Source organism: Loxodonta africana, chromosome 2 (genome assembly GCF_030014295.1).
Source record: "Loxodonta africana isolate mLoxAfr1 chromosome 2, mLoxAfr1.hap2, whole genome shotgun sequence".
Lineage (NCBI taxonomy): Eukaryota > Metazoa > Chordata > Mammalia > Proboscidea > Elephantidae > Loxodonta > Loxodonta africana.
This window is the reverse complement of record NC_087343.1, coordinates 143364504-143508682: the sequence shown is the minus strand read 5'-3', so window position 1 is coordinate 143508682 and position 144179 is coordinate 143364504. Positions and strand designations below refer to the sequence as shown.

Here is a 144179-nt window from a genome sequence, read left to right as displayed (position 1 = left end):
AGCCTTAAAAATCCTATGGAGCAGTTTTACTCTGTACACATGGAGTCGCCATGAGTTGGCATCAACTCCAACACAACTAACAACAAGAATTTGATGAGGAGTGGCAAGGTTCTGGAAGAGCACTTGGGACCAGAAATATTGCTATGGCCATTGCTGGAAAACACAATCTTCCACCCAGGGTCACAGAAAAACTGTTTTTCTCTTAATATATTTGTATAATTCTGGTTGTAATAATAAACTACAACTAGCCCACTGCTTATGATACTGTGGGCCTATATAGCAAAAGGTCATTCCTGTGTCAGTCTACTCTGGAATACTGACCAACTCTGAAGAAGGTCTGTTCCTCAGTATGGAAGTGAGAAAGGGGTAGGGGTGGGCACTAAGAGGGGTAACTGGGATAAAAAAAGAGAATAAGGCAGTGTGATAGAGAATATGATGGCTCTTAAACCTTGGAGATAGGTTGGAACACAGAAAAAAAGAATCCAGGGGGTTTGTGAAATTGTCCCAGTATTGGAGTGAAGCTATTATAGGATCTGGATCTGCATATCGAAAAACTCCAAATTTTCTGGAATGTCTTTTTTTTTTTTGTAATGCATTTTTTGCCAACATTTTATCATGGAATTTTAAAAAATACAGCCCAAAACAATTCAGCCTGTTTATAATTAACTAAGGATCCCTCCCTGGTTGTGCAGTGGTTAAAGCTCTTGGTTGCTAACCAGAAGGTTGAGAGTTTGAACCCTCCAGCCACTCCACAGAGAAAGATGTGGCAATCTTCATCCATAAAGATAATTGCCTTTTAAACCCTATAGGGCAGTTCTACTCTGTCCTATAGGGTTACTATGAGTCAGAATCAACTCGACAGCAATGGATTTGGTTTTTTTAAATAATTAACTAGAGTTGGGTATTTGTTTACAGGTCTTCTTTGAAGAGAGTTTAAAATTTGCTTATTTTAGTATGAGTCACCTTCTTTTAGTGTTGAGTTAACACCATGCTCAAAGGAGAGAAGCTTTATCCTTGCTTAGGCCAAAGTGTTGAAGGAGGTGAGATCTGGCTAGGTGGTGGCAGCAGGAATTATAACAGAACAGCCTCATAGAAAGGTGGGACTCAGGAGCACAGAATGAGATCTTCTGGCCAGGTGGCCTGCCTCATCTAGAGATGCTTCTCATGTAATAAACTCAAATGCATAGCTCTCATTAGCCTGTAACTATAACCTTAAAAAAAAAAAACCTGTTGTCCCATCGAGTCGATTGCAACTCATAGCGACCCTACAGGACAGAGTAGAACTTCCCCATAGAGTTTCCAAGGAGCGCCTGGTGGTTTTGAACTGCTGACCTTTTGGTTAGCAGCTGTAGCGCTTAACCACTACGCCACCAGGGTTTCCACTATAACCTTAGCTCATCACATTTCTGCTGAATTTCTTCATGATGAAGGCTGTAGACCCCACTGGCATGATTTTGGACCCTAGCCTTTTCAAAGCAACCCCAACTGTTTCTGAGAATGCCCAGGATGCCATCTCATTGTAACAAGGCCCCTCTGTTCTTCCTTGCTGCCTAGTTCAGTGCTGCTGCCATGACTCTTGGCCATCACTTGGGCTTCAGAGAGAGGAAATGACAGCCCCTATGTGACTGTAATCCAAACCTTCTTTTGATCCCTCACAGCCCTATAAAGACTAAGTTGAAATGAACAACAAGGTAGCACTGAGTTTGGGCATAATGAAGTGAATTATAGCACGGAGACTCATAGTACTGCTAAGTGTGGCCTCTTAGAGGTCCCAGGCTCAGGGCTGCTGGGGGTTCCCTTAAAAGACCACCTTCAAGTTTCGAGTTTTGCTCCTAGCCTGCTTTCACAAGGCAGGGAACCTCCTCCCCACCCCTGCCCCTATAAAATTTTTCCTATCACCACACCTAGGAGCCCTGGTGGCGCAGTAGTTAAGAGCTACAGCAAGGTACAGCTACTGACCACAAAGTAGTCACCAGCTGCTCCTCGGAAACTCTGTGGGGCAGTTGTGCTCTGTCATATAGGGTCACTGTTGAGTCAGAGCCAACTGGATGGCAAAAGGGAAGAGGAAGGAGCCAGAATTTGCTTCTTCCCAGAATAACCAAGAGGAAACATGCACTCCTTCAGGGAATGCCTGTCCCACACTCACTTAGATGTGGTCTGGCTGCTTGGCTCCAGCAGGACACTCACAACAGAAAACACTCCAACATCAATACCTTTCCAAAGTTTGGCTTATTCAGTCTTGAACAGCTCTGAGAGGGGAATGCCAATGAGATTGCTCCAAATCAAGTCTAGATCCTTTTACAGTCTGTTCTACAGAGTGAGGTGATTTTGCCACCGAGAGCATTTAGCTTATTTTTCTCTACATCTGTGTAGAGGTAAATGATGGCCTTACAGATGTCCCAAAACCAAAGGTAGGGTGGGGAGAGGGGGCCCTTGATTCTTTGATGTATATTTATGTAATTAAAGAGCCACCTGAAGTTATTTTTCCAAGATCAAAAGGTAGTCTTTCCAAAAAGTAAATCCAGAAGCTTCTTGCATCTTTTAAATCATGTTTTCCCCCAATTTTTTATTGCCATCAAAGTTTCCAAAAATACCAGGTCATACCATAATACTTCTCCTTAACGAAGACTTGAAGACTTCTATGTTTAAGGTTTGTTTATAGGAGATACTTTATTGTATTTGTTGTTGATGATGATGATGTACATTTTGAACCTCTGAAAAGTGCCTGTTCCCTGCCAGGGACCAAGAAAGCCTATTTTATAACCTGCCATAATGATAACAATGCCGGATGCACGTTCTCAGGAGACAAGAAGAAGAGCATCTGTCATCTCCAGCCTGCAGGGGCTCCTCTGATCCCTGAATAGCACAATCCTCTATTCTTCCACTATATGTTTTTCTGCTGAGGATTTGAGCCTTTTTTGAGTTAGAAACCCAGGTGTTCTCAGCAGATTCCTGTCCTTGGGCCCACTGGAGTGCAAGTCTCTGAGTCTGAACCCTGTGTGGAAGAAAACTCGTTTTAAACCATCAGTTAGTTCATAGCAGCTAGGATCTGAGCCAGCATTGGAAGCTGTATTATTTTATTTTCTGTGAATCAAATTAATTTCAGCTCTTGGCCAACATCCTACCAAGCTGGTGGGAAATTCAATTTTAGTTTTTATTGGAGGGAGTTCCTTCCCCCTCTGAGGATTACACAAGAATTCAGGCATATGTGGTACTGAGAAAGTAAATACCTCTAGGCTTCATTTCATCTTGGTAGCCGTTGATGTGCTCATTGCTTAAACTCTGTATAAAATCAAAACCAAACCCATTTCCACTGAGTTGATTTCAACTCATATTGACCCTACAGGACAGAGTAAAGCTGCCCCATAGGGTTTCCAAGGCTGTAAATCTTTACGGAAGCAGACTGCCACATCTTTCTCCCACGGAGCGACTGATAGGTTTGAACCACGACATTCTGGTTAGCAGCTGAACGTTTTAATCACTGTGGCACCAGGACTCCTTTTAAAATCTGTATCAAACCCACTGCCATTGAGTCGATTCTGATTCATAGCAACCCTATAGGACAGAGTAGAACTGCCCCGGTAGAGTTTCCAAGGAGCACCTGGTAGATTGGAAATGCCAACCTCTTGGTTAGCAGCCATAGCACTTAACCACTCCGCCACCAGGGTTTCCAAAACTTGTTGTTGTCGAGTCAATTCTGACTCATAGCACCCCTATAGGACAGAGTAGAACTGCCCCACAGGGTTTCCAAGGAGCAGCTGGTAAATTCGAACTGCCGGCCTTTTGGTTAGCAGTGGAGCTCTTAACCACTGTGCCACCAGGGCTCCTCAAAATCTGTATAGACCCTTGAAAAAGCCTGTTTTATATCGAGACTAGAAACACTGGTGTACAGAAACCAGTCTTCCTAGCTGCACAAGCTCACTTTTTGTGAAATACTTTCAGGGAACAGAGAACAGGTCTCTACTAAAAGAAACCACAAAACAAGCCTATTCCAGTGTGTAGCATACCCTTTTCCATTCAAGCTACCACCTTCAAAGTTATCAGAGAGCCTGCCTCCCACCGCACCTCAGCCCCTGAAATCCATAATCTCTTCAATAAACATAGGCTTTTGAAAAACAAAGGCAAAAGGGGGAAGGTGCCCTGAAGCCACTTCTTTGGCCTCTGAGGCAAGGGGGCATAAAGCTTGGCTACTTGCTAGGAATAAGGGAAGGGAAATACAGTCAGGAAAAAAAAAATCTCGATGCCTTGACATCTTTCTGATTTCTCCAAAGCTTCAAAAACAAAACACAGGGAGGTGGAGTCAAGATGGCGGAATAGACAGATGCTTCCAGCGACCCCTCTTGACGACAAAGACCTGAAAATACAACTGAAAATGAGTATATTTATGACAAGCTAGGGGCCCTGAGAATCAAAGTCAAGCTTAGAAAATGCAGCTGAATGGGGCAGGGTCGGGGGAGGAAGAGATGGTTCAGAAGTGGAGAAGAATTACCAGACCTGAATCACAGGGAGCCCTCAGGCACCATTCCTGGGAGCAGCAGAGGTGGGCTGGTACTAGTGCTTGGCCGCAGTTTCCTCAGGGAGAAGCAGCCAGCCACAGAGCCTACTCACACCTCCAGAACCAGAGAAGAACGGCATTCTTGGCAAAAGCTAAGTATTTGCGTATATTTTACTGTGCCCCTCCACCCCAAGCTGGCATCAGCAGCTGAATTCCCTGGGCCTGAGATAGGCCCTGCTGAACACCTAGAGCCATCCTCCTGGCCTTGGAGAAGGAAAAAATTTGCATTTGGGGGAAAAGATAATTTGCCAGCTCCACTAACCAGGAGAGATCAGGACAGAAGCGGCTTCTGTCCAGGCATAAACAGTCTGTGGACTTTGAGCACCTTTCCCCTCTGCATGGACCTGTGTGGGCCTATTTCAGGAGAATAGGCCCTTGTTGGCAGACTACGACTATTTCAGCTGTGTGGTGGAGAGGTAGGTATTTGATGTTTGACATTGCTTTTCCTATTAAACAGGGTCCTCACCTACCCACATCAGGGGCCTAAGGACTGGTAGCTCCACTCAGACCACCCAGCCACCTGCGACAGGGGTCCAAGGATACCTGGTACCTCCCAGTCCTTACAATCAAAAACATTGGGTGCCCATCGTCCTTCTGCAGAACCCAACCACCTGCACACTCTAGGGAATAAGGACGTGCTTTCCTCTGAGACACTCGGGGGTCAATTCTTAACCCCCTTCCTTGTTCAGAGCGTGGTCCCCTGCTGCAAGCACATACCAGTACCTACACTAATCACCCCTGGCCCTCTAAAACTGTAGGACAGAGCCTGTACCACATACTTGATGATCAGCTACCTGGACACCTGAGCTGAATTCATACAAGAAAACTGAATGGACTCCTAGACTGATACACCTGATGACAGCTCTAGCCACCTGGGGACAGGACGTCAGAGATCCAAAGGCAAAAATAATCAAGCTAGTTCACTTGAGCAACTCATTTGGGCATATCAAAACAAAAAAAAGCAAGGAGCTATGACACAGTAAGCAAACATAAACTAATACAGTAACTTATAGATGGCTTGGAGACAACAGTCGATATCAAGTCACGTAAAGAAACAGACCATGATCACCTCAACAAGCTCTCAAAACAAAGAATCCAGGGACCTTCTAGAAGAAAGTGCATTCCTGGAATTACCAGAGGCAGAATACAAAAGTTTAATATACAGAACCCTTCAAGACATCAGGAAGGAAATGAAGCAATATGCAGAACAAGTCAAGGAACACAAAGATAAAGCAACTGAAGAAATTAGAATATTCAGGAATGTAATGAAAAATTTAATAAGCTGGAAAATCCATAGAGAGACACCAATCAGAAATTAAGAAGATTAGCAATAAAATTACAGAAGTAGACAACTCAGTAGAAAGTCAGAGGAGTAGAACTGAGCAAGCAGGAGTCAGAATTTCTGAACTTGAAGATAAATCACTTGGCACTAGTATATTTGAACAAAAGTCAGATAAAAGAATTTAAAAAAATGAAGAAACCTTAAGAATCATGTGGGACTCTATCAAGAGAAATGACCTACAAATGATTGGAGTACCAGAACAAGGAGGGATAACAGAAAATACAGAGAGAATTGTTGAAGATTTGTTGGCAGAAAACTTCCCTGATATAGTGAAAGGTGAGAAGATATCTATCCAAGATGCTCATCAAACTCCACATAAGGTAGATGTCCCCAAGACATATTATAATCAAACTTGCCAAAATCAAAGATAGAGAATTTTAAAAGCATCTAGGGATAAACAAAAAGTCACCTACAAAGGAGAGCCAATAAGAATAAGCTCGGACTACTCAGCAAAAACCATGCGGGCAAGAAGGCAATAAAAAAATAGGATGACTTATTTAAAAAATTGAAGGAAAAAAATTGCCAACCAGGAATCATATATCCAGCAAAACTCTCTTAAATATGAAGGTGAAATTAGGACATTTCCAGATAAACAGAAGTCTAGGGAACTCGTAAAAACGAAACCAAAACTACAAGAAATACTGAAGGGAGTTCATTGGCTAGAAAATCAATAATATCAGTTATCAACCCAAGACTAGAACGCTGGGCAGGGCAATCAGAAGCTAACCCAGACAGGGAAATCAAAAAAACAAAGCAAGATTTAAAAAAAGAAAAAAAGCTGAAAACAGGGTAACAGCGATGTTATTATATAAAAGAAGAAAACATTAAAACAATAAAGAAGGACTAAGAAATGTAATCACAGACCTTCTATATGGAGAGGAAGACAAGTCAATACAAAGAAAAGTTAGGTTCAAATTTAGAAAAATAGGTGTAAATAATAAGGTAACCACAAAAGAGACAAACCATCCAACTCATCAAAATAAAATAGAAGAAAAAAATAGAGACTCAGCAGAAACAAAACAACAACAAATATGAGGAAATGACAATATATAAAGACAATCTACTCAGCACATAAAATTAAGTGAGAAAAAGAAACCGTCAACAACGCACAAAAAAAGACATCAAAATGATAGCACTAAATTCCATAATTATGCTGAAAGTAAATGGACTAAATGCACCAAGAAATAGACAGAATGGCAGAATGGATTAAAAAACAAGATCCGTCTATATGCTGCCTACAAGAGACACACCTTAGACTTAGAGACACAAACAAACTAAAACTCAAAGGATGGAAAAAAATATATCAAGCAAACAACAAAAAAGATTAGGAGTGGCAATACTAATTTATGACAAAATAGACTTCAAAGTTAAATCCATCATAAAGGATAAGGAAGGACACTGTATAATGACTAAAGGGACAATATACCAAGAAGATATAACCATATTAAATGTTTATGCACCCAATTACAGGGCTGCAAGGTACATAAAACAAACTGTATCAGCATTGAAAAGTGAGATAGACAACTCCACAATAATAGTAGGAGACTTCAACACAGCACTTGCGGTGAAGGACAGGACATCCAGAAAGAAACTCAAAAAAGACATGGAAGATCTAAATGCCACAATCAACCAACTGGACCTCATAGACATATACAGAACACTCCACCCAACAGCAACCAAGTGCACTTTCTCTTCTAGTGCACATGGAACATTCTCTAGAATACACCACATATTAGGTCATAAAGCAAGCCTTAGCAGAATCCAAAACATTGAAATATTACAAAGCAACTTCTCTGACTATAAGGCCATAAGAGTGGAAATCAATAACAGAAAAAGCAGGGAAAAGAAATCAAACACTTGGAAACTGAACAATACCCTGATCAAAAAAGACTGGATTATAGAACACATTAAGGATGGAATAAAGAAATTCAGAGAATCCAATGTGAATGAAGACACTTCCTGTCAGAACCTTTGGGTCACACCGAAAGTAGTGCTCAGAGGCCAATTTAGATCAATAAATGCACACATCCAAAAAGAAGAAAGGGCCAAAATCAAAGAATTATCCCTACAACTTGAACAAATAGAAAGAGAGCAACAAAAGAAACCCACAGGCACCAGAAGAAAACAAATAATAAAAATTAGAGCAGAATTAAATGAAATAGAAAACAGAAAAACAATTGAAAGAATTAACAAGACCAAAAGCTGGTTTTTTGAAAAAATCAACAAAATTGATAAACCATTGACCAGACTGACAAAGGAAAAACAGGAGAGGAAGCAAATAACCCAAATAAGAAATGAGATGGGTGATATTACAACAGACCCAACTGAAATTAAAAGAATCATATCAGATTGCTATGAAAAATTATACTCTAACAAATTTGAATACCTAGAAGAAATGGATGATTTCCTAGAAACACACTACCCACCTAAACTAACATAAACAGAGGTAGAACAACTAAATAGATCCATAACAAAAGAAGAGATTGAGAAGGTAATCAAAAAACTACCAACAAAAAAAAGTCCTGGCCCGGATGGCTTTACTTTAGAGTTCTACCAAACTTTCAGAGAAGAGTTAACACCACTACTACTAAAGGTATTTCAGAGCATAGAAAAGGACGGAATACTACTAAACTCATTCTACGTAGCCGCCATATCCGATACCAAAACCAGGTAAAGACACCGCACACACACACAAAAAAATAACAGAAAATTACAGACCTATATCCCTCAACAAAATTCTAGCCAATAGAATTCAACAACATATCAAAAAAATAATTCACCATGACCAAGTGGGATTCATACCAGGTATGCAGGGATGATTCTACATTAGAAAAACAATTAATGTAATCCAACACATAAATAAAACAAAAGACAAGAATCACATGATTTTATCAATTGATGCAGAAAAGACATTTGACAAAGTCCAACACCCATTCATGATAAAAACTCTCAGCAAAATAGGAATAAAAGGAAAATTTCTCAACATAATAAAGGGCATTTATACAAAGCCAACAGCCAACATCATCCTAAATGGAGAGAGCCTGAAAGTATTCCCCTTGAGATCGAGAATCAGACAAGGATGCTCTTTATCACCACTCTTATTCAACATTGTGCTGGAAGTCCTAGCCAGAGCGATTAGGCTAGATAAAGAAATAAAGGGCATCCAGACTGGCAAGAAAGAAGTCAAAGTATCTCTATTTGCAGATGACTTGATATTATACACAGAAAACCATAAGGAATCCTCAAGAGAACTACTGAAACTAATAGAATTCAGCAGAGTATTGGGATACGAGATAAACACACAAAAATCAGTTGGATTCCTCTACACCAACGAAAAGAACACTGAAGAGGAAATCACTAAATCAATACCATTTACAGTAGCCCCCAAGGAGATAAAATACTTACGAATAAATCTTAACAAAGATGTAAAAGATTTATACAAAGAAAACTACAGTACACTTCTGCAAGAAACCAAAAGAGACCTATTTAAGTGGAAAAACCTACCTTGCTCATGGATAGGAAGACTTAACATTATAAAAATGTCTATTCTACCAAAAGCGATCTATACATTTAATGCAATTCCGATCCAAATTGCAACGACATTCTTTAGTGAGATGGAGAAACAAATCACCAACTTCATACGGAAGGGAAAGAGGACCTGGGTAAGTAAAGCATTACTGAAAATGAGGAACAAAGTGAGAGGCCTCACTCTACCTGATTTTAGAACCTATTATACTGCCACAGTAGTCAAAACAGCCTGGTACTGATACAACAGATGCATAGACTAATGGAACAGAATTGAGAATCCAGACATAAATTCATCCACATATGAGAAGTTGATATTTGACAAAGGCCCCAAAACAGTTAAATGGGGGAAAAGACAGTCTTTTTAACAAATGGTGCTAGCATAACTGGATATCCATCTGCAAAAAAATGAAACCACACCCATACCTCACTCCATGCACAAAAACGAGCTCAAAATGGATCAAAGACCTAAATATAAAATCCAAAGCAATAATGATCATGGAAGAAAAAATACGGGCAATGTTAGGAGCCCTAATACATGGTGTAAATAGTATACAAAACATTACTAACAATGCAGAAGAAAAACTAGATAACTGGGAGCTCCTAAAAAGCAAACAACTATGCTCATCCTAAGACTTCACCAAAAGAGTAAAAAGATTACCTACAAGACTGGGAAAAAGTTTTTAGCTATGACATTTCTGATCAGCGCCTGATCTCTAAAATCTACATGATACTGCAAAAATTCAACTACAAAAAGACAAATAACCCAATTAAAAAAATGAGCAAAAGATATGAATAGACACTTCACTAAAGAAGACATTCAGGTAGCTAACAGATACATGAGGAAATGTTCACGATCTTTAGCCATTAGAGAAATGCAGATCAAAATTACAATGAGATTCCGTCTCACTCCAACGAGGCTGGTGTTAATCCTTCAGAACATAAAACAATAAATGTTGGAGAGGCTGTGGAGACATTGGAACACTTATACACTGCTGGTGGGAATGTGAAATGGTACGACCACTTTGGAAATTGATTTGGCGCTTCCTTAAAAAGCTAGAAATAGAACTACCATACGATCCAGCAATCCCACTCCTTAGAATATATCCTAGAGAAATAAGAGCCTTTACACGACCAGATGTACGCACACCCATGTTCATTGCAGCACTGTTTACAATAGCAAAAAGATGGAAGCAACCAAGGTGCCCATCAACTGATGAATGGATAGATAAATTATGGTATATTTACACAATGGAATACTACGCATTGATAAAGAACAGTGAGGAATCTGTGAAACATTTCATAACATGGAGGAATCTGGAAGGCATTATGCTGAGTGAAATTAGTCAGTTGCAAAAGGGCAAATAGCGCATGAGACCACTATTACAAGAACTCAAGAAATAGTTTAAACAGACAAGAAAATATTCTTTGATGGTTAAGAGATGGGGGGGAGGGTGGGAAGAGGGTATTCACTAGTTAGGTAGTAGATAAGAACTACTTTAGGTGAAGGGAAAGACAGCACACAATACAGGGGAGGTCAGCACAATTGGACTAAACCAAAAGCAAAGAAGTTTCCTAAATAAACTCAATGCTTCGAAGGCCAGCATAGCACAGGCAGGGGTTTGGGGATCATGGTTTCAGGGGACATCTAAGTCAACTGGCATGATAAAATCTGTTAAGAAAACATTCTGCATCCCACCTTGGAGAGAAGCATCCGGGGTCTTAAACGCTAGCAAGCGGCCATCTAAAATGCATCAATTGGTCTCAAACCACCTGGACCGAAGGAGAAGGAAGAACACCAAGGACACAAGGTAATTTCGAGCTCAAGAGATAGAAAGGTCCACACAAACCAGAGACTACAACAGCCTGAGACCAGAAGAGCTAGATGCTGCCCGACTACAACCAATGACTGCCCTGACAGGGAACAAAACAGAGAACCCCTGAGGGAGCAGGAGAGCAGTGGGATGCAGACCCCAAATTCTTGTAAAAAGTTCAGACTTAATGGTTCGACTGAGACTAGAAGTACCCCGGTGGTCATGATCCTCAGACCTTCTGTTGGCCCAGGACAGGAACCATACCCAAAGTCAACCCTTCAGGCAGGGATTGGACTTGGCAATGGGTTGGAGAGGAATGCTGGTGAGGAGCGAGCTTCTTGGATCAGGTGGACCCTTGAGACTATGCTGGCATCTCCTCCCTGGAGGGGAGACGAGAGGGTAGGGGGGTTAGAAGCTGGTGAAACGGACACAAAAAGAGAGAGTGGAGGGAGGGAGCGGGCTGTCTCATTAGGGGGAGAGCAATTGGGAGTATGTAGCATGGTGTATAAAAACTTTTGTGTGAGAGACTGACTTGATTTGTAAACGTTCGCTTAAAGCACAGTAAAAAATTTTTAAAGACACACAAATTAACATTCTAAAAAAAAAAAAACTTTACTGTTACCTGGTAAGCAGATTTAACATAAACAAATTTCCTGTAACAAAGCATGGAATGTGGCGAATGTTCCAAGAAAGTGAAAATAAAATTCTATGGAAGCCTGAAGGTGAAAAGATTCCCTCCCTATGCGGAAACTTCACCAAGAATTGATGTTTGAGCTAGGCCTTGGAGAGGAGTTGCTGTTTCCCCAGAAGACAGGGTACTGGGGCAAAGTATATTTTAGGCAGAAGGAGGCAGAAGGATAAAAGCAAGAAAGTATTATTTGGCCAGAGCACAGGGAGACCTAAGGTTTGATTGGAAAACCTGACTTAGCTGAGGAGGGGGGCAACAGTGGGGTGGGTGGGGAAAATGTGAGGTGTGGTCATAGCATGGGTTTGATATAATTCTAAACAGACTTAGAAAAGAACTTGTTAACTGCTCTTGTGTTGGCTCTTCAGTTGGCCCTGACCCATGGCAACGCCATGTACAATGGAAGGAAACACTGCCCTATCCTGTGCCATCCCTATGATTGGTCATGAATCAGACTTGTTATCCACAAGGTTTTCATTGGCTGATTTTCAGAAGTGGATCACCAGGCCTTTCTTGCTATTCTGTCTTAGTCTGGAAGCTCTGCTGAAAACAGTTCATTTAGCGTCATAGCAACATGCAAGCTACCACTCACAGATGAGTGGCAGGTGCTCATGAGGTGCATCGACCGGGATTCAAACCTGGGCCTCATGCTTGGAAGGTGAGAACTCTACCACTGAACCACCAGTATCCTTCTTTGAGAGAACTATAGTAAAAGGGTTTTGAGTAACTCACAATGGCAATGCAGACTCCAACTTCTCAGCCTTATCTTATATACTGGGTAGGGTTGATGGGGTGGGGTTTCCTGCTAGGAGAGCATGCCCTGAAGAAAAGTGCCTGACTCAGCTCTTAGTGACTTTTGTCTATTCTCTTTTGAATAGGAGGGTATTTGACACCTTCTGAATTCAGCCTTAGGCCTTAGCTAGATTCCAGGACATCGGAAAAATCCTACTTGAATTCTGTTACACAGAGCCAAATATCTGTTAGGGTTGATGAAGGATGTTTAGATATTGGAGCTTTTCTTGGGGTACACCCATGAGACTATCTGTAAGTACTTGGGATGATGGGGTGTCTTGGAAATTTCACCAGTAAAAGAAGAGAAAGAAAAACAACTAGTTTTGCATTTTTCAAATTGGTATTATCAGGAGTAAAAGGGTGACAGTGATTTAGTTGCAAGGATCTTTATTCATTCATTTATTCATTCAGTCAAGAAATAGCTGTTGAGCTCCTATGTAGCAGAAATCTGTTGACTTTGTCTGCCCAGCGTCTAATCCCCTCTTCCCTCTTTCTTCTCATAACAGAATTCTGATTTTCCCTGGTGACCTCTCCCCTACTCCCTACCCAGTCTGCTTAGTCAGGTGAGTGGTTCCACCCTTGACTCCAGAAATAAACATGTGACTTAGGCTAGACCATGGTCATTGGGTCAGGGATGGGCAGGTGACTCAGTCAGAGCCCAAACAGCTAAATTCCTTAACTCCTATGGAAAGAGCGTGAAGAAATAACCCCAAATGGAAACCCTGGTGGCATGGCGGTTAAGTGCTACAGTTGCTAACCAAAAAGTCAGCAGTTCAAATCCACCAGGTGCTCCTTGGAAACTCTACGGAGCAGTTCTACCCTGTCCCATAGGGTCGCTATGAGTCAGAATCAACTCATCGGCAGTGAGTTTGGTTTTTGGTATTGCCAAAATTGAAATTGAGGGCTGCGCGATAAGCCTGGAGGTGGTGGAAGCCATCTTAATACCACAAGGGTAGACTTTAAAACCAAGAAATGTGGAAAGAAAGAGTTCTAATAAATTGTTTGAACCCCTGGATCTACCCTTGCCTGACTTATGGTCTGGACTTGACAGTTACATTAACTTTTTTTGTTCAAGTCAGTTTGGGTCACATGGTCACTTGGCGACTGAGTGAGCCCTAATTGAAACAATCTGGAATACTGGTACGGTGCCATGGGGTATAACTATGAACACAGTCCCAAAGTTCATAATCTGTACCCTAGGAGATAAATAGGAATAAAGCATAGCCCAGTCCCAGCCTTTGATATGCCATAATGATTAATTGGGTCTACTCAGAAAAAATGAGACTCTTCAATGTCTGATCCAGTCTGAGTTCCTCCTGTGTATTTTTTTTTAAAAACTGAGATCAGGAGCCAGCTGATAGATTTCAGACAGGAATGTCACCATTGCTTTGACCACATTGTTGACTTTCTGTCCCTTCTTAATAGTTTTTTGTTTTCTTTTGCAAAAGTTTCAGTGTGCCCTGGGCAGAACCTACGTCTATTTTGGTTATTCCATTACGCAGCTGTGTGCCTTTGGTCAAAACATTTCGCCTACGTGTGCCTAAGTGTCCTCATCTTTGAAATGGCAGGGATAGAATTCCCATCTTGCGTTAAAGGATTTCTCTGAAGTGATAATGATATATCCACATATGCAAAGGTGCTTTTAAAATCTAAAGCCCAATAAAAATGAAAGGACAAAAAAAGTGTATTTAAATAGTCCAGGCAAATCTTTGCTTTGAATTGGCTGAATAATCTTCAATACAATGATATGCTGGCAAATATTTGACAACGGGCTCTCTGCGGAAGAAAAAAAAAAGCTCTAATTTATAGCATTTACTGATTTTCATGATAAAATGCTTCCACCATGGCCAATTTCAATCTACCAACTGACTTGTAAAATTCTTAATCAGTTCCCATTGGCCTATACCAGCCTATGCCAGTACAACATTGCTCAGATACATTGGTTAACCTCACCTGCCTCAGTTTCTTCATTTTCATCTTCATGATTCCACGAGTGTCATTATTTTTTATTTATCAGTCAGATGAACATTATTAAAAACTTATTATAATTATATGGCTTTCACTAAAAAGATGTATCGAAGTGATCCACTGTTGTAATTAAATTTTTTCTTCGTGTTATGACATGCCTAGGGAGGTTCTTGGCATCAAGCTGACCAGTCTTCAGTCACGTTAGATTATTTCCTAGTTCTATGATATTTCCACCTATCATGTGCAATCAACTATTCTGGCAGTGCTTTTTTAGGTAAATATTATGTATCACTATAATGTATGGTTCTAGATTTTAAAAAACCCAGTGCCCAACTCATAGCGACCCTATAGGACAGAGTAGAACTGCCCCATAGTTTCCAAGGAAAGAGATATTTAAACCAGCTGGCCATTGCCTTGAGTTTATATAAGAAAGCCCCTCAGACTACTGACTGTGGCTTAAATCATATTGAGTACATCTGTCTCTCCCAGTCTCTTTATGTCCCTTTTTGAATTACTTGAGAAAGAAAATATTTCTCAATAAGCAACATGTGAGGTATGTTTTCCTACAGCACATAAAGCTCTCACATCTTCAATCACAGGAAGAGCTCAGTGATAAAAAGGACAAACAAAGGTCAGAAAGGCATCAACTCTCCCGCAGAGATTGGGATGGAATTCTGAACTGACCATGACTAGATTATTAGAATTTACTCCTAGGTGGACTTTCCTTGGCCTTTCTTGTTGCAATGTGTAATCTCTCTGTGAGTAAACTTTTGACAGATTGTGGGATGCTCATGAATGCAGTGGACCAATGAGCTGAGTAGAAGTGGCTGAAGAGGGAGGGTAGCAGGTGACAGGTTCTACACTACAGGAAGAATTTTCAGCCAAGGGCCACTTCCAAAGCCTTCTGTTGTTATCTCATTTCCTTGGCCTGAGTTGTTTGTTTGTTTAGTGGTAAATATGTCAAATGATTAAGTGTGAAATGACATACGTACAAGGTGACTTAAAAACCAAAACCAAACCCAGTGCCGTCCAGTTGGTTCCAACTCATAACAACCCTATAGGACATTGTGCGGAGTTATTTGGAAATAACCTAATAAAATTCCATCAATAGAGGAGTGGTTAAACAGACTATGGTACATTCATATGATGGAATATTATGCAGTTGTCAGTACAAAAGGGTGAAAGGCCTGTTTATATTCTGGTACGGAAAGCTCGTGCTGCAAGTGCCAGTACTGACTGTAGAATGCTACCTTGTATATAAAAAATGGGGGGGGGAGGGGAGGGGGAGGAAACACAAGCAAATGGTAAATACTGGTTACCTTTGGAGAGGGAAACTGAGTGCCTGGGGATAGGAATGGGAGGGGGACTTTTTACCATATGCTTTTCATACATTTTGCATTTTCTATGATCCCTGTGTTTTAACCTATTCCAACATGCATGTGCAAATGCAAGCTTTTTTTCACAACACTTTTTTTCCCAAATATACTTTTTAAAGAAAACATCTACCAGCTGAATAAATAAAGTTGTGAAAGTCTGAAATGTTTTTCCGTGACTTAAGAGGGCGCAGATCTTGTGAAATGTGTGGACGTGCCTCCGACAAGGTAGTTCATGCCTTGTGTGTTTCCTAGAAGCCCATTGTAAACTCTAAAATGTGAACTAGTTGTCCAGCATGCTAATCCCCTCTTAACCTCAAAAAACTATGTGAAATAGCCGCCTTTTCTCACAAACCTTGGTTTATAAATGGCAGAGATGTTTAATCTGGGTGCTAGGGTGCTGTAGGGAGGCCATGAATCTTTCCTGAAGTTGTATGCCAATTTGTTACATGCTTGCCCTTCCTGGAGAGAAGTTTTTTAGCATTCAGAGATTTTCAAAGCAATCTATGAACAACAACAACGAAAAAAGGCTAAGGATAGGGTTCTTATTCTTAAATAGGATAATCAATGCTGTCCCTCTTACGAAACATATTTATTCATCAATTAGCTTATCTAAGCACATGATTAATGAACTCCCACCAAAAGATAAGCATCTGACTTACAAAAAAAACAAACCAAACTCATTGCCATTGAGTCGATTCCGAATGCTTCTGACATAAGCCTTATGAAAGAAGCCTGTAGCTTAAGAAAATACTTCATAAAAATAACATGGTGCACCTAATCTGGTGACACAGAAAAGACCACAGGATCAGGGCACACTAATACAAAATAACTACTGAGGAAATTGATTTTTTTTTCTCATCCATTCCATAGATATTTATTGAACATCCACTATGTGCTGGGCACAGTCTAAGTGCTCAGGATACAGCAGTAAATGAAACAATGTCTCTCCCCTTAGGGTGGAGAGGCCTTTGGTGATTCAAAAGGTTAACATGCTCAGCTGCTACCTGAAAGGTTGAAGGATCCCTTCCACCCAGAGGAGGCTCTGGCGACTGGTGGTGGTGATGGACCCTCATGGGACTCGTTAGGATTTAGACAATAAAGGATTGGAAACAGACCAAAAAAAAAAAACAAAAAACACTTTTCAGATAGTGTTAAACGGAGGAATTACACAGCAAGCAAAGTACACACGGGTTTACATGTGCTTACTTAGTAATCTGTAGCGCACAATTTCATCTGTTTTTCATCACATCTTTGATTTAAAACTGTGATATGAAACCCATGTGGAATTGTGCACTACAGATTAGTAAGTGAACACAATTAAGCCCCTGTATACATTTTTATACCTCGCTTACTGGTTAATCTGCCCCTGGTGATAGTGCTTCAATAAAATTAGATAGAGAGTGCCTGGAGGTTTTAGATTGGGTTCTCCAGAAAGTCCTCTCTGAGGAGATGGCATGTGAGCTGAAATCTGAAGGGCAAGAACGCAGCAGCCACGTAAAGAGCTAAGAAAAGGGCATTCCAGGCAGAAGGAACAGCAACACCAAAACTCTATCATAAAAGACATGGCGGGCATTGAGTTTTGCAATGGCATGGGAGCCCAGCTTCACCTCAGCTTTTCACTGTCTCCTGTGCAAGGAGCTCATTCCTCTTCTAATGTCAGATCTTTGTCTTCTTTCTTTTATATCCCACGCACCCTTCAGCCACTGGCATGATTCTGGTCCTCAATGTTCTCTTTCGATTCTACAAAGTCCGTTTGAGCCCTAGATGTCATCACTGCCTTGCCATGTGCGCAGGCACCTTATGACAGAAGAGGACGTCGAGCTCCCTGGAAAAGCAGCACGTCTGTTCATCACGGGCAGTGGAAAGCAGGGATGGACAGGGAGGCTGGGCAGCCAGGACAGCAAGGGTGGCCACGGCAGCCATTTGGGCAGGACCTCACATTCACAGGGTCCTCAAATTTAGATTTTGCCATTACTGTACATACAGTACAATACACATAGAGTATTACCTAATTTGTGTGTGTTGAGAATGTTATTTATTAAACATTTAAAATATACTATATTTATATATTTTTAATATAATAGGAGCCACCAAGTTTTGAAGTGGAGCAAGCTTCTCTCACCCTGAAAGGCCTGAGTATGAAGAGAAGGAATTTTAGAGGAAAGGTTGCTTGGGATAAAATCCTGGTTCCAAGTCATTCTGACTCTTACCGCTGTAATACATTGGTTGAATAACTTTCATCAACTTTCTTAACCATGCTCTGAGCCTCAGCATCTTCTTTAAAGGAATAATAACATTGTTCATAGGTTGCTTGATAATTAAATATCATAAATATCATATGTAAAGAACCCCTAGTGTTATATGAAGATTATAAAACCATATATAAAGCTCATGCATGTTGCCTGGCACGTGGTTGAATCTTGCTTTACTCCAGTAATAGAAGTTTTCTCAGCAAGAAATACCATACCCTCCACCTATCATATTTCCATTTATCCTTGGGACTAGTGACAATTAACTTACGATCCTCAGAGAGAGGCATGATGAAACTGAACAAGTGAAACCCAATGCCTGGTGCAGCCCCATCTGGTTATATGACATTGTTTTGTTTGCTTTTATTGCGTCAGAGACTTAGTGGACAATCTTTCCAACTAGAGTTGCTAACTGTAGACACAAAGAAGGGTTCTGGAGACACTGGGTCACTGATGGTTGAGCAGGTTTTCCTCAAAAATATGGACCCTGTTAAACTGGGTCATCAGTGTACTTCTATTAAAGTCTAATTGGAATAAATCATGACAAAAACAGGGGAAGGGCATTTTAAATATCCCATATGGTTAAGTGGGGGAAAAGTAAGCTGTAGGACAAAATGTGCAGACTATTTATGGAAAAAAACAAAAAACCTCACCCAAGCAACATTATATATTTCTATGGATGCACATTGTATATAAATACTATATACATATATATATATATATACACATATATATATATACATATATATATATATAGTTGTTGTTAGTTGCCCCTGAGTTGGTTTCAACTCCTGGTGACTCCATGTGTGCAGAGTAGATCTGTTCCATAGGGTTTTCAAGGCCATGACCTTTCAGAAGCAGATCATGAGGACTGTCTTCCAAGGTGCCTCTTGGTGGGTTTGAATTGCCAATATTTCACTAGTAGTCGAATGCTTAACCATTTCCACAACCTGGGAACTCCATGTATATGTATATGTGTATATATGTGTTATACGTATACATACAGAAGCACATATACATGCCATACTGACAATAGTTGTTATCTCATGGGTGGAAGGGATGTGGGAGCATAATAGTTGCTGCCCCCTAGAATTTCTGTGAGGATTCAGTGAGCTGATGCCTACAGAGAACCTGGCATAGACCGTGTCACCATAAATGTTAGCTCCTCTTATTTAGGATGATGGTAACAATGATGGTGAGGCATTGGTCTTTGTCCTCTGAACATCTCCATAACTACCCATACCTCCTTATGGTCAATTTTTGTCTGCCTGTGGTTGACAGAATAATGGCCCCCCAAAGATGTCCTTGAAAGTAGAGTATCTTTCTACATTGTGGCCAGAGAAAGATGTGACCATGGAAGAAGGGTCAGGGAAATGAAATGTTGCTGGCTTTAAACATAGAGGAAGGGAGCCATGAGCCAAGAAATGCGGGTAGCCTCTATAAATCGGAAAAGGCAAGGAAAAGGGTTTTCCTCTAGAGTGTCCAAAAAGGAATGAAGCACTGCTGATGTCTTGATTTAAACTCAGTGAAGTCCATGTGGGACTTCTCACCCACAGAATTGTAAGGCAGCAAATTTGTGTTATTTTAAGTCACTAAGTCTGTGGTAATTTTGTTACAACAGTAATTGAAAACAAATACAGAATTTGGTACTTGGAAGTGGAGTGCTGTTGTTACAAATACCAAAAACTGTGGAAATGGCTTTGGAACTGTACAATGGGCAGAGGCCTGAGGAATTCTGAGGAGCTTGATAGAAAAAGTTTAGGTTTTCTTGAACAGACTTATTAGAAATATGGGTGTTAATGACTGCTAGTGAGGACTGAGAAGGGAATAAGGAGCATGGTAGAGAAAAAAATAGACCGCCTTAGAGAATAGCTAAATTATTGTAGGAATATGGATATTAAAGGTACTGCTATTGAGGGCTCAGAAGGAAAGGAGGAATATATTATTCAAAACTGGAAGAAAGGGTGTCCTTGCTATATGATGGCAGAAAACATAATGACATTGATCCTGACGTTCTGTGGAAAGCAGAACTTGTAAAGATTGAGATTGGACATTTAGCTGAGATTTCCAAGCAAGTTAAGTCGTAGCCTGATTTCTTCTTGTTGCTTATGGTGATACACGAGAGGACAGAGGTAATTCGAGGGAAGGATTATTAAACAAAAAGGAACCAGGACTTGATGATGTGAAATCCTCAGATTCTAACAGAGGCTAAAATTTACTGTCAGGAAAACCCTACCACCTTTTATATCTCAGAAGGATCAAAAGGTCAGAGTAAAGGCTCTTTGGAGAGATTAAGGTATGAGTCACAGCTCCTCTTAAGCAAACCAGAAAGCATCTAGAAAGGATTAACCCTTTCGTACTCAGTGGTACGTATAATGACAATGAACTTTTTCAGTCTTTGGGGGTTATTGGGAAGCTGCTATACCACTGACAGGGTGTGCTGCCATAAGGCAGGGGCCTTTATGACTCTGAAATAGAAGAAATGGGCATGTGGTACAAACTACTGTTTTTACAGGGTATTGTATAAGGTATCTGAATTTTTGGTAGGAAAAATAGAAATTTTGAAAAATTTTGTTACACATATGTACTCCAGTGGGGACTCTGGGATATAGTTAGTGGTACTTCATATATATACCATTAAACACTTAGGGTAGGCTGTGGGAGAGGGCAAGAGAAAAAGAAATCCATACTACCTACCAAAAATTCAGATACACTCAATGACTCAGTATGCTTCCATTAATGAAAACACATGGTATCAACAAAAAATTTGAAGCAGAAAATAACTGGGTCACCAAAGGGTTAAGAATGTTGTCTCTCAGCCATCTTAGCAAAAACCAAAAATAAATATGAGACCATTTAGGAAAAATCTGTGGACGAACCTCTTGTCTAATGGAGTGAATCCTTGTGATATATGTGGGAAACCAGTAAGGTTCTTGGGAACTTTGTATCAGCAGGAACACTGCCAGCTTTGACTAAAAATAACACAGTAGATGAAATGAAAGGCAGCCAGACCCCCAACATTCTACAGGCAGGAAACAGGCCCATAAAATTATTCAGCTGCAAATGCATGGTACCCTTCATGAAAAAGGAAGGATGGCTTAGAGGGTGGAGCTTCAAATCACAGAGAATTATTTCAAGGCCTTGAAATCAAATGAATTTGCCCTGCAGGATTTTGAGATTGCTTAAAACTGGACTCCCTTCCCCTTCCTTTTTCTCCCCTTTTGAATAGGAACTTCTATAAGTGTTATCTTATGCCTGTCCCACCATTATGTACTGGGAGCAGATACCTTATTTCTTTAGTTTCACAGGTCTGCAGATAGAGAGGAACTGTGTCCCAGGAGGGATTAGAGCCTCACCCATACCTGAGATAATGAGATCTGGGGTTTAGACAGGATTTTTGAGCTATTTTGGATGTTGATACTATAAGGGTTTATGACTTTGGGAAGCTTGGGATGGGGTTAATTTATTTTGCATGTGTGATGGATATGAATCATTGAGGGCCAGAGGGCAGAATCGTCCCCCAAAGACATCCAGGTCTTAATCACTAGAATCTATGAATATGCTAACTTACATGGCAAAAGGAACTTTACAGATATCAAGGATACAACCTTGAGATGGAGAGGCTGTCTAATCACAGGAGTTCTTCAAAGTAGAAATGTGAAGCAGAAGGGCAGATCAGAGTAATAAGATATGAGAAGGACTTGAAGGCCACTGACAGCGTTGAAGAAAGGGGCCCCAAGCCAAGGAATGCTGGGAGTCTCCAGAAGCTAGGTAAAAAAGCCTACAGAAAGGAATGCAGCCCTGCCAATGCCTTGATTTTAGCCCCATGAGACCCATGTCAGGCTTCTGACCTACAGAACTATAGGACAAAAAATTTGTGTTGTTTTAAGCCACTAAGTTCATGGTAGCTTGTTACAGCAGCAACAGAAAACTAACACAGTACCTAATTAATAAGGTTGTTTTTCAGAATTAAGTTTGTCAGTATATCCAAACACCTTAAAACAATGTCTAATATGTAGTTAGTCCTCAATAATGTTAATATCCTTCTCAAAGATGAGAGAAATTTAAGATGTAAAGAATACTCTGAGATGGTATAAGCAATACAATCAGTGACCTGTATAGAAACTATCTTGAAGGAACTTTACTTTCTAACTAAGTTTCCAGAGATGGTAAACTTCAAGATTTTAACATTCCTAGGAAAATCGCCTAAAACAGGGGCAGTAAACTCATACGACTGTGTGGGCTTTGCAGGTAATAAACAAGAGAAACATATCATTTTCCATGATATCTTCAGTTTTTAAATGTTGGAAGCCAGTTCATATTTACACACACACACTTTGCAGGCTAACCTGATCATGTGTGTGGGCCACAGTAGGATCAGAGTCCCTCAGGTTAATATCTGTGGCCTAATTAGTGAACACAACTGAAGCCCAAAAAAGGTAAATTTCTTTTAAATGCATTTTTTGGCCCTCTCACATTCTTATTTCACAAAAGCTTTTCCAAAAGTGCTTTTGGAAACCAAAACAAACAAATCACTGCTATAGACTTGATTCCTACTCATGGTGACCCTATAGGATAGAGTAGAACTGCCCTATAGGGTTTCCAAGGAGCACCTGGTGGATTCAAACTGCCGCCCTTTGGTTAGAAGCCTGAGCTCTTAACCACTGTGCAACCAGGGCTCTGATGGTAAAAAAAAAAGAATTTTTGATTTACATGAAATTCTTATGTTAATCGGAAAGACAAGTCAAACTGTGTTCAAATCCAGTTTTATTAAAATTATTTGGCAATTTTGGTAGCAGTACAAAGTCTTTGACTGACCATTGGATACATTAGACATGAGTTTATTTTGGTTTGTTGTGTTTAGACAATAGTACTTTCCTAAATTCCCTACACTTTGTTTCATTACCAAATGGCAAAATGCCTTAAGTTTGTCTATCCACAACAATCTATTATCCATAGAAAAGGAATTTGTAAAATAAGCTTGAAAAAATAAAACCCACAGATTCAAAATATTCTCCTCAAATATTAAGAACATACGAAGTATATTAAAGACATCTACATTTAGTCTTCCAGGTAGCAAGGCAGGCTGTTTGAGGTCTGTAGTTTCTAGTTTTTAGTTCCTGCTAATTACAGTTCAGAGACCAAAGAGTTTCCAAAACCTATAAAAACCCTCACTGACATTCCCAGTATGGTTCCAATGGAATGAGAGGATAGAAATCAGGAGAGCAGCTGATTTTGGTCTTTAAAATCACAGAGACTTTTTTCTTTAATGAGATTTTCTTCTGCAGTAGCTCAGGACACTATGTGCATACTTACTGCCTTCTAATTAGCATCTGCCCTACAGTAGATCTAAGTACTGGCTTACTTAAGTGTATTACTGGACAGCAAATGATAGGAGGCCTTCCTGTTCAAGGCAAAACGTTCAGCAGACCTTAAAAACCTCACAGGGTCTGGTGCTCCTTAGTTGTTCTCCAGTGAACCTGAAGTTGTCTTTAAGAAAAAAAAGAAGAAAGCTGTGTTAAGAATCTTTACACAAGACCTGTAAAGGTCTACACAAGTTGCCTTGCTTCTCCTGCTGTGTATGAACTTGGCTATGGCAATGGAGCCTAGTTATTCTGTTCCTATGATAAGAATCTCTCTTAGAGACTGGAATGAAGATAAAGCAGAGCAATAACTTAAGAAAATTCTTTCAAAGGCTGTCCCCTTTCATACCATTCATGAGGATGCTATCTATCCAGTCTCGGATTTCATACATTGTCTATTTCCGAACATTGCGATTCCTAATAAAAGTCCATTCCCCTAGACGGCCAATTTATTTCACCAGAGGTAGAAGATTGCCATAGCATATTAGTGTTGATTGCCTTAATATTTTTAGGTGCAAACTTTCATTCCTGAAAGGGAACGTGTCATTATAGACTATTCTTATTAATTGTGGTCTAAATAGCATCACTACTCAATGAAAAAGCAAACCTGGCAATTGAAACAGGCAAATTTCTTTAGTTATATCAGAATAGGGTCATAACTTTGCAAGGGTTAACTATGCAAGTCATTTGTGTTGTTCCTGCAAATTAGACCTATGAACGTTAAGTCATAGCACTGTTATATTCAACAATATTTTATTGGATCTCGTATTTCCCTAATAAATGAAGGTAAAATGTTTTCTTTACGAATGAAGATACATCTTGAAGTTTTTAAAAAAATAATTATTTGCATCTAATTTAATGTTTATTTATAAACTGAAAATGTCACCCAAATTAAAGAAAAGAATTAAGATATATGGCCCTTTCCTCCAGATTCAGGGTTAATCTCATCTTCAATTCAAGAATACTTAAAACATTCAAATAATATATAGAACAGAAAAACAATACATATGGTGTAATGTTGTCAACTCATACCTAGCATTTCAACCTAGGAGAGGGAAATTATACTTACAAATGGAGTCCTGATTCCAAATTTGCTGTAAAATGTCATAATGACTTTGTTTTTATGTCCTGTTCTTTGATCAAAGGCATGGCATGTATCAAAAGGTGGACTGTACAGGTGAAGGCTCACAGCAGGTTCCGTGTGGCTGATATTCTCTACCCGATGTAAGCCAATGGAATCTAAACAATATCCAAGAGGGAAGAAGAGAAGCAGCAGCTTAGATAATATCTGAACACCAAAATTTTGTTAATCACTTAATATCATGAATCAGTTTTCATGCACATGAAACTAATAGAAATCAGTTAGAATTAAACTCCCAGCTAAAGGTGGTGAGTGACATGCACGTATTAGCCTCAGTTCCTTTCTGTCCCTGCCTGAAAGGGCGATAAAAGACTTAAAAAGGCATAAAAATACAAATACAAAGAAAATGGGAGAAAAGAAAATAGTAGTAAAAAATTGAATGCTTGAAAGTAGATATCTACCTACTTTGCAGAGAACATGAAATTATAAGCCATTCGTGAGGATGGTGAACACCACGCACATTACGGAGTAATGAAAACAGGTAAATTAAGTGAACATTCATATATTGAATGGTAAGATTCCCACTTTCTTCACCACCTAGCTGCCAGAATACTGCCAGACAGGATTCTGATCTGCAGGTAGGCAATAGGAAGCTTGTAAAAATAAGTTATCATCCTTTAAAGAAGGCCCCCAGGCTTGCATATGAGCCCTATTGTTATTCATCCTAGGTTTTTTGTTTGTTTGTTTTCTTTTTTGGTCTTGCCTCCTTTCCCTTCATGCCTATAGTATACCCTCTGCCACAGTAACATTGGACGCTTCTTGGTGATACTTAAGGATGCCGGTTTGGTTCAGGACCTGTCCACCTCATGCTCATTACGATAGGCAAGTTGGTCTCCCTGCCTCTATTTTCCCCTCATTTGCACCCTGTACTGCACACTGCTATCAAGTTGAATGAAGACATTCCCAGTTAAAACTCTGCTGACCAAGAAGAGCTCCTACTTTAAGCTGTCTTGGAGGACCAGGCCCTGATCTTCTACTACTCCCCTGTCCAGTGGTGGAATTCTCACCTTCCATGCAGGAGAGTGGGGTTTGATTCCCAACCAATGCACTTCATGCATAGCCACCACCCATCTGTCAGTGGAGGCCTGTGTGTTGCTATGATGCTGAACAGGTTTCAGCAGAGCTCCAGACTAAAATGGACTAGGAAGAAAGGACTGGCAACCTACTTCTGAAAAATCAGCCAGTGAAAACTCTATGGGTCGCTGTTATCTAAACTCATTGTACATGGGGTCACCAAGAGTTAGAAGCAGATTCAAAGGCAGCTAACAACACTTCCCTGCCCAAGCCCATTCTTCCTTCTTCCCTCTAGCTAGAACATTCCTGAATAGTCTTCATTCTTTGCAACTACTGTGCCTTCATTCATTCTTCTGTCTGTACTTGAAACATCCTTCCCCCATCACTAGCCATCTCTACCCCTCCTCCTGCCATCTGCAAAAATCAAAGGTTGAAACTGTGACCATTGAATTATTCATGTCCCTGGGAGGTGCATTAACGTGCTGGGCTGCTAACTGAAAGGTTGGAGCTTTAAGTCCACTCAAAGGCACCTCGGAAGAAAGGCCTGCCAATCTACTTTGAAAAACCAGCCACTGAAAACTGTGTGGCTGATACTACTCTGATACATATGGGGTCACCATGAGTCGGTGTTGACTTCATGGCAACCAGTTTTTCTGGTTTTGAGTAATTTCTTTCTCTCATTGCCTTCAGTCGATTCCAACTCATAGCAACCATATCGGACACAGTAAAACTGCCCACATAGTCTCCAAGAAGCACCTGGTAGATTCAAGCTGCCTACTTTTTGGTTAGCACCCAAAGCACTTAACCACCATGCCACCAAGGTTTCCTTTGCGTAATGAGTCTGCAATTAATGTTTGACTAACTGTCCTAAGTCTTGGCCCCTGTTGCCATCGAGTCGATTCTGACTCATATCAACCCTATAGGACAGAGTAGAACTGCCCCCTAGGGTTTCCAAGGTGCAGCTGGTGGATTCCAACTGCTGACCTTTTGGCTAGCAGCCAAGCTCGTAACCACTACGCCATCAAGGGTCCAAGTCTTGGCAGGTAAAAAACTTTTCAGTGGACACTAAGCTGCATGCATATGTTTTTGTGATTTCAATACAGATGCAAAGCCTTAAAAAACAAAACCCACTGCTTTTAGGTCATTTCCAAAGTATATGAAATCATGACTTCAGGATCCAGGTTCCACTGCATATGTATAAGTAACCAATATTTCAAAAAGGAGCTCTAGGTTATTTCCACCTGTCCTTAGAAAAAGGTATAGGATGTTACCGTTGATGTAGGCACACTGGTTTTCCCTCAAGATTCTTTCAGACTTCTTGATCATCTCATTGGACTTTTTGTCAGGCCAGGCAAACAGTGTCTCCTTTAGATTTCCCTGTAGCATCTTCAGAAAGCAGTGGGAGTCGGTGTGATCATGGATACTGCTATATAGGTACAATATGACAACTGAACTCAGTAGATGGTCCATTATCCAGACCAGCAATAACAGTCTGCCCCACAGCTTACAACTACACCATTGTCAATGGGACATGTCTCAGGCCAAAATCCAGGTGAGCTGGATGTTTAAGATATCATCAATTTACAGTCAACACTGTTCAGGGCAAAGTAGTAAAAATAACATGCTATCCATATCAATGAATAAAAGAATTCCAGTTTTGATGCATACCTCTACTAAAGATCAAGACTTTTTTTAACCTTGTTATAACACTGCTTTGATGAAAGGAGAAAAAAACCTTTAATCTTCCCCTAGATATAGCTTTTAATAAGTCGCTTAAGCTGTGTTAGATCTTGATTATAAAAGTACATTTGAAAAATTCTGGAAAGGTTAAAGATCATCTATAATAACTGCCACACTGAGAAAAACACTTAATAGTTTTTTCCGCTAGGCGTTTTCTCTTTTTTCCTTTCTCTGGTGAAAAAAGACTGTATATATGTGTTAAAGTCCTAAAATTACACTGTAAAGTATATAGAATGTTAATCTTTTGTAGTTTTAGAGAGCATCTTATCTGTGATTATCTCCCAATATTGGTAGGAGAAGAAAGTAAACTGGATTTGGGGAAAGAAAAGATTTATTCAAGTAACCTTGAGAGTAAATAGTATTTAAGTAGGAGTTCTTAGATGCAGACAGTTAAGCTCTCGACTACTAACTGAAAGGTTGGCAGTATGAACCCACCTGGAGGTACCTCGGAAGACAGGCCTGGCGATCTGATCTGCTTCTGAAAGGTCGCAGCCTTGAAAACTCTATAGAGCAGTTCTACTCTGCATGTGGGGTCACCTAAGTCATAATTTACTTGATGGCAACTAACAATCACAACAACAGTATTTAAGTACGTCAGATAGCAAGAAAGTGTGACTCATTAGCTGTAGGGCTAATTAAAATGTATAAACCTGTATAATTTCTGGCATTTATTTCATATGCTGAATTGTATTAACTCATATATGTACTGCAAGAACTTATTTCCTAAATCCTTATAGCTCAGTCCTATTCCTGATGTATAATCTGCTTTCAAAAAATATTGAGAGAATGAAAACAACTCCATTCCATATGTGTAAATAAACATACTCTATAGTGAGGATGGGAAACCCTGGTGGCGTAGTGGTTAAGAGCTATGGCTGCTGACAGAAGGGTCGGCAGTTCAAATCCACCAGGTGCTCCGTGGAAACTCTATGGGGCAGGTCTAATCTGTCCTATAGGGTCGCTATGAGTTGGAATCGACTCGATGGCAACTGGTTTGGTTTTTTGGTATAGAGAGGGTGGAGCTAGCACTCAACTTTCTGAAGCCTTGTGAATTCATGTTTCCTTTCTCCCATCAAACACAGGCCTGAGTTATTGGTTTTACTATTCTCAAAAGACTGAGAAGGATCTAATTCAGGAGATAACAATACTCAAGACAGTAATAAGCCTGGCCAAAGTATAAACTAAAAAATAGTTAAGGAACCAATTTTCAAAGGATCAGTATTAGTTCAAGTTGCTTTACACTGTAATATAATAATAAAAAAAAAATTAGCTTGAAGTAGAAAGAAACTTTCTGAATTTGTGAACCGCTTTACTAGCTCTAGCACCTAGATGCTTTGGTCTTTGGTCCCATGATTGTTTACACACACCTCAAAGCACCGCAAAGGTCAAGTTTTAGCATAATTCCATGTAAAGTTTAACTCCATAGAAGACAAAGAGAGATTAAGTCAAACTGGTTACTTACCTCTTTTGATTTACTCTTCATTTTTTGGAACTAGTTTTGATAAATGCCCTATGCTACTTTCTGTGAGGATTTTTGCTGGGATTGGGGGACACTGTGAACAAATAATTATAAAATGAGATTTGCTAGTGTTACAAGACTTGTAACTAGTCTGCATTGTATTTCTCATGTGCTGAAATAGATACTGAATAGTTGGATTACCTGCCGTGTCCTTCACCCCAACATAGAATCATCAGATTAAATTTTCCATTTCCTTGATCCACAAGATTTCGGGTATATCTAAAAAGAAGGTATTGATAAATTTGAATCTGGTTGATAAAACAAGGACTGGGGAAACATAATGCGTCACAAAGTATCATTCACGAACAAATAATGTTTCCACCTCTAAACACTTTTGAATGTGGTTTTCTAATTAGAAATCCAGCACAAATTAAAACAATTTTTTTTAACAGTTCATTACGGACATTTCTCTATTTTGAATTGCTTCAATTCCTGAGGCAGCTGCTCAGTTTTAATGAATGCTATGAGAAAGGTAACAGGAAAAAGAAAAAAGGAAATTCCGTGATTCTAAGTGTGATAGCCTCAAAACTAATAAAGGGAAAGTTTCTCAGAGAAGATATTTGCAAAGTATATTAAGGCTCTAGGCAAGAATGTTGCTATCTTTTTTCTCCCCCTTCTCCTCTTGTAGCTAAACCAAGACCAGAGAAACAAAGTTCCATAAAACAGCTATTCTAGAATTCTCCTTAGTTTTACTACAGCTTAGACACAAACCACATTCAAAAGCGTTCACAATGTAATAGGATGGGGGTTTACTGAAGTACCAGAACAAAGGAGGCTACATTAGGGAAATAACACTCTAAAACCTTCTACAATTACGAGAAATCAGTATTTGGTAAAAACTAAAGAAAACAAACAAAAAAACTAAACCAAACCAAACAACCACCACAACCATAACACCAGAAAAATAAACTTTAAAGTTTCTACTTGCCCAGCAGGCATTATTGACACCATCTATTCAGCAAACTTTGATAATTAATGATATACATTTAGACTGTCGTTTTTAAGGAAAGGGATTTTACTCCATTTTTGGGGAGTGTTTGTTGACATGGTCATCTGTTTACTTATGTGTTGTTTGTCCCTTCTCCCTTTTCCCACCCCCAGGCTCTGCGCCAGGTGCTTGCACAGCATTATCTCTGAGGGAGTTGCTTAGTCAGTGCATTTCAGTAGTCCATCTTCTTACATTGTATCCCTTTATGATTTAGCAAGGGGCTGTGCACACAGCCTTTAATTCACAGTAAGCTCAGTTCCTGCACCAAGATCCTACTTCTCCCTCTCCCAGACCTAGTGTCATTCTCTTGCTTTTATGGTGGTCTTCCTGAGAATTTAGTATCTGGCCCACATCAAAACATATTCTGTCTCAGTTCTTCCACACTGGCCCTCCCAAGGTTAGACATCAGAATCCTTCACAGTACTAGGCACCTATTATATGCAGAAAATACTATCAAATTGAATTCTACTCTCCCACCTCTCCCCCTCATTACTCCCCTGACTGTCCACTCAGGACTACATTCATCATTTCAATGAGCTGTACTTCAGAATACCTTTGGAATAGATAAATCAATAATCGGTTGTATTTCAAAAGGCTTAGAGCTTGCCAAATAAGACTAATTCAAGGTCCCTAAAAATGCCCCTGTTCGAAAGATTAAGACGTTCAAAAGATTAACAGAGGTTACATTTTACCCTAGTTAATTGATTTCTCTCCGCCAATAATATATCTGTTGTTGTTAGCGGCTATCCAGTTGGCATCCGACTCATGGTGACCCCACGTACAATGGGAACAGACCATTGTGATCAATAGGGTTTTCACTGATTGATTTTTGGAAGTAGATCGCCAGGCCTTTATTCCTAGTTTGTCTTAGGAAACTCCACTAAAACCTGTTCAACATCATAGCAACACATACGCCTCCACTGACAGAGAGAGGAGTGGTGGCTGCACTTGAGGTACATGGCGGGTGGGGGGGGGGGTATCAAATCCAGGCCTCCTGCAAGGAAGGGGAGAATTCTTTCACTGAACAAACCACCACTGCCCTCCAAATCATACATCTAGTCAGGAGAAAATTATTATGGTAACATATGTCTGAAGGAAGTTTAGTAGTGGACTGGAGTGTGGTTTCTGGAACTATATTGCTGGGTTTAAATGCTAGAGCTGATACTTGATGGAAGTATGACCTCAAGGAGGTTACCCAATCTCTTCATTACTTACTCTTTCTCACCTGTAAAAAAGGAATAAGAACGGTACCTACGTCAGAGGGTTGTTGTGAGGTAAATGAGTTAACACATGTAAAGTGCTTGGAAGAGTCCTGGCCCATGGCAAGCACTCAATTACCTGGAACTACCTGGTGATCTACTTTTGAAAATCAGCCATTGAAAACCCCACGGAGCACAGTTCTACTCTGACACACGAGGGCGCTATGAGTTGAAATCGACTGGAGGGCAGCTTGTTTGATACAGGCAAAATTAAACAAAAACTAGACTTCGGGTAGCTTTATTGATAGCTACAGAAGAAACTTGCTGTGAACTGAGTTGATACAACTAAAGGGATTTCTTAAAGCCACTTGCAAGTGGAAAATGGGATACTAAGTGGGCTTCACTTTTTCTACTTCAAATCCTAAAACAGTTGTAACACTCCTTGCCTATAAAACTTTACCAAACACACTGTGTGTTAAGGTGTTGTGACTAGAAGAAAGGGTTCCCAAGGAAAATAAAGTTAACTCGCTCTTTCTTTCAATTAGCCCTCCCCTCCCCCACCCCCGCCCCCGCCCCTTTTCCTCAACCCAAACCAACCAAAAAGACTGAAGCTCAGGTTGCTATTCAGAAAATCAAGATCTTTCATCCTTCAGGTTGGTTAAATATTACTTCTGGCCCCAGAGAACTGGTAGAGAGATTCATTTTTACTTAATCACCCCGCCGGGGCTGCAAAAGACCCAGCCTATTTTTGGGTGCCTCACTGGAGCATTATCTGTGAAGCGGCGGTCTTCGATTTACATTCCGGATCCTCAGAGCTAAGGATAACAGAAAGCAGACTGGGGGCTGAAAGAAAGGCGGTTGTGTGTTTAATTAGCGAAACCTGATAGTGGGTTTGATAAATCTACAGTCGGGGGGTCAGTTCAACTGGTTTGGGAAAGGGGGCAGCAGAATTTGAAGTGTCCGGTGACAACGCAAAATGGCTGTGGCCAGGTGCCTGACTGAGGGCGACAAAGGGCCAAGTGATGGAGAACTGGCATCGGGGAATTCAGTACCCTACTGTTCTCTCTCCTCCCGACGGGCGATGTAGCTCTCTTCCGAAAATACACTCCTTTTGTCCAGTCGGTTCTCCAGGGCGGTCGGCGGAGCCAACTCTGAGTGGCTCTGGCGCAGGAGGCTCCCCATACCTCCGTGCCAGGGGTCGGCGGGTGACCACCAAGGCAAGCTAAGCCCCAGCCACGCGCGGGAAGAAGGCGATTGCTTCGGAGACAAGGGTCTTGCTCCCGAGGCCGGGAGCTGAAGAGGGGGAATGGTGGTTTGGAAGAGGAGGGGTAGGCGAGCGCGGAGAGAACAGAAAACCTCGCAGCCGCGCGGTGGCCCCCCTTCGGGGCGCCCGCCCACAGCCCCCGGCAACTGGATAGCAAGGCCAGTAGGATCCACCTTCTGCCCGCGCTGCGGACGCAGAGCCCAAAGCGCGCAGCGCCAGCCTCGCTGAGGCCAGTGACCGGGCGCAGTGCTGGGTGCCGACAAGGGTCGGGAACGATGAGAGGGTGGGCACGGCGGGCACGGGGCTCCCCTGGGGCTAGGCACCCACGTCTGTGCCCCTCACTCTCGCTCCCCCTTCCCTCTTCCTTCTCTGAATCCTGGGCGGGTAGGCTAGAGCGCGCTCACCTGTACTGGTCGAACTTGGCATACACTGCCCACTCGGCGGGGTCACTCTCGTAGGCTTCCAAGACGGCCTGCACTTCCTCCACATTGACTTCGTCGCCGGCGAACAGCTGGTGTAGGATGCGGATCAGTTCGGCCAGGGTTCTTGGCTTTAGCACCTCGGTCCGCTCCATCCGGCGCAGAGCTGGCGGCGCGCGCGTCTCAGTGGGCTGCGGCGGAGGCGCTGAGCGAGCAGACGAGCCGAGGCGAGGGACACTAGCTGCCAGCTAGACAGCTACAGGTACACACACAAACAAATCCCCCAGACGTTCGAGTGCCAAAATGTAAAGAATCCCTCGTAAAGATATCAAGAGCCCCCGGCAGCGTGGCGGACTTGGACTTGCCACGGACACGAAGCGCACACAAATCAAGACCAACTGTGCAGAGTGCAGCCTCCCGGGCCGCTTTTAAGCTCTCCGAGTTAACGGGAATGTACCAAAGGCCTCCGGGGTGGAGAGAGGAAGGCAGCTATGAGCGAAAGGTGGTGGAGGCGGGGAGAGCCTGTAGGCAAGACCCGTCAACGCACCCCCAGCTTCCTGAGCCCTCTGAGCCCTTTCTGGAGCCCCTTTTCTCCTGTAGGTCTTCGCTTACAATGGGCTTCGCGCACCCTCTCCCCTATTCTAAAAAGAAGCGTCGTAACGCCCATCCCAACCCCTCTCCCCGCACCTCCCTCCGCCACCTCTCTGTGAGCCTCGCCTCCGGCGCAGTGGTTCACGACGCTGGGACTTAGGGGGATCAGAAGATGGCTGGAGGGACGCTGAGGAAGGGGAAAGAAAGCGACCCTTTCTTCCAAATGGAGAAGAGGAACCATGAGGACCCTGAGAAGACTGAGATGCATTCCACTCCCAAGTTGGAGAGTAACCATGTTTTGTACCGGACTGAAACTGTCGATAATGTGCCCCAGGATAAATGCAAATGAGCTGAAATCTTCCTTTTTTTAAGCTTTAACTGTAACTACATTTTGACAAAAGAGACTTAAGTAGAGGAAGACTAGTGAACCGATGGAAAGCCAGGTATTCCTGATTCCTTATTTTAAAATCAGACACTTCCTAAAAAATAGTATAGTATATTAAATGCAGTGTTTCAATTAATGATGAAAAGTGCTTTAAAAAAAAATTTTTTTTTTTTTGCTTTTAATACAGTAATTTAAGAGTTCTAATTTGATGATTTGAAGCCTTCAATTCTAGGCCTGTGCTGAAAAAACTTGGTTCTTTTCGTACAAGGAAACACATTTCTGTGTTGTGCAGAGCACAGCTAGCTAGGGCATGCTGTGGGAACTACACAAATTAAATATGGTTGAAAATAGGAAAAAACGTGAGGGATAGAAGAAATGTTAAGTACAGGTTCACTCTTTTCCGGGCAACAATTTGGATTCGAGGTTATCCAAGGTTTAGTCTTCTAGAAGATGAGACCATCATTTACTTGTGCCACCTGCTGTCTTATTTTAAACATCCCACAACCCCATTCACAACAGGATCAGACTTGTGACACACAGGATTTTCAAAGGCCTTTTTCTTCCTAGTCTGTCTTAGTCTGGGAACTCCACTGAGTCCTGTCCACCATGGTGACCCTGTTGGTATTTTAAATACCCGTGGCATAGCTTCCAGCTTCATAGCAACATGCATGCCTTCACGGTATGACAAACTGACAGACTTGTTAATTGCACTTGAGGTGCAGTGTCAGGAATCAAATCCTGGTCTTCCAAATGGAAGGCAAGAAGGAATGAAAAATGACAGCTTAATCACCGTTGTTCAAAAAGGACTAAACCAAACCAAACCCATTCCCCTCGAGTCGATTCCAACCGAGTGACCCTATAGGACAGGATAGAACTGGCCTATATGATTTCCAAGGCTGTAAAACTTTACAGAAGCAGACTGCCACATCTTTCTCCCATGGGGTGGCAGGTGGGTTCCAACTGCGGCCCTTTAACCACTTAACTGAGCACTTAAAGCACTTAACCACTGAACAGCTGAGCGCTTAACCACTGTGCCACCAGGGCTTCTTTTCTCAAAAAGGACTAATGCATTGCCATCAAGTAGATTCCAGCTCATAGCGTTGGACAGAGTAGAACTGCTTCATAGGGTTTCAAAGTCTGTAAATCCTTATGGATCTTTCTTCCAAGGGGCAGCTGATGGGTTCAAATCACCAACCCTTGAGTTAGCAGCCAAGCACTTTAACTACTGTGCCACCAAGACTCCTTCAAAAAGGTCTAGAGGTAGAAAGCACTCCAGCAGTCAACCTTTTGTGGTGTGTGTTTCAGGGAGAGGTGGTTAATTAACAAAGTATTTTGGTAAAGAGTAATTTATACACAAGTCATTGTTTACTCAGAATTATTTTATATTCTTGTGTTTTCTGTTGGGTCTCTGATTTACTTTAATTCAGGTACTCTAAAGTTCCTTGTGATTATTTGGAATGAACAACAAAAATCAAACAAATGCAAACTTAATTCATCTTCTCTGCATTTAACACAATGGATATCTTAGTTTCTTAGTGCTGTTTTAACAAATACCACAAGTGGGTGGCTTTAGAGAACAGGATTTTTTTTTTCACAGTTTAGAGGTCAGAAGTATGAATTCAGAGCACCAGCTTCAGGGGAAGGCTCTCTATTTGTCTGCTCTGGGGGAAAATTCTTGTCTCAGCTTCTCTAGCCCCAGCATCTATCTTCCCCCATTTGTAGTTGCTTTTCTCTCTGTCTAATTGGCTCTTTGAATATCTCAAATCATTAGATTTAAGATACAGCCTACACTAATATGGCCTCATTAACATAACAAAGAAAATTTTATTCCCAAATGGGATCATATTCATTTGTATAGGGGTTTGGATTCTAATACACATTTTTGGGGGGCACAATTAAATCCTAATTGTAGATTCCCCTTCCCTTTAAATTTTTCTCACTGACAATTATTTTTCTACTTTTTCTGGCTCCTCTCCTCCTGTGTCTCCTTCTTTACAGAATACTAGTTCTGCCAAGTGCTATCTTTATTGGCTGCCTTTTGGCACCTTGAATGCCGTATGTTTGAAACTCCTTTCAAGCATGCTTTTCTACTTTTGGAGGTTCTGTTTCAGCCACAAATCACCCAGGCTCAAATACCTCATGCAGTACTGCCTCCTCTCCTTCTTGTTTCATTTCCTCCTGAGCTCTTTTCACCAAGGGCCAAGTTTTTGAATCTCCATGATCTCTTCTGTTTTCCCTCCTTTCTATTCCTATCGCTACTCTACTAGTTCAAACCTCTTTTTGGCTGGCTTACTGGACTGGCCACAGACACTGGATTTCCTGGTGCCAACTTTTCCCCACGTGAATCCTTTATTCACAGCTGTTAGGCACAGATCTGATGATGTTCTCTCCTGGTCAGAATCTTTTAGTGATTCTAACTCATCTGCACAATAGGTTTGTCAGTCTGGCATTTAAAATTCTCCACATTTTGGCTCTCAACTACCTTTCTGATCTTTCACCGTTTACTATTCTTCATAAATATATCCTCCAGCAAAATTAAACTAGTTACTATTTCTTATGCTTTACAAATGCATTCTTTTGCATAAGCTTTTCTTTCTACCTAGATTCTAGAAAGCCATTTCAGTATATCCAAATCCCACCCCAAGCGTCAGCTCAAATGCTTTCCACTCAGATGGGTATTTTCCCTCCTCCTAAACAACTGGGGCAATTATCTTTCCTATGGCACTTATTGAAGTTACTTACGCAGATCATCCTGACATTGAACACCTTAAGGACAGCCTCCACATACTTTATATTGCTCTCAATGCCCAGCACACAGCGCCTTATACAGGGTAGGTGCTCAAGAAATATTTGAGTGTATGCATGAATGGTGAAGTTGGGGAAGGCATAGTACTACTTGCCTAGAGCAATTCGATTTTTTTCTACAGGGATCCTGGCATTCTGAGTTCAAATCCAGCCAAGTATTGTTTCTCTCAGGCTTTTTCAGTTTCTGTGGAAAAAGATGCCTGAATTCTTCCCAAAAGAGTTGCACACTGTTTCCTGACTCTTAACTGCCAAGCCAAAAATAAAGTTACTGACATTACAGACCCTATTGACATATGCAGAATGGCTAAATCTAGAGTGGTAGTAGGTTTACTGTATTCTGCATTGCCTGGGGGCAATGATTGTCACATTTTAAGACAGTCATTGACATGGTATAGATACCCAGAGAAAGGAACTAGAATTACTAGAGGTCTGGAGATCTTCATCCATCCAACACATTTTTAAAAGCAAGTACTATATTTTTTTTTGTGCGAGACTCGGGTGGTGCAATGATTAAGAGCTCGGCTCCTAACCGTAAGGTTAACCAGCTGCTCCTTGGAAACCCCATGGGGGTAGTTCTACTCTGTCCTATAGGGTCGCTATGAGTCGGAATCCACTCGATGGCAGTAGGTTGTTTGTATATACCCAGCACTGTTCTGTGTGGTGGGTTATCACAGTGAATAAAACTAAGTCATTGCCCTCACAGGGCATACATTCTAATGGAGGGGGACATACTTACAAATACTATACAGTATACATGGAGAACTGGATACACAAATACTGTATACACAATGCAATGGACAAAATTAAAGCAGGGGAATGAGGGTAGAGGGTGGACAGATTTTAGAGGGAGTTCAGGGGGACACTTTCTTGAAAAAGTGATATTTGAGCAGAGACTGAAGGAAGTTAGTGAGTTTGTAGTTATCTGGTGAAGTTTCCAGGTAGAGGAAACGTAAGTGCAAAAGCCTTCAGATGGGAGCAAGCTTTATGTTGAGCAACAGCACAGATGAACATACCAGTGGGTGGTAGGGTAAGGAAGAGGTGGGGTCTGCAGATTACAGAGGCTCTTGCAGGCCCAAGTAAGGAGGTCAGCTTTTACTGAGCTGGGAAGTCATTGGAGAATTTTGGCTAGAGGAGACATAATTTGATTTCTGTTTTAAATGAATCACTCTGGTTGCTGCGCTGAGAATAGGCTATTGTGGGGCAAGAGCAAATACAGGGAAGCCAATTCGGTGGCTATTAAAACTCAGGTGAAAGATAATGGCAGTTTGACCAAGGCAGGAGACCCTGGGTGGCACAAAGGGTTAAGCGCTTGGCTACTAGCCTGAAGATTGGTGGTTCAAATCCACTCAGAGGAACCTTGGAAGAAAAGCCTGATGGTCTGCTTCTGAAAGGTCACAGAACTAACAAAGAACCTGAGGCATATCCTGCGTTTCTCTCTCAGTTTCCTAATTCGATTAGATACTTAAGGGCCCTTCAGAGTTCCAGAAGCCCTGGTGGTTGAAGCACTCAGCTGCTGACCCAGACGGCAGTGGTTTGAACCCACCAGCCGCCCTGCAGGAGAATGAGGCGGCATGTGCTTCTGTGAAGACTTAGAGCCTTGGAAACCCGCTGAGGGCAGTTTTACTCGGTCCTCTAGGGTCAATGTGAGTCAGAATCGACTTGACGGCAGTGGTTTGCACCCACCAGCCACCCTGCAGAATGATGCGGCATCTGCTTCTGTGAAGATTTAGAGCCTTGGAAACCCGCTGAGGGCAGTTCTACTCGGTCCTCTAGGGTCACTGTGAGTCAGAATCGACTTGACGGCAGTGGTTTCAGTTTTGAGGATTAAAACCTCTATAAAATTATAAATTCCAACTAAATATCCAATCTGACTGCAGAGTAAACATTATCTTTTTTAAGAGCATATGAAAAGGTTTACTACTCTCATGACTGAGGTCTCTGGGCTAACAGTGTCTGGGTTCTCAAGGTCTGAAATGGCTTAAGAGGAAGGAGACTGGTTTGGTTTTTATTGTGGTTAGGGGTGGGGCTGGAACAAGGGTTCCTGGGAGCACATGGGTAGGGGCCTTCATGGATTCAATCTCCCAGTGGTATCAAAAGGAGGGAACACCAGTTTGCTTTTCTTTTTGGCAAAACAAACTGGTGAATGTTAATTTTTATAATTTCGAAGCCCCCATATAAGGTAAACATCTTATGCCCCAAATACGGGGAACTCATTATGAAGTACTCGGTATAAAACTCGGTATAGGTACCTTTAAAGATGGGAGCACAATATTCTCGTACCACATATGTTTTGTAGACTGGGTCACCCTTGTACCCTAAGATAAAGCCATGACCTTATTGATATTTATTTTCTCATAAACATGGAAAATTTAAAATATGAGGGTTCAGCCTTTTTCCTCTCCAAATTTAATGAAAATTAAGGCAATTTAAACCAGATGCATATAAAAATATTTGTGACTAAACTGTTTGGGTTCTAGTCACTCAATAACTTACGGGATCCAAGCTTACAAATAAATGTTGCAAAGTTAATGCAGAACAATTAGTTTTTTTGGGGGGTAAGATCAAGAGATAATGTAAATATAGTTTGAAAAAGTACAAATCCCTATATATTCTAAAAGGCTATTAGGGAAGAAAACAAGGCATACAAATTTAGCCAACTTTAGAATTAAAGTAAGAAATTACTTAGATTAAAAAAAGTTGATGTTACAAATTCAAACTCAGATATTTTTGATTGCTAAAGTAGTAAGCTATCATCCATAATCCTAGAAAATACATAAATTCAATGTATTTTTATTATTAATATGTACCTTAAGTATGCATCTATATGGACAAAGCTAGAAAACAGATCTTTTCCATATCCAACTTGACTCCAAAATACTTGCTTTTCCACCATTCAGCATATATACACATTTCTTACCTAGCTGTGTTTGCAAAATCCAATCTGTCAGTATTATTCCAGTGCTAATTAGCAGTTTTGTTAATTCATTACACAGGGACACTGGTATAAGGGGACTCAAGAATTCACATCAGTGGGTGGAAAGTAAGAAATGAACAGTGATTTCAACACTGTATAAGTCAAGTTGTTCCTTAGCTTCTCCTAACGCTAATATATGGCAGATTACTAACCATAAAGTGCATTCTGGGATTTAAGGGGCATTTTTTTTAAGTGTAGTCTGATAAAATCACATGTCCACTATTACCTTTGAAAATAAACACTTGTGCTTCTAGTACACATCTCAGATCCTATTTGGATATTCTATTCAATTTATTTTGATTACAATACTTTATTGTGTTTTTGGTGAAAGTTTACACAGCAAATTAGGTTTCCATTTAACAATTTCAACACATACTGTTCAGTGACATTGGTTACATTTTTCACAATGTGTCAACATTCTCATTATTTCCGTTTCCATTAATCTAGCTTCCCTGCACTCCCCTTATCATCTTTGCTTCAGGGTAAATGTTGACCATTTGGTCTCATATATATATATTTTTTAATGTGTGCTTCATTTAATTTTTTATTGTGCTTTAGGTGAAAGTTTACAGCTCATTATTCAATACAAAAATTTATACACATATTGTTATGCAACCCTAGGTTGCAATCCCTATAACGTGACAGCACACTCCTCCTTTCCACTCTGGGTTTCTCTTGTCTATTCAGCCAGCTCCTATCCCTTTCTGCCTTCTTATTCCGCCTTCAGATGGGAGCTGCCCATTTAGTCTTGTGTACCTACTTGAACTAAGCAGCACACTCTTCATGTGTATTATTCTGTTTTATAGCCCAGTCAAAGCTTTGAAGAATTGGCTTCAGGAGTGGTTTTAGTTCTGGGTTAACAGAGTCTGGGGGTCATGTCTTCGGGGGGTTCATCTAGTCTCACCATTAAGTTTGGTCTTTTTACATGACTGAGTTCTGTCTGCACCACACTTTTCTTGTGCTGTTAGGGACCCTCTGTTGTATTCCCTGTGAGGGTAGTCACTGGTAGTAGCCAAGTACCATCTAGTTCTTCTGGTCTCAGGCTAATGGAGTCTTTGGTTTATGTGGCCCTTTTGTCTCTTGGGCTAATATTTTCCTTGTGTCTTTGGTGTTATTCATTCTCCTTTGCTCTAGGTGAATTGGAACCAATTGATGCATCTTAGATGACTGCTCACAAGCTTTTTTTTAAACTGTACTTTTGATGAAGGTTTACAGAACTAGTTTCTTATTAAACAGTTAGTACACATATTGTTTTATAACACTGGTTAACAACCCCACTTGTCAACAACTCTCCCCTCTCAACCTTGGGTTCCCTATTACCAGCTTTCCTCTCCCCTCCTGTCTTCTAGTCCTTGCCCTTGGAGTGGTGTGCCCCTTTAGCCTCTTCTTTTTTTTTTTCTTTATGGGCCTAATCTTTGGCTGAAGGTTGAACCTCGGGAGTGACTTCATTACTGAGCTAAAAGGGCGTCTGGGGGGCCATACTCTTGGGGTTCCTCCAGTCCTTGTGAGGTCAGTAAGTCTGGTCTTTTTCGTGAGTTAGAATTTTGTTCTACATTTTTCTCCAGCTCTGTCTGGGACCCTCTATTGCGATCCCTGTCAGAGCAATCGCTGGTGGTAGCCAGGCACCATCTGGTTCTACTGGACTGAGTCTGGTGGAGGCCATGGTAGATGTTCCATTAGTCCTCTGGACTAATCTTTCCTTTGTATCTTTAGTTTTCATCTTTCTCCCTTGCTCTTGAAGGGGTGAACCAGTGGAGTATCTTAGATGGCCACTAACAGGCTTTTAAGATTCCAGATGCTACTCACCAAAGTAGAATACAGAATATTTCTCTACAAACTATGTTATGCTAATTGAGCTAGATGGTTGCCACAGCCCTCAGCCCAGCAGTTCTGTCCCTCAGGAAGTTTGGATGTGTCTATGGAGCTTCCATGAGCTTGCCTTGTACAAGCTGTGCTGGCTTCCCCAGTACACACAGATGATTTTTTAAAGGAGCCCTGTAGTCATGGGTGATATCGTTTATTTTATTAGCAAATCTGTTATTTAGCTGAATGGGATTTTAACACCACATTACATAATACAGAATGAAGGAATAAGTCTTTTATCACTTAATGAATTACCTAATAGTATCAGTAAAATGGTACTTTGACTTTCAGTAATGGCATTAAATACACAGAAAATTTAAGGCTATGTTTCAGTTATTCTTTGAGGGCTTTCAAGTTGGAAAATGCATTATGAAAAACTCAAAAGATGTTGTCAGGATTACGCGAGTAATTAGGTAAAACTAGTAATATCGTTGAGATTCAAGAATCATTACATGATAGGGCTGAAAAGAGCTCAAGATTCATTGTCCAGAGTTTGTAAAATTCTGTTTCCCAATAAAATACTTCATTTTAAACTATACATATTCTCTAAGGGGGTCTTCCAATTTGCCAAGATCCTGCTCTCCTGGCTAGTTGTTTACTAGAAATTAGCAGGAATAGCTTTTTCCCCATTACTGCTGGCAAAGAAGTTAAACCTAGCTGCCTAACCCTTTCTGCCACCTGGGCTGCCCTCCTCCTGTCTCTGTAAGGAATAAAGCTAGCTGGTGAATGCTACTTTGTTTTACAAGACGGTAACATAGTAGATGTAAATGTGAAAAGGCATATCCCATATCTCAAACAAACTGAACTTCCCTGAATAGGTTAAAAAAAAAAAAAAACCCTTTAGTAAATAAAGCTTTTACACTGAAAAAAAAAACAACACAGTGCTAATACTACAAGTAAACAATTTTCATCAGTTTGAGAACCGTAATGAAGAAGCTGTCTTAATCTCCTTTTCAATACCTTGGAGGCAGATCTGGATTACTGATTGCAGTAGCAATGGATATTGTCTAATCTTTTACAATGATTTGCATATTAATACAAGTTGCATTTTTCACAACCCACTTCATAGACGTTTTCTTGCACAAACATTGGTCACAGTAGATACATGCTGACAGTAGATCGTTATCCTTAAGTCTCTTGCCACAAGCACCAAAGCTTTTCAGAGCTGTTTCCTTTGTGAAGAGTAATTTTAAGTAGCAAGTTGTTTCTCTTTGTGGTTCATCCCCAGGCTTGAGATTTGCAGTAATGTAGGACCAGTTTACCATCGCTGCCAAAACACTACCAAAAAAAAGGGGTGGGGGGAGGCGGCAATAAATTAAACTCAATTTGTTATTTAGATGAAAGAAAAAAAAGTGTATCATGAATATCCCTGCACATGCAAATTACCTATGTCATAAGAGTACTTCCTTCAAGAGATGCATGCTGCAATCTGACACTTATCAATAATCATAAACGTTTAGTAAAACCCGTCCTTTAGTTACTCTGAGGCATGGATGAGGTTACATATTTTAATCTTGTCCCCTTTCTACACCTCTATCCATAACGTATCCATCTTCACCAGTTTTTTAGTAGTGGTGCTAATGGCTATACTTTAATGATGAGTGTCATCAAACTGTAAGAAGGATGAACAGTGTTGGTTTTTATGTAATCTCCTTTTCAATTCCCTGGAGGCAGGTCTGGATTACTGATTGTAGGTGAAGAGTCTATTTCAAACCCATCTTTTGTTTGAAATTATACATCCTTTGATTCTTCATTCTTTGTATAATTTGTTAAGATTCTATTATATTTAACCCACTGTTGTTGATTAGGGTGTTAGAAAAAGAGAACAAGACAGTTGTTTCTTCTTTCCACTGTAGACAATTAACAATAGTGTGTAGCTCTTAAAGATGTGAATTAATGATCGTATTATACACAGATGTGCACACTCCATTAAGAAAAAAAGGCAGTAACTAATTTTACCTCATAAAGTGTTCCAACTTCCTGGTCTGGGGAAGGGGCAAAGGACTGATTCACATAAATAAACTATAACAAAGAAAAAAAAAATTAGGGAGAGTCATTTCTAATGGCATCCTGATTAAACCGTATTTTTTTCCGAGTTCCAATCAGCCAGCTACTTCAAATTCTTTGTCTTCAGAATTGAAGAAAACTTCCCTAAACGCTTTCTAATTCTCATAAATTAGTTAATGATATCTTTATGCAGATCACATCTTTCCTCTGAAGGAACAAAACTAACAATTTTTATTCCTAAAACAGTGGTTCCCAACTTTCTATGACTAAGAAACTCAAAAATTTTTTTAAAATAGCTTTCAAAGGATTATTCGAGGCATAATATTATTAAACATATTTTTCCATTTACCCATAATTAAAGACAGAGTTTCTGCTAACAAAATTCCACACAGCCAATATTCCAGAAATCCAGTATTTACATATGTATCTATACATTTATCTTGGGTACTGTATAACATATGGTTGTTTTTGACATTTCTGACCTTTGAAAATTCTCAAAGACATTGGACTTCAGGCTGGGTGTCACTACTATGGTCACTTGCGGCCAAATGAAGCAGAAAAAAGGTAACATAATTAAAACCAAATGTCCTTACAACAACCCTGTTCTTTACACGGTCCACTGTTCAATGTTTCAGTTGAGTCTGTTTTTACAAAAATATTTCTAGTAATTACAAAAAATACCTGAAGATGTTGAGACAAGATCACACTATCAAAGTGGCTTTTGATTATTTTCTTTTTCAAAAACTTTATTTTCAGGTAACATTCAATTTTCATTTTAATGTCCATATTCAAATTCTAGGACTAAAATTTCCAGGGCATAACACAGTCTTTTTAAAAAACAACTCTTATCAGAAGAGTTGGTTGACAGATACTATTTTGATCACCAACAGTAACAAGAATAAACATTGCTTACATTTTCCCGTAAGCAACACAGTGTGATGATTAAGAATACAGGCTCTATTAAGAAAGATCTGGGTTTGAATACTGGCTCTAAATACAAATAACTTTTCTCAGTTGTTTCCTTATATGTAAGACACGGAAAATAACGGTACCTATGCCTCTTGGGAAGGAGGCCTGGTGATGTAGTGGTTAAGCATTTGGCTGCTAACCGAAAGGTCAGCAGCTCAAACCCACCAGCTGCTCACCAGGAGAATGATGTGGCAGTCTGCTTCTGTAAAGATTTACAGCTTTGGAAATCCTATGGGGCAGTTCTACTCTGCCCTATAGGGTCGCTATGAGTCAAAATTCGACTCAACAATAATGAGTTGTAGTTTTATGCCTCTTGGGGCTGGTTAGGAAGGATAAAATGATATAAAATCTGTCAACTATCAGTTTCTGGTTCAGAGTGATATGCACTCAATAACCCACCGCTGCCGTCGAGTCGATTCCGACTCATAGCAACCCTATTGGACAAAGTAGAACTGTCCTGCAGAGTTTCCAAAGAGCGCCTGGTGGATTCGAACTGCCAACCTTTTGGTTAGCAGCTATAGCTCTTAACCACTCAGTAGATACTAGAAATTATTGTTTTATTATTTTAAAATAGCTTATGCTTAAATATCAATTGTGCCTGGTTCATAGTTAAGGCTGAGTAAGCTTCTAACACAAAAATATTCAGAAATATAATGAAATCGGGTGCATTTTAACGTGAATTCCATGACACATATATACATATAACATATATATATAAATAAAATTTGTGCTTAGCTCCTGGAAGTGAACACTTTTTCCTCTTTGAATACATTTTAAATTAGGGGAAGGACTCTGGATGACTGTTTAGTTTAATTCAGCAAACACTCACTGAGTGTCTATATGTTATGGTCTGGTAACTGCACAGAGTGTGGGGCTATGAAGATTAATACGATCTTTTTCCTCAGTGACCTTATTATCTACTGAAGAGGGAGACATGCATGAACAGATAAGGAATATGAAGGGGGAAAATGTATCTAACAAGGTACGTGGCATAGAGACATGCTGTTAGTCTAGCGTAGCGAACAGGTTTAGGAGGGCTTTCTGGAAGAGATGCTGGAGCCAAGACTGGAGGGATAAGCAGGATTTAACCAGGCAAAGAGACCAGTGATTACGGAGGGCAAAAGCACAAAGTACTATGATGTGAATGCTGACGGGGAGAGTGAGTAGATAAAGAATTACGGGAACTCAAGGTGATTTTGTAATAGCAGTTAGTAACTGGAAGGGACCTTAATTAAAAAAAAAAAAAAAGCAATTCAGCTAGTTTAAAAGAGATAAGTACATAAATGTATACATACATAAACCTCTACACAAATATAGGTTATCATCACCAATCCCTTTGAAGAAAAAGGTCTATATTGTGGTCTGTGACTTTTAGAGCAGACTTAGTTAGGTACCCTTGGCTTATGAAATTAATCATGTGAGTAAAATTTCTAAAATGCAGTCTTGTGTTAAATGCTTGAACTGGGGGAGAGAAAAGTATTTTAGTTTTAATGAATAATGATTTTTTTTTTAATCACCAGTCCTTATGTTGATGTCTCTCCAGTGATTTTAGTTGTTCTAAAGCTCTTTCCCACCATTTGTCTGTCAGTTTGTTACACTGTGGGGGCTTGCATGTTGCTGTGATGCTAGAAGTTATGCAACCGGTATTTTGAATACCAGCAAGGTCACCCATGGTGGACAGGTTTCAGCGGAGCTTCCAGACTAAGACCAAACCGAAAAACCAAACCCCTTGCCGTTGAGTTGATTACGAGTCATAGCGACCCTACAGGACAGAGAAGAACTGCCCCATAGTTTCCAAGGAGTGACTGGTGGATTTGAACTGCCAACCTTTGGGTTAGCAGCCGTAGCACTTAACCACTATACCATCAGGGCTTCCAGACTAAGACAGACTAGGGAAAAAGGACCTGGTAATCTACTTTCGAAAAAAATGAGCCAGTGAAAACCTTACAGATAGCAGCAGAACACTGTCTGATACAGTGCTAGAAGATGAGGCCCTCAGGTTGGAAGGCACTCAAAAGACAACTGGGGAACAGCTGCCGCCTCAAGGTAGAGCTGACCTTAATGACATGAGGACCTTCATTTGCTGATGTGTCATGACTCAAAATAAGAACAGCTGCAAACATTCATTAGTAACTGGAATCTGAAATGTAAAAAGTATGAACCTAGGAAGATTTGAAGTTGTCAAAAATGGAATGTTTGAGGATTGATATCCTAGGCATTAAAAAACAAAAACAGTTACTGTTGAGTCAGTTCCAACTTACAGTGACCGCCCCCCCCCCCATAGGACAAAGTAGAGCTGCCCCAGAGTTTCCAAGGCTGTAATCTTTACTGAAGCAAACTACCATATCTTTTTCCCATGGAGTGGTAGTGGGCCCAAACTGCCAACCTTTTGGTTAGCAGCTGCATGCTTTAACCTCTGCACCACCAGGGCTCCTTCCTAGACGTTAATGAGCTGAAATGGACTCATATTGGCCATTCTGAATCAAACAATCATATGGTCTACTATGCTGGGAATGACAAATTGAAGCAGAACACCATCGCGTCCATTGTCAAAAAAGAACATTTCAAGAAATACAACGCTGTCAGTGAAAGGTTATCTGCACCTCTACAAGAAAACCAGGGAATATGACTATTATTCAAATTTATGCACCAACCACTAATTCCAAAGATGAGAAAGTTAAAGATTGTTCCCAACTTCTCCAGTCTGAAACTGATCAAACATGCAGTCAAGATGCATCAATAACTACTGATGACTGGAATGTGAAAGGTGGAAACAAAGAAGGATCAATGGTTGGAAAATATGGCCTTGGTAATACATAATGCTGCAGATCACATGACAGAATTTTCCAAGACCAACAACTCATTCACTAGAAATATTTTTTCAACAACATAAATGATGACTATACACATTGGACCTCACTGGATGGAATTACAGAGGAAGCAAATCGACTACATCTGTGGAAGAGACAACAGAGAAGCTCAAGATCATCAGTCAGAACAAGGCCGGGGCTGACTGCAGAAGCGACCATCAACAACAGCTCTTATGCAAGTTCAAGTTGAAGCTGCAGAAAATAAGAACAAGTCCACAAGAGAACCAAAGTACAACCCTGAGTATATGCCACCTGAATAGATTTGACCCAATGAACACTAATGACTGAAAACAAGACGAATTGTGGAATGACATCACAGACATCATACATGAAGAAAATAAAAGGTCATTAAAAAGAGAAGAAAAGACCAAAAGAGATGGCAGAAGAGACTCTGAAACTTGTTCTTTACGTAGAGTAGCTAAAGTGAGAAGAAGAAATGATGAAGTAAAAGAATTGAATGGAAGATTTCTAAGGACGGCTTGAGAAGACAAAAGTATTACAATGAACGTGCAAAGACCTGGAGTCTGTAGGGATGCTATCTGTCCTTTCACTCTTTTTATAATAACATTGTTTGGGATTCAATCTTGGTATTTCTCTGTTGCACATTTTTATGTGGAATCAGTTTTCCTCAACTTTTAGAATGAGGTGGGTTCAGGGTAGCTTTTCTAACTTCACAGCGTTCCCTCTTCTGTTGCTTTTCGTGTAGTGTTAAAAAAAAATATTGTGGCCTGCTTTCTGAGCTTTCCATTTCCAGGCTGTTACCCACAAATTTGATGGTCCTCCTTTTTTCGTTCTCTCTCGTGTGCCTTACCTGCTCAATTCTGATTTCACTCCTAGAAGTTTCTCCTCAGTGTGGGTCCTGTCCTAGAAGGAAGCTCCGTGGGTTTATTTTAAGAGCTCCCAGGGACTAGATGACTCCAGTCTCTTCAGTCCTCCTTAAACCCCACTGCTGTCTGATCAATTCTGACTCATACGGACCCTACAGGACAAAGCAGAACCGCCCCATAGGGTTTCTAAGGAGCAGCTGGTGAGTTCGAACTGCTAACCTTATGGTTAGCAGCTGAACACTTAACTGATGCGCCACCAGGGCTCCTCGGTCCTCCTTACTGCAGATATACTACCTGTTACTGAAGAGGGCAAAACCTCTCTGTTTCAACTACTATTCTCAAATTGGACCACTGTTCTTTACTGCGAGTAGCTGTTGGCTATTTTCAGGTTTTCTTTTTCAACCCTGCTATTTGCTCCTGTTTTTCAGCACATATACTGATACCATGAAGGTCCTGTGGTTATTAGTGGTTTATCCCTACCAACTTATATTTTGGGGCTGAGAGTACCTTGTCACCTAGTTTTGCTGTAAATATTGATCATTGCTGTCTAGTTAATTATGTTGTAGGAATTTGGAGAGATTAAAAAATTATGCCTTATGACACCAGTGACATCGTCACAGAATCTCTAACATTATTATTATTTTTAAAACATTGTATCCCAATGATGTGGGACATAGTTAGATAAAGCCAGAAGATGTGAGTTCTAGTTTAATCTAGGCAAGTAACAAAATGATTCTACTCTTGTTTATGCTTCCTATTGCTTAAACGCGAATAAATTAGGTTTTCTACAAAGGTCTTGAGTTGAAATTATATAAAATTGCTGTTTTTAAAAGTTAAAATGGTTGGTTGATAGCAATTTTACATGGTTAAATCTGTACACATATTGATATCAATCGAGTCCTTTCAAATTACTAGATACACATGATACAAAACTGCAACACTAACATTTACACAGAACATAATGTTGTTTTATCTTTTCTTCTATCTCTATGTAATCCTAAAACAATGTCTTAATTACTTGATATTCCCTGGCTTTCTACCTCACCAACTGTTCATGCTGCACCTTTAGTAGAGATATCGCCTCTGCTCATTTCTCTCTAGTGTATGTCCTCACACTCCTGACTTTCCCATCTAGACATGGACTCCAGGCAAGGTCCTCTGCTGCTTAGATTTTAGCAATCATATGCATGTGGATGACACTAAATTCTTCTTCCTCATTTCTGCCGTTTCCCATCTAATTGAATTCTATATGACATGTTTATAAAACAGACGTTTTTCTCACTCTGACCGATAACAAAGGGAGATGTTCACCTGTAAAACTCAAATATTCCCAACACTTTCCCCAAACAAGCAGAAGGATCCTTGCTCCATGCTATTCTTGCCTCAAATAATTCCTAGTGATTGACACATCTTACATTTACTTTTGTCCTTATGTCCCTTTTGTGAAGGACACACAGCCAAACTCTCAGAACAGAGCCAGTTTCTTCCTCCTCACTGACAAAAAATAAATTCAGGTGTGCACCATTTTAATAATCAGCTATTCACTCATTCTGTCCCTTCTCACCTTGTTTATAAGCAAATATATCCCTTCCCGGCATTTATAAATACAAATTTGTATTTTAAAATTAGTGATTCTCTACTCATATACTATTTGTGTTAATACAGTCCAAAATTTTGATTTATATGTTGGTAAAGGTGTCTGATACGTTAATACTTGACAAGATACCATATACATATAACCAAAAACCAAACCAAACCAAACCTGTTGCCATCAAGTAGATTAGTGACCCTTCAGGACAGGGTAGAACTGCCCCATAGGGCTTCCAAGGAGCGCCTGGTGGATTCAAACTGCCGACCTTTTGATTAGCAGCTGTAGCTCTCAACCACTACGCCACCAGGGTTTCCATATGCATATAGGCATTTAGATTTCTGTATCCAGGTACCAAAGTTTAAACTAAAAAAACCTAGTGGCATTTAAACTCCAACTGCCACCATGAAATGTTTAACACATACTACAATATAAAATAGATATTTCAGTTCTCTGACAACATATGGCTAAGATATGTTGTTTATCTCAAGAAGAATGGAAAGAAGCAACACTATCAAATTAAAGAAAACTTTTCTGTACTTATAGGCTATGACAGATCTTTCTGCATGGATATTCAGTGACTTTCTGTGGAAACCAACCAATAGGGAAAAAAATTGGTTCTCACTGTAAAAGCAAATCAAAAATTAATTTCGTTACAGGATTCCCTTCAATAAAGCACATAAATACCAGCAGGAAATGACAAAAAAAGGACATTACAAAAGTAGCATATGTGGCTCAATATGCACCTCTACATGCAACAGTCTTTGTTACCCTAAGGAGTTAGGAACTCTTGCATGCTTTTCTAGGGATACGATAAATATCCATCTCATACCAACTGTTCTGAGGCCACAAGTTTAAGGAACTTTTTGATGAAGTCAATGAGTCCTTGGATGGTTCGGGTTCGCTCTACAGCCCACTTCTTTGTTTTCATAATAGGGGTATCTCCCACAGCCTTTAGCAGGATGTCAACTGTAAAAGAAAAAAAAAAAATTACTGACAATTACATTGAAACATCTAAAGAGAATGCAAAATAGATGACTTTCCAAAACTTCAATCTTTAATCTACATATATTTTATGTATTTATGATGCTGCAGATATGTCAGGGATGTAAGAATGTTAGATTCTTTTTCATCATGTTTTTGTGGCTGTTTCTTGATCCCCAGTTCTGTAAAAGCCTCCCTATGGGACTAATCTTAAAAATGCACTTTAACACAGGCAATTCAGAAGAGAAGAAATATAAATGGTTAAAAAGAAAAAAAATATATAAGCTCAAAAGTCATTAAAAACAGCAAAGTAAAATAATGTCATGGCCTTTTTCACCTACCAAAGTGGGAAATATTAGAATAATAACAGTGTAGGTGATATTATTAGTGGAAAGTTGAAATGATACGTACCCTTTCCAAGCATTTTAAAAGATATAATTTGATTCAATAGTGTTTCTAGGAATCTAGTTTAAGAAAGTATGAGAAGAGTAAAGATTCACTTAGAAGGATTACGCCTTCACTGAAGCATTTTTTTTAATAAGAAAAAACCTGGTAAAAATCTAAATATCCAACAAAAGGCAAGTAGTTAAATAAAATGATACTATAACCTACAACTGAATTAATAAATTATATCTAATAGTATATATAACATATAATTAATAATAATAAATAATACGGTTCATACAATCTAAATGGTCCAGGTTTAAATCTATCACTTGTTAGGTATGTATATTTGGATAAGCTTCTCAGCACTTTTGTGCCTCAGTTTCCCCGTCTTTAAAATAATACTACCTACCTCATAGGGTTGTTGTGAGGAATAAATGAGTTAACACTTGTAAAGTGTTAGAACAGCATCTAATACGTAACATTGACTACTGAAATTATTAAGTGGCCTTTACCAGAAGCATGTTATAGTAACATATTTAACTGCATGAAAAAGGGGCCAAAATATATTAACTATATGTAAATAATAAAAAAAAAAAAACTACCAAATTTTCTACAATACTCTTTTGAAAAAGGGAATAGTTGTAAAAAAAAAAATTGGGGTAAAAAAGTTTCAGAGAGCAGTCATAAGGTTTCAATGATCCAATATACAGAGATGCAAACTCAAAGGCTATGAATTTGTCTCCTGAAAGAAGTTACTTTGCTTAAAAACACCAAAAAACTAAAAAGACATGTACGAGGACAAAATTAAGCAATCAACACTGAAAGCAAAATAGCTAATTGCTGCCCCCTACAGTTAACTCTATTCCATTACATCCTTCTTGTTCCATTTCTTTGGTTTTAAAAATTGGGACTCAATGGGGTCAAGATCAATTTATTAAAGTTTACCCCTAGAATGAAGTCACCTAGAACATATAACACACAGTTTGTCTTCCTTCTAAAGAACTACCTAATTATCCTAGCTTCAGTTATCTTGGGACTAGGAAGGAATGAATTTGGAGATTACTTAAGGATTTTTTTTTAAATAATATTTTAGTGAAAGTTTATACAGCAGGCTAGGTTCCTATTTGACACTTTCCACAAATTGTTCAGTGACATTAGTTACACTTAGCACAATGTGTCAACATTCTCTTTAATTGCATTCTGTTTGTTCCCTTTCCAATACTCTAATTTCCCCTGCCCCCTTATCTTATCTTTGCTTTATTGTTGATCTTCTGGTCTCATACTGATAGGTTTTTAAGTAAGGCACCGATCTTTTGGGTAATATCCTTTATTTTGTGTGCCAGTCTGCTATTTTGGTAAAAGGTGGTCACAGAGGATAGGCTCAGTTCCAGGTTTAAAGTGTCTCAGGGAGCCCCCATTCTATAGTGTTCCAGTTTGTCTGGGTTTTTTTTAAAATAAGAATTTGAGTTCTGCTCCGTATTTTTCTGACATTCTTTCCAGGACCAACTGTTGCAACCCCGGTCAGAATGGTCAGTGGTGGTAGCCGGGAACCATCTAGTTCTTCACGTCTACTGAGGAGTTTTTGGCTAACTCACTTTATCTCCTTTCCTTGCTCCCTCAGTTCCTCGGAGCTATCAACCATCAGGCAATTCAGAAAATATTACAATTTGTGTTACTGAGGGAACAGTGGGAGGGAAAAAACTAAAGAAAGAAAAGTATTTGTTGTAATTATAGGTGTAGTCTTTTTTTCCCCCTAAAGGTAATTTCCTTGTAGTTCCCAATCCTGGCTACATATTAGAATCAACTGGGAAAACACAAGAACACAGGTGTTCACATCAATGAATCTTTTGGAAGAGCTGCCTTGGCAATGACAGTCTGAAAAGCTCCCCAGGTGATCCTAATCTGCAGCCAGCGCTAACAACTTCAGTCTGTATCAAGAATCTTTTTATTTCTTTTGTAGATTAAACCAAAGGTGTAGCTTATGAAATATTTAAGCTTCTTTCACCAAAAGAGGTTCCAAAACGATGACAATCTCAGGGTAGGAATTCAGTAGACAGAGATTAAGTTTTAGATCAGAGGTGAGAAGCTCAAATGCTAACCCCCCCCCCCCCAAAACCAAACCCACTGCCATCGAGTCGATTCTGACTATAGCGACCTATGGGACACAGAGTAGAACTGCCCCATAGAGTTTCCACGGAGTGCCTGATGGATTTGAACTGCTGAACTTTTGGTTAGCAGCCATAGCTCTCAACCACTATGTCACCAGGGTTTCCTCCAATACTAATAGGAGCCAGAAAATGAGAATCTGATTTTTAAATGATGGTTTAACGTGTTTCAAAAAATATATATATATATATATATATATATACGTACTCACACACACCTATACATAAAGCAGACCAAACAAACCATGTTCTTAGGCCATATTTGGGTTGCCAGTCGTTATTTAGCTTCAGTTATACACAGCTATAAGGAGCCTTGGGGACACAGTGGTTAAAGTGCTTGGGTGCTAACCGAAAGGTGGGCAGTTTGAACCCACCATCCACTCCAAAGGAAAAAAATGTGGCAGTCTGCTTCTGTAAATATTTACAGCCTTGGAAACCCTATGGGGCAGTTCTGTGTCCTACAGGGTTCCTATGAGTCAAAATTGACTTGACAGCGATGGGTTTGGGTTGTTTATACAGTTATCTTTATTGAAATAACTCTGAAATTTAGATATTATGTGCTGTTTCATATTTAGTGTATTTTGGTCACTTTATCATGCTGTTAAAAATGCTTTAGAGGCATGCGTTAAGCTCTTGACTAAGACTGTTAGATCTTAAACCTTTTGCACTCTTGCTTATGATAAATTGGGAGGATAAATTAAACAAAAATCTATAAAACCCGTGGGGATCATCTGAACAAATAATGAAGAAAGTGGTTATCTACAAAAATAAGTTTGTTTCTCCATTTCCCGCAAATGTAGAGGCGGGGGGGGGGGGGGGAGGCAGTACTGGGAGACACAAGGAGTCCCTGGAAGGCAGAAACTGTTAAGCACTCGACTAATTAAACCCGCTGCTATCTAGCCGATTATGACTCATGTAACTACTAACTATAAAGGCTGGCAATTCGAACCCACCCAGTTACTTTGAACACAGGCCTGGTGATCCGCTTCTGAAAAATCACAGCCTGGAAAACCCTATGAAGCAGTTCTACTCTGCACACTTGGAGTCGTCACGAGTCGGAATCAAAATCTAAGGCAACTAACGACACTGGGAAAGACAACTATCCTCCACAGCAACAGAAAATGTAGATCAAAGACGGAAACTGTGCAGAACACATGCCATACCTACATTGAAAGGCTATGCCTTGAGAAAATTTGTCTAAAGGCCAAGGCCAATGTCCTTCTACTCTAGATGTTTATTTGCTGCTTTTCTCATAGGCAACTCTACATAGAGTGCTCCAGGGCAAGTAACCTCTGGAATTTCTGTATCTTACAACGACGAATTCTCAAGTAATAAAGGTAGAGAGCAGCCAGTTCGGCAATGAAATGACTTAAAGATTCTAAAATGGTAGAAACACACAGCGAACTAGTCAGAAAAAGGCGTGGATTTTAATCTTGACTGCCAGTGACCACCCCTAGAACCTTAAATCATTATTAAAAATCCTTAAGTACGACACTTCCTCTCTACTGATTTATCAAAAAGCAGGTCTGGGATGGACCCTCCCCTAAATTTTGCTTTTTTATTGGCCGCCACGCCCAGTCTCATTACGCAAACCTCCCAGACCACCCAGAAAGAAAATGCTCTCAAAATTACTTTTTTTCTTGGTGTCTCCGGTAGGTTCCTCTGACCCCGGGGAGACTGCAGCAGAAGGGGGCTCAGGAGTGACGGTTTCGGGGGAGATTTCCGTGAGTCCTTCGCCGCCAACAGCAGTGGAGGGAGGGAGCTGCAGCACCGACTCCGGTTCCTCTGCCATCTTGCTTCAGGGGAGGAGAGGGCGGAAGTGGCGGTTGAGCTCGCGCAGTGGGCGGGCTTTAGGCGGGGGAGCGTCGCGAAGGAGTCGTTGGGAGTAGGGGGGCCCAACCCAACAGCCAAAGTTTGACTTCCCGACTAGCCCCCTAAGGGGAACCTGTGGCAGACCTCCGACCAATAATAACTCAACCATTGTTTTCCCTGCAGCACAAGCCTCCGGAGTGGGAAGGTGGGTAACGTTCTCCCGCGCCGCCTTCTGCGCAGGCGCCCCTATGGCATCCGACCTCGAACTGGAGATGCTTCCGCTTCCCCGCCCCTCTCCTGCCTCGCCCCGCCCCGGCCCCGCCCCGGCCCCGCCCAGCGCCTCGTGAGCGCGCGCGCGCGCGTGCGGGAGGGGGCGGGTGGGAAAGGATCGCCGGCGAGATTCCGAGGCGAGGCTCGCGCGCCCGCCCCCGCCCTGGCCCCCAGCGCCCACCCGGTCAGCCCGGCCCAGCCATGATCAAGGCGATCCTCATCTTCAACAACCACGGGAAGCCGCGGCTGTCCAAGTTCTACCAGCCCTACGTGAGTATCCAGCCGCTGCCGATCCGAGCGAGGGGGAGTCGTTCGTTGGTGGCGGGCAGCGCCCAGCGCCGCTTCCTCAGGGCGACCCCCTCGGGCGCGCCGCGGCCCTTCTCGCGCCCGGGCCGCCTTGCGCTCCCGGGCTGTCAGCCCCTTGGTGGGTGTGCAGGACGCCCACCTCCCCGCCGCGCTCCCATTCTCCGACGTGGCTCTGCTCAGGCGGTTGCTCCGCCCGTCTGTGGGCTGGGTGGCTTCCCGGCTGCGCAGGCGAGGCTCTGGAGACTTCCCTGTACCCGGCTCCCGCCGGTCTGGCAGCCGCAGCCCACCTGCTCCCCCACCATCCCTGCGCTCTAGCCTTCCTGCTGTCCGCGGTTTCGGGTAGCCTCTGAAGAAGCCACCGCGGAGCTCGTTCTTCCCTCAGCTCCACCTCCCTGACTCTGAAACAGCCTTTCCTGGTGGACTTCTTTCTGTGCTCCTGTGGACAGATGGGCTACTGTTTTCCCTGTAATTCTCTCGTACCGCAGGAACTTTGGCTTCCGGCGTTTTGATAATTGCAGCTCTGGACAGTCTCTTCTGTATGTTTCGACGCATGATGGACTGGCTAGTGTGACTTTTCAGGTGTCTCCTCATTAAAGAAAAGGATAAGCGAGAGCCTCACATTTTTATCGGACTTTTTCTCTAGTGGCTGTAATTTATTTACTCCCAAAATAACTGGTCACATTGTTTGTGGTTGACGGATTAGAACTGTGAATCTATACCTGAAAGTTATTATTTCATCTGCTGATTTGGCATGTTTCTATATCAGGGAATTTGACCTAATACAGAGTTATTTTTCTACTTAGAAAGAATAATAATATTTGTAAAGCTTGACTTTTAGAAATGTTAAGTAGTGTTGAGACGTGCCAGAAAAACCCCGCAAACCCATTGCTGTCCATTCGGTTCCAACTCGTAGAGACGCTATAGGACAGAGTAGAACTGCCCCAAATAGTTTCCAAGGAGCGTCTCGTTGATTTGAACTGACGACCTTTTGGTTAGCAGCCGAACTCTTAACTAGTACACCACCAGGGTTTCCTTGAGAAGTGCAGGAGGCATTAAAGTAGTAAAGATGGTTTATTAATGATTGAGAAACGTTATAGACCTCTGTGTCAAGGGCTAAATTCACCACTAGACAGAACACATAATAGTTTAAGTGTAGGATTAAATGTAGAGATATAATTGTGGTTTATTGAGGCATTTTGCTTACAACCAGAAACGAACTTTGAATTAAATATTGAAATTGTTCCAGGCTAATACTTTTATGCAGAAATATTCCAGATGGAAATCATTCCTGCCATTAGAAATTTAATGCAAAAATGTTAGTTTGCCTAAAGTGATAATGCCATCTCTGTAGGTGTTAGCTGAAGTGAGAAATCTTGAGCTTATTTCTCATTTCCTTAAGTAGTTTTGCTAGACAAAAAAAATTTTCTACTACTCTTCTTTGGTTTTAGTTTAGTATAATTTAAGTACTAATGCTCTGTGCGGAGAGCCCGAGCGTCACAAATGGTTAAACGTTTGACTACTAGCCAAAAGGTTTGTGGTTCAAGCCCACTTAGAGGTGCCTCGGAAGAAAGGCCTGGCGGTCTGCTTCCAAAAGGTCACAGCCTTGAAAATCCTGTGGAGCAGTTCTGCTCTGCACACATGGGTCTTCATGAGTAGGCATCGACTTGACGGCAGCTACCAGCAGCAAAAACAAATGCTCTGTGTAAAAATTCTACATCATTCTTTAATCCAGGATAAAATTCTTGTTGATCTTTCTAAGTGGAAAGAATGCCATAAACTTAACATTGTTACACATTTCCCTAAAATATAGTAGTAGCTTTTATTGATGAAGTCCTTTTCTTAACCATTTTGACAGTGTCATCCATTCTCAGTGTGGAAAAGGTATGCACCAGCAGTTAATTTGCAAGATAGTGAAATAGAATTCAAAAGTTATTTTTCCATTCTTACACTTAGTAATTTAGAAATATTGAAAATAGTAAGTTTCCTGGCTAATCCACATAAACAGTGTAACGTCTCACGTCATGTAGAATTTAACTACTCTATAGAATTTTTTTTTTTATTTTATAGAAAAATGTGTTTAATTTGGAAATCTAGGAGTACGTCTTTCTCTTGTCCAGCAGTAGGAACAGAAATATCCTTGGCTTTTATTTAGCAGGTAGTTCTCAAGGTTAGTGGAAATAGGAAATAGGTAACAGCTCTGATGGCATTTTTGGCCATCGCATGAGTGATAATGCTACGGGGCTTAAGAGGCTAGAAGGTATAAAAAGGAGAATCTAGTGGTCACCAGCAGTATGGAAGTGGGGATGCTTGGAGCTGTTTTTGCGTGTCTTTCTTTCATGTATTGGATTTTGCCAACTGTTTATGTGTTTTTGCCTTTAGAAATAATTTAAGATGATTTGTTTATGTATTTCCTTCCTGTACTAGAGTTTAAGCTATTTCAGAGCAGAAATCTTTTTCATTCATTTATTTCATCAGTTCCATCAACTAGTTTGTCAACGAATATTTATTACATGCCTACCATGTACAGGTACTGTTTTAGAATCTAGAGATAAACAGAAAACTTCTACTCTTTGGGCAGGGGGACTGACAAAGCTAACAAGTAGAATATATAGCATGTCAGGTAGTAAGAAATACTGTGAAAAAAATAAAGCAGGGAAGGGTGATAGAGAGTGTGAGGATGACAATTTAAAATAGGTAGTCAGCTAAGACCTCACTAAGAAGGTGACATTTGAGCCAAGACTTGAATAAGGTAAGGGAAGCCAGCCTTGCACATATCTGGGGGAAGAGTGTTCCAGGCAGGGGAGAGTACCAAATGTGAAGGAGAAGATGCCTGTTTGAAGAATACCAAGAAAACTGGCATGGCAAGAGCAGAACATGTAGGGGACAGAGTAGTTGGAAATAAGATCTGTTTGATTAAAAAATAAAAACGTTTGCCATCAAGTCAATTCCAACTCATAGCAAGCCTATAGGACAGGGTAGAACTGGTGGATTCAAACTGCTGACCTTTTGGTTAGCAGCTGTAGTTCTTAACCACTACGTCACTAGGGTTTTCTCTGTTTGATTACGGCCATTTTGTTCTCTCTCTGGAATGTCTTTTCCTTCCGTTATCAAATGTCCAAATTCAACCCCCTTGTTCTAGGCCCAGCTCAAACATCGCTTAAACATTCCTGATACCCCTTATCTTGCTTAAAGGTACCTCTTTGTTCTTAGGATTTTATTTTTGTCTTTATTATAACACAACACTGTTTGACAGCCTGTAATTCCTTGGGCATCCTATAGAGTCCTTGAGGGCAGGTGTCAGGTTTTAGGTATATTTGTGTCATGCCCAGCACAGCACAAGTCTTGAACTTGGAAAACTCAGTAAATCTTTGTTAAATGAATGAGTGGAGTCTCCTGTTTTGGGATGGAGTTTGGATTAGAATTGACCCCCTGAGTTTCCTTCTGACTCTTAAAATTTAGACCTTAATTAACTAGGAGTTTTATGAATCCGTGCTTTCAGCACAAAGGAGTGAAATAGCTATTACTTTGACTGTTTCTGCTTTAAGTTGACAGTAATCTCTGAGAAGTATATATCTAGTAAGATTGAGTTTTCAGTTTAATTTTTTGAGCATTACCTAAGGGTGTGACTGGGCTAACAGTTACTTACCCTGAGAGATGGTGATGTTCCAGTCCAGCAATAATGGTTTAACATAGAGCAGTTTGAAAAATTGTTTAACCATTTGCTAACCAGTTCTTCCGTACTGCATTGGGTTTCTATCCCTCATTTATCCTCTTTTATAACAATTTATGTATTCATCTGTATATTTTAATAGTGCAGATTTCTGTTTCCTGCTTTAATAGGTTTTTATATTTGATTGTGTCTCAAAGCTGCTGTTATGTGTGAGACATAAGATGAGCTCTAATTTGCTAAACTGAAGTTTTGGTTCGTGCTGCCAGAGTCAAACATTAAGAATTCAAGCGTGGACTCAGAATGGATCTCCTTTTGTTTTTGCTTTTTGTATCCTTGAGCTATGACTGTAGAAGTTCAAGAGTTTTTCTTGGTTTAATTGTCTCTTTAAATTGATGCCTATCCAAGATAAATAAATACATTGATGCTTATCCGCAGTAACTTGGCAGCAATAAACTTTAGAATTCCAATTGCCTGGCAATATCTGCACATTACTGTAAATGACTGAGACATAATTCTTGTATTAGGTTGTAATATGGTAAACAAAATATATTTTTACGTAGCCATCAAATAAGGAAAAGAAAACCTTGGGTTATGATTCTTGTTTCATTAATGAACCATGGCATATCCCTTTGTGAGCTACTTTACTAAGGTAAAAATGTTTTCTTTTATGTAAATTATCTTAGTTTCCACAGATAAAAAAAATTACTCTTTATATAGAGAGAATAATCATTTATGTCTGTGGAAAGCTTTCAAACTGTAAAATAAATGAATTGCCTCAATTTTGTTATGAACTGTATCTGATTATTAAGTTAAATCCAAGCCCTAGGAGGAACTGTAAGTTTGTTCTACCCTGTTTTCAAATTTTTCAGCATAAAAATATGTTTAAGAAATAACATGAAAAATCTTGAAAGTGTGTATAGTTTTTTTTCTCCTTTTTAAAATATCCTTAAGAAAGATGCATTCGTGTTTCTGATGTCTTTTTTTAGTGACAGTTAATGTGGCAGCTGGGATAGTTAAACTTAAGTCTGTGATTCAGATATAATCATCAATAGTCCAGAACATTACGATGTGAGCACATGATTTGAGCTTTTTTGTTAAAATAATTCTAAATGATTTGGCTTCCTTCCATATTGGTTAAGATGCTCTTGGCTGCATAAATTGGGTTTTATGTAGCCTGACTCAAATTTGCTTAACCAATTAAAGAACTATATTAAGATACATAATTGGAAGTGCACAGTAGTAGACAGATTCCAAGATTATTTGATTCAGCAAATCAATGACTTCATTTTCTATCCAGTTTCTTTCTCTTTCTCTGCTCTATTCTCCACAAAGTTGGTATTATCCAACTTGAAATCATTAGTAATCAGTTCATTACATAAGGAATGACCCATTTCTGCAATACTGGAATATGTCTTTCCCTTCAGTATGATTGGATTTACTCACTATCAATAACAGTAGCTTAAAACTAATAAGGATCCAGCCTTGGTGGTGAGGATGAAGGTGGAAACAGGAATAAAATTTGTATTGTGTTGGAAGGTAGAATAGAGGAGTGGATGTTGGGTAGGCAAACAGGGGTCCACTATTCCCTCTTGTTAGCTTACGTTGTTACTTTTAAATAGGCTTTACTTTTTTCTTCTCTGTAAATTTAGATTGCTTCTGATATTGCCGTTATTAGAGAAATGGTTCTTGGTAGTATGCAGTCGTGAACATAAGCCACAGAAGATATTGGTTCGTGGTAGTCCTTGTATCAAAGGATCATCGATAAACTCAAATTCTAATATTCTTACAATGTTTGTAGGTACTATGCTTGAAGTCTTGCTTTTTAAAAATTAAGATTAAACTGATCTGGTTGAAATTTAAATTGTATATAATAAAATGAAGTGTTCAATATTGCAGTAATCTTTGGTTTTGGGGAGAAAGTTATGAATAAGACAGTGTTACAGGTCATTCCTTGACCTTTCAAAACTGAGGAAAGCCTTGTATGGTGGATTTCAGGTAGTTTTGTTTCCACCACTCATCTGTCAGTTTGTTGTACTGTGGAGACTTGCATGTTGCTGTGATACTGGGAGTTCTTCCACTGGAATTTCAAATATCAGCAGAGTCACCCATGATAAACAGGTTTCAGAGGCACTTTCAAACAAAGATAAACTAGGAAGAAAGGACCTGGCGATCTACTTCTAAAACAGAATTGACCAGTGAAAAAATGTTACGAATACCAGTGGAACATTGTCTGATATAGTGCCAAAAGATGAGCCCCTTAGATTGGAAGGCACTTAAAATATGCTTGGGGAAGAGCTGCCTCCTCAAAGTAGAGTTGACCTTAATGACGTGGATGGAGTCAAGTTTTCGAGACTTTCAGTTGTTGATGTGGCATGACAGAAATGAGAAGAAACAGCTGCAGACATCCATTAATAATTGGAACATAAAATATATGAAGTGGAAAAGTACAAGTTGTCAAAAATGGAATGCATAAAGATCGATATTCTAGGCATAACTGAAATGTACTGGTATTTGCCATTTTTGAGTCGGATAATCATATGGCCTACTATGCCAGGAATGGCAAATTGAAGAGGAATGGCATCACATTCATCACCAAAAAGAACATCTCAAGATCTACCCTGAAACACAGCACTCTCAGCGATAGTGTGATATCCACACACCTACCTACAAGAAGTCCAGTTAATACGACTGTTGCCAAACCACTAATGCCAAAGATGAAGAAGTTGAAGATTTTTCCCAACTTTTGTAGCCTGAAATTGATCAAACACGAAATCAAGATACACTGATAATTACTGGTGACTGGAACGTGAAAGTTGGAAATAAAGAAGAATCAGTGGTTGGAAAATATGGCCTTGGTGATAGAGATGATGCTGGAGATCACATGATAGAATTTTGCAAGACCAATAACTTATTCATTGCAAATACCTTTTTTCAGCAACACAGATGGTGACTCTCCTTGCCAGGTGGAATAACAGGAATCAAATTGATTACATCTGTGGAAAGAAACAATAGAAAAGCTCAATATCATCAGTCTGAACAAAGCCAGGGGCTGACTGTGGAACGGACCATCAGTTACTCATATGCAAGCTAGAATTGAAGCTGAAGGAAATTAAAACAAGTCCATGAGAGCCAAAGTATGACCCGAGTGTATCCCACCTGGATATAGAGATCATCTTAAGAACAGATTTGATGCATTGAACCCTAATGACCAAAGACCAAATGAGTTGTAGGATGGCAACAAGGATGTCATATGTGAAGAAAGCAAACGGTCATTAAAAAGACAGGAAGAAAGAAAAGACCAAAATGAATGATAGAAGAGACTTTAAAACTTGCTCTTGAATGTAAAGTAGCTAAAGCGAAAGGGAATAAATGATAATGTAAAAGAGCTGAGCAGAAGATTTCAAAGGGCAGCTAGAGAAGACAAAGTATTATCATGAAATGTGTAAAGACCTAGAAGTTTGAAGCCAAAAGGGAAGAACATGCTTGGCATTTCTCAAGTCGAAAGAACTGAAGAAAAAATTCAAGCCTCAAGTTGCAGTTGGAAGGATTCTATGGGTAAAATATTGAACGATACAGGAAGTATATCCAAATAACATGGGAGGCAGGGCAAAGATGGCGGAATAGACAGATGCTTCCGGCGAGCCCTCTTACAACAAAGACCCAAACAAACAAGTGAAACAAGTATATTTATGACAAGCTAGGAGCCCTGAACATCAAAGGCAAACTCAGAAAACGAACTGAGCAGCTGGGGGTGGGGGAGGGAGGGTGGGAAGAGACGGTTCAGAAGTGGAGAGGAGTTGACCAGAATCGCCAGAAGCCCTCAGGCACCATTCCCGGAAGCAGCTGTGGTGGGCTGGTACTAGCGTTTGGCCACAGTTTCCTCAGGGAGAAGCAGCCAGCCACACAGCCTACTCACACCTCTGGAACCAGAGAAGAACAGCGCTTTTGGCAAAAGCTAAGTACTTGCATATATTTTACTGTGCCCCCTGCCCCCAAGCTGGCTTCAGCAGCTATTGATTTCCCTGGGCCTGAGATAGGCCCTGTTGAGCACCTAGAGCTATCCTCCTGGCCTTGGAGAAGGGATAAATTCGCCATTTGGGGAAAAGATAATTTGCCAGTTCCACTAACCGGGGGAGCTCAGGACAGAAGCAGCTCGTGTCCAGGCATAAACAGTCTGTGGACTTTGAGCACCTTTCCCCCCTGCATGGACCTGTGTGGGCCTATTTCAGGAGAATAGGCCCTTGTTGGCAGACTACAACTGCTTCAGCTGTGTAGTGGAGAGGTGGGTGTTTGATGTTTGACACCACTTTGCCTATTAAACAGGGTCCTAGCCTACCCACATCAGGGGCCTAAGGACTAGTGGCTCCTCCACTTAGGCCACCCAGCCACCTGTGATGGGGTCCAAGGATAACTGGTACCTCCCAGTCATTACAACCAAAACACTGGTTGTCCATGGTCCATCTGCAGAACCTACCCACCTATACACTCTAGGGAAGAGGGACTTTCCTCAGAGACACTTGGGGGATGACTCTCAACCCTCTGCCTTGTTCAGAGTGTGGCCCCCTGTGGCAACCAGATACCAGTACCTACACCAATCACCCCTGCCCCTCTAAGACTGTAAGATAGAGCCTGTACCACCCACTTGATGATCAGCTACCTGGACACCTGAGCTGAAATCATACAAGAAAAGTGAATGGACCCTTAGACTGATATACCTAATAACAGCTGTAGCCATCTGGGGACAGGACTTCAGAGATCCAAAGGCAAAAATAATCAAGCTAGCTCACTCAAGCAACCATTCAAGCATATCAAAACAAAACAAATTAAGAAACTATGGTACAGTAAGCAAACATAAAATAAACTAATACAATAACTTATAGATGGTTTGGAGACAACAGTCAATATCAAGTCACATAAAGAAACAGACCATGATCGCCTCAGCAAGCTCTCAAAGCAAAGAATCAAGGGATCTTATAGATGAAAGTACCTTCCTGGAATTACCGGGTACAGAATACAAACGATTAATATACCGAACCCTTCAAGACATTAGGAAGGAAATGAGGCAATATGCAGAACAAGCCAAGGAACACATAGGTAAAGCAGTTGAAGAAATTAAAAAGGTTATTCAGGAACATAATGAGAAATTTAATAAGCTGAGAAAATCCATAGAGAGACACCAATCAGAAATTCAGAAGATTAACAATAAAATTACAGAATTAAACAACTCAGTACAAAGTCAGAGGAGCAGAATTGAGCAAGTGGAAGGCAAGATTGGTGAACTGGAAGGTAGAAGGCAAGATTGGTGAACTGGAAGGTAGAGCACTTGGCACCAATATATTTGAAGAAAACTCAGATAAAAGAACTTAAAAAAATGAAGAAACCTTAAGAATCATGTGGGACTCTGTCAAGAGAAATAACCTATGAGTGATTGGAGTACCAGAACAGGGAGGGATAACGGAAAATACAGAGAGAATTGTTGAAGATTTGTTGACAGAAAACTTCCCTGATATCATGAAAGATGAGATGTCTATCCAATATGCTCGTTGAATTCCACATAATGTAGATTTTAAAATAAAATCACCAAGACATATTATAATCAAACTTGCCAAAACCAAAGATAAAGAGAGGATTTTAAGAGCAGCTAGGGATAAACGAAAAGTCACCTACAAAGGAGAGTCAATAAGAATAAGCTCAGACTACTTGGGAGAAACCATGCAGGCAAGAAGGCAATGGGATGACTTATATAAAGCATTGAAGGAAACAGATTGCCAGCCAAGAGTCATATATCCAGCAAAACTGTCTCTGAAATATGAAGGTGAAATTAGGACATTTCCAGATAAACAGAAGTTTAGGGAATTAATAAAAACCAAACCAAAACTACAAGAAATGCTAAAGTGAGTTCTTTGGTTAGAAAATCAATAATATCAGATATCAGCTCAAGACTAGAACACTGGACAGAGCAATCAGATGTCAACCCAGACAGGGAAATCACAAAAATAAATCAAGATTAAAAAAAAAATGCTTAAAATAGGGAAACAGCGATGTTATCATGTAAAAGAAGACAACATTAAAACAGTAAAGAGGGACTAGAAAATGTAGTCATAGATTTTTCATGTGGAGAGGAAGAGAAGGCGATACAAAGAAATAAAAGTTAAGTTTAAATTTAGAAAAATAGGGGTAAATATTAAGGTAATCACAAAGGAGACAAACTCTCCTACACATCAAAATAAAATACAAGAAAAAAACAGACTCAGCAGAAACAAAATCAACAACAATGAATATGAGGAAAGGACAATATATAAAGATAAACTACTCAGCAAAATAAGGTGGAAGGAATACACAGAGTCACTGTACCAAAAAGAATTGGTCGACGTTAACTGTTTATTTCAGGAGGTAGCATATGGTCAAGAACTGATGGTATTGAAGGAAAAAGTCCAAGCTGCACTTGAAGGCGTTGGCAAGAAATAATGCTTCAGGAATTGACAGAACACCAATTGAGAGTTTCAGTAACTAGATACAGTGCTGGAGGTGCTCATTCATCTATGCCAGGAAATTTGGAAGATAGCTATCTGGCCAAGCAACTGGAAGAGATGCATATTTGTGTCCATTCTAAAGAAAGATGATCCAGCAGAATGTGGAAATTATCAAATGATATCATTAATGTCACGCAAAAGTAAACTTTTGGTGAAGGTAATTCAAAAACATTTGCAGCAATGCTTTGACAGAGAACTGCCAGAAATTCAAGCCAGATTCAGAAGAGGACATGGAACAAGGAACATCATTGCTGATGTTGGATGGATCTTGGCTGAAAGACGAGAATACCAGAAAGATGTTTACTTGTGTTTTGCTGACTATGCAAAGGCATTCACTGTGTGGATCATAATAAATTGTGTATAACATTGCAAACAATGGGAATTCCAGAATACTTAATTGTGCTTATGTGGAACCTGTACTTAGACCAAGAGGTAGTCATTCCAGCAGAACAAGGGGGTATTGTGTGTGGCTTAAAATCAGGAAGGGTGTGTGTCAGGGTTGTATCCTTTCACCACACTTACACGGTCTGTATGCTGAGCAAATAATCAGAGAATCCAGACTATGTGAAGAAAAATGGGGCATCAAGATTGGAGGAAGACTCATTAACAACCTACGATATGTAGATGACACAACCTTGCTTGCTGAAAGTGAAGAGGACTTGAGGCAGTTACTGATGAAGATCAAAGACAGCAGCTTTCAGTATGGATGACACCTCAACATAAAGAAAACAAATCCTCACAACTCGATCAGTAAGCAACATCATGATAAAAACCCCTTGCCATCGAGTAAATTCTGATTCATAGTGACCTTATAAGAGAGAGTAGAACTGTCCCATAGGGTTAAGTTGTCAAGGATTTCATTTTACTTGGATCCACAATCAATGCCCATGCAAGCAGCAGTCAAGGAATCAAATGACATATTGCTTTGAGCACATCTGCTGCAAAAGACCTCTTGAAAGTGTTGAGAACCAAAGATGTCACTTTGAGGACTAAGGTGTGCCTAACCCAAGTCGTGGTACTTTCATTCGCTTCATATGTGTGCGAAAGCTGGACCATGAGTAAGGAAGATGGAAGAAGAATTGATATCTTTGAATTATGGTGTTAGCGGCAACGAATATTGAATATACTGTGGACTGCCAAAAGAAAGAACAAATATGTCTTGAAAAAAGTGCAGCCAGAGTGCTTCTTAGAAAAGAGGATGGTGAGGCTGTGTGTTACTTACCTTTGACATGTTATCATGAAAGACTAGTCCCGGGAAAAGGACATTGTGCTTGGTAAAGTAGAGGATCAATGAATGAGAGGAAGACCTTCAGTGTGATGGATTGACAATGGCTGCAAAGATGTGCTCAAGCACAGCAGTGATTGTGAAGATGGCACAGTACTGGGCAGTGTTTCATTCTGTTGTACATAGAGTTGCTATGAGTCGGAACCTACTCGGTGGCAGCTAACATCAGCAACATATTATGTTTCTTTAGCAAAGTCATTGATTGTTTAGAATTTAATTTTTTTTGATTATGTGGAAAATATTTAAATATTAAGATCATTAAGGTCGTTCTTGATTTCACCATACACAGATAACAGTTAACATTTAACGTATTTCCTCTAGTCATTATTTTTTCTTGCAGAATGTCCCCAAGACATGTATATACTTTTTAGACGTTAATAACACAATATGAATGCATTGAAGCTAATATTAATAACACAGTATGAATGCATTGAAGCTAGAGGTGGGTAAATTGAACATCTGTGGCTTTAAGATAACCAAATATGTTAATGTCTGGCCACTGTATTGTTAAGTATTTAAAAAAATACATTAATATATGTTAGCATGTTAATAATTTATATAATTGTTTTCTCTGTGTATGTCTTCCTTTTTTATAAAATTGAACTCATATTCTCTGTTACCTGCCTGTGTCCAGGTGACCTTTCCTTTTTCTGATCTTGAATACACTTTTTTTGCTGAATTTTGTTTGAAAGTCATTTATTCTTACCTTTAGCACTTGAAGTCTTTTTTGTATTTGCGGGTTCTGATTTTCTTCACTGCGGCTGATAATCCAAGGTGATTCTGAGTTGTAGACCACTTAGAGGGGCCGTTCCCTTTCCAACCTCTTATTACATAAAAATCTAAAGTTGGGATGAATTACACATCTTTCCTTGCCTCCTCTGCCCTGTCAGACTTCCTGTATCAGATCCTTTGGACTAAAATGTAGATAAATGACATTCTTTATTGAAAAATCAGGAACCTCTCAGAAGGGTAGGGTACTGCTGTGTAAGAAGAGTAAAGGTAAAATTCTAGCTGATGGATGTTTTCTTAAAATCTCAAGAGGAGGTGCTTCTAGACTTAGGCCTTTGCTAGGAAGAATAGCCTTTCTAGATACTATCTGACCTATGTCTCCATTGCACTCTCGTTTCTTTCCCTGCATATATTTCTTCGACAGATATTTATTTGTTGTCTCTGTGGCTCTGTTCTAAAGACTGGTAATACAGTGATGAATAAGACAGACTTCATCCCAGTATCATGAGTTTAAGTTCTAGTGATGGGATATAGACAGTGAACAAATTATATAAGATTGTGTTAAGTCTTTGAAGAAAAATAAAGGGATGAAGAGTGACGGGGAAGAGAGGCTGCATTAGATAGGATCATCAGGGAAAATTCTTTGAGGATGTGATATTTGAAGAGAACTGTTTTCGATAAGGGAGAGACATCTGTAAGGGCAGCAGAGGCAAGAATATTTCAGGCAGGAAGGTGCAGAGCCCCTCAAGCCAGACTAAATTTGGTATGTTGAGGAATAACAAGAAGGCAGGCTGAGGGATCACAGGGAAGAGATGAGGTCATAGGGAAAGACAGAGCCAGATCATGCCTACATGCCACACCGTGCAGCCCCTTCTTCAAATCTTTCATTCTGGTGACATCATCCCCAGCATACTCTCTGCAGGAGATATTTCTTCTTGAATCCTACTTGTATTTTGCAAAGTTGAACAATGCCTCTGGCCTCTGTGGTAGAGTCAGTGATGCTCTCCTTTGCTCAGATATTTTCTTCTCTACCCAGTTATTGCTAGGTTCCAGAGAGGTGGGGGTGCTAGTCCAATGAATGAAGGTAAAAGTGAGTGCCCCAGTTTCGTGTGGCTTCTATACCAGTGAGACCTGTGATCAAGCTGGTTCTATTTTCTGTCACCTGTGAAGTTACACACCTCAGGAAGATAAGTTTTTTTTTCCTCAGACATCTCACACAGTCTTAGTTATATGTGAGCAGAGCTTACGTGAAGTCTTCTAGACCAGCTCCATTATTGTGTTGAGAAGCATTTATATCTTTCCTGCCTTGCTTGAAGCCTCGTGTAATTACAAGAATCACTAGCTGTCAGTCGTTGTTCTCTTTGTTACCCAGGAGGAATGGGCTCTTTTTCAATGTGCCAGTCCCACTGAATTATTTTGATTCCTGTGTGCTATCTAATTAAGTGGAGTAGGTTGCCATTTCATCTACTGCATAAATATCCTGCTATGTTTTGTCACTGACATTATCTTAGAAACATTTTAATGACTGCATAATAATTCATTATATACCCAGAAAACCAAACCTGCTGCCGTCAAGTCAACTCTGATTTATAGCGACTCTATGGCACAGAGTAGAACGGCCTCCATAGGGTTTGCAAGGCTGAAATCCTTACAGGAGCAGACTGCCACATCTTCCCATGAAGAGCATCTGCTATAAATAATGCTGCTGTGAACATTCATGTACAAACTTTTGCATGGACACACGTTTTCATTTCTCTTAGACGCGTACCTAGGAGTGGAATTGCTGGGTCACATGGTAATTCTATATTTGCCTTTTCAAGAAACCGCTAAACTGTTTTCCACAGCAGCTGCACCATTTTATATACCCACCAGCAACGGATGAGGGTTTCAGTTTTTCCACATCCTAACCAATACTCACTTTTCATTTTTTTATTAAAGCCATCCCAGTGAGTGTGAAGCAGTACCTTATTATGGTTTTGATTTGCATTTCTCTATGACTAATGATGTTGAGCATCTTTTCATGTGCTTATTGACCATTTGTATATCTTCTTTGGAGAAATGTCTATTTTGTCCATTTTTTCATTGAGTTGTTTGTCTTTTTGTTCACTTTTAGGAGCTCTTTATATATTGTAGATTCAAATCTCTTATCAGATATATGATTTGCAAGTACTTTCTTCCATGTGGTGAATGGGTGAGTTATCTTTTCACTTTCTTGATTATATCATTTGCAACACAAAGGTTTTTGATGCTGTACAGTTTTATCTATTTTTTTCTTTGCGTGTGCTTTTGGTGTCATATCTAAGAACGCTTTGCGTAATTTCAGGGTCTCAACGATTTATGCCTAGATTTCCTCCCAAGAGTTTTATAGTTCTTTTAGTTCTTACATTTAAGATTAACTAAACATGGTTCATGTTTAGTTAATTTTTGTGTAGTGTAAAGTAGTGATCCAACTTCATTCTTTTATATGTGGATATCCAGTTGTCTAAGCATCATTTGTTGAAAAGACTGTTCTTTCCCCCATTGGATTGTCTTGGTACTTTGCCTCAAACCACGCCCCCGCCCCCTGCTAATTTTACTTTGTTCTTGGAGTTCTCAGATCTTCCAGCTGTCACCATGATTCAGACTCTCTTCTTAAGTATTTCAAGCCTCAGTCTGTCTTCTGATTAGCTGGTTGTTATTTAAATAAAATAATAGGGTCTTTGTCAGTGAAACTGAAAAACATCTTGGTATGGTAGATGATGGGTGCTAATAATAGTTGATATTATTGGGTACTTCCTTAGTTGTGCTAAGCACTTTTTATACATTGTGAGGGAGAAAACCAGGGGATTCTTCTCTAAAGAAATTTAATGAAATGTCTGGGGGAATGCTGATTAAGTTTCTGTCGTGGATACTTCATGATTGCTTGTGTTAGGAATTAAGGGTGCCCCTATCCTGATTGCTGGTTCTTAATGTACTTAGGCTAAAGTGACTTAGCCAGACCTGGGAGAGGCCTGGCAAAAACCATACTCACTGAGTTTTCTTTGCTGAGTTGGTCTGTTTTTCCTGAACCCTGGTGGTTCAATGGTTAAGTGTTCGGCTGTTAACCATAAGGTCAGCTGTTCGAACCTACCAGCTCCACGGGAGAAAAGCTCTAGCGATCTGCTCCCGTAAAGATTAACACCATAGGAAACTCTATGGGCAGTTCTCCTCTGTCCTGTAGGGTTGCTCTGAGTTGGAATCCATGGCACACAACAATAACAGCAACAAAGGTTGCAGTGCTCTATTCTTCATATGTGCTCCTTGCTTTCCTGATTCCATGCTTTTGACCAAATTTTTCCTTGTACCTCAAACGGTTGTTTCATCCAACCTTACACTTACCTATTCACTACATTTCTGAATTCTATATATTTGTTAAGGCCCTTCCTAGAGATCTGTCGCTTTTCCATTTTTATTTTTTGTTGACAATAATTTAGCTGCTGCAAATAATTGCACCCCTTGACTTCTTACACTATGTTATCTGTACTGTTCTGTATGTCAGGGATTGCCCTCTAACTTATTAAAAAGACGTTGGTTGCTGCTTTAGGGTATAAAAAAGGCAAGATACAAAACATTACATAAAAATTTAAAATAATTATGTCCATTTTTATGTTATTACATCATAAGCTCTTTGAGAAAAGAATCTACTTGTCATTCAGCTTGGTGATCCCATTTACTTTCACATCTAGTGGAGTGAATGAATGCATTATAACAAAAAAGTTCTGTGTGCGTGTGAGGAAAAAGGGAGGGATGAGGATAATGATAAATTTACTGTTTGATTAAAAAAAAATTTTTTTTTTATTAGAGGGACGTTTTTCTTTTAAAGTTCCTTTTATGACGTATGAATATTCATTAATGCATTAAACATATTTAAAATACTAAAGGTTGCTGCTTTTATGTAGCCCTAGTTGTCGTTAGACTGATGTAATCTAGGAGTTGTGACGAACTGAAATGTATCTCTTTTGCTTCTGTTACGAAACTGTTAGGAAATCTGATCAGCCTGAATGAAGCAAGCTCCAGGCTTCTTTATGAAAGCTGTTAAATTAAAGTGATTATTAAAGAATGGAAGATTGCCTTGTATCAGCAGAGACTTGATTTATTTAGCTTAGACTTTTGGATATTTAATTAAAATTTCAAGACATTCTTTCCTATATTGGTTGAGTATTGCTAGTATTCTAAGAATGAATGATGATTCCAAGTAGCAGTCTTGAAGTTCATTTGAGAGATTCTTTTCACTGTTAAAATAATGAAACATAGCATATTTAACCTGTTACGTGTTAGTAAACAATAATATAATAGAAAAAGAGAACTCAAAAGAGAACTCCCTATAAGAACTTTATACTGTCGTGAGAATTCTAGAGCTTAGCGTCTCTCTGGCCATTGTTCCATAGTCACATCTCCCTCTGACCACAGCCTGGAAAGCCTCTGCAGTTTTAAAGACCCATGTGATTAGATTGGGCCCACCCAGATAATTTGGGATAATGTCCTCATCTCAAAGGCCTTAATTTAGTGGCAACCCGAGAAGTTCATTTTGCCATGTAAGGAATATGTTCATAGGTTTCAGGGATTAGCATATTGACATCTTTGTTGGGCCATTGTGCTGCTACCATAGTACCTTTCTCCCCGACCCCACCCCACCACTATCCAAGGACCCTCATTTTTTATCCTCTCCAAGGAGTATACCCACAGGCTTTTCTTGGGGGTCATGGAGGGGATTTAGTGATTGTTCTGCTTCTTAAACAGACTTTCAGTGAGTCCTTATTTTAAACTTGCTTCTTCAATCTCGCTTCCAAAAATACCTAAAAGCACCAATTCCTGAGTTTTTGGTGTTTTGTGTTACAAATTGGGTTCATTCTTGAATTTCTGTGTTGCCAATTTAGGATTCAGCTTTCTGAGGTCTACTTAATACTTTACCACTCATTCATCTGCTGTCAAAATTTTGCTGTCTTTGTCTTCCTTTCCCATTTTCCATATCCTTCTGAGTTTATGCCTTTACAAAAAATTATGTATATATATACACATATAAAATTTTAAAAAGTCCTTTAATATGTTCTCTTATTAGGGGTTTGGGAAGGCAGCAAAGGTAGATGTGTATTTAATCTACTATCTTTACTTAGACTAGAGCTCTACTTTTAACTACTATACCATACTGTCTTTTTGTTTATTGTCTCTTTTTTGGTGGAAGGTGTATTCATTTCCTAGGGCTGCTGTAACAAAATACCACAAAGTGGGTGCCTTATAAAAACAGGAATTTATGATCTCACAGTTCTGGAGGCTAGTAGTCTGAATTCAGGTTGTCAGCAGCACCATGTTATCCCCGAAGGTGCTAAGAGAACGGAAATAACATCATGGTCACATGGCTCTCTTCCGTGTCTGTCTGTCTGTGTCTGTTCTCTTTTATAAAGATACCACTTATTGAATTAGGACCTACCCTACTCTAATGTATGACTTCATGTTAACTGATAACATCCTCAGAGGCCTTATTTCCAGAGTTCATAGGTACCTGGAGTTAGGACTTTGACATATCTTGTTGGGGGACATAGTTCAATCCATAACATAATGTAACCGAGATATTTTATAATATAAATGGATGTGGATCCCATTGTTCAGTACACTTTTATGGACAGCTGTATGCCAGCCCCTCTGCTGAACACTTAAGTTTACAAACAAAATCTGGAGCTCAGAGTGTAGTGGCAGAGTCTGGGAATCTACCAAAGAAATTTGAACACATTGTTTTAAGTGTATAGGAGTTAGAACAGTAGCAAGAAAGTGCAGAGAAAGAAAGAATTAATTTTTCTTGGTAGAATTAAAAAAAAAAAAACCTTCACAGAAGTAATAATGTTTCCAGATCACAGCCCAGACACCTTGTCAAGAAATGTGACTGGTTTGCCTCCTGTGGTGGAGGAAGTGGCTTGCTGGTGACCAGAGGGGCAGTCTCTTCAACCTCGATGAGGTGTAGGTTTTATTTCCTCAACTTCAGAATTAATAACTTGGACCTTTGGTTGCCTGCCTGGAGACATTATTTGATGTGTCTAATTCTGGCTATTACTATTCTTCCCTACGCTTTAGGAGAACCAGCGAAGTCATTGGCAAAACTGATGGTTTCTGGTCACTTGATTGTTTCTTTCTAAGTCAGGTTTTGAGTTAGGCATTACTCATTAGATGTATGACCTCAGAGAGGTCACTTAAACACACTTAGCCTCAGCTTCCTCCTATTTTACCTCATACACAGGGGTAACAATACTTTTTGTTATGAGAATTAAATGATAGGTAAACAGTTAGCAGTGCCTCAGGCACAGTAAATGTTCAGTGTTATTGGCTGTCAGCTACCCAGCCCTCGACTCATGGTGACTTCTGTACACAATGAAGCAAAACTCTGCCTGGTCCAGCACCATCCCCATGATCGATTGAGGATTGGATAGTTGTGATCCGTAGGGTTTTTGTTGGAAGATTGCCAGATCTTTCTTCCTCATCCATCTTAGTCTGGAAGCTCCCCTGAAGCTTTGTTCAGCAACAGCAACACGCAAGCCTCCACTGACAGGCAGGTGATAGCTACACTTGAGGTGCATTGTCTCGGAGTCAAGCCTGGGTTCGCAGGTTCCTGTCAGGTATAGCCTATATACGTCAGATTGGAGATCCTTTGGTCTAGCAGACTGACAGGAACAGTTTGGTGAAATATGGTAAGATTAAGGGAGAGTAAGGGGGCAGTGGTCGTTCTGTGGTGGAACGCTTGCCTTCCATGAGGGAGACCCAGGTTCACATTCATTCTCTCCCCTGGTCCTCCTGACAACAATTTGAGGGAGGCATTATCTGTATCTTTGTTTATAGATAAAGAAATTGAGGTCCAAAGATAGTGAATGATTTAATGTGGTATGGTGGTTAAGAATATGAACTCTGGAGCCAGACTACCGGAGTTCAAATTCTGGCTCCCCATTTACTAGTGCATGACCTTAAGCAAGTTACATAAGGTCTTCGTGCCTCATTTTTCCCATCTATGAAATGATGGTAGTGCCTGACACAATGGAAGTTCCTAATAAGTGTTAGCCATTTCTATTATTTTCTTAAGTCAATAGTAGACTTGTTGATTTGTTCAGCAGTTGCTTATTGAGCAGCTACTACATGCCAGGCATTGTGCAAGATGCCGAAGATACAATGGTGATACTCTTCCAGGTCTTATGGAGCTAGTGGGGAAGACTTAAACCAATTAATCACACAAATATAAAACTATACTTACAGTAAATGTTATGAAGGAAGTATATATGGTATTGTAATGAGAATACAGGAGTCCCTGGGTGGTGCAAATGTTTAAGTGCCTCATGTTCAAAGGTCCTGAGGCTAGAGCACAGGTGCCAGGGAGGACCTGGGCAGATGAGTTGGTGGGTAGGAAGGGTCCCACCATTCAGGGCCCCACAGGCTATATGAAAGATTTTGATCTTCGTTCTAGGTGCAAAAAGAAGGATGCTAAGTTGTAAAGTGACAACAGTCAGATCTGTGTTTTGAAAAGATTATTGTGACTGCAAGGTGGAGAATAGATTGGTAGGTGGTGAGAGGGGATTCAGGCATGGCTGATAGGAGACTGTGGGGTGCAGGGTTCATGGTTCTGGCGCTCAGAGGAGAGGCCTGTGCTGGAGATAAAAATGTGTGAGTCTTGGAAGATAGATTAGAGTCAGGGTCATGAGCTAGCTGGCCTGAGGAGAGTCTAGAGCTGTGGTGTCCAATACAGTAGCCATTAACCACATGCGGCTATTGAAAAAACCCCGTTTCTGTCAAGTCAGCACTGACTCGTAGCAACCCTATAGGACAGAGTAGAACTACCCCAGAGGGTTTCCAAGGAGTGGCTGGTGTATTCCAACTGCCGGCCTTTTGGTTAGCAGCTGAGCTTTTAACCACTGTGCCGCCAGGACTCCAAGTATGTGGCTAGTAAGCAATTAAACTGTGTTCAGTCTGAATTTAGATGAGTTGTAAGTATAAAACACACATTGACTTTTGAAGACAGTAAAAGAATGTAAAATATTTTAGTAATGTGTATATTGATTGCATGTTAAACTATATTTTGGATATATTGAATTGAGTAAAAATCATTATTAAAAGTGAAAAAAATTTAAAAAAAGAACAGTGTTTCAGCTGAGTTTTATAAAGGAAATAAAACCCGTTGCCGTCTAGTCGATTCAGACTCGTAGAGACTGTATAGGACAGAGTAGAACTGCCAGGGAGCACCTGGTGGATTTGAACTGCAGACCTTTTGGTTAGCAGCCAAACTCTTAACCACTACGTCACCAGGATTTCCATAAAGGCATAGGTCCCTTGTTATTTTAGGTGATGGGAAATGCAATACCCACTATGGGTGAGGTCTGCACAGCTTGACCAAGGCAAATGAAGACACTAAGAAGTACGCAAGAATAAGAGACGGTTTCAGTAAATACTATGGTATATACGGTTTTGTAACGACAGTAATAACAACCAAAATGTATGAGTGGGGTTACAAAGGTATATATGTGTGTATGTATGTGTATAGAAAGGTATATGTGAATACATGTGTGTGCATATATACTGTTTATCTGTAGACATGTATATACATGTTTGAGTGTGCTGCACATATATATTCATATATATAATAAAGCACATAGGGGCACAGTTACGGAGACTTCCTAGACACATCCAGACACCTCATGGGATTGGTTTACTGGGTTAAAAGATGTTTTATGGTATGGTACGGCATTTGGATTGGTTCCCAGGTGGCCAGAAAATAAATGGTTAAGTTTTCAACTGTTAACTGAAAAGTTAAGGGGCCCTGGTGGTGCGATGGTTATGCACTCAATTGCCAGCCAAAAGGTCTGTGATTTGAACCCACTAGCAGCTCTGCGGAAAAGAAAAGACCTGGTGATCTGCTCCTATAAAGATTACAGCCTAGGAAACCCAATGGGGCAGAAGTTCTACTCTGTCATATAGGATCGCTATGAGTCAGAATCAACTCAACGGCATATAACAACAACCACCACCACCAAAATGTTGACAGTTCAGATCTATACCAAAGCGCTTCTGGAGAAAGGCCTGGTGATTGGCTTCTGTAAGGTCACGGTCTTGAAAGCTGTGTGGAACAGTTCTGCTCTGCACACATGGAGCCACTAGGAATCAGAATTGACTTGTCAGCAACTGATTTGGTTTTTTTGTTTGTTTCTTTAGGGAGTTTGGATTTTAGGTCAGATGGAAACTGGGGGTCTTTAAGAAAGAAAGTAACAAATACTGTATCTTTTTAGGAAGTAGTTCTGATGAGAATTCTGTCATATTGTACTGTGGTGGCTAGTGTGTTGCTGTGGTGTTGGACGCTATGCCCCTGATATTTCAAACACCAGGAGGGTCACCCATGGTGGACAGGTCTCAGTGAAGTTTGCCGACTAACACGGATGAGGAAGAAGAACCCAGTCATCTACTTATGAAAAAATTGACCAGTGAAAATCTTATGACTAGCAGGAGAACACGGTCTAATATAGCGATGAAAGATGAACCCCTCAAGTTGGAAGGCACTCAAAATACAACTGGGAAAGAGATGCCTCCTCAAAGTAGAGTCAACCTTAATGACGTGGATGGAGTCAAGCCTTCGGGACCTGCATTTGCTGATGTGGCATGACTCAAAATGAGAAGAAACAGCTGCAAACATCCATTAATAATCAGAATGTGGAATGTACGCAGTATGAATCCAGGGTAATTGGGAATCATCAAAAATGAAGTAGACCACATAAAGGTCGATATTCTAGGCATTAGTAAGCTGAAATGGACTAGTATTGACAATTTTGAATCAGACAACCATGGGGTCTGCTATGCCGGGAATGAAAAATTGAAGAGGAATGGCATTGTGTTCATTGCCAAAAGAACATTTCAAGATCTGTCCTGAAGTACAACACTGTCAGTAATAGGATAATATCCATACACCTAAAAGGAAGAACATTTAATATGACTACTATTTAGATTTACACACCAACCGCTAATGCCAAAGATGAGGAAATTGAAGATTTTTACCAACTTCTGTAGCCTAAAATTGATCACACATACAATCAAGGTGCATTGATAATTATTGATAATTGGAATGAGAAAGTTGGAAACAAAACAGAAGGATCAATAATTGGAAAATATGGTTTTGGTTATGGAAATCATACCAGAGATTGCAGGGTAGAATTTTGCAAGACCAGTAACTTACTCATTGTAAATACCTTTTTTCAACAACATAAACAACAACACACAGGAATACATAGGAATCACACTGACTACATATATGAAAAGAGTTGATGGAAAAGCTCAATATCACCAGTCAGAACAAGGCCAGGGACCAACTGTGGAACAGACCATCAGTTGCTCATATGCAAGTTCAAGTCGAAGGTGAAGAAAATTATAACAAGTCCACGAGAGCCAAAGTATGACCTTGAGTATACCTTACCTGAATTTTTTAGAGACCATCTCAACAATAGATTTGACGCATTGAACACAAATGACTGAAGACCAGATGAGTTGTGGGATGACATCTAAGGACATTATACATGAAGAGGGCAAGAGATCATTAAAAAAGACGGGAAAGAAAGAAAAAACCAAAACGGATGGCAGAAGAGACTCTGAAACTTGCTTTTGAATACGGAGTACCTGAAGTGAACAGAAGAAGTGAGGAAATAAAAGGACTGAGCAGATTTCAAAGGGTGGCTTGATAAGACAAAGTAAAGTGTTATAATGAAATGTGCAAAGACCTAGAGTTACAAAACCAAAAGGGAAGAACGCGTTCAAGCTGAAAGAACTGAAGAAAAACTTCAAGCCTCGAGTTCCAATACTGAAGAATTCTAAAGAAAAAATTACCCAAATCTATTGCTGTTGAGTCTATTCTAACTCAAACGACCCAATAGTAAAAAGTAGAAATGCCCCATAGGATTTCCAAGGAGTGGCTAGTGCATTCAAACTGCTGACCTTCTGGTTATCAGCCGAGCTCTTAATCACTGTACCACTAGGGCTTCTCAAGGATTATATGGGCAAAATATTGAATGACACAGGAAGCATCAAAAGAAGGTGGAAGGAATGCACAGAGTCACTGTACCAAAAAGAACTGGTTGATGTTCACAACCATTTCAGGAGGTAGCATGTGATCGAGAACCGAAAGTATTGAAGAAAGAAGTCCAAGTTGCATTGAAGTTGAAGAACAAGGCTCCAGGAATTGTTAGAACACCAGATGAGATGTTCAGCAAATGGATGCAACGCCATAAGCACTCACTATGCCAAGAAATTTGGAAGACAGCTGCCTGGCCAACCGACTAGAAGAGAACCTTATTTGTACCCATTCCAAAGAAGGGTGATCCAAGAGAATGCAGAAATTATTGAACAATATCGTTAGCATCACACACAAGTAAAATTTTGTAGACCATTCAAAAGTGGTTGCAGCAGTACGTCAACAGGGAGCTACCAGAAATTCAAACTGGATTCAGAAGAGGATATCGAACGAGAAATATCATTGCTGGTATTAGATGGATCTTGGCTGAAAGCGGAGGATACCAGAAGGATGTTTACAATGGCTTTCGTCTGTGTGGATCATAACAAATTATGGGTAACATTGCAAAGAATGGGAAATCTAGAACACTTAACTTGTGCTCATGAGGAACCTGTACATATACCAAGAGGCAAATGTTTGAACAGAACAAGGGGATATTGAGTGGTTTAAAGTCAGGAAAGGTGTGTGTCAGGGTTGTATCCTTTCACCATACTTATTCAATCTGTATACTGAGCAAATAATCCAAAAATCCAGACTGTATGAACAAGAGCATGGCATCAGAATTCGAGAGACTCATTAACAGCCTCTGATATGCAGATGACACAACCTCGCTTGCTGAAAGTAAAGAGGACTTGAAGTACTTACTGATGAAGGTCAAAGATCACAGCCTTCAGAATGGATTACACCTCAACATAAAGAAAACAAAAATCCTCACAACTGAACCAATAAGCAGCATTATGATAAATGGAAAAAAGATTGAAGTTGTCAAGGATTTCATTCTACTTGGATCCACAATCAGTGCCCATGGAAGCAGCTGTCAAGAATTCAAATACCACCTTTCAGCCAAATAAGAAACAGCGCTATAAGCTAAACAGTAACATCCGGAAGAATGTGCTCCTTAGAACAATAGACCATACAAAACTAAAAGGGCAACATTTATCCAAAACCAATGATGAGAACACAGGAAGGGACAGGGAAAGTGCATTAATGGAAATGGGGAACCCAGGGAGGAAATGGGGAGAGTGCTGACACATTATGGAGATTGCAACCAAGGTCACAAAACAATTCGTATAAGAATAATTGACCAGAAAATTATTTTCCTATTTAAACTTTCACCTAAAGCACAATAAAATTAATTAAAAAAAAAAAAAAGTCTTACTGAATTGGGCAAATCTGCTGCAAAAGGCTTCTTGAAAGTGTTAAAAGTAAAGATGTCACTTTGAAAACTAAGGCGTGCCTGACCCAAGCCACGGTATTTTCAATTACCTCACATGCATGTGAAAACGGGGCAGTGAATAAAGAAGACTGAAGGAGAATTGACACCTTTGAATTATGGCATTGAAGAGCATTGAATATACCATGGACTGCCAGAAGAACAAACAAATCTGTCTTGGAAGAAGTACAGCCAGAATGCTCTTTAGAAGCCAGCAGTGTTGTCATTGTATGCTGTCAAGTTGATTTTGATTCATAGTGACCTCATCTGACACAGTAGAACTTCCTCTTAGGTTTTTCCTAGCTGTAATCATGGGAGCAAATTGTCTTTCTCCTGCTTTTCCACTGGGTGAGTTCAAACTGCCGACCTTTCAAATAGCAGCCAAGCGCTTAACTGTAGCACCAGGGCACCTTTAGTAAACGTTAAACCTACTTTATCGGAAGCTTCAAACGTCTCCTTCTTCCATTCAAATATAAGTTAGTTACCTGAACCATTTATAACTTTACTGCTCTACTTTCTTGTTAAACAATGGACTTTGTTGTTTTTAGGTGCCTTCGAGTTGCTTCCAACTCAAAGCGATGTACAATGGAACGAAACACTGCCTGATCCTGTACCATCCTCCCAGTCATTTCTGTGCTTGAGCCCATTGTTGCAGCCACTGTGTCAGTCCATCTCATTGAGGGTCTTCCTCTTTTTTGCTGACCCTCTACTTTACCAAGCATGGTGTCCTTTTCCAGATTGGTCCCTCCTGATAACATGTCCAAAGTACAAGATCCAGAGTCTCACCCTCCTTGCTTCCAAGGAGCACTCTGACTGTACTTGTTCCAAGACTTGTTCGTTCTTCTGGCAGTCCATGGTATATTCAGTATTCTTAGCCAACACCATAATTCAAAGGCAGCAATTCTTCAGTCTTCCTTACTCATTGTCTACTTTTGGCATGCGTATGAGGCCATTGAAAATACTATGGCTTATGTCAGGTGCACCTTAGTCCTCAAAGTGACACCTTTACTTTTTAACACTTTAAAGAGTCTCTTGAGCAAATATGCCCAATGCAGTACATTGATTTCTTAACTGCTGCTTCCATGGGTGTTGATTGTGGATCCAAGTGAATGGAATCCTTGATGCTGTCAATCTTTTCTCCATTTGCAATGATGTTGCTTATTGGTCCAGTTGTGAGGATTTTTGTTTTCTTTATGTTGAGGTGTAATCCACACTGAAAGCTGTAGTCTTTGATCTTCATCAGTAAGTGCTTTAAGTCCTCTTCACTTTCGGCAAGTCAGGTTATGTCGTCTGCATATCACAGGTTAATGAGTCTTCCTCCAATCCTGATGCCATGTTCTCATTCATATAGTCTGGATTCTTGACTTATTTGCTCAGCATACAGATTGAATAAGTATGGTGAAAGGATACAACCCTGATGCACACCTTTCTGGACTAAAATCCTTGTAGCATCCCCCTGTTCTGTTTGAATGACCTCTGTGTACAACTTCTTCATGTGTACAATTAAGTGTTCTGAATTTCCATTCTTTGCAGTGTTATCAATAATTTGTCAGGATCTACACAGTCCAATGTCTTTGCATAAGCAGTAAAACAGAGGTAAACATCTTTCTAGAATTTTCTGCTTTCAGCCATGATCCATCAGACATCAGCAGTGATATCCCTCTTTCCAAGTCCTCATCTGAATTCACCTTCAACTTCTGGCAGTTTTCTGTCTGTGTACTGCCACAACTGCTTTTAAATGATCTTCAGCAAAATTTTACTTGTGTGTGATGTTATTGATATTGTTTGATAATTTCCACATTCTGTTGGATCACCTTTGTTTGGAATGGGTACCGATATGAATCTCTTCCAGTTGGTTGACCAGGAAGTTGTTTTCCATATTTCTTGACAGAGACAGGTGAGTACCTTTGGCACAGCACCCTTTTGTTGAAACATCTCAATAATTCCGTCAATTCTTGGAGCCTCGTTTTTCATCATTCCCTTCAGTGCAGCTTGAACTTCTTCCTTTAATACCATTGGTTCTTGATCATATGCTACCCTCTGTGAATGTCAGCTGGTTCTTTTTGTTGTAGTGACTGTGTATTCCTTCTATCTTCTTTTGATGTTTCCTGCATCATTTAATATTTTACTTGTAGAATCCTTCAATATTGCAAATTGAGGCTTGAATTTTTTCTTCAGTTCTTTCAGCTTGAGAAATGCCGAGTGTATTCTTCCCTTTTGGTTTTTTGACTCCAGGTCTTTGCATATTTCATTATAATACCTTGTTTTTTCGAGCCTCCCTTTGAAATCTTCAGTTCTTTTTCTTCATCATTTCTTCCATTCACTTTAGGTACTCTAAGTTCAAGAGCAAGTTTCAGAGTCTCCTCTGTTATCCATTTTGATCTTTTCTTTCTTTACTGTCTTTTTAATGATCTTTTGCTTTCTTCATGTGTGATGTCCTTGATGTCATCCCACAACTCATCTGATCTTTGATCATTAGTGTTCAATGCATGAAATATATTCTTGAGATTGTCTGTAAATTCAGGTGTGATATATTCACAGTTGTGTTTTGGCTCTCGTGGACTTGCTCTAATTTTCTTCAGCTTCAAATTGAACTTGCATATGAGCAATTGATGGTCTGTTCCTCAGTCAGCCCCTGGCCTTGTTCTGACTGATGATATCAAGCTTTTCCATTGTCTCCATGGATGTAGTCAGTTTGATTCCTGTGTATTCCATCTGACAAGGCCCACGTGCATAGCCATTCATGTTGTTAAAAAAAGGTATTTGCAGTGAATAAATAGTTGGTTTTGCAAAATTCTATCACGCAATCTCTGTCATTGTTTGTATCACCAAGGCTGTTTTCCAACTGCAGATTCTTCTTTGTTTCCAGCTTTCACATTCCAATCACTAGTAATTATCAATACATCTTGATTTCAAGTTTGATCATGTGCAGAAGTTCATAAAAATGTTCATTTTCCTCATCTGTGGCTTTAGTGGTTAGTGTGTAAATTTGAATAATAATTGTATTAACTGGTCCTCCTTATAGGCATGTGGATATTATCATATCATTTACAAAGTTGTACTTGAGGATAGATCTTGAAATGTTGTTTTTTACAATGAATACAATGCCATTCCTTGTCAATTTGTCATTCCCAGCATAGTAAATCATATTTTTTCCTTTTCAAAATGGCCAAAACCAGTCAATTTCAATTCACTAATGCCTAGAATATCGGTCTTTATGTGGTCAATTTAACTTTTGACAATTTCCAATTTTTCTAGATTCATACTTCGCACATCCACGTTTCAATTAGCAATGGATATTTGTAGCTGTTTCTTCTTTTGAGTTGTGCCACTTCAACAAATGAAGATCCTGAAAGCTTAACTGTATCCATGTCATTAATGTGACTCTACTTTGAGGAGGCAGCTCTTCTCCAGTTGTCTTTTGAGTGCCTTCCAACCTGAGAGGCTCATCTTTCAGCACTATACCAGACAGTGTTCCGCTGGTATTTATAAGGCCTTCACTGGCCAGTTTTTTCAGAAGTAGACCACCAGGTCCTTCTTTCTAGTCTGTTTTAGTCTGGAAGCTCTCCAAAACCTGTCCACCGTGGGTGACCCTGCTGGTATTTTGAAATACCGAAAGCATAACTTGCAACATCACAGCAACAAACTGACAGACGCGTAGGGGGAACTTTGAGTAGGTAATGTCTGATGTCCCTCTTGGAGCCCTGCTGGACAGGAGTTAATTGCTCAGCTGCTAGCTAAAAGGCTGGCTTTTTGAATCCACCATCTGCTTCTTGGAAACCCTATGGCACAGTTCTGCTTTGTCCTATAAGGTCACTATGAGCAGAAATCCACCCGATGACAACAGGTTAATAATCCCTTTTACTAGATTTTATAATTCATCTCTTCAATATTTTTCTTCATGGTTTTTTGAAACTTAGAAGAAAGGTAGTTTTATTGTAGTAGTAAATTAAAGTGTTTTTTTTAATCAAAAAATGTTAGGTTTTTTTTTTGTAAGGTGTGATTTATTCAAGTATACTTTAATGTTATCTAAATTATTTCTCAAGGACTCCTTTCTTAGATGAATTTCTGTACTGATATTGCTACCTTGTATTTTTTAAAAATTTTACATGCTGTTAAATTTATGAACTTAATCCTAATGTATGTGAATTGTTCTTTCTCAGAGTGAAGATACACAACAACAAATCATCAGGGAGACATTCCACTTGGTTTCTAAGAGAGATGAAAATGTTTGTAATTTCCTAGAAGGAGGATTGTAAGTAAAGCATTTCATAGGCATTTATAATCTTTGACTATATCATTAAAATATATACTGTTTAATTCAGTTAAAGTGAAAGTGTCCTAATTTTGATTATTTGGAATAGATCAATTAATTACTACCTGTGTTAGTTATGGAGCCCTGGTAGTGCAGTGGTTAGTAGCTTGGCTGCTAGACGAAGGTCAGCAGTTTAAATCCACCAGCTGCTCCTTGGAAACCCTATAGGGCAGTTCTACTCTGTCCTATGGTGTCACTATGAGTTGGAATTAACTCGACAGCAATGAGTTTGGTTTTTGTTTTTATGTTAGTTGTAAATCTGACTTAAAGTTTTTTTATAACACACAATCTTTTTTAGTTTTTCTTTTTAAAATTCTTATAAGGGCATTTTATATAAAGGTAATATATGATAAAAATTAAAACATCAAAGGAAGTATAAAATGTAAAATAAATCTCCCTCTCTGAATCTTGGAAACCCTGGTGGCATAGTGGTTAGGTGTTAACCAAAAGGTTGGCAATTCACATTCACGAGGTGCTCCTTGGAAACTGTGTCCTATAGGGTCACTGTGAGTTGGAATCAACTTGATGGCAGTGGGTTTTCTCCCAATCTTAGTCCTTCTTCCTAGTTTCTTGTGTTTCCTTCTAGAAAATTAACTTTGTGTTGACTCTCATGTGAAAGTATAACATTAAATTTTTTTTACTTTTGAGATTACACTGTATATGCTGGTTTGCATGTTGCTTGTTTTCATGTAACATTTTTTAAAACTTTACATGTAAACACAACAGAGCGGCCTCATTCTTTTTAATGACTACAGTGTGTTCTTTAGGCATAATTACCTGTTCATATATCATATGTTGTCTCTGTATATGTGCGTGTATGTATATGCAAGGAGAGGAATTAAATTAAGCTAATAGGTTTCTCCATTTTTAAAATAAATAAGAATCACTTATAATTATCTTGCCATCTATTATAAATACTTTAAAATGAATCGCTGCTTTGAAATCAGGTTACTCTCCAATAGTTGAATAAATTTCATCTCCTATGTTTATGTAATTAATATTCTTCATAAGATACTTCCTCATGGACAGTTTGAAAACCATGCTGATCCCCATTATGAGTAATCACAGGTTAGTTAGGGAAACCTAGACATTTCTATATTTTAATGGGTATGATGCATATAATGCAAAACAGTTCATTTCACGGAATTCATTCTTGTCTGACTATAGAGTACTTTCATCATGTAGAAAACTTAATTTCTTAAAAGGTTATGTAATGTTGCACTTGAAATATATAAATGAACTTACGAGCTTATAAATTTTTCTATTAACTCAGGGCGTCCCATTTAATACTTGAGACAAGTGTACCTGCTTTCTGTTTTATATCTAATTTTACTCATTTTTCTTCTTTTTTTTAGTCTATGGAGTTAGCCTCTTAATCTCTTATCTCATAGGAAACTTATCACCCAGCACAGTACACTGTATATAGTAGACGTGCAAGAACCTGATTGATCTAACTAGGGCACTGCTTGAACTAGAAAAATTATATCTGGAATTTGTGATGTTCATTTCCAACCTTATGAAAGGTAGAAACCAAATGTTTGTGTCAGAATCTGGTCCAGTTCTAGTTTTATCACTAATGAGCTTGGTTTCCTTGGTCGAGTTACTTAAATTGTTGGGTTTCAGTTTTCTCTTTAAAATGAAAATTTCCGGCAAGAGGATTTGTAAGATTTTACGGTCATATGTGGTGTATTAAATTCCACAGGGAACCCTGGTGACGCCTTGGTTAAGCGCTTGGCTGTTAACCAAAAGATTGACAGTTCAAACCCACCAGCTGGTCCTTGGAAGAGAAATGGGACAGTCTGCTTGACAGTCTGCTTCCATAAGGTTTATGCCTAGGTAACCTTATGGAGCAGTTAGTTCTACCCTGTCTTACACGGTAGCTTTGAATCAGAATTGACTCGATGCCAGTGGGTTTGGTTTGATTTTTTGGTTTACTATGCTAGATAATTGCTTCTGTAAAAAAGATAATTAAATTATATTTATAGACTATGATTTCAATTGTTCCCATAAAGAGACAAAAAAGAACATAAACAGCAGGTTTTGATTCATCCTTAATATTATGATTATCTTAAATTTTTATTTTGCTTTGCTTTAAGAGGACAAAACTTTTGAAAACTTTAAGCTTCAATATAGCTATTAGTAAGAAAGCAAAGATATTAATATGGCAACCACATATTTTGCCTTTAAATACACAATTTCATCTTTAAACTATAGTAAATACTGATGATAAATACTGATACAAATTCTGGTATGGAATGTAATAAACCCCCCCCAAAAACCAAACCCACTGCCATCGAGTTGTTTCTGACTCATGGCGACCCTACAGGATTTTTAAATTATTATCAAAAATCATTTCCACTTTTTCTATTTGAGGACATAAAAATAGTATATGTTGAGAGAAGTTGTTTGGTTTCAATAGCTTATAAGTTTAGTGTTATTTTTACTGAGTAAGAAATAGGTGCTATTTTCCTGTGTCCTATTTGAATGTTCAGTTAGCTTTGATTATATTTAGCGTTGATTTTTAAATTGTTAGTGTTAAAGGCTCATTTGAGAATATGAATTATTACAAATTTAACTCTGAAATCACTGAAATATGTTTTAAAAAAATGTAAAATGTTTGAAATGGACCTGAATTATGATTTAAAAAATGCTGAAATTCTAATCAATATAAATAAAAATATCTGATGAAAGAATTAAGTATCTCTTAATTCAGTTTTCTTGCATTTATATTCCAAAACAAAATGTATTCTTGGAGGACATCTTGATGGTAAATCTATCCAAAACTTAAATATTCTTTTTTTTTTTTTTTTTTTCTAGTTCATAATCAGTCTTAAGCTGTGTAACTTCTGTGATCTTTATGGAGTAAAATCTAGTAAGGACTTAGAAATGCCCTATGATCTGATTTCTGTGTGCTTCTTTGAACTCAGTGTTTGCTATTCTTTCCTTGTACACTGACCGACCTTCTTCTGTTCCTTGAACATACATAGTTTGTTCTTGATGAAATGACCTTTTTATTAGTTCTACCTTTACCTGAAATATTCTTCTCTAAATATTTTCATGTCCAACTTATTAGATGTCAGCCTAAATGTCACTTTTATATTATTACCTGGTCTGAAGTAGCAAATCCACCAATATGGTGTCATCCTATTTTGATTATGTAGCATCTTCCATTACTTGATAATTTTCTTATTTATTTGTTACACCTCACCGACTATCAGTGCCTGGCACATAGAAGGTACTCAGTAAATATTTTAATGAATTAATGAACTAAAATTAAGCACCAACTTCATTTACTTGAAAACAGGCCACCTGAATTTATTCAGTCCTCTGAAATAAGCTCACTTGAATGCTTTTGCGATTAAATGTTAGCTTTCATATTATAAAAGAAACGAATTATCAAGTTGCTTGAACTAATGAAAATGTTCTGCATTTTGTTCCCTATAACATTCCAGTTGTTTTGTTTTGTCATTTAGGTTAATAGGAGGATCTGACAACAAACTGATTTATAGACATTATGCAACGTTATATTTTGTCTTCTGTGTGGATTCTTCAGAAAGTGAACTTGGCATTTTAGATCTAATTCAAGTAAGTTAACACATCCCTCTTACTTTCTTAAGTAACAGTTTTGGCATTCTTATTAAAAAAAAACTTGTATGTTCTGAATTTTCTAAAATGACTTTTTTTTTGGTAAGACATAAGATGTTCCATAGTAGATATTGGGTGGGTGAAAGAGGAACAAAGGATGGAGAAACACATAGACTAATTTAATTGGGTTAAGACTAATCACAAGTCATCTCATCCTGCCCTTCTTTCCCGTTTGTGTAAGTCCAAGAAGCCCAAGACTAGTGAGTCTCTAACAATGTGTGGCTCTGCATACCACAACCCAAATGACCCCCAAACCTACCCCTCCTTGTCTCCTGAAAATCTTTCATACTGTCCCTGGGACTCAAGGTCAGTCATCAGCAAGCTCCTCTTTATCTTCAACCTCTTCTGTTAACATTACATTTACCTTTTTTTGTTCTAACTTAAATCTGGCTTCCCTAGTGACACTACCTGCAACTCTTTCAGGTGCTAGCCGTTTTCTGTCCCACTTCCCATATACCAGTATACCTGGAGGTGCTCTCTTTGCTTCTCATTGATACTTCAAGAGCATTTTCTCTTCTAAAACTCCTCCAACTTTGACTCTCATATTATAAACTATACCACCTTCTACCCATCCTGTTGTAGGCATTTCTCATTCCTACCTCCCATTCATTGAAGATTTTGTAAAGAACTTATCAAGGATATGAGACTTTACCCTGCTTGAAAGCTAACAGATTAACCTGCCACAGTTTCATGGAGGCTGGCAGAGGATGTAAGACTTCTTGGCTAGAGACACATGGTTTTATTACTAACAACAGGAGCAATAGCCAGAGTAAAAGCATTTGCTTGCGTTGGTTCCCTGAATCATAGTTCCTAACAGGTGATGGAAGTGGGCCATATGATACCTGCATACCCAGTGGGTTGAGTTACAGAAGAAGAACTTCAAACTTGGGGACCTGGAATCTTTTATAGTGGGCACTAAACATATCTATCTTTTGTCCCAGAAGAAAACGCCCTTTCTTTCAGGGGTGTAGGTAAACCTACCATTTGCTCCGGAGGGAAAGACTCTGTTTTCCAACGCTGTTTGCTGTACAAATACCCTTGAAAATACAGTTCAGAACAAAAGCAGTCAGTGCCTCTGCTTATAATATATACAGAAATGACAGACACATGGAGAATTGTCTGCCAACAGATTTCAGTTCCTAGTTCAATAACATTCACTCACACATTACTTGTGTTATAATTCTTGGTGATTTCAATATTCATATAGATAATTCTTTCAATACCCTGGTGTCTTCAAACCTGGAACTTCTGTTCTCCAATAAATTTGTCCTCTACCTCACCTCAATGCTTACTTCTAGACCTTGTTGTTACCCAAACCACAGCCCCTCCTTCATCTCAGTTTCACATATTCCACTGTCTGCTATCTCTTAAGTTTTAATATCACTATTTTTGTTACTCCAACAATTCTTCAAGCCTTTTTGGGACCCTTAGTTTTTTTCTTATCATCCCTGACCCTCCTGATATCATACTTTACCTAAATTCCATGATCAGTCATTGTTATCATAGCTTTGTATGCACTCAGCTCTTTGTCTGGATTATTGCACTTATAAAAAGTTGAATTGCCAGAGGTTGTGTAATACATGTATATTTATAACAATGACAAAAATAGTAAGAGTAGCTTCTGAGGCTGCTTATGTACAAGTAAACACCTCATGGGATTTAGATCTTTGGTTTAGAGGTTTAGGGTCATGGTTTCATGGGACATCCCAGTTAATTGGCCTAATAACATGTTTAGTGCTTCTGTTCTACCTCCTAGTTCATTGTGTAGTGCCTGGGGTATTAAAAGTTTGCAAGCAGCCATCCAAGGCACAACAGTTCCTCTCTATTTGCCTGGAGGAACAGAGGAAGCAGAGTCAGGAATAGGAGGAGCAAATGGAATGTGTGGCTAATTGCCTTCTTTGCTGTGAGACCAGAACAAAACTAGGTGGTGCCCAGCTACCATTACTGAGCATTTTGATAAAAGATTCTATTGAAGAATCCTGATGAAAAGTAGAAAAGTGCAGAACAGAATTTCATATTCTCATGGATTCCAGCATTTCTGGAGCCTTGGAAGCTGGATAAATCCCTGAAACTATTGTGCAGAAATATCCCTTGAGGTCTTCTTAAAGCCAAACAATAGTTTAGCTTAACAGTAAAGAATATCTACCTTGAGCATTATGATCTTTTAATATCTATCTCTATCTATGTGGGATGAAATTGATAACAGCAATTCAAAAGATTAGAAAGGAAATTTAGGGGGCAGTGAGTCTGTGGTAATGGGAGAGGAACAACTCAGAAAAGGAGAGTGAGAATGGTTGCCCAGCTTGAAGAACTTAATGTCACTGAATTGTACACTTAGAAATTGTTGAACTGGTCTGTCTGTGTTCTGCTATGTATATTCTAAATAACAACAAAAATAAATTATTAAAAAAAAAGATTGATGGTGGTGAAGAGATTATACTTTAAGATTAATATGTATAATGAGGCACAATATCACTTTTCCATAACATTTAAAGCTCTGTAAGAGGAGACTTCAAAGAAATTTAGAGCCTAGGGGAATAGGCTGGAAGATCCCTTTGATATATGTTTGCTTTCCTTCTGGAAACTGTTTGAGAAGCACTGCTGAATTTTGTTTTGTACTTTTCTAGTAAAGGAGGAGAGGCCAAATTTTACTTATATATAGATTGGTAATGATATTCTATAATTTCCACATTCGGTTGAATCACCTTTCTTAGGAATAGGCATAAATATGAGTCTCTTCATAGCTTTGTATACACTCAGCTCTTTGTCTGGATTATTGCACTTATAAAAAGTTGAATTGGCAGAAGTTCTGTGATACATACATTTATACCAATGACAAAAATAGTCTTCCGTATTTCTTGGCATAGACGAATGAGCACCTCCAGCACTGCATCTGTTTGTTTAAACATCTCAATTGGTATTCTGTCAATTCCTCGAGCCTTGTTTTTCACCAGTGCCTTCAGAGCAGCTTGGACTTCTTCCTTCAGTACCAGCGGTTCCTGATCATATGCTACCTCTTGAAATGGTTGAACATTGACTAATTCTTTTTGGTATGATGACTCTGTATTCCTTCCATCTTCTTTTGATGCTTCCTGCATCATTTAATATTTTCCCCTAGAACCCTTCAGTATTGCAACTTGAGGCTTGAATTTTTTCCTCAGTTCTTTCAGCTTGAGAAATGCCAAGCGTGTTCTTCCCTTTTGGTTTTCCATCTCCAGCTCTTTGCACATGTCATTATAATACTTTACTTTGTCTTTTCGAGCCACCCTTTGAAATCTGTTCATTTCTTTTACTTCATCAACGGCTACAGCAGTATATCGACAGGGAACTGCAGAAATTCAGGCTGGTTTCAGAAGAGGACAAGGGATATCATTGCTGATGTCAGATGGATCCTGGCTGAAAGCAAAGAATACCAGAAGGATGTTTAGCTGTGTTTTATTGACTACGCAAAGACATTCAACTGTGTGGATCATAACAAATTATGGATAACATTGCAAAGAATGAGAGTTCCAGAACACTTAATTGTACTCATGAGGAACTTTTACATAGATCAAGAGGCAGTTGTTTGGACAGAACAAGGGGATACTGATCGGTTTAAAGTCAGGAAAGGTGTGCGTCAGGGTTGTATGCTTTCATCATACCTATTCGATCTGTATGCTGAGCAAATAACCCGAGAAGCTGGACTATTTGAAGAAGAACAGGGCATCAGGATTGGAGGAAAACTCAATAACAACCTGCGTTATGCAGATGACACATCCTTGCTTGCTGAAAGCGAAGAGGACTTGAAGCACTTACTAATGAAGGTCAGAGACCACAGCCTTCAGTATGGATTGCACCTCAATGTAAAGAAAACAAAAATCCTTACAACTGGACCGGTAAGCAACATCATGATAAACGGAGAAGAGATTGAAGTTGTCAAGGATTTCATTTTACTTGGATCCACAATCAACAGCCCCGGAAACAGCAATCAAGAAGTCAAATGACCCATTGCATTGGGCAAATCTGCTGCAAAGGACCTCACTAAAGTGTTGAAAAGCAAAGATGTTACCTTGAAGACTAGGGTGCGCCTGATCCAAGCCATGGTATTTTCAGTCACGCCATATGCATGTGAAAGCTAGACAGTGAATAAGTAAGACCAAAGAAGAATTGATGCGTTTGAATTGTGGCGGTGGCAGAAAATATTGGATATACCATGGACTGCCAAAAGAATGAACAAATCTGTCTTGGAAGAAGCACAACCAGAATGCTCCTTAAAAGCAAGGATGGTGAGACTGCATCTTACATACTTTGGACATGTTGTCAGGAGGGATCAGTCCCTGGAGAAGGACATCATGCTTGGCAAAGTAGAGGGTCAGCAAAAAAGAGGAGGACCCTCAATGAGGTGGATTGACACAGTAGCTGCATAACAACGATTGTAAGGATGGCACAGGACCAGGAAGTGCTTTCATTCCATTTTGCATAGGGTCGCTATGAGTTGAAACCGACTCGAAGGCACCTGACAACAACAACAATAGACTGGTAACAGTAAAGGGTTGATTAGGACTATATATCACATTGCTTTTTAACTGTTTATTATTACATTTGTTTATCCCATAAAGAGAGTTGTTAATTCATTATATTGTTATCTCAGGGAAGCTTTGTGTTTTAGAAAAAGATTTTTTAAATATGACACTGTGCTTTGTATTTCTTTCTCAATTATCCATGTCTGAAGAGAACCAAACTGGTAGACATAACATACTGCATTCCAAAACACACCGTTTCTTTTTTAGTGTCCTGAACTATTTAGTGGAATTATAAAAGGCAAAAGAAGAGAAAGTAATCTATTTCAAATTCAATTATAATGAATAAAAATATTGCAATAAGAAAAACAAACACAAATGCGGCTTTTCCTAGAGGTAGATCAGAAGTATTTTGCATTTACTCCCTAGCGTCATCATGGATGCTGTGGTTGACCTTAATGGTTATGATAGGACAGTCGTTGCATCTCAGAGTGGAATTTGATGGGGAGTTGTCAGAGAACAGATATCCTACATCATTATCTGAAGTAAATACTATTATCTGTTCATAGAAAGTGAAACTATCTGTTGTATTTTGCAAAATATTTTGGCCATTAATGTTCAATATTAATTCATTTTGATATTAGATAAGATAAAAGAGGATTTCAGGAGAATTCATGTCATCTTCCATTATTAAAGAAACCCTTTTGAGTTAGCACACGCTAATCTGTTATGTCACCAAAAAGAAGGAAAGTAAGAAAGAAAAGTTCTGTACTTTATACGTAGTGACTCTGCCACTATGAACATGGTGGAAGTTCTGTAGTTGCTGGCTTTGTCCTGGAATTACCACAGATCATTAAAGACCTAGGAGGGAGTGGTGAGCGTGCATGTGACAGTCACTTCAAAAACACTGATTAAATGAACAAACAAAAAGGAAGTGAATACCTTATCGCTTCTGCTTCTGTTTCATCAAACGGGTATTGAAAGCGTATTTGGAACTGATTTCCTTGGTTTTTCCAACCTCTAGTTTTGAGAAAGACAACTTCAGTAAAAAGTAAAAGAAAATTATAAAAGGAGTTTAGACCAAAACCTCCTGACTTCACGTATTTTTTAGAGAACAGATCAAGAAAACAAAGCATCAATACATAATTTCTAAACATGTATTTAATTTTGATTTTTTAAAGTTAAAAATGAAACCATTCAAATGATATTTGGAAGCATATATTTTATGTAAAGATTTAGTGTTTCTTAGATATGCACATCTCTGATTTAACTGTATATCCTATGTAAATGTGGGAGAAAGCATTCTTGGTAATTTCATATTAAGTTTATACCAGTATGTCACCAGATTGAATAATTAGCTTCTTTTTTTTTTTTTTTAAATTCTAAGTTGGAAAAAAAGACATCCCTTTTTTGTTTCTAATATATACTATTTTTAGCGTGATATATTGACTGCTGCTATATAAGCAGATTTCAGAGTTAATAGAAACCTTTTTTAAAAGTCCTTTCTGTTATAGAATATCTTTGTTAGAAGTATTAAAATATTTACAGAGTGAGAATAGAAGTTTATTAAATATTAATGTTGGGTTGTTTGAGTGATTTACAAGCAGTCGCATTGCCCTCAATTAGTTTATTATGCCAAGCTGATAATGGAAGCATAAAAGTTCACTGTATAATTTTGAATTCCTGTTAAGTTTTCTGTACCACATGTGACAATTATATCAGCATTAATCTTGCTCCGTTGTAGTTAGGAAAAAATTGAGAACTAACAGATAAACTTTTCTGGAAGTTTCAAAAGGTAATGTTTTGACCACCGTATTAGAATGTTCACTTAAACTAGAACTCCATGTCCATTGCCTTTGTTGTTACTATGATACTGAGTATCAGACTAGCTTTTGTGAAATTATTTTACTTATGGCTGCTAATGCTAATTTAGTGTGATATGCAGCAGGCAGCATCATAATGCTTGCTTAGTATCTTTATGTACATTGAATTTTAATCTTTAATTTAGCCTTTGTAGACCTTGAATTTTTTCACCTGTGAAGTATACCTGTTTTGCCATGCTACTTACAGACCTCATGAGATTGTTAGAAAGATGAATGAATTAAAATAATCTAGAAGTGGTTAACACCATTCAGGTTCTGCCATGTACTAGCTGTCATGCTTTGGACAAGTCCTTTAACCTCTTTGACCCTAAGTTTCCTCATCAGAAAAATGGCAGAATAATGATAACAACTCCTGGGGCGGAATGAACTTTAAAAAGAATATTACGAGGCAGGGCCAAGATGGCGGACTAGGTGGACGCTACCGCGGATCCCTCTTGCAACAAAGACTCGGAAAAACAAGTGAATCGATCACATACATAACAGTCTACGAACTCTGAACAACAAACACAGATTTAGAGACGGAGAACGAACAAATACGGGGAGACAGCGATTGTCTTCAGAGCCAGGAGCCAGCGTACCAGCGGACTTTCTGGAAAAACTAGTTTCCCAGTGATGGCTCGGAGACAGCAGTCCATATCAAACCACATAAAGAAGCAGACCATGACAGCTTCTCCAACTCCCCAAACAAAAGAATCAAAATCTTTCCCAAATGAAGGTACAATCCTGGAATTATCAGATACAGAATATAAAAAACAAATTTACAGAATGCTTAAAGACATCACAAATGAAATTAGGCTAACTGCAGAAAAAGCCAAGGAACACACTGATAAAACTGTTGAAGAACTCAAAAAGATTATTCAAGAACATAGTGGAAAAATTAATAAGTTGCAAGAATCCATGGAGAGACAGCATGTAGAAATCCAAAAGATTAACAATAAAATTACAGAATTAGACAACGCAATAGGAAGTCAGAGGAGCAGACTCGAGCAACTAGAATGTAGACCGGGACATCTGGAGGACCAGGGAATCAACACCAACATATCTGAAAAATAATCAGATAAAAGAATTAAAAAAAATGAAGAAACCCTAAGAATCATGTGGGACTCTATCAAGAAGGATAACTTGCGAGTGATTGGAGTCCCAGAACAGGGAGGGGGGACAGAAAACACAGAGAAAATAGTTGAAGAACTCCTGACACAAAACTTCCGTGACATCATGAAAGACGAAAGGATATCTATCCAAGATGCTCATCGAACCCCATTTAAGATTGATCCAAAAAGAAAAACACCAAGACATATTATCATCAAACTTGCCAAAACCAAAGACAAACAGAAAATTTTAAAAGCAGCCAGGGAGAAAAGAAAGGTTTCCTTCAAGGGAGAATCAATAAGAATAAGTTCAGACTACTCAGCAGAAACCATGCAGGCAAGAAGGGAATGGGACGACGTATACAGAGCACTGAAGGAGAAAAACTGCCAACCAAGGATCATATATCCAGCAAAACTCTCTCTGAAATATGAAGGAGAAATTAAGATATTTACAGATAAACACAAGTTTAGAGAATTTGCAAAAACCAAACCAAGGCTACAAGAAATGCTAAAGGAGATTGTTTGGTCAGATGACCAATAATATCAGGTACCAGCACAATACAAGGTTACAAAACAGAACGTCCTGATATCAACTCAAATAGGGAAAGCACAAAAACAAACAAATTAAGATTAATTCTAAAAAATAAATAAACAAAATAATACACATAACGGAATCGTGGAAATCAATAGATATAAGATCACAATAATCAAAAAGAGGGACTAAATACAGGAGGCATTGAACTGCCAGATGGAGAGTGATACAAGGCGATATAGAACGATAGAAGTTAGGTTTTTACTTAGAAAAACAGGGGTAAATAATAAGGTAACCACAAAAAGGAATATCAACTCCATAACTCAAGAAAAACGTAACGACTCAACTAACATAAAGTTAAACATTATGAAAATGGGGATCTCACAATCTACTAAGAAAAACGTCTCAGCACAAAAAAGTATGTGGGAAAATGAAATGGCCAACAACACACATGAAAAGGCATCAAAATGACAGCACTAAGAACTTATTTATCTATAATTACGCTGAATGTAAATGGACTAAATGCACCAATAAAGAGACAGAGAGTCACGGACTGGATAAAGAAACACCAGCCATCTATATGCTGCCTACAAGAGACACACCTTAGACTTAGAGACACAAACTAAAACTCAAAGGATGGAAAAAAATATATCAAGCAAACAATAAGCAAAAAAGAAGAGGAGTAGCAATATTAATTTCTGACAAAATAGACTTTAGACTTAAATCCACCACAAAGGATAAAGAAGGACACTATATAATGATAAAAGGGACAATTGATCAGGAAGACATAACCATATTAAATATTTATGCACCCAACGACAGGGCTGCAAGATACATAAATCAAATTTTAACAGAATTGAAAAGTGAGATAGACACCTCCACATTTATAGTAGGAGACTTCAACACACCACTTTCGGAGAAGGACAGGACATCCAGTAAGAAGCTCAATAGAGACACGGAAGACCTACTTACAACAATCAACCAACTTGACCTCATTGACTTATACAGAACTCTCCACCCAACTGCTGCAAAATATACTTTTTTTTCTAGTGCACATGGAACATTCTCTAGAATAGACCACATATTAGGTCATAAAACAAGTCTGTGCAGAGTCCAAAACATCGAAATATTACAGAGCATCTTCTCAGGCCACAAGGCAATGAAACTAGAAATCAATAACAGAAAAACTAGGGAAAAGAAATCAAATACTTGGAAAATGAACAATACCCTCCTGAAAAAAGACTGGGTTATAGAAGACATCAAGGAGGGAATAAGGAAATTCTTAGAAAGCAACGAGAATGAAAATACTTCCTATCAAAACCTCTGGGACACAGCAAAAGCAGTGCTCAGAGGCCAATTTATATCGATAAATGCACACATACAAAAAGAAGAAAGAGCCAAAATCAGAGAACTGTCCCGACAACTTGAACAAATAGAAAGTAAGCAACAGAAGAATCCATCAGGCACCAGAAGAAAACAAATAATAAAAATTAGAGCTGAACTAAATGAATTAGAGAACAGAAAAACAATTGAAAGAATTAACAAAGCCAAAAGCTGGTTCTTTGAAAAAATTAACAAAATTGATAAACCATTGGCTAGACTGACTAAAGAAAAACAGGAAAGGAAACAAATAACCCGAATAAGAAACGAGAAGGAACACATCACAACAGACCCAACTGAAATTAAAAGAATCATATCAGATTATTACGAAAAATTGTACTCTAACAAATTTGCAAACCTAGAAGAAATGGATGAATTCCTGGAAAAACACTACCTACCTAAACTAACACAATCAGAAGTAGAACGACTAAATAGACCCATAACAACAAAAGAGATTGAAACGGTAATCAAAAAACTCCCAACAAAAAAAAGCCCTGGCCCTGTCGGCTTCGCTGCAGAGTTCTACCAAACTTTCAGAGAAGAGTTAACACCACTACTACTAAAGGTATTTCAAAGCATAGAAAATGACGGAATACTACCCAACTCATTCTATGAAGCCACCATCTCCCTGATACCAAAACCAGGTAAAGACATTACAAAAAAAAGAAAATTACAGACCTATATCCCTCATGAACATAGATGCAAAAATCCTCAACAAAATTCTAGCCAATAGAATTCAACAACATATCAAAAAAATAATTCACCATGATCAAGTGGGATTTATACCAGGTATGCAAGGCTGGTTTAATATCAGAAAAACCATTAATGTAATCCACCACATAAATAAAACAAAAGACAAAAACCACATGATCTTATCAATTGATGCAGAAAAGGGATTTGACAAAGTCCAGCACCCATTTATGATAAAACTCTCACCAAAATAGGAATTGAAGGAAAATTCCTCAGCATAATAAAGGGCATCTATACAAAGCCAAAGCCAACAGCCAACATCACTCTAAGTGGAGAGAACCTGAAAGCATTTCCCTTGAGAACGGGAACCAGACAAGGATGCCCTTTATCACCGCTCTTATTCAACATCGTACTTGAAGTCCTAGCCAGGGCAATTAGGCTAGACAAAGAAATAAAGGGTATCCGGATTGGCAAGGAGGAAGTAAAACTATCACTATTTGCAGATGACATGATCGTATACACAGAAAACCCTAAGGAATCCTCCAGAAAACTACTGAAACTAATAGAAGAGTTTGAGAGAGTCTCAGGTTATAAAATAAACATACAAAAATCACTTGGATTCCTCTCCATCAACAAAAAGAACACCGAAGAGGAAATAACCAAATCAATACCATTCACAGTAGCCCCCAAGAAGATAAAATACTTAGGAATAAATCTTACCAAGGATGTAAAAGACTTATACAAACAAAACTACAAAGCTCTACTACAAGAAATTCAAAAGGACATACTTAAGTGGAAAAACATACCCTGCTCATGGATAGGAAGACTTAACATAGTGAAAATGTCTATTCTACCAAAAGCCATCTATACATATAACACACTTCCGATCCAAATTCCAATGTCATATTTTAAGGGGATAGAGAAACAAATCTCCAATTTCATATGGAAGGGAAAGAACCCCCGGATAAGCAAAGCATTACTGAAAAAGAAGAAGAAAGTGGGAGGCCTCACTCTACCTGATTTCAGAAGCTATTCTACAGCCACAGTAGTCAAAACAGCCTGGTACTGGTACAACAACAGGCACATAGACCAATGGAACAGAATTGAGAACCCAGATATAAATCCATCCATGTATGAGCAGCTGATATTTGACAAAGGCCCAGTGTCAGTTAATTGGGGAAAAGATAGTCTTTTTAACAAATGGTGCTGGCATAACTGGATATCCATTTGCAAAAGAATGAAACAGGACCCATACCTCACACCATGCACAAAAACTAACTCCAAGTGGATCAAAGACCTAAACATAAAGACTAAAATGATAAAGATCATGGAAGAAAAAATAGGGACAACCCTAGGAGCCCTAATACAGGGCATAAACAGAATACAAAACATTACCAAAAATGACAAAGAGAAACCAGATAACTGGGAGCTCCTAAAAATCAAACACCTATGCTCATCTAAAGACTTCACCAAAAGAGTAAAAAGACCACCTACAGACTGGGAAAAATATTCAGCTATGACATCTCAGACCAGCACCTCATCTCTAAAATCTACATGATACTGTCAAAACTCAACCACAAAAAGACAAACAACCCAATCAAGAAGTGGGCAAAGGATATGAACACACATTTCACTAAAGAAGATATTCAGGCAGCCAACAGATACATGAGAAAATGCTCCCGATCATTAGCCATTAGAGAAATGCAAATTAAAACTATGATGAGATTCCATCTCACACCAACTAGACTGGCATTAATCCAAAAAACACAAAATAATAAATGTTGGAGAGGCTGCGGAGAGGTTGGAACTCTCATACACTGCTCGTGGGAATGTAAAATGGTACAACCACTTTGGAAATCCATCTGGCGCTATCTTAAACAGTTAGAAATAGAACTACCATACAACCCAGAAATCCCACTCCTCGGAATATACCCTAGAGATACTAAGAGACTTCACACAAACAGATATATGCACACCCATGTTTATTGCAGCTCTGTTTACAATAGCAAAAAGCTGGAAGCAACCAAGGTGTCCGTCAACGGATGAATGGGTAAATAAACTGTGGTATATTCACACAATGGAATACTACGCATCGATAAAGAACAGTGACGAATCTCTGAAACATTTCATAACATGGAGGAATCTGGAAGGCATTATGCTGAGCAAAATTAGTCAGAGGCAAAAGGACAAATATTGTATAAGACCACGATTATAAGATCTTGAGAAATAGAAAAAACTGAGAAGAACACATACTTTTGTGGTTACGAAGGGGGGAGGGAGGGAGAGGGTTTTTTATTGATCAATCAGTAGATAAGAACTGCTTTGGGTGAAGGGAAAGACAACACTCAATACGAGGAAGGTCAGCCCAATTTGTCTGGACTAAAAGCAAAGAGGTTTCCGGGATAAAACGAATGCTTCAAAGGTCAGCGGAGCAGGGGCTGGGGTCTAGGGAACACGGTTTGAGGGGACTTCTAAGTGAATTGGCAAAACAATTCTATTATGAAAACATTCTGCATCCCACTTTGAAATGTGGCGTCTGGGGTCCTAAATGCTAACAAGCGGCCATCTAAGATACATCAATTGTTCTCAACCCACCTGGAGCAAAGGAAAATGAAGAACACCAAGGTCACACGACAACTAAGAACCCAAGAGACAGAAAGGGCCACATGAACCAGAGACCTACATCATCCTGAGACCAGAAGAACTAGTTGGTGCCCAGCCACAATCGATGACTGCCCTGTCAGGGAGCACAACAGAGAACTCCTGAGGGAGCGGGTGATCAGTGGGATACAGACCCCAAATTCTCATAAAAAGACCATACTTAATGGCCAGACTGCGACTAGAGGAATCCCGGCGGCAGTGCTCCCCAGACCTTCTGTTGGCACAGGACAGGAACCATCCCCGAAGACAACTCATCAGACATGAAAGGACTGGGCAGCGAGGGGGAGAGAGATGCTGATGAAGAATGAGCTAATTAAATCAGGTGGACACTGGAGAGTGTGTTGGCAACTCTTGACTGGAGGGGGGATGGGAAGATAGAGAGAGAGGGAAGACGGCAAAAATGGCACGAAACGAGAGACTGAAAGGGCTGACTCAGTAGGAGGAGAGCAAGAGATGGGAGTAAGATGTATGTAAACTTTCATGTGACAGACTGATTGGAATTGTAAATGTTCACTTGAAGCGTAATAAAAGTTAATTAAAAAAAAAAAGAATATTACACGTAAAGCCTGGGCTCAGTGGCTGTCAGTGATTTTTACGTAACATTAACGTTTTCATTAAAACTTGTAATACTTCTAAGAAAGGCATATAATGTATTGTTTCATTAGAGTTTGATAAAGAAGTCCTTTTATCTTTCTCACTTTTAGAAACATTTGTGACTGTTTTAATTCCATATGCTGTGTGATAATTTAGGATAAATTCTTCATGGTGACACCGTTATGTGATAAGAAAGAAATAGGCTTAACTGGGGAAACTTGTGAGTCAAGAACACTTAAGAAAGATCTTTTGATCTTTCCATTATTGCATAGCAGAGTATTGAGGCAGGTGCTACTAAACACAGCACGGCTCTATGTGCCAGTAGAGGCCCACCCCCCAGCCCCCGCCCTATCATTGTTCTCTTTTATCATGACGACATCAGGTTTAAAAGTGCTGTTGTCAATGAGGCGACAAATACACTTTTAAACAGTGAGCTAAACCAAAAGCCAAACTCAGTGCCATCAAGTCGATTCTGACTCATAGCTATCTAAGAGCCATTGGTTTTTAAGAATTGTCTGGGAAAACCAGCTGCCCGGCACTTGGGGCCTCTGAGAAGTTGCAGCCCTCCTGTTGTGGGGAAAACAAGCCCCTGGTTCCATGGAGAGGAACCTGGTAGTACAGTCGTTAAGCACTAGGCTGCTAACTGAATGGTTGGCAGTTTGAACCCCTCAGTTGCTCTGCGGGAGAAAGATGTGGCAGTCTGCTTCTGTAAAGATTTACAACCTTGGAAACCTTATGGGGGCAGTTCTACTCTGTCCTATAGGGTCACTATGAGTTGGAATTGACTCTATGGCAAAGGGTTAATAGGTTCCATGGAAAGAAAAGTTCTAGTGTAGTCCCTTCTGCTGGAGAAAGAAGGAGCCCTGACCTGGCTGGCTTATTTTCCAGGCAACTCAGAGTGAACATCCAGGGTCATTTTCAGAAAATCCTACTTGCTATACTGTATTATGGTACCAGAATATTAAAACTTTCCATTTTAATAAGATTCGTTTCTCATATATATGTGGGAACCCAACAAAATATTTCTGTAAACAATTTGAATCTGAAATTATTAAAGTGGTTCCAAAACCAAACCAAACCAGTTGCTCTTGACTCAGTTCTGACTCATGGTGACCCCATGAGGCTATCTATTTACTTGAGAGGCTTTGGCCTGATCTCGGGATTGATTCTTTCCTAACACACTGATAGGATACTGATAGTAGACACTTCATCATATAGACAGAGTGTGAGTCTTATAGCCCACCACCCTAGGTTTGTCATATTACCTTCCTTCTACTTCCAGAAGTCTACGAACTGCACTAAGATGATGGCCAACGTCATTCACTGATTCAGTTGGATCTTGCATTTCCTTTGCTTCCTTGAGGTATTCGTATGCCTTCTTCTTAGTTCCCAAGACACATTAATAGCATTCCATTGGGTCTTTTATTAATTCTTTTGTTCTCTTTAATTTTATTATCTGATTTAGGTAGATGAAATGCTCTTCTTGTCCCATTTTCCCATTCTGGTTTACAGTTCCTATAGATTGAATTATGCATATCTCTCATGACTTTGGTTCTGTGGTTATAGCATTGAAACCATTGAGAATTGACTCAATATGCTTTAAAGAATGCTGTGAAAAGCCTGTTTTTGTCTTTTATTTTATTTTTTTCAATTTCTTAAAAACAAGCTATGAATGGGGTTTTAATTGTTAACAGTAGCTATGTGTAGGCAGTAGAAGTATGGAGTTTAAGATTTTGTTTTATATTTTCTGTATTTTGTAAATTTTCTAAATAATCACTTGTTACTCATTAAGTTAAAAACAAAGCACATATTTAAAAAACACAGATTTTTTTTTTTTTTTTTTTTCCATGCTGGAGGGGAGTATGCAAAGGAATTAAGAATGTGGGCTCTGCAGTCACACTTTCGGGGACTGAATCAGAGCTCCGCCATTTAACTGTGTTAGTAAGTTAGTTAACCTTTTTGGTTTAGATTAACCTGTTGCTGTCAAGTTGGTTCTGACTCGTAGGGACCCTGCAGGACATAGTAGAACTGCCCCACAGACTTTCCAAGGAGTGCCTGGTAAATTTGAACTGTCAGCCCTTTGGTTAGCAGCCGTAGCACTTAAACACTGCATCACCAGGGTTTCCTGAAGTATTAACTAAAATCATCTATTTAAAGCACTTGAAACAATGGTAATGGGGTAAGAGTACATATTCAATAAATTATCTTCTTTATAAGTGAGGGTGGTGAGACTTCAGCTCGCTTCCTTGGGCAAATCATTAGGAAAAACCAATCCCTAGAAACGGACATCATGTTTGGTAAAGCAGGAAAAAAAAAAAAAAAAAAGACCAGTGAAAATAAGGGAAACCCCTCAGTGAGGCTGACTGGAACGGCAGTTCCAACACTGGATTCAAACATACCAATGATCGTGAAGATGGTGCAGGACCAGGCAGCATTTTCTTCTGTTATACATAAGGTCTCCATGAGTCAGAACCAACTCAACAGCAACTAACAACATTAAATGCTGCCTGTAAGTATCATTAACCTCATGAAAAAGAAAGAAAACGCAAAAAAAAAAAATCACTGATGGGAACTCTTTCAGAATCGTACCATAAATTTAGGAGATGGTCTTTTCATCAACTCTTAGTTTCCTCATAGTAAAGTTTAGAGTTTTAACGTGTGTAAGTGCATGGCACGTACTAAATGCACCTAAAAGGTTACTATTTTTATTAACATTATCACATTGACGTGTGAGTGTCCCAGTCAAGTTTAGTGGAAACCCCAGTCATGTACAGAGTCAAGTGCTATTTAAACTCTTTAAATACCATACCTTAAAGAGTTCCAATGGAAACCCTGGTGGTGTAGTGGTTAAGTGCGATGGCTGCTAATCAAGAGGTCGGCGGCTTGAGTCCACCAGGTGCTCCTTGGAAGCTCTGCGGGGCAGTTCTACTCGGTCCTATAGGGTCGCTATGAGTTGGAATCGATGGCAGTGATTAAAGAGTTCCAATAGTACATGTAACAGTACATATTGAAAAGTGTACCCAGGCTACATTCAAAGTTATCCTTCAAAGGTGATTGATCTGAATTCAAATTCAGCCTGCCATAAGTCTATTGGCACACTCAGTATTTTTTGTGGTATTTTTTTATTTGTGCCTTGAGTTGAACCAGTATTTCTCAAGAATATCTGGCTAGCGACTAAAAATCGTTTTAGGTCTCTTGGCATATCATGTTTAATATTCTTAAATTTTTACTTTCTATTCTTGACCTAGGAAACCCTGGTGGCATAGTGGTTAAGAGATATGGCTGCTAACCAAAAGGTCCATGTTTCAAATCCACCAGGCACTCCTTGGAAACTCTGTGGGGGCAGTTCTACTCTGTCCTATAGGGTCGCTATGAGTCAGAATCGATTCAGTGGCAGTGAGTTTGGTTTTTGGTTTTGTTTATTCTTGACCTGATGACTTTTTCTGTTTTATATCCATCAGTTTAACCCTTGTCTTTTACATCTAAGATGAAAGGAATACACTATACCAAAAACATTTGGTTGACATTCAGCCATTTCAGAAGGTAGCATATGATCAAGAACCGATGGTATTGAAGGAAGAAATCCAAGCTGCACTGAAGTCGTTGGTGAAAAACAAGGCTCCAGGAATTGATGGAATATCAATTGAGATGTTTCAACAAATGGATGCGTTACTGGAGGTGCTCACTCATCTATGCAAGAAATTTGGAAGACAGCCACCTGGCCATCTGACTGAAAGAGATCCATATTTATGCCTATTCTAAAGAAAAGATCCAAGAGAATGCGAAAATTATCAAACAATATCAGTAATATCACACACAAGTAAAATTTTGCTGAAGATCATCCAAAAACAGTTGCAGCACTACATCAACAGGAAACAGCCAGAAATTCAAGCTGGATTCAGAAGGTGGATGTGAAACAAGGGATAACATAGCTGATGTCAGATAGATCTTGGCTGAAAGCAGAGAATATCAGAAAGATGTTTACCTGTGTTTTATTGACTGCGCAAAGGCCTTTGTGTGGTTCCTAACAAATTATGGATAATATTGCAAAGAATGGGAATTCTAGAACACTTGTTACGCTCATGAGAAAACTGTACGTAGACCAAGAGGTAGTCGTTCATACAGAACAAGGGGTTACTATGTGGTTTAAAATCAGGAAAGGCATGCATCAGGGTCGTATCCTTTCCCCATACTTATTCAGTCTGTATTGTGAGCAAATAATCTGAGAAACTGGACTATATGAAGAAGAATGGGGCATCAGAATTCAAGGGAGATTCACTGACAACCTGTGATATGCAGGTGGCACAACCTTGCTTGCTGAAAGTGTAGAGGACTTGATGCACTTATGAAGGTCAAAGACCACAGCCTTCAGTATGGATTACACCTCAACAAAAAGAAAACAGTCCTTACAGCTGGACCAATAAGCAACATCATGATAAATGGAGAAAAGATTTAAGTTGTCAAAGATTTCCTTTTACTTGGATCCACAATCAATGCCGATGGAAGCAGCAGTCAAGAAACCAAATGATGTGTTGCATTGGGCAGATCTGCTGCTAAAGACCTCTTTAAAGGGTTAAAAAGCAAAGATGTTACTTTGAGGACTAAGTTGTACCTGACTCAAGCTGTGGTATTTTCAGTCATGTCATATGCATGCGAAAGCTGGGTGATGCATAAGGAAGACTAAAGAATTGATGCCTTTGAATTGTGGTGTTGGTGAAGAATATTGAATATACCATGGACTGCCAGAAGAACGAAGAAATCTGTCTTGGAAATAGTGGAGCCAGAAAGCTTCTTAGAAGCAAGGATGGTGAGACTTCGTCTCACATACTTTGGGCATGTTATCAGGAGGGACCAGTCCCTGGAGAAGGGCATCATGCTTGGTAAAGTAGAGGGTCAGTGAAAAAGAGGAAGACCCTCAACAAGATGGATTGACACAGTGGCTGCAACAAAGGGCTCAAACATAGCAACGATTTTGAGGATGGCACAGGTCTGTGCAGTATTTCGTTCTATTGTATATAGTGTCACTATGAGCCGGTACTGACTCAGTGGCACCTAAGAATAGCATCATTACATGTAATGTTACACATTAGAAACAGCATGATCTATTCCTCCTGAAATTTAATAGAAGTCTCCAGGTCTAGAAGGAAATGAATTATTTTTTAATCTGGTAGCTCTGAAGAGATCTACCAAATAAGTGTTATTGCTTAAGGATATTTTGTGACATCTTTTTTTTTTTTTTTAGTTGTGCCTTAGGTGAAAGTTTACAGCTCAAGTTAATTTCTTATTCAAAAATTTGTACATATATTGTTTTGTGTCATTGGTTGCAGTTCCCACAATGTGACAGCACACTACCCCTTTCAACTCTGGGTTCCCTGTGTCCATTCGACCAGTTCTTATCCTGCTTTTGTACAGGAGCTGCCCAGTTGGTCTTGTATATCTGATTGAACTAAGAAGCACGTTCCTCGTGTATTATTTTTTGTTTTATAGCCCTGTCTAATCTTTGTCTGAAGCATGGGCTTTGCGAATGGTTTCAGTTCCGGGTTAACAGACCATCCAGGGACCATAGTTTCGATGGTTTCTACAGTATCTATCAGACCATTAAGCCTAGTCTTTTTATATGAATTTGAATTCTGTCCTGTGTTTTTCTCCTGCTCCAGGACTGTCTGTTGTATTCCCTTCCAGAGTGGTTATTGATGATAGCTGGGCACCGTCTAATTCTTCTGGTCTCAGGCTGGTGGAATCTCTGGTTCATTTGGTCCTTTAGTCCTTTGGGCATTTAAGTTGTTTCCATCTTTTTGCTATTGTGAATAATGCTGCAGTGAACACGGGTGTGCATATGTCTATTTGTGTCATGTCTCTTATTCTCTAGGATATATTCCTAGGAGTGAAATTGCAGGATCGTGTGGTATTTCTATTTCTGGCTTTTTAAGGAAGCACCAAATCATTTTCCAAAGCGGTTGTACTATTTTGTATTCCCACCAGCAGTGCATAGGAGTTCCAGTCTCCCCACAATCTCTCCAACATTTGTTATTTTGTGTTTTTGGATAAATGCCAGCCTTGTTGGGGTGAGATGGTATCTCATTGTAGTTTAATTTGTATTTCACTAATGGCTGATGATCTCGAGCATTTCCTGATGTGTCTCCTAGCCGCCTGAATGTCTTCAGTGAAGCGCCTGTTCATTGTGACATCTATTTTTATTTCAACTTGTGCATTTTTATTTCTACAAAAGTGTATAGAATTAATAGTAATAATGTGCACTGAGTGCATTCTTTTGTGTGATACTGGTTCTAAGCCGTTTATATTTCTTTAGTTACTAAAATAACTGTATGATACTGGTACCATTATTATATGCATTTACAGGTGATGAAACTGAAGCTCAGAGAGAGTTAAATAACTTACCCAGGGTCTTATCAGTTAGAGGCAAAGCTGGAATTTGAATATAGATGTGCTAAAGCTTATGCTCTTTAGTACTAGTCTAGGGGGCCTCATAATAGATTCCTGTTACCCTTTGTGGCCTGGACGTATATATTTGTGATTAAAGATAAACACAAGAAGTTCTGTTGATATAAGGGTATGGGGAAGGGAGACTATTTAGATGTGGCATATGTATCTTCTAACTTTTAGAGTTATTTTTTAAATTGTGGTAATGTATGTATAATAAAAATTTGCCATTTTAATCATTTTTACATGTATAAATCAGTGACATTAATTATGTGTACTGTATTGGAAACCCTGGTGGTGTAGTGGTTAAGTGCTATGGCTGTTAAGCAAAAGGTTGGCAGTTTGAATCCACCAGGTGCTCCTTGGAAACTATGGAGCAGTTCTGCTCTGTCTTATAGGGGCATTATGAGTCAGAATCGAATTGAAGGCAATGGGTTTGGTTTTTGGTTTTTTTATTATACAGCCATCACCACTATCCATTTCCAATTTTTTTCATCACCCCTAATAGAAACTCAGTACTCCTTATGCAATAACTCCCCTTTCCCCTTCCTACTCATCCCTAGTAACCACTAATAAACTTTGGTCTCTATGTATTTGGCTATTTCAGATATTTTATGAGATCACAAATTATTTGTCTTTTTATATTTGACTTATTTCATTCAGCATAATGTTTTCAAGATTCATCCATGTCGTAACTTATATCGTAGTTTCATTTCTCTTTATAGCTGAATAATATTCCATTGTACGTGTATGCCACATTTTGCTTATTCAGTCATCTGTTGATGACATTTGGGTTGTTACCACCTATTGGCTATTGTGAATGAACATTCTGCTTTCATTTCTCTTGAGTATATACCTAAAAGTAGAGTTACCAGTAATTGAAATGACATATGGTTAGATTTATTTTTGAAATACTAGATAATTATTAAAATGAAGGAAGACTTAAAATACTATTCTTCTAATAAATGAAAAGTAATTTCTCTCCCATTGGCCTTTGAACTCCTTGAGACCAGAGATTAAATCTTTGGTCTTATATTTCTGTTACCTGAGTTACTAAACAAACAAAGAAAAATCCAAACCTCTTGCTGTAAAATCGATTCCAACCCGTGGCAACCACATATATTACAGAGTGGAACTGCTCCATAGGGTTTTCTTGGCTGTGATCTTTATGGAAGCAGATCACCAGGCCTTTCTTCCATGGCAGTGCTGCTGGGTGGGTTCAAACCACCAACCTTTAGCTTAGCAGTTGAGAGTGAACTGTGCCACCCAGGCACCACTGACAGTAAGTACCTTTACATTGAAATTGACTTTTAAACTGTGTATCATTTAAAAAAATGAAACAGAAGAGGGCGCCCTTTACCATGTTACTTCTAGCGCTTGCCTCTTTTTATTTTTCTTTTTGTGAAATAATGCAATGGCAACTTTATTGCTTTTTTTTTGTTCTGACTAAAACCCCTAAAGCCTTTTAACTTTTTTTTAAATTTCTTTACTTTAGAGTTTAGATTATTTGTTTTTTGTTGGCCTTGTCCATGTGACAGATTAGTGGTGTGTATCCACCTTGGGGCTCTGGATTTCTAATTATGCTATTTTTGTCAAATCAAAAGAACATTAATGGAAAGTTTTATGGAGAGAGTCTTTGATTAAAAAAAAAAAACCCTAATTTAGCATTTGAATGCTTTAAATCTTAAGAATTCTTTTCATAAATTAAGAACATATGGTTATAATAACATTTTGCCGTAGGGTGCTTTTTTTTTTTTTAAGTATTTATGTCTTTTATATGTGGTATTGTTCTACTTTAAATATCGACCCTGTTGTTTCTAAGTAAACAAACACATCACAAAATCTTGGCAGCCTGAGTGTATACTTAGCTTATTTTCGTATCAGCATTTGTCAATAAAATTAGAATATTTTATATTTATAATCATCACATGTTTTGAACAGCCAGATGAATATTGGCTCTCATTTATTAGATGTGTTTTGGGCACTATGCTGAGTACTTTATCTGAATTATATAATTCCGTCTTTATAATAATCCAGAAAGGTAGGTAGTTTTATCACCATTGTATAGTTCTGAGACTTAAAGGTATAAAGGAATGCTCAAGGCCACATAGCTAGTTAGCAGTAGAGCAGGAATTTGGAACTAGATTCTTTCTGATTTCAAAGCATACGTTCGCACCACTGTACCAAAATACCTTTCTAACGCATTGCTGTCCAGTCGATTCAAACTCATACCAACCCTGTAGGACAGAGTAGAACTGCCACATATGGTTTCCAAGGAGTGGTTTGGTGGATTTGAACTGCCACACTTTTGGTTAGCAGCCAAGCTCTTAACTTCTGTGCCACGAAGGTGCTAAAATATTTCTGTAGGCATCTTGTATTTTTTGCCATTCTGTGGTTCACCAGTGGCATACTGAATGCTACCAAGGATTGTTTTTTCCTTTTGCCCAACATAATCTGCAGATTCAGTGAGTTTCACTGACCACTTATAAAAACGAATAAGTGAAAAGAAACTATTTAGATAGCATTTTCATCTCTCTAGGATAGTCATCTTTTGATGGTTAGAAAAGGATGACTGCAAATCTGGGGGTAATCAAACTAGTGAAAGAGTAAGCATGAAAAAATAAAGGCACACTGGAAAACTTTATTCTGGTTAGTAAATCTGATAATGATTTGAAATTAAGGAAGACCGTCATTCTCTGTGCTGAGCAAGTAACCCGAGAAGCTGGACTGTATGAAGAACAGGGCATCAGGATTTGAGGAAGACTCATTAAGAACCTGCATTATGCAGATGACACAACTTTGCTTGCTGAAAGTGAAGAGGACTTGAAGCACTTACTGATGAAGACCAAAGACCACAGCCTTCAGTATGGATTACACCTCAACATAAAGAAAACAAAAATCCTCACAACTGGACCAATAAGCAACATCATGATAAAAGTTCTCAAGGATTTCATTTTGCTTGGATCTACAGTCGTCGTCCACGGAAGGCGCAGTCAAAAAATCAGTCAACGCATTGCATTGTTATGCTATAAAAGATATTTTTAAAGTGTTAAAAAACAAAGATGTCACCTTGAAGACTAAGGTGCGTCTGGCCCAAGCCATGGTGTTTTCAGTCGCTCATATGCATGTGAAAGCTGAACAATGAATAAGGAAGACTGCAGAAGAATTGATGCCTTTGCCTTATGGTGTTGGCAAAGGATATTGAATATACCATGGACTGCCAAAAGAATGAACAAATCTGTCTTGGAAAAAGTAAAACCAGAATGCTCCTTAGAAGCAAGGATGGTGAGACTATGTCTCACATACTTCGGACGTGTTATCAGGAGGGATCAGTCCCTGGAGAAGGACATCATGCTTGGTAGAGGGTCAGAGAAAAAGAGGAAAACCCTCAATGAGATGGCTTGACACAGTGGCTGCAACAATGGGCTCAATCATAACAATGATTATGGGGATGGTGCAAGGCCAGGCAGTGTTTTGTGCTGTTGTACATAGGGTCGCTTTAAGTCAGAACCATCTCAAAAGCACCTAACAGCAACAACATTTCACACCATGCATAAAAATGAATTCTACATAGATTTAGTCTAAATATGAAAAATAAAACAGTGAAGCTTTTGTTTCTTTGAGAGAGACTGTCTTTCTGATCTTGGTATAGGCAAAAATTTCTTAAATTCAACAAAAAAAATTAACCATAAAGGAAAAAAGAAATTGATAAATTGGACTACCTTGGAATATAAAACTTCCGTTCTCCCAAGGACATTATTAATGCAATGAAAAGGTAAGTATAGAGTGGGAGACGATATTTGTAATACGTACATATGACAGAGAACTATCTCCAGAATATGTAAAGAATCCCTATATATCAATAAGAAAAAGACAAACCAGTAGAAAAATGAGCAGAAGTCTTGAACAGGTACTGGCTGATATATATATGAAAAGATACTCGATCTCATTGGTCACCAAGGAAATGCAAATTAATTCACAACGACATACAACCATACATCTGTGAGAATGACTAAAATTAAAAGACTGGCAACATAAAGTGCTGTCGAGGATGTAGAATCACTGAAGCCCTCATTTACTACTATTTGGAGTGTAAGTTTGCAAAATAGCTTTGAAAATATATTTGATAGTATTTACTGAAACTGCTGACACCTGTGGAATCAACACCAGTGGAGGCTGCAGTCAAGAAATCAAACACTGTTGTATTGGGCAAATATGCTGCAAAAGACCTCTTTAAGGTGTTAAAAAGCAAAGATGTTACTTTGAGGACGGGTGTGTGTCTGACCCCAGCCTTGGCGTTTTCAGTCACCTCATATGCATTCAAAAGCTGGTTGATTTATAAGGAAGACTGAAGAAGAATTGATGCCTTTGAATTATGATGTTGGCAGAAAATATCAAATATACCATGGACTGCCAGAAGAATGAACAAGTCTGTCTTGGAAGAAGTATAGCCAGAATGCACCTTAGAAGCAAGGATGACGAGACTTCGTCTCACATACTTCGGACGTTTTATCAGGAGGGTGCCATCCCTGCAGAAGGACATCGTGCTTGGTAAAGTAGAGGGTCAGTTAAAAAGAGGAATACTCTCAACGAGATGGATTGACACAGTGGCTGCAACAGTGGGCTTAAGCATAACAACAATTGTGAGGATGGCTCAGGACTGGGCAGTGTTTTGTTCCATTGTACACAGGGTTGCTGTGAATCGGAACCAACTGGGTGGCACCTAACAACAGTAACAACACTACAACTGAACATATGCTACTCTTTGACCCAGCAATTCTATTCTGAGTTATGCATTCAATAGATATTGTAGATATGTTCACTGAAAGATGTATATAGGAATGTTTTTAGCAGAACTAATTGTAATGGTCCCACGCTGGAAACAACCGAAGTTTCTATCAACAGTATAATGGATAAATACATTGTGATATATTCATGCGGTGACATCCTGTACCATGAGAATGAAGGAGCTATTATGTAATGCCATGGATGAAATTCACAAAATTAACGATGAATAAAAGAAGCCACTTACAAAAGAGTGCAAACTGCACTATTTAAATATACAGTCAATTCTTTTTTATTTGTTGTAGTTGTGCTCTATAAAGTCACCGTGAATACTGAATTAGTAAATACTGTTCTAGAGGAAATACATAATTAGGTTCCTGTGAGCTGTTGTGTACAACATTTTCATCAACCAATCAATATGTAACCTTGTTTTATGTGTGTTTCTGTTTAAAAACATTTTAATATATATTGTTGATTCAATTACATTGATCTTGTGGCCAAGAGCGTAACTCATGCCTGAATGAAGCTTATTTAATATATATATTTTTTCTGTAAGGCACATCACAGCCTTCTTGCACTTGGAAACTCTTAACAGCACTTCAGCATTACACTTGGGAGCATTTTAAACAGCGAAGTCACCAACAAAAAGCACAGAAATGTGAAAAACGTGGCACCGTTTAGTCTACGAAAAGGACATAGTAGTGCTGGTTTTTTTCAATCTAAGTTGGGAATGTGCATGTTGGGTAATTTAAATTTTTTGCTGCTCTGTGCATTTCTGCAAATGGCCGTGAAAGCACCATGAATATTGATTTTGGGGTTACAGGTGCATTTTAGCAAGTAGATGAATTTGTAAATATGGAATCTGTGAATATTGAGGATCATCTGTAGTTCAGAAATAGGTAAAATGTATCTCTAGTTTTAGAAAATGGGGTAGTGGTTACCTTCGACGGTGCTAGTGATTGTGACGGAGCATGAGGAAGGCTGCCACAGTGCTAGTAACGTTTGAAAACTTGGTTTGGGTGCTGGTTGAACAGATACGTTTAGTTTGTGAAAATTCATTAGGCTGTGCATTACAATTGTACATCTTATACATATTATAATTCAGTAAAAGTTTACTTAAAAAGAGATAGAACTTAAATGACTTTATCTCCCATAACTTTTTAAATTATGATTTTACAAAGGTATTGAGATAAGATACCCTTTCAAAAATAATTTTTTTTTTCTTTCTTAGTGGGAAAAGATTTCTCGTTTTCACTCTCGTTCTTACTTTCTCCAAGATGTTGATCTTTGTTAAGTGCTTACTCTGTGTTTAAGCAGTATCATTCCATTCAGTCCTCATAACAAGAAACTGTTGTATTGAGAAGGAAAACATATCTGAATTAGTTAGAAATAGAATGAGTAAAGTCATTTTAGGGACCATGTCATCAACGCCTTGAGGAGAAGTAGAGAAAGTTGGTTGTAGCTGGATACCCTATAATTATTTTCTACTTCCCGCAAAATTAAAGTAAGCTAAAAACTTATCTGAGGCTGACCTTTATATGCCGCACTCTTGGACATCTTTATAACTTGCCTTTTTCCATAAATTACATTATAATGAATATACTGGATATATTCTTTTTTTTTAATTGTGCTTTAACTGAAAGTTTACAATCAAGTCGGTCTCTCAAAGAAAAAGTTATACAAACCTTGCTATGTACTCCTAGCTGCTCTCCCACTAATGAGACCGCACATTCCTACTCTGCCCCCATATTTCCCGTGTATTAACCCAGCTCCTGTCCCCCTTTTCCTTCTCATCTCAGCTCCAGACAGGAGTTGCCTACATAATCTCATGTGTCTACATGAGCTAAGAAGCTCACTCCTCACCAGTATCATTATCTGTCTTATAATCCAGGCCAATCCCAGCCTGAAGAGTTGGCTTCTGGAATGGTTCCACTCTTGGGCTAACAAAGGGTCCAGGGACCATAACCTTCAAGGTCCCACTAGTCTCAGTCAGACCATTTAAGTCTGGTCTTTTTCTGAGAATTTACGATCTACATCCCACTGTTCTCCTGCTCCATCAGGGATTCTCTGTTGTGTTCCCTGTTAGGGCAGTGATCCAGTGGTAGCCGGGTACCATCTAGTTCTTCTCATCTCAGGCTGATGTAGTTTCTGATTTACGTGGCCCTTTTTGTGCCTTGGGCTCATCTTTACCATATGTCTTTGGTGTTCTTCATTCTCCTTTGCTCCAGGTGGGTTGAGATCAATTGATGTGTCTTTGACGTTTAAGACCCCGGACTCCTCATATGACAATGGGGTACGGAACATTTTCTTAATACATTTTGTTTTGCCAGTTGACCTAGATGTCCCCTGAAACCATAGTCCCCAAACCCCCATCCTGCTACTCTGGCCTTCAAAGCATTTGGTTGTATTCAGGAAACTTCTTTGCTTTTGGTTTAGTCCAGTTGTGTTGACCACTTCTGTATTGTGTGTTGTCTTTCCCTTTACCTAAAATAGTTCTTATCTACTATCTAATTAATGAATGGCCCCTCCCTCCCTCCCCACCCTTGTAAACATCAAAGAATGTTTTCTTCTGTGTTTAAACTTTTTCTAGAGTTCTTATAATAGTGGTCTCATACAATATTTGTCCTTTCGCAACAGACTAATTTCACTCAGCATAATGACTTCCAGATTCCTCCATGATATGAGATGTTTTACGGATTCATCATTCTTAATCATTGCATAGTATTCTGTTAAGTTCATATGCCATAATTTATCCAGTCATCCTTTGATGGGCGTGGATATCCTCTTACTACCAAAATAAAATGCAAACCTGCTGCTGTCGAGTTGATTTTGACCCATAGTGACCCTGTAGAAAAGAGTAGAACTGCCCCATGGGGCTTCCAAGGCTGTAATCTTTATGGAAGCAGACTGCCACATCTTTCTGCCATGGAGTGGCTGGTGGGTTTGACCTGCCAGCCTTTCACTTAGCACCTGAGTGCTTTAACCACTGCGCCACCAGGGCTCCTGTTATTTCTCCCAGTGACTGGTCTGAATCAGAGGTCAACAAACTACAGCTTGCAGGTCAAATCCAGTCTGCTGCCTGTTTTTGTAAATGAAGTTTTATGGGAATAGAGTCATGCTCGTTTGAATCTGCCTGGCTCTTTGCAGGAAGAGCTTGCCATTCTCTGTGGCCTAAGATAATGGAGGTTATAGGCATGTAGTTATATATCCAGAAGCCCTGGTGACACAGTGGTTAAGGTCTCAGTTGCTGATTGAAAGGTTGGTGGTTCAAACCCACCAGGAGTGGGAGAAAGATGTTGCAGTCTGCTTCCATGAAGATTACAGCCTTGGAAACCATATGGGGCAGTTCTACTCTGTCCTATAAGGTGACTGTGAGTTGGAGTTGATTCTGCAGCATTGGGTTTGGTTTTTGGTTGGTTAGTATTCACATCGTTTCACCTGTCTTATTTGTATTTATCCCTACAAGAAACATTGAATTGTGGATCTGTGTACATTGGCTTGAGGTTGGAACAATTATAGCAATAAGTCTGCTGTTTAGATTTTATTTCTTGCCTCCTAAGATCACCTATGAGTTGGGTGGCCATAAATTTCATTTTGCCTGGGACAATCCTGGGTTACATCTGGTGTTCCAGATTATTATTATATTATGATAACTTTACATCCTATTATCATAATAATTATTAATAGCTGCTCCCTTTTACTAGTAGTTTCTGGTGGCACAAACGATTAAGCAGTCTGCTACTAGCCTGAAAGATTGGTAGTTTGAACCCACCCAGAGGCACCTCAGAAGACAGGTGTGGCGGTCTGCATTTAAAGGGCCACAGCCTTGAAAGTCTTATGGCATAGTTCTTTTTAGCACACATGGGGCAGCCATGAGTCGGAATCAACTTGAGAGCAACTAAGAACAACAACAAGCTCCCTTTTACCCTTAATACTGCCTCTGCGTAGTGAAAAATTTTGTGGTCACTTTATTTGTGAATGTTACTGAGAAGGGTAGTGGGAATAGAAATAGGAATAGAATAAAAAGTCAATGACAGCCATGCAAAATAGAATTTAAAAGATTGATTTTTGAAGGTCTGTGTTAAGCATCCTCAAGACCACCTGATGATTCACTAGAAGGAGTCACAGGATTCAGAAGTTGTTATACTCACGATTACGGTTTATTACAGAAAAAATACAGTGTAAAATCAGCAGAGGGAAAAGGCGCAAAGTCTGGAGAAAACCAAGTACAAGCTTTCATATGTTCCCTCCCAGTGGAGTTGCATGGGATGTGCTTAATTCCTTCCGCAAGGATATGTGACAACATGTGCGAGGTATTCGCGACCAGGGAAGCCCACCCTAGCCTGAGCATCTTGGGTTTTTTTTGGTTGTCAGTCACATAGGTATGTAGTGCCTATGTGACTGACTTCAGTTACTCAAGCTTCAGAACTCCAGAGAAAAAGTAGCTGTTCACTATAAATCAAATTGTTCTTAGTTATTTTCAGCAAAGTTTATTTTGTTTTGCATATTTATATATCGAAAAGCAGTTTCCATGAAGAATAGTCTGTAATTGTTCCTTTTTCACTTTATACTGTTTTTAATTTTAAAAAATGGAAATGTGATAATAGAGTTAGAAAAGTTTTAGTTCATAATTATGAGTTGTCTGCCTTGTTGCCTTGTAGCTAATAGATTTAAATGAACTTATACAGTTCTCAAAAGCTTTTTAACCTTTTTTTAATTTTTTTTTTACCTTTTCCCTAGGTATTCGTGGAAACATTAGACAAGTGTTTTGAAAATGTCTGTGAACTGGATTTAATTTTCCATGTAGACAAGGTACTATTTCTATATGTCAAATCTTCTAAGCTTTTTGTTTAAGAAAAATGTTAAATTCTATTTGTCAATTTATGTTTATAACACTATTCTTATTCCTTTATTTATTATTCAATCTACAAATTATTTTAACTGTGAGCCAGGCACTATGCCTGGTAGAGAGGATTCAGGCCCTGACCTAGAGGATTTCATATCTAAGGGTAGATACATGGCATTAATGAGGAATTTTATGTTCAGTGTTAAGGGAACACAGCTGAAACACCTACCTCTGTGTGTTATTGTTGTTAGTTGCTAACAAGTTGATTTTAACTCATGGTAATGCCAATGGAGGAAATTGGATTTAAAATTGATTTTAAAGGGTAGTAGTTATTTCCCAGACAGAAAGGCGAAGATGGCTCTATAGGCAGAGATATGAAATACAGGCTTTTTTTTTTTTTCCCTGCCTTATAAAGGTTGACTTGGTAGGTTGGAAGATTAAAGACAGGGCACTCAGTTAGGAGTCTGTTGCAGTAGTTCAGAAAAAGTGAGCTAAAGCAGTGACAATGAGGGTAAAAAAGTAGAATTGACAGGGCTTGATGGCTGATTAAAAGCCGTATGTGAGAGAAAGGAAGAGTAATGAGGCAGTCAGGCAGTGTTACTGAGTGCTAGTAATACGAATTTCGGAGGAAAAGATTCTACTTTTACTGTATGCAAATTTTTTATATTGTTTTGTGTAATCAAATAGATCTTGTTTTGAATGATTAAGCCACTAAATAAAATAGTCTAAAAAATAATCTCCTGAAAATTTTATCAAAAATGTGATTTTTAAAAACCAGCTTTATTGAAGTGTAATTTACATACATTAAAATTCAACAGATTTAAGTGTACAGTTAACTAAGTTGTCACAAATGTATATAGTCCTATAACCACTATCATAATCGAGATACATAGAGTAAGAAATACATTTAAATACTTGTGAACATCAAAAGAACACGTTCCTCTTAGCCAGTTTTCTGGATCATATTTCTCATTTACTAAGTGATTTGATTTCATATAGTAAATCATTTTGGACAAGAGAACTTAAACTTGGTATTTTTAAGAGTCTGTTTTTAGTATTCTATTGATTTTCTATAATTAACTTGTTTTTTCACACCTTCAAAGACTCCTGTTATTTGTAGGCATTAGGGTTCATGATATTCAAAATGATGTTTTGGCATATGATTAAAATTTTAACAGCTCTTTTTTTTTTTTTTTTATGACTTCCCAAAGGTCATTAGCTTATATAACACCTCTAACAATTTTTAAAGAAAATTGAGGTTTCTATTGTAAAATATTGTGGTAAGAGTAAAGTTCTTCCATTTGCTACTAGAGAATAAAAGATTTCCTTAATAAAAAATTAAGTTCTTTTTCATTTACATCTTCCACATGTGATATACGTTTTTATTAAAACTTGTATTTTGTAAATAATAAACATTCATTTAAAAAAAATCAGAAAATGAGAAAAATAAATGGAAACCATCCTAATGTTCGGTCCTAGAGTTTGCCTAGGGTTAACATTGAGCATATAAATATTTCTAGATTTTTTTTTTTTTGGTACAAATATGTACAAAAACAAATACATTAAAAAAATAGAATCATACAATATGTATTATGGTTTATAGCCTGCTCATTTCACATAATATATCACTATTTTAGAACCAGCCAAGTTAGCTGTATCTGTTCTCTCTGGGCTAAGTTCTTGTTTTAATTTTTTTAACATAATGAGATAAATGTTTTAGGATACCAAGAGTCAGTGCTAGTCAAAGAGATATTTATGTCCATTCCTACATTCTCTGTCCAAAACGAGGTCAGCCCTGCTTTCAGCCCCTTGATGACAGTGGGATTATTTTGAACATTCAGACAGCCTTGGCCTTCCAACAGTCAGGGATCCCCTAACTGGCTCAGCTTAGTTTGTCTTAAGGGCAGACACAGAGCATTTTGCCCACAACTGTCACCCATGTTTTTGGGCCACTACTAGGTAAATGAAAGGAGTAAGTTGTAGGGAATGCCCCTTTTGTTATCAGTTAGGTTGGGCTAGTTTGTGTTGTAGTAACAAACATAAAAATCTTAGAAAAATGTATTTCTCATTCATGCTTTGTGTTTATCATATTCTACATGCCATCAGTCTGGGAACCACATCAACAAAGCTACCACTATCTGCAGCATTGTCATTGGTTCATGGTAGAGAGGGAAGGAGTTTTCATTAAGTAAATTTATCTGCTTTTCAAAATATTACAGATGATAGTTTTATCAAATGTTTTGCCACTATAAACATGGATCATTAACGTCCTCGCTGCCAATACAATAGTTTCCATGTGGCCTAGTGCCCAACCCATATGCCAGTGTCACATTTTCTTTTATTGGGTTGTTAATCAATTTCTCATTACAAATTTTCAAGTACTAATATCTGTATCAGTCACATAGGCTAATGTCGTGGGGGAAGAAGGAGTGATGACGTTTAAAGAATGTCAGCAGTCAAATATCAAAAATAGAGTCAAGGCTCTTTATTATAGTTATGTTGTGATGATTGCACAAAATCAATAACATACAAATAACTTGGTTTATTTCTTACTCATACTGCATGGCTGTTGTGGGTTTGCTGGGAGGTCTATGCACTAGGTTGTCCTCACTCGACCCAGACAGAGGGAGACACCATTTTTGTGCTTTCATGATTGATAAGACAGGAAAAATGCAAATTGCACCCTAGCTTGTCACAGGAATTTTGCCAACTAATTTACTTGTTACAGTTTATATGATTTATCTTTTGGAAGGCGGCACACAAATCTTAGTACTGTATACTTGAAAATGTTGCTGTTGTTAGGTGCAGTCTAGTCAGTTCCGACTAATAGCGACCCTGTGTACAACAGAACGAAGTACTGCTCGGTCCTGCACCATCCTCACAATCGTTGTTATGCTTGAGCCCATTGTTTTAGCTACTGTGTCAGTCCAGCTCATTGAGAGGTTTTTCTCTTTCTTGCTGACCCTCTACTTTACCAAGCATGATGTCCTTCTGCAGGGACTGGTTCTGATAATGTCCAAAGTTTATGAGATGTAGTCTCTCCATCCTTGCTTTTAAGGAGCATTCTGGCTGTACATCTTCTGAGACAGATTTGTTCATTCTTTTGGCAGTCCTTTGTATATTCAGTATTCTTTGCCAACACCATAGTTCAATGGTGTCAATTTTTCTTCGGTCTTCCTTATTCGTTGTCCAGCTTTATGCATATGAGGCAATTGAAAACATGATGACTTGGGTCAGGTGCACTTTAGCCTTCAAGGTGACATCTTTACCTTTTTTTTTTTTTTAACACTTTAAAGAGGTCTTTTGCAGCAGATTTCCCCAATGCAATATGTCGTTTGATTTCTTGACTGCTGCTTCCATGGGTGTTGATTGTGGATCCAAGTAAAATGAAATCCTTGAGAATAATAGGCAGCAGTTGCATTTTGTCAATCTCATTTGTTGCTCATGGGAAAGGAAAAATTGTTAATTACATGGTAGTTGTCAAGAGGATCTCAGGCTATAAAAGGGAATTTAACAAAAGATCTTCCATTTCAGATGAGTACATCTTTCCATTTCAGTAAACAGATCCATAAATGTGGCCGTTCTTTCTCTTAAAATTATTTTTACCAGTTCTCTGGAATTTGTGATTATTACCAGAGTCCATTTTTTTTTTCTCTTAGAAGAATATTTTGAATCTTATTTTATAGTTTTTACACACTATTTCTACCTAATCGTATGGCTGTTCCTAATAGGTTTTCAACTCTCATTTTATATGAAAGAGGAAATCAAGACAGCATTTTTGAGATATAGAAAGGGAACCAATATAAACCTACTAAAATATAGAATATGTCACTAGGTTGTTAGCTCCTTAAAAGCATATCTTTGTCACCTTTGTATCTCTAAAACTTATGCATAATAAAGGTTTTGATACATTTTAATTGATTAATCATATTTTAGAATCAAGTCTTTTCTGTATAACTTCTGTCATCCATGTTGTTTGGAACATTCAGAATTATTCTCTGATGTTTATTTCTAAATTCTAAGGTAGTTGGGATGAGATTGCACAAGCTTCTGTTATCTTTCAGAATAATGCTACCAAAAAACATTTAGGGTAGTCTAATTTTTGAACTTACAGAGTTATGTCTGTGTTTTTTGAATTATGGTTCAAAGAATCAGTAAAACACAGTTTTCTCATTACTGAGAACCAGAAAGAACCAGAAACTTTATGAGTCTGGGTGGAAGGAAAAGACAAATAACAAGTAAGTTATGAAGATGAAATATATTGAGAAAATATCTTTTATTTATTTTCTAATCTATGCTATTTCTATTTAAATTCACATTTAAATTTCCTAGGAAAGCTACCATTTTCTTACTGGTTTGAAAATAATGGAGCTCAATGGCATGAGTAATCTTTGACAGAGAGTAGGGGCTGATTGAGAAGCAATATTACAGCTTTCTTTTTTTTTTCTTAAGACAAGGAATTATGAGATCTGTTGAGGGGCATGATGGAAGAAAGTCCACCTGGAAACATGGCAACAGATAGTTAGATAAAGTGATTATGGAATGTCTCTAGGGTTAGATAACAGACAGTATATTAAATGCATGTTAATTTGGGGGTAGGGATAGGGTAGGAGAAGATTGCTGTTTTTACTTGGGAAGATATGAGAATAAATCCAGAATGATACTTTAAATAAAATTGAAAGAAAAAGATACTGATAAAAAGGTTGAAACTCATGGGATAATTATAGTGGTTAAAAGTACATGTGAGGAGACAATGTTTAGAGCTGAGAAGTGATTAACCAGTTGGATAGGGGAAAATCCCAAGGTTTTAATGAACTATAATTGGGCTGTGATATTTTAAAGTTAGCGTAAGATTATAATCAAAACCATGAGTAATATTTTACCTCTATTCTACAGATAGTATAACTGCTTTTAGTTCTTTGTGAAGATAATGGAAAGGAAGAATAATGAAAACTAAGGAAGATTTGGAAAATAAGCCCAGTGAGCAAAACTTAAAGGGATTAGAATTTTGGAGAAGAAAATAATTGATAATTTGATAAGCATATTTACATCTATTTAAGCAATGTATAAAATTGTGTTACCATATCATAAGAATTATATTAAAAATTCTACATAAGAAAATACTACACAAAATTACATAAATATTAACAGTGATTACATTTAGTTGGGAAAATTTAGACGGTTCTTTTTCTACTTTTCTCTTTATCCTAAGAAGCCTGTGAATTAAATTTTTGGTCACAGGTGAGAGAAGCAATTCAAACTAGTTTAAGCAAAAAGAAGTTACTCTCTGATATGAACAAAAAAATTCTAAGAATATGCACTGGCACCAGGTCTGCCTGGACAATGTGCTGATAATGTTAGCAATTGCATTTGTCCATCTTGTACTTTAGTTTTTTTCTCTGTTACCTTCATTTGCAGGCACTTTCTTCTCAGATGTTCCAAGATGGCTACTCATAGCTGAAGGCTTCCATCCTAGTAGCTTAGAAAGCCCTCCAGAAAGAAAGTACCTTTTTCCCTATAGTTTCAAGAACAAAATCCCTGGGCAGATGCCTGTTTGCCCAGCTAAGTTATCTGCCCATTTCTTGAACTAATCGCTGTGGCTCTGATTAGTCAGTCCTGGGTTTTTACGACTACTGGAGAATAGCATCAGAACCCAGGACAAAGACGAGAGTGCTCAAGAGTCTACGAAGAGCTTGGTTTGGGGGTGTATTACTTTCACACTGACAGCTATGAATGTGTTCTGCACACCCCACCTCCCCACCTCCCTTCCTCACAAAAATGATTAGGGTGAAGGAGATACTATTGGAGGTGTAAATGTCTTTCTCAACTCTGAGGCTGAGAGAATGAGGAGCAGAGTGGTTTCCATCAGCCAGGTTCTTTGCGAGGACTTTGGCAGCCTGTCCTGAAACCACAGGCCACAGAGTGAGAGACTCCTTTGCCTTTCACCAACTAAAGGAGTTTGGCTGTTAAGGATATCCTGCAGACGTGTGTACCAGTAAGCCACCAGAGAAAATGAACTTTCGTCTCAACAAGAGAGATGAGAAAGATTGAATAATCAGAACACATGGCCCATGAAAAAGAAGTATCAGAATTAGATGAACACTCGATTTTTTAAAATGCTAAAAAGAACTTAAGGAGATCTACATGTAATTTGGAAAAGTTTTCCTGGAGCTTAAAAATATGTTTTTCAAACTAGAAAGTTTGCAAAAAGAGGGTGGTCGCATTTGAGACTTGAATTATAGCTAGACCAAGTGCAGAGATAATCTTAAAGCTCAAGACTGAAAGATCAAGAGATAGAAAGCGTGAAGGAAAATAGAAGAGACTTGAAGTGTGAATGATGTAAATAATAGGTAACTAGTAGCAGAAAAAGAACAATGGAGAGAAGAAGCAATTAAATTATATTAGAAAATTTCAGCCAAAGACTTGAAGGGTTTATTGAGAAAAGACACATTCCCAACCGTAGCCTGATTTTTTTTTTATTTTAAAGATAAGGAGAAAATTTTACACATCCAGGAAGAAAGATGAGGTTACCTGCAGAGGGTGTTGTGGGGTGGGGGTAGGTAGGCAGTGGTAGGTAAACATTAGATATCTTACCTGCAACATTATAAGCTAAAAAAGTAACATCTCCAATCTAATGAGAGAAAAGGACCATAACCTAAGGATACTGTACTCAGCCTTCGTATGACTTATCTGTCAGGATTACAGAAATTTATTCAAGAATGTTCAGGGACTCAGAAAGTTTATTACTGACATACTTCATAGAGGAAATTACTTTAGGAAAAATACCTTTAGCCAAATAACAGATGAGCCAGAGCAGAACCCCCAGTATGAGAGGAGGTGAAAGGGAGAAGAGAGTGTGATGAGCAGTGCATTCTGATGTACGTGAATTTATGAAAAAGAATAGCCTGAGGATAAGTAACACCTTGAGATATCTTTCATTAACGTGGGTGAAACAAAGACATTGTCAAAGAAACAAGTGAGAGAATTTGCCACCGGTAAACCCTCATTAAAGGGAATTGTAAAGGGGGGTACTTTATGCAGAAGAAAGTCTGAGATGTTAAGAAAGACTGAGATGATGAAGGAATGAAAAGCAAAAAAAAAAAGTGATGAATCTGCAGGTAATTATAAAAGAACATTGACTCAACCCTTCTGGGATTAAAAAGAAAAAAAAATTATAATGTTAAAATACAAGGCAACAATACTTTGTAAGTCAGAAAGGGTAAAAATAGATTAGAGTGTTGTAATGTCTTGTAATGAGCAGCTGTGACTTTTATAAGCCCAGAATATAGAACAGAAAGTAGAACAGCCTTTTAGCTTTTTAGTCAGATTTGGAGTATTTTGAGTTTTTAGGTTATGAGACATTCATATTCAGTGCAAATATAAAATGCATTATGTACCTAGATAGAATTACTTTTATCTGTTAATTTGAATTATTACACCCTTGCTGCTTTTCATGGGTCAGCAATTAACAAATATCTTCATTATTATTAATATCCCTTCTGATGCCCACCTATCCCTATCCCACACAGCTTCTCTGAGGTATCTTTCTTAATACTTGGTCTCTGTAGGCTTCCAAGCTTTTCTTCTATATATTGGCAAAGATTCGTATATTTCATTGGTTTAGTGAGTGAGTGAGCTTGTTTTTTTATTTCACATAATGTTCCATGCCTTGCTTTATTCGCTTTATCTCTCTTTGAATCCTTCCATGCCAATGCATATATATTAGTTCTGTTCTTAAGTGAAGTTTTGAATAGAATGGATATGCTAAACTTTATTTGACCATTCCTATAGTCCGATTTTAATGTTATCAGATTCAAAAACGTTTGGTGCAGAGGATCTCATTTTTAGTAGAGTGTACTATTCTGTGAAACCTAATTCAGCTGTGAATTGTAATTTTTTAATCAGTAAATATTTTGTATCAGTGTCTTCCATTAGGGAGGAAAAAGATAATTTAGATGTAGTAAATACCTTATGAAACAACATCTGGGTTTTTTTCCTCCCCGGTGGAAGACACTATTTTTAGTCATTTTAAGATGTGTTTGGTGATAAGAAGTCTGAGTATTGCATATCTAGAGGGTTTTATTGGGGTAAAGGCCCTATTAAAGTACCTATAATAAAAAATTTTACTTTTTCTCAATGAGCTTGTAAAAATACCATATTGTTTCATTAAGTACTTTGAGTATAAGATAACATTTAATAGTTATTGAAAAGATCCATGGGTGACACAAGTGGTTTGCAATCAACTTTTAACCTAAAGGTTGGCGGTTCAAACCCACACAGGGGTGCCATGGAAGAAAGGCCTGGTAGTCTGCTTCCATGAAGATGACAGCCAAAAAAAAAACACCATGAAGCAGTTCTACTCTGTAACACATGGGGTCGCAATGAGTCAGAATCAACTCAATGGTAACAGGTTTGGTTTTTTGGGCTTTAATAACTATTGGCTAAGCATTTGTTATGAAAAGCTCTGGTAGATAATTCTTTGAGTGTTAAACTTGATACAGTTCATAATCGTAATGTAGCTAATATTTATTGAGCATTAATTTTGGGCACTTTCTGTGGATTACCTCGTTTAATTCTTTCAGCAGTCCTATTAATAGGAGGTACAATTATTGTTTTACAGCCCATAAAACTGAGACTTAAAGAAGTCATGTAACTGCCTAAGGCTTTACAATAGTGATCAAAGTGAATTATAAACCCTCTGTTTAATCATTTTTACAACTCATATTAATAAGATAGACACTGCAGTATTTGAAACAAAAACTAGAATCGAAACTTTTTGTGGTGAGTTTTTTTTTTTTATGGGTATATATTACTTTTTCCTTTAGGTTCACAATATTCTTGCAGAAATGGTGATGGGGGGAATGGTATTGGAGACCAACATGAATGAGATTGTTACACAGATTGATGCACAAAATAAACTGGAGAAATCTGAGGTAAGAATGGAGAGTGCTGTAATTAACGAGGATTCTAAGCATGATCATAAATTATGCACCATTTGTAGCGTTCACTGTTCGTCCTTCAGTATCACCTGTAGGTACAGCTGATATGCTTATTCTCTTCAAAGAATATGGAATATACCCATTTCAGTATGCTCAGTGTTCCGTGACTAGTGACCAACTATCCACCCCGATAGCTTTGTGTATTTGCTTTTTGGCCACAGCCACAAGTGCCTTGGGTCATAAATGCAATTCCATATTTTTATTGCTTTTAAAAAAAAGTGTTTATTTGAATTATGAAAGTGAATATTTGCTTTAAAATATTTTAGTCAGTACTAATTATCACGAAAATCCCAGAACTGATACTTTAAGGATACGTAGATTTAGTGTTATAAAACTATTTCTGGAAAGGAAAGGAGACAAGATGGCATTCTCAGGAGGAAATAATGCTATAATAGGTGATAAGCAAGTGAGTGCAGCATTGAAAATTGAACTTCATTGCTTTAATCATTTAATTCTGGATCCTTCAGAAGCGTCACTGACAAGTTAAGTTAAATCCTATATTTTATGTTGTGACATGTATTCATGGCTTTTATTGAATTCTTTAAGAGAAAGATTTAGTTTATTATACTTGGCTAATTTTATACTGTTAGATTGAAACTTAGATTGGTAAATGAGGACCAGCTAGCGCTTTAGCGTTGTATAAAACCCTTCTTTAGAATTTTAGTGATTCTCCTCTCAAGTACTAGGCTGAATATCAGCAACAGGTGCTGTAGCTGAGCCACTCGGTCTCACATTATTTTGGTTGTTTCTTATTACCGAAACAGAGGTTAAGAAGCATGGGTAGTCTCAGTATACCATTCAACACTGTACTTACTTGAGGATGCTTCTTACCTTCAGTATTTATAGTCATAACCTAGATTGAAAAAATAAATTTTATTTATAATGTTTAGTACAAATTCAGGCGTTTGGTTGATTTAAAGTAAATATTACTATAAAAGCAGCAAGGTATTAAATATGTCAGCATTAACTTACAGCAGGTGAGTTCTGAGGAATTTGTGTCTTGTTGGCATTTTAAATGATCAATTTGAACACAACGCTATGCTCAGTAGGGTTGAATGAAAACAGGAGGATGAATAAATATGAAATCTGAAGGTTAGAAACAGTCGAAGCTTTTTATTAAAATTTCTCCATTTTTTATTTTACATTAAGATAGTCCTGCATTTCTCCTTATCTCACTTTACTGTTCCAGTTGGTTTCCCAAGGAGGTCTTGTAATGGTGAAGAACTTAAGATTATGGCTTTTTAAAATAACTATATATTTTATGTGTTCTATGGTCATAATTTTAAGTGGGGAGAACATAAGCTAAGTTAGTAGAGAAGTTTTTGCTTTAGGACAAGGAAAAGGAGACTCAGAATATTTGTAGTATTCAGTATAGTTGCTTTGTAATATATTATTTGGTATAGTAAAACATTTATCATAAATCCTAAGCTATAGTTTTTAAAGTCTTAAAATGAATAACTTGAAATGTATGTGATCTTTTAAACATTGCTTTACAAAACTGTGTGATTTTGGATTTTAAATGCCAAGGGACAAATGAATGCTCTAACCCGTTAATAACCAGCCTAAAATGAATGTGATAATTTTGTAAATTCTGTGTAATTATCTGTAAATCTGTAAATTATCTATATTGACCAGTTGTCTGGAATTTTCACATTTCCAGGTACTAACTCCTTTCCATTGGTGGGGTCCTTTTTTTTTTTCCTTTTGCTCCTTAGTGTGCGAGGTATAATATGACAGAAGTCATGAAGGACCTACAGTAATTGCATGATGGATATTTGCCTTTTGATTTTCCCCTAAAACTTTAGCGAGGCCACTTTTCTTACTTGCAATGAGCGGTAAAATGCAGGATTTACATTTTGGATTGCAGTAGTTATAAGAATACCATTAACTATATGAGAATACTTTCTAAAAAATCCTTTCACAGAAACAGTACCATTTAAAATAGTTTGGAATACTGGTAAATACTTCTATTATTCATCCACTGATCATCTTTTAACATGTATAATTAGTTGTTACCTGCTATCAGATTAGTTTTTTTTTTTTTTTGTCCTTTGCAAGAAAGTATGGTTTAAATCCTTTTTATTGAGGATAAACCACAACATTATACATTTATCAAGTGTTTCTCTGGATGTGATATTGCTGAAATTTTAATTATGAAGTAGGATTTTGAGTCAAAGTGAAGCCATTTAGTCCTGATGATAGTTTAAAGAAATCATGTGGAAAATCTGTTTGCTTTGTATTATTTTTCAGTAGTTTGTATATATTTTAAGTATGTTTGGAAGGTTGTCAACTTTATCCCAGACAAAATGAAATCTCAGAAGTTTTAATATGAGTCCTATGTCCATAGTCCTTTAACTGGTTAAATGTAGCAGATATATGACTCTGCAGAATAATCGAAAATTATTTGAGGGCAACATGTTAGCTTTTGTTAACCTGGCTGTTAAAACTAAATTTCAGTTAAAATATATTATGTAAACAAAAACTTCCTCTAAGAAAGACTTAATTAAAACCCAGAATGTAATAATTGATGATTATAACTGGTTATATTTTTAAAATTCATGTACGTACTATTTTAGGAATAGTATTTATCTTTTAAAAATCAATGTGGATATAATTAAGGTACAGCTTTTAAAATATAACATGAATCTAGATGCCTTTACATCTTCGGAAATCAAAAATTTTATTATATTGTCTTAAAGATAGTACATTTCCAGTGATAGATAAAAAGTGAACAAGTTTAATTCCCAGTACCTAGACAAGTAGAAACTCTATGGGGCAGCTCTACTCTGTCCTGTAGGGTCGCTATGAGTTGGAATCGACTCAGTGGCACTGGGTTTGGTTTTGTTTTTTAGACAAGTAGAAGCAAAGATTCCCCAGATCCTTAATGAGAGGAGAAGCAAAGATGTGTGCTGATGTATTTTCATCTATTCTACTTTGACAGAAAAATGGTTTACTTTAACATTGGGTTCTGGGAGGTTGGTGGGGTTTTGGGGAAGTGTAAGAGACACCCAGAAATATGCCAAGGAGTAAAAGGGCTCCCTGGGGGTGGAGGTAGAGGGGTGGGGCTGGGGAGACTTATTAGCTTTTATATATTTTGTGTTATTTTTATAAGATGGGTAAATGGATCTGAATATAGTCACTACTTTTTTAAAAGTCAGTCCTCTTTTTCTGAACATCCTGATCTTTCTAGCTCTTTCCATTCTTCTCTCTTACAGACCTTTATCTTTCAGTCTCCCAGACAGGACAGGTAGACAAGGTATTGCTGACTTTGAGAAAAATTTACTTTAACAAAGGGAAAGCAAAATGACGTCAAAGACAATTAATTATTTAGGCCAGACTCAAAAATTCTTTGTGTTAATGAACCCATACAGTCCCTGTAGCCTATTTTCCATTCTAGTTCCTCCTTGTAGTTTCTTCATCTTTTATTGAACTTAGTGTATTTTACTAGTGTATCATTGATGTCATGTTTGTTGTGTTTTGTCTGCCTGCATTGTAGAAAGAAAGTTTAATTTTTTTTAACATTGTCATTTAACTGACAAATTACATTTGTAGAAATGACAATTTATCTCGTATATAAAACCTTAGTGTTTGAATATTATATGGCAGAACCAATCTTAATTTAACTCTCACAGGTATTTTTTTCTTTTTCATCTCTAAATTAGGATTTTAACATAAAATTGCCTGCTGGGTTTTGAAAGCTGCGAATTTAAAAATAAAAAAGCTGAAACTTTAGAGTTTTGCATACAAAGTGTCAAGCAGTGAAGGTGTGAAATAGTTGACTGTTAAGTAGTATTTTTTCCCCCAAAATGGTTTTCAGTTCCAAAGTCTTACAGAATTGCCTTTACAGTTTTGACTGGGAGTTGCATATTGAAAATAGCCAACCAAAAATAGGAAATGCTTTAAAAATTTAATTAAGTATGTTGTCTAAAATAAAAGGGATTTCTACTGTAGCATACCTCCTTACATCTAAACATTTCATAATCAGACTCAATAAAATATTGTAAACCCTGGACATTTTTGCCAAGCATATTGGCAAATATGGAAATATTTTTATAGACTCCTAGTAAAAAGGGGCAGTGGTAGTTCAGTGGTAGAATTTTTGCCTTACACATGGGAGACCTGAATTCGATTCCTGGCCGATGTATTTACAGCACAGCCATTGCCTGTCTGTCATTGGAGGCTTCCATGCTGCTCTGATGCTGAACAGATTTCAGTGGAGCTTACAGACTAATACAAACTAGGGAGAAAGGCCTGGTGATGTACTTGCAAAAAGTCAGCCAATGAAAACCCTGTGGATCACAATAGTTCTATCCCATTGTGCATGTGGCCCGTGTGAGTCAGGGGCCAACTCAACAGTAGCTAACAGCAGCAGCTTTACAAATTTCCTTCTGGTATTGAGTCCTATGGAGGAAAAAATAAATCTATAAACTCAAGAAGTTAAATTACCCACCTTAATCATTAGAAAAACTGGGAATTTGACATTGCTTTTTAGTCACTAAATTATTACTCTGTGGACATGTGTGAGAAGCAGTCATACAGAGATGGCTTTATTATAATCTATTCTCCTGAAAAGAACTTGGGTACCATATAAAGCTGGGGTACCAATTTTGGTCTCTGGATCCCATGTTACTTTATCCCTGATACAGAACATATATGGTGGCCTCATTCACTGCATTTATCCAAATTATTGCCAGTTTCTATGTTCCAGTTTTTATGTTGAACTTCTCCTGTCTAGCAAAGAACAATCAACACTTAGATCTCTTAACTTCCATCACTAGAACTAATGATTGACTTTTTAAAAAATAAAATTTCTATTTTCAAAGAGTAGAAAATAAGAGAAGTAGATACAGATGTTGAAGGTCACCTAGTGAAGTGTACCATTATTTTGTTCTTTTATAAAATTACAGTGAGGACTCCTGAGAGATCACTTGTAATAAGCAAAACTAGTTACGTTAAATCCATGAATGCATTTCATACAGGCAAATCATATGTTAGAAATTAAAACTGTAGTAGAAGACAATCTATGTAACATGACTAGCAATTTGGAAGGTTTTTAAATTTTTAAACATTTTAATTTTGATAAAATTGTTTATAAAATGCCATAGTTCTTGCCCACTAGAGGACTGTCATCAGTATTTCTAATATGATTATACTTTCAGTATTAAAGCCCTGCCTTCAAAGCAAAGGGCAAGCCTATTATATGTGCCCCTGGTTAGAAGTTATTCCACCTCACATTCAGAAGTTAAAACACTGAAACATTGTTTTGCTCAAAAACATGCTTTCAAAATCTGCCATCATTTTGTTAATGATTTTGAGTCTGAAACCATTTAATACTGTGTTTATTAATGTTGGTGTTCTTTTTACCACTTTGCTGTTAGGTCAAAATTATGAATGTGCATATAGCAACTTCCAGCAGGAAGAATGGGTAAAGGTTTTAGTTTGTACAAATTGTTTCAACTACCATCTTATTTATGCTGTATTTCAAGCTTGAGAAAACATATTTTAAGATGGTAGAATGGTATTTTGTCTTAAGATAAAATAAATATCTAGATTACTTTCCTTTTCCCTTCAAGAAAGTTGTTTATTGCATGAAGAAAAGGGAGCTTTCAGGTTCTTTGAAATATATTTTATTAATGCTGCTTTTTTTAGTTTTGCTTGCACATATTTTGTTTATTTTTGGGTCTGGCAATTTAAAAACAAAATAAAAAACAAATCATATCCATCCATTACTATCTTTGTGATTCAAGTGCTTGAAATTTCCAAGAGTATGTCTGTATAAGTCTTCTATCTGTTTGGCCTCATTTTGGTATACTTGCAGACTTCATTTTGTTTTCTTTCTCTTAATTCTGTTAATTTATTTAATCTCATGGGAGAGAAAACATGATCATTCTTTTATACTGTACTTCATTCTTCCGTCCACTTCATACTCTTAACCGCTTTGGATTCATACATTTGTTTTTGTTGGTGAAGTTGCGGCAGTTTACCTGCCATGGTGGTGCTTAAGTGTAACACAGATGGAAACAAGTTATTTCTCCAGTAGGAATTCATTCTTTATTTCTGCTTTGTGCCAACTCTGTAATCTTAAATCTTTAAGGTTATGTTGTATTGTTAGAAATATCTTATTAATTAAGTCAGGTCAACTTAATTCCTGTAAATTTTAGTGCTCAAAAAATTAAGTGTTAGTAAAAGTTATTTTGTTGCTTTGAGTGTATCTTTCTGGAAAAAAACTAAACCAGGGTAGAAATTACTTTACACTTCTGTTAGCGAACTCATTTCCCAATGGCAAATTGCCTCTTTTGCATTTTAAGTTTTAATCAGAATGTTTCAGACTTCACTTTATGAAGGTCTGGAAATGAAATTTGCTTTATAGCAGTTTTGGTGTTGACTACCTGAGTAATATGAAGTCTTAAAAAAAAAACCCAATATACATATACATAATCATTGATAGCTCATTTAAGCATGTATTTTTCTTCATATTTTTTATTCCTCTATGACTCCTGATTTCTTAAAATATTACTTCAATTAATTGAAGTACATATTATAATTTTTTTATTTCCTAACATTTAAATTCATGATATGCTTCATAAAAGTATTGAACATGCTTGAGAAATAATTTGATTCTCTTAATTCATTTGCGTGTTCTGAATAGTTACCATTCTTTGCATGTCTGTGGCTTGCTGCTTATGTTTAGAAGAATTGTACTTTGTTGTACTTAGAAACTTCTTTTGGTTTTACATAATAAGAACTTGGCACATATATGCTGTTTAAATCCATTGCTCTAATGACTTCATGTATTCTCATTAGCAGCCAACAGTCAACACCATCTTTGGTCACAAAGAAACAACTTAATCTAATGAAACTTAACCAGATACATCTTTCATTCTAATTTTATTTGCTTAAGTTTAGTTTGGAAACCCTGGTGGCATAGTGGCTAAGCGCTACGGCTGCTCACCAAGAGGTCGGCAGTTCGAATCCACCAGGTGCTCCTTGGAAACTCTTATCAGGCAGTTCTACTCTGTCCTATAGGGTCGCTATGAGTCGGAATCGACTCGATGGCAGTGGGTTTTAGTTTTTTGGTTTAAGTTTAGTTTAGCTTTTCCTGGTACAGGATGTCATGAAAAAGAAGACTTCATGACATTTTATTTTAATGCTGAGAAAAATATATTTACTATTTATAAATGTAAAACATAAAAAAAAGAATAACATCCAGTAATACACACACACTGTCTTTTTTTCTCTCCATTCCTTTCTATCTCAGTAATAACATTCTTTAATAATTCATAACTTTAAAAACATTTATATTCAAATATTTTATCAATATTTTCCAGTGCATTTGTATACTATTTGGAAATGCTGAAGTAAAAGTAGTGGCAAACTTGTCTTTTAGTTAGAAAAATTACCAAGTCCTTCTACTTGGAAAAATAATACTAGTTCCGGAATGTCTGTAATTTCATAAAACAGATTTTGTTCACTTGGCAGTCAGCATACTTCCTGGTAAAAAAGGAGTCAAAAAATGAAACCTCCTTGAACTGGACTCTTTTTAATCATAAACTATTCTAAATTTTGCTAGCTAGAAGTTGAACTTGAAATGGTCAAATTAAAGACCCTTTTGAATATGATACATGTTACAGTAAATAATACTCAGTTGTATCTCCAACATTTTTTGGGATTGTGGGAGGGAAGTGGAATATTAAACAAAACTACATTTCTCCAGGTAGGTAATAAGTGTAGTAGTTAAACAAATTTTTAGTTATGTATTGAAAACCATTAAATTATAAAAATTGCATTCCTCAGCTCTAATCTATCTTTAATGGGGTATGGAGTTTTTTGTCCATATCACCGTTATCATTGCCTATGTGGACCATATCTATTACTAATACTATTTTACTGATTTTTCTATTATTTCCAATTCTGAATTGATAATTCATGGCTTTTATTTCATTGCTTAACAATGTTTGTATCCTTTATTCAGCAAATAGTTTACACTGGCCTATTTTGTATCAGTCAAGATTTTTCTCAGGTAACAGCTTTATTATTATTATTTTTTAATTAACAAAAGAGGTAGGGTTACATAAGAGAAAAAAACTAAAATTATGAAAAGGGACTTTAAAACTAGTATTTCTAATTACGTGGAGATTGTGGAAGATTTGTTTTTGTTACTTAACTGTCTGTGTTTGTGCCAGATGATGCTGCTGAACTCAGATGTGCTTGTTGGCTTTGCTCTGTTATATAGCCTGAAAATTGAATGACTCCTAATTGGCATGTAAATTAAACCTTAAATATGGAAGCTGTTGATGTAGCGATTTGAGAAAAATGACGTATATGCATTTTTCTTTTATTTTTAAGCATATTTTCTCTCAGTATTATTTCACAGATAATAAATTTTCCTAACTAAGAGGAAAGCTAAGTATTATACAATATGATACTTACCAAAGAATTTGAAATTTATTTATGTATACTCCCTCTTGGATTTATGCTATTATTTCTCTAAATTTGTGCACTGTAAACTGAATATATGTTGTCGTGTCTACTTTATATGATAAAATATTTTTAATCTTTATATTTTTATTAATGCATTGAAAGGTTTGAATGATCTTCTTTTTGCAGTTTCATCTTTTGGCAGAACTATTCTCTTTGGATTAAAGACCCTGATTTTTAAAAATGTTTTAGAACTTTCCTAGAAAAGCCTAGAAGAGCCCCCACAATTTTTAAAAATATGTATTTTTTTATTATTCTTTATAAGTGTTTTAAGGGTTTAGCCCTGAGTAAAGAAACTAAACAAGCATGATCTATTACTTTCAGTTACTTCACAACGCATATTGATAATCAATGCCATTTTGAAAGCAAAAAAAAAAAATCTATCATGAATCTTGCAAGAGATGTTTAATAAGTAAACTAATGTAAAATATGCTGTCCTGCTTTTATCATAAGTCAGTTACATCAAGATATAGGTGAAGGTCTAGCTCTTGTCACTTGAATATTGTATATAATATCAAGATAGTACATGTTATTTTGCATATAAATCTTTACATTGTGATCATTGCATGTATTCACTATATTTTTTAATGTGTCTTGTTTTCTCCTTGTAGATTAGTATTTCAAAGTAATCATCCCATACCAATTAAAACTACCATCTGGTCTCTAAGCTTATTGTATGAAAATCTTTTTATCATTGTCCTCCATTATAAATGTTTTATGGTGAGCTACACCTGAGTTGTACATTTTCTTTTTCTTTTATTTGCTTCTGTATACAGGCTGGCTTAGCAGGAGCTCCAGCCCGTGCTGTATCAGCTGTAAAGAATATGAATCTTCCTGAGATCCCAAGAAATATTAACATTGGTGACATCAGTATAAAAGTGCCAAACCTGCCCTCTTTTAAATAAAAATTAAAAAGGCTACTCCCAGGTAAATCCAGGGGGGGACATATCCAAGTTTACCATGCAGTTGTTTACCAAAAATAGAGAAGGAGAGTCTTAACTTTTGCTCTTGGATATCAGTCAAGGTACTGTACAGAAGTAAAAATCAGTGTGTGTAAAATCAGTATGTGAAGTCAGTGTTGCTGTTCTTGCTCAGTGAGTGATTTTAAAGAAATTGAGTAGTTCCTGTGTGTGATTTTTTTCTCTTTTCTAAACTGCATTCCTATGCCCACCTAAGGCATGCCTCTATGTATTGGCTACTACAGTATTTTGAAAAGTGTTTGAAATACTTCTTTAATTATGGACAGCCCAAAATGTTGGTGTTTTGTATGGATCACAAGTACAGCATTCCTAATTCCTTCTGCTGTTTGTCATAATTGTTATTTAAAGAACCAAGTATGTATTGCATGAAAACATTATGACCTTTTTCTCTTAGTTTAAATAAACTCCAAGATAACTGGACTTATAAAGCACCTTTCTGTTTGCCTGATATCTCTTTTAGCAATAATTTTTTTTTATGCCTCTCTGACTCAACAGAGTAAATAAAAGTATATTTTATCACTGTTAAGCAGTTGTTAATGTTGATTTATTTAATTTTAACTCATATTTTTAACATTCAGAAACTCAGCTAAACTATTCCAAACTCAATTACTTTCTGAATTAAGAGTAGTGTAGCTCACAGCATATTGTATACAGTGGAGTCTGGAGTGGGAGATAACAAATCTTTCTCTAAAATATATACAGTAAAACCTCCAAAAGCCAGAATCTGTGTAAGGCAGAAACCTCTCAGAGAAGGAAAACTCAAATATTTTCCACTAAATATAGAGCAGTAGAAAAGTAATAACTGCCCTCGTCAAGGAGCCTTGGTGGCTCAGTGGTTAAAGTGCTCGGTTGCTAGCTGAAAGATTGGCGGTTTCAACCCACCAGCCACTCTGAGGGATAAAAAGATGTGGCAGTCTGCTTCTGTAAAGATTACAGCCTTGGAAACCCTATGGGGCAGTTCTTTTTTCTGTAGGATCACTATGAGTCAGACTCCACTTGATGGCAATGGGTTTATGGCACCCTGAAAAAGGTGGAAAACTTGCGAGACCCAGAAAAACAAGGCAGTCCTGTTGAGTTCTGTCTCTCACAGGTTTCACTGGATTGGAAATTGCAAAATCTCTTTTTATTTGCATTGTTTAAAGCATTGTATCTCATCCCTTCATATCCAGATGATGAAAGATAATTTCAGCAAGTATTTTGTTCATTTTGAACACAAAACCTTTAGGGCTCCACTTGACTGTTTCATACCAAAGTCAAGGCTAAACTAATGTTTTTTTAAGTCCCAACACTCACATATTCTAATTTCTCCTAATTGGCCCAGGCTTTCTTAGTTGGTATTGTGAACTGTGAGTTTTCCCTTCCAGTTAGACCAAGACTTTCCTTCCAGCGCTAGTCCCCACTCCTCAAATGTTCTCCTTGAAATACTTCCTTGATTTGTGATGTGTATGAATTTTAGTCCATGAACTCTGGGCTGTAAGGAAAAGTCAGTTTATTTTTTCCAAATAAAATTAGCCTGACTCTAAAACCCATTCTGTTGATGTGATAGGAAATTCAGTCTATGATCAGTGTACTCTCCATCATTTCAGAGATATGTAAAAGTCCTAGAGGAAGGTTGTACAAAGCAAAAATTATGGGCGGTCCCCTGTTCTTCATTCATTCAGCAAATGTTTATTAAGTACCTACTGCATCAGGTGAGCAAGTCTCTGTCTTCATGGAGCTATACACTAGTACCACAAAGAGCACCTGGCAGTACCTTTTTTTTTTTTTTTCTCCTCTTTATTTTGTGGGGAAAAAGATTATGGGGAAGATTAAGTTTTGGTTTGGTTAGGATATGCCAAAAGTAGGAAAGCCTCTGGGCCAGACCAAACTTTAACCTCTAGAAAGAGATAAAGAGTTTCATTTGCCATTATTTTCTATCAAATACAATGCCCAAACAACAGTCTACCTTCCTTCTTTCATTTCTTCCCTTCCCTGTTTCCTTCCTCCCTCCCCTTCCCTCCCCTCTTGCCTCTTTCTTTTCTCAGTTATGTGCCAGGCATTGTTCTAGGTACTGGAATATAGCAGCAAACAAAACAGACAAAGTTTGTATTGGAGCATAAACTCAAGTGGGGGCAAACAAACAATACATATATAGTATGTCAGGTGGTGACAAGTGTTATGGAGAAAAATAAAGCTGGTAAAAGGGATAGGGAGTGGCAAGGTAGGGACTGGCTTGGGCTGTCGACCTGTTGCGTAGAGTAGGTAGGGGAGGCATCTCTGGTGAAGTGAAGAGACCTGAAGGAGGTAATGGAGAACCATGGGGGAATAGACCTACAGATTCATTGATATGGACCATCCAGATCACTCACCACTAAAGCTCTTCTGTTTTAAAACCTTTCCTGTGCACACAGAGTTCCCAGTCAGTTTTTTAGGACCTGACATACAAGCAAACAGCCAAAGATCACCAAACATTTGAAAAGAGCTTCTAATATGAATGGTGAAGAAGCTCTGGTGGCGTAAATTGTTAAACACTCTGCTGCTTATCAAAAGACTGGTGCTTCAAACCCACTCAGCGACTCTGCAGGAGAAAGGCCTGGTGATCTGCTTCTGTAAAAATTGCAGCCTAGAAAACCTTACGGGGCAGTTCTGTTCTGTCACGTGCGGTCTCTATGAGTTGAAATTCATTCAGCGGCACCTAACAACAATAACAATATGAAAGGTAGATACCAAAACAAACAACATAATCAAGCTAATAGAAAAAACAAAAAATTACCATTACCATCCCCAATATATCAGATACCTCCTGTCACTTCAGAATCCTCTGTCCCTACCACTTACTCCAGCTAATTTGCCACGTCTTAATTCTTCATAGCCTTGGACCAACTTTACCCAAGTACTACTGAATATTGCCTTGTTTTTGGCCTTAATTGTAATCTCCTGCTCTTTGCCCTGGGACTTTTCTGCCAGCTGGCTAGAATGCTTGCAGGAATCCTCTTGGTACACTTTGGAAGTGGGGGGAAATTAACACCATTTTGACACCTGGGAGTGGAATAAATACTTGTCCCTATTCATACTTTGTCATGATGTTGCTTATTGGTCCGGTTGTGAGGATTTTTTGTTTCCTTTATGTTGAGGTGCAATCTATACTGAAGGCTGCGGTCTTTGATCTTCATTAGTAAGTGCTTCAGGACCTCTTCACTTTCAGCAAGCAAGATTGTGTCATCTGCCTAACGCAGGTTGTTAATGAGTCTTCCTCCAATCCTGATGCCCCGTTCTTCTTCATATAGTCCAGCTTCTCAGATTATTTGCATATAGATTGAATAGGTATGGTGAAAAGACACAACCCTGATGCACACCTTACCTGACTTTAAACTACGCAGTATCCCCCTGTTCTTATAAACATCATGATAAACAGAGAAAAGATGGAAGTTGTCAAGGATTTAATTTTATTTGGATCTACAGTCAACACCCAGGGAAACAGCAGTCAAGAAATCAAAAGACGCATTGCATCGAGCAAATCTGCAAAAGACCTCTTTAAAGTGTTAAAAAGCAAAGACGTCACCTTGAAGACTAATGTGCACCTGATCCAAGCCATGGTGTTTTCTAGGCCTCATATGCATGCAAAAGCTGGACAATGAGTAAGAAAGACGGAGGAAGAATTGATGCTGGTGTGTTACGGCGTTGGTGAATACTGAATATACCATGGACTGCCAAAAGAACGAACAGGTTTGTCTTGGAAGAAGTACAACCAGAATGCTCCTCAGAAGCAAAGATGGCGAGACTTCTCACATACTTTGGTCATATTATCAGAAGGGATCAGTCCCCAGAGAAGGACATCACACTTGATAGAGGGTCAGTGCAAAAGAGGAAGACCCTCAGTGAGATGGACTGGCACAGTGGCTGCAACAATGGGCTCAAGCATAACAACGATTGTTTTAAGGATGGCAAGACCAGGCAATGTTTCATTCTGTTGTACATAGAGTAGTTATGAGTTGGAAGCGACTCGAAAGCACTTAACAACAACAACAGCAGTTCATACTTTAGGCAGATAGTTCTGAGAGTTTTCCCCTTTTTTGCTGTTTATTTGCTTCCTTTTTTTATTGTAAAAATATAAAGTTTGCTAATTCAACATTTTTTACATGTACGATTTAGTGATATCAGTGAAACTAGTCACATTGTGTAATCCCCACCAATAATTGTTGCCAATTTTTTCATTACAAACAGTAACTCACTGCTTCCTAATCAATGGTTGCCCCTTCCCCCTCCCTCTGGCCCCTGCTAACTCAAATAAACTTTGGTCTGTATCTATTTTCCTATTCTAGATATCTCGTAGAAGTGAGATGATACAATATTTGTCTTTTTGTGATTGCTTCACTCAACATAATGTTTTCAGGGTTCATCCATGGTGTAGCATGTATCGAGACTTCATTTCTCTATGGCTGAGTAATATTCCGTTGTATGTATGTTCCACATTTATTTATCCACTCATCTGTAGATGAACATTTGGGTTGTTTCCACCTTTTGGCCACAGTGAACATTGATGTGCATATGTCACTGCTTTCAAGGCTCTTGGTATACACCTAGAAGTGGAGTTGCTGGGTCACTTCCACCAGAGGCACAGCAAGAATCCACAGCTGCCGTCCAGTCATCGCAGGCTGTTTGTGTCAAGCAAGCAGTTGGTAAGGAAAGGAGCCCCCATCCAGCATTCCTCCATAGGTGTTGATCTTCAGAGCTCATCCCAATAAACTTCCTGTGCTGACCTAGGACAGTATCACTGAGAACAAGGATTTTTAGTGTGGAAGAAAGTAGCTACAGTTATAACAGTGATAAGTGTAGTCCTGAGTTTCAGTTGCAAGTATCAGTATGATTAGATGATGTATTTTTATCTTTAGTAAAAATAAAACAGCAGTGAGCACCCCTAATACCCAGGCTATTTCCTTTTATTAGAAACCAGGTCTCTTCATAGAAATGGCTTTTTACAGGTCAGGGTCAGGAAATGAAAAAGAAGCCTGGAATATCTTAAATACTATGAAGGAGGTTACCAAGGACTGCTAGGGTCATGTCAGAAGTTGTCAGGAGCCTACTTGGAGAAATTTGAATATTGATAAGAATAATTAAAAAAAAAAAACAAACAGTGCAAAAAACCCACTGCCATCGAGTCGATTCCAACTCCTAGCGACCCTGTAGGACAGAGTAGAACTGCCCCATAGGGTTTCCAGGGAGTGGCTGGTGAGTTTGAACTCCAGACCTTTTGGTTAGCAGCCAGACGCTTAACCACTGTGCCACCAAGGCTTTGTAATAACTACCGTGGATTGAAAAAAATAAAAATCTTTAAATACATTCATTTAAAAAATTGGTCATTAGTCATCTTTGTTGAATGCTATAGAACTAACTCATTTGGAAATCCAGTAATCAAAGGGAAAGAAAAGAGTTCACTTTACCCTACCTTTCCTGTACCTCAAAGTAACCAAATAGTTGATGAGAGTGTATTTCTTTTTATAGAAACATTCTAGCTAATAAATGAAGAAGGAATATTAGAGTTATAATATCACCATTTTACAGCCCTTAATGAATTAATGGATTTAGACAGTGATCATCATGGTTGTTAACATAAAACCACACGTTGTTTTTCTCCTTACTGAAATACACAGTTATGTGTCATCAAGTAAATTTGGACTCATAGTGACCCCATGTGATGCAGTAGAACTACCCCATAGGGTTTTCTTGGCTGTAATCTTTATGGGAGCAGACTGCCAGGCCTTTCTCCTGTGGAGCTGCTGGGTGGGTTTGAACCACCAACCCTTTGGTTAACAGCCAAGTGCTTAACCATTTTATCACCAGGGCTCCTTGCAATACACAGTGCCACCCATGAAAAATTCTTGCCCCATTCCCCTCCTCCAAAAAAACCACATCAACCCTGAATCTGATCAAGCCACTATCCAACTACTGATTTAAAGGCAAAACAAAGGAAAGGGAGACATGTTAACCAATACCATGGGAGCGTAAACAGCAAAATCCAGACCGTGAAATAATCCTTGCTATTCAAAGTGGAATTTGGGATCCCGTGCATCAAACTGTGGTTTTTCATTTTTGTTTTTCAATTCAATCTCTTCTTCCCTCCCACTGTTCCTTCCTTTCTCCCCTCTCATCCTTCCTCTCCCTCTTCCTTTCCCTCTCTCCCTCCCACTCTGTCTTCCTTTCTCTCATTCTTCATAATTTCTGGTTCAAGAGTATCCCTTCTCATATTTCAGCACTACTAAAGATTCATGTCTAACATTTCTAGTGACCTGGGCAGGTGAAAGGAGGCTGCCATGCATTGTGGCCTGTGTTCAATCTTCTATTTCTTTGTTTAAATGTTTATATTCTGTTAGGCTGTAAACTCCTTCAAGTTACAGTGTCTTTTTTATCATGTTGCTGTTGTTGTTAAGTGCCATCAAGTTGGTTCCAACTCATAGTGACCCCATGTACAACAGAACGAAGCACTGCCCAGTCCTGTACCATCCTCACAATTGTTGCTGTTTGAGCCCATTGTTGCAGTCACTATGTCAGTCTGTCTCATTGAGGGTCTTTCTCTTTTTTGCTGACCCTCTGCTTTACCAAGCATGATGTCCTTTTCTGGTGACTGGTCTCTCCTGATAACATGGAGTTGTCATAAAAACCACTGAAAAACCCACTGCTGTCAAGTCTATTCCAACTCATAGCGACCCTATAGGACAGAGTAGAACTGCCCCGTAGAGTTTCCAAGGGGCACCTGGTGGATTCGAACTGCCAACCTTTTGGTTAGCAGCCATAGCACTTAACCACTACACCACCAGCGTTTCCAGAGTCATCACAGTCCTTGCCAAATAGTTAATGCAGCCCAGGTGGCAGGAAGCATATGGTGCCCTCAGGTTAGGTAATTGGAGGAGAGTTCAATTTAGGGACTGTTTACAAAGGTGTGGGGCAAGTATGAGGGAACCATAAGGATTAGTGTGGTATGGGGAAACTGTTACCACCTGTGGGCCTGATGAGGTGAGGGGAGGGAGCTATTTTCTGAAGAGAAGAGGGATGAAGGGAGGAAGAGAGAGGGACCTTACCTATTATACATAGAGGGTACCCTGACAGAAACTCACCTTAGGTAGAGGGACACAACCAGCCCACAGCAACCCCACAGCCAAAAAAGAAGAGAGTAAAAATACCCTGATCTCCCTGTCCTCCCTTCCTCTCATCTCATAGTGGTGCCACCATTGGCTGGAACCAACAGAAAACCAGAGGACCAGGGAGCCTATGGGTGTGGTCTCTGTAGGTCAGCCCCCCAAGGCACAGAGCAGGTGATAACAGTAGAAGGGGAATCTGGAGGGACAAGTGGAGAATTTCCAGCTCATTCTCAAGAATGAATTTTTCTGTAAGTCTTGCACTTGACGAGATAGTACACAGATAATCCGTGAACAAACTAAAAAGGTGTTTAGCCCTTATGTCAATATATTGGGGTTATACAGTATTCCCTTCAGAGGGAATCCTGGTCTGAAGTCTGACCAAAAGAGTGTCTTTCAGAGCACCCCAAAATAATAGTTCTCGTGGCTTGTCTAGTGAAGATTATAGCCATTTTAGAGATAGATATCATTAGGATCCTGTTGCTGATGTTACTACTGCTGACTTAAACAGTTTACTCAGTGAAACTCCAAAACCAGATGCTAAATAGCATACTGAATGTGGGGGGGAGGGGGAGAAATTATACTGGAGAGTAATTGACCATTGCAGGTGAAAAAGAGGTAAAAATAACTCAGGCTATTGTCCGTGCAGGATCAAAGAATTAGGGAAATATAATTACCCATGTCAGAATTAGCTTCTGGGATAACAGTTTGGTTGTTCCTCAAAAAGTAAAACATAGAACTACCATATGACCCAACAATCCCAATCCTAGATATATGCCCAAAAGATTTGAAAGTAGGAATGCAAACA

The 144179-nt window shown here is 38.5% G+C and overlaps 3 protein-coding genes across 5 annotated transcripts; 1 reads left to right on the top strand and 2 right to left on the bottom strand.

The window, feature by feature from the left end:
• Window positions 1-23011: 23011 nt before the first annotated feature.
• Window positions 23012-35442, bottom strand: CDO1 (cysteine dioxygenase type 1). Its single transcript, XM_003404485.4, has 5 exons — window positions 32939-35442; window positions 29225-29302; window positions 27096-27250; window positions 24739-24908; window positions 23012-23796 (listed from the first exon to the last, which is right to left on the bottom strand). The coding sequence occupies exons 1-5, from the start codon at window positions 33106-33108 to the stop codon at window positions 23767-23769; spliced, it is 603 nt and encodes a 200-aa protein (XP_003404533.1). The 5' UTR covers window positions 33109-35442; the 3' UTR covers window positions 23012-23766.
• A 5650-nt stretch (window positions 35443-41092) lies between these two features.
• Window positions 41093-55452, bottom strand: ATG12 (autophagy related 12). Of its 2 annotated transcripts, XM_064276121.1 has the most exons (4): window positions 55001-55423; window positions 50665-50801; window positions 43531-43593; window positions 41093-42849 (listed from the first exon to the last, which is right to left on the bottom strand). In XM_064276121.1, the coding sequence occupies exons 1-4, from the start codon at window positions 55158-55160 to the stop codon at window positions 42790-42792; spliced, it is 420 nt and encodes a 139-aa protein (XP_064132191.1). In that variant the 5' UTR covers window positions 55161-55423; the 3' UTR covers window positions 41093-42789. The 2 variants fall into 2 exon arrangements, with proteins under 2 accessions (XP_064132191.1, XP_023404732.1); XM_023548964.2 differs by lacking the exons at window positions 41093-42849; window positions 50665-50801 and having other exon boundaries at window positions 43532-43593; window positions 55001-55452.
• A 100-nt stretch (window positions 55453-55552) lies between these two features.
• On the top strand, window positions 55553-141392 carry AP3S1 (adaptor related protein complex 3 subunit sigma 1). 2 transcript variants are annotated; one of them, XM_064276111.1, is made up of 7 exons: window positions 55553-55720; window positions 84607-84698; window positions 88232-88343; window positions 117697-117768; window positions 126628-126735; window positions 134774-134821; window positions 136056-141392. In XM_064276111.1, exons 1-7 carry the CDS (start codon window positions 55652-55654, stop codon window positions 136182-136184), a joined length of 630 nt encoding a protein of 209 aa, XP_064132181.1. In that variant the 5' UTR covers window positions 55553-55651; the 3' UTR covers window positions 136185-141392. The 2 variants fall into 2 exon arrangements, with proteins under 2 accessions (XP_064132181.1, XP_064132174.1); XM_064276104.1 differs by lacking the exon at window positions 134774-134821 and having other exon boundaries at window positions 55556-55720.
• The last annotated feature ends 2787 nt before the right edge of the window (window positions 141393-144179 follow it).

Bases quoted from the DNA above. Each gene is read 5' to 3' on its own strand.
- CDO1 (XM_003404485.4), bottom strand. From the start codon at position 33,108: ATGGAGCGGACCGAGGTGCTAAAGCCAAGAACCCTGGCCGAACTGATC. The intron at 24,909-27,095 runs GTAACATCCTAT...GATATTGTTTAG, and splicing joins CCAGTGTGCCTACATCAACG to ATTCCATTGGCTTACATCGG. The intron at 23,797-24,738 runs GTAAGTATAATT...TTTTTCTTAAAG, and splicing joins TTGGAATCAGGACTCCATTT to ACAACTTCAGGTTCACTGGA.
- ATG12 (XM_064276121.1), bottom strand. From the start codon at position 55,160: ATGGCAGAGGAACCGGAGTCGGTGCTGCAGCTCCCTCCCTCCACTGCT. The intron at 50,802-55,000 runs GTAATTTTGAGA...TTTCTTTTACAG, and splicing joins CGGAGACACCAAGAAAAAAA to TTGACATCCTGCTAAAGGCT. The intron at 43,594-50,664 runs GTATGAGATGGA...TCTTTGTTATAG, and splicing joins TTGTGGCCTCAGAACAGTTG to TTTATTTATGTGAATCAGTC.
- AP3S1 (XM_064276111.1), top strand. From the start codon at position 55,652: ATGATCAAGGCGATCCTCATCTTCAACAACCACGGGAAGCCGCGGCTG. The intron at 88,344-117,696 runs GTAAGTTAACAC...CCTTTTCCCTAG, and splicing joins GCATTTTAGATCTAATTCAA to GTATTCGTGGAAACATTAGA. The intron at 117,769-126,627 runs GTACTATTTCTA...TTTTTCCTTTAG, and splicing joins TAATTTTCCATGTAGACAAG to GTTCACAATATTCTTGCAGA.